This window comes from Cupressus sempervirens, chromosome 3 (assembly GCF_028749045.1).
Source record: "Cupressus sempervirens isolate cs-2001-9-10 chromosome 3, ASM2874904v1, whole genome shotgun sequence".
Lineage (NCBI taxonomy): Eukaryota > Viridiplantae > Streptophyta > Pinopsida > Cupressales > Cupressaceae > Cupressus > Cupressus sempervirens.
Genome location: NC_143120.1, coordinates 192,118,059 through 192,262,237, shown reverse-complemented (window position 1 = coordinate 192,262,237; position 144,179 = coordinate 192,118,059). Strand labels below are relative to the sequence as shown.

Below are 144,179 nucleotides of genomic sequence, written 5' to 3'. Positions count from 1 at the left end.
GAGAAGCAGAGAATAGGTCAGTAGGTTCTCCATTAATAAGAACCGAAAAGGATGGGGAAGACACGCAGCTGAGAACCCAATCCACCCATTCCATATTAAATCCAAAAGCTAGAATCACACGACCCAAAAAATCCCAACTAACTTGGTCATAAGCTTTAGCTAAGTCCAGCTTAATAAACATAGCCTTTTCCTTGGACATGGCCATAGAGTGAATAGCCTTTGAAGCAATAAAACCCCATCAAGAATCTATCTCCCACTAACAAAACCTCCTTGTTCCTCAGAAATCAGAGTGGCAAGAAAAGGCTTAAGCCTCTCAGCAATTAATTTTGTGATAATTTTGTATGTGACATTACATAGAGCAATGGGTCTGAACTGATCCAACCTGTTAGCCCCATCAATCTTGGGAATGAGAGCTAGAAAAGTAGCATCCATAGACTTGAGCATTTGTTTATTTTGATATGACTCCTGGACAACATCTAGAAGATCAAATTTAATAATCTCCCAAAACTCCTGGAAAAATTCAATGGGAAACCCATCTGGGCCTGGGGCTTTACCTTTTGGCATACCAAAAACTACTTTCTCTAGTTCCTCAAGCATAATAGGTTTTAATAGATCTTTGTTCATACTGCTGGATATAAGATGAGGAATATAGTCTAAGATAGCCCTTGTCTCCTCCAAAGAAACTGGATCCTCCTTAGAGAAGAGTTGAGAGAAGTAATTAATGGCCTCTAAAGCAATTGCCTGCTTGGAACATAGCTGATCTCTAGAAGTAGAAACAAGAGAAGTGATAGAATTCCCAAACCTGCGAGCTTTAACAGTGTTGTGGAAGAAAGCAGTGTTTCTATCTCCCTCCTGCAACCAATCTACCCAAGACTTTTGCTTTCAAAATATTTCCTCTCGAAGCTCCCATTCTTCAACTTCCTTCAGAGCTGAGGATTCTTTAGACATCAAATCTGGAGTCATTCCTAGGTCCCTGATTTGGCGAGTGACACTATCCAACCTAGCTTGAGCTTCTCTCAAATGCTCTTGAAGGTTTCCAAAGCACTATTTATTCCACTACTTCAGCCTGAACTTTACATGTTGAAGTCTCTTCTCAAAGGTGTACATGGAAGTACCATGAGGAGGCCTACCCTCATACCACCAAGCTATCATAAGATCTTGCAGGGAGGGATCCCTCAACCACATCAGCTGAAACTTGAAAGAGGGATTCTTAGAAGTCTTGAAAGGAGTGACAGAGAGCCTAATAGGCCAGTGATCAGAGCCTCTCCAATCAAGAATTTTTGAACTGGTAGACCATCTACTATCCATCCAAAAGTAGGATACCAGGAACCTATCAAGCCTTTCTAAAATAGCCTCTATCCCACTCCTTCTGTTATTCTAGGTGAATATACCAGAATTGGGTTTAACATCAATAAGATTCAAAGAACCAATTTTATCTCTAAGCATACTAGAAGAAGGACCCAGTCGAGAAATCTCGCCCCTCTTTTCCTCTAGACTAGTAATAGCATTAAAATCTCCAGCCACAATCTAGGGAAGAAAAGGATCCAAAGATCGGACAAGAATAATATGAGACCACATAAGGGATTTACTTACCAAATCACTAGGAGCATAAATATTAGAGAACAAGCACCTTTCACCTGTCTCAAAATGAGAAGCCAAAAAAGAGATGGAAGATCTAATCACAATCCACCACAAAGGAGTCACCTTCTTAGGATTCCAGAGACAAGCGAGACCCCCCGAGCTCCCTTGAGCACCTACTCCCTGCCAGCAACCATGGGGCCAAATCTTTGGTCCACAGTTATCCAATTCATCAACTGAAAGCTTAGTTTCCTGAATGAAGATAACATCTGGAGAATGAGACTCTATCAATGTATGAACAACCTTTTGTCTAGGGATGCTGCTCAACCCCCTCACATTCCAAGAAAGAATAATCATTTAGAAGACTATGAGAAGTGGGAGTCAATGGGCGTCACTAACCTTACCTCAACCAAAGTCTCGCCCATCATATTAACCTTCTCCTGATCCGTCTTCCTTCCACTCTTAGCAGACTTCTCTAAGGTCCCCTTTTTAAAAGGCTTCTATTGTAAGCCTAAAGTGGAAGCATCTTTAGAGCCTTTTGTATTGTCAGGCACCCCTTTCTTGCTAGGATGGTTTGCAACTGTGATATTTGGAGCGTCACAAGGATGCGACCCACCAGGAATATCACAACTAATCTCCTGAACCACTCCATCTAATCCAATTGGTTGGCCTTGTTCTTTCTCAAAAACCTGGACAAGAATCCCATCCTCCTGTAGCTGGGGTTCCAAAAAGGAACCATCATCCAGGGATATCTCAACAGGTATTCCTTCCTCTTGTACAAAATTCTCTAGAACATTAAACCTGTTAAAAGTACCATCACTTTGTCTATCCATCCAAGTTCTCTTCTGCCCCTTTCCTTTATTATGTGGCTTCACTGGGATAAAACCCTCCTTATCTGTAGAGGGACCATTTGGCATATGGGCCTTCCCCTTTTCTTCCTTAGGAGTCAGCACAGTGGCCGTAGATGATTGTAAAATTTTATTCTGGGGGCATTTGCGCTATAGGTGCCCATACTCACGATAAATCCTACATCTGAAGGGTAAAGTCTCATAGTCCAACTGTTGAATCCATGAAGAAGAGCCCATACAAATTTCCATGGAATCAGGTAGCGAATTATTCAGATCTACTTCCACACAAATTTCAGCATATGAAATTACCTTTCGATCTTGGGTTAGTGTGGCCGACCCAACCGGTTTCCCCAGCAGAAGTGATATCGAATGAAGGATATCCTCTCTCCAAAATTCCAAAGGCAACCAAGGAAGCCGAACCCACACAAGGACCCGAGATGGGATCTCCTTAGCGGAGTTAAATCCAATGTGCCAGGGTTTGATGAAAAGCCCAACCTGGTTAAAGAAGTATGGACCTCCCTTAAAGACCTTGTTCCTGTCTGACATACTTGAGAAAATAACCAAAAAGTAGTTGTTGGCCGCCAGAAGAATTTCCATATCCCCTTCTGGGTTCCATATCTGATGCACCCATGATTCCAACACAGGAAGAGAAAGTCGGAGACCCAAAAACTTACATATGAGCGCATGCTTGCCCCAATACTCCACATCCTCTGAAATCTGCTTTGGTTGAATAATTAACACTGATCGATCATCAGATCGCTCCAAACATCCATTCATCTTCTTGATATAGACAGAATCCTTCGATGATGAAGCATTCATCCCAGACAAAATATTGATAACCTTGCCTTCAGCCCCTCCTCGCAACAAAAGAGAGGAATCAGCCATCACCAAATCTTCAGATAAAATTTGAGACGGGACCTCTAGTTGCCCCATGAGCAAATACTAAGATCCAATCACCAATCAATTAAATGAACAACAAAACCCACACCCTGTTATTGGCTCCACACTAGCTACCCCCGATTGAAGACACGACAGACTCAGACCCGCCCCAGCTGGCCCCAACTCTGCCTGAGCACTCAAAACCCCCACCCCTCCACATAGTCTCGACACTACCTGCTGAATCCACTCCCTGCAAACTAGAAATTGCGCGAACTCCTGCACCACAGAACACCCAAACACCAAGCCTAGGGCATGCAGGCCCTAACCACTACGATTTTCCCTACGTACACCATCCTGGTGCATCCTATGGGTGAGTGTATTAGGCTTATTAATTTATTGTATTAATTCTGGATGAAGAATTGTGTTATAGATTTTGAAAAAGAAAAACTTATTAATCAAGATAACTTGACTACAAAAATATTGTAGAAAAATATTATGATTGTAATCTTTTCAACCCCTTTAGATAATATAGGGAATATTTGATTATGAAAATTTGGAAGAAAATAACAAATTGAATGCTTAGGGTTTTAACTTTAAATTTGTTATTAGAACCATGAGATTATCATGAATTTTTTAAATATAGATCAATATTATTCATATATCTAAAATAATTTAATTGTAATATTTATTTGGAAAGCAAAAGATTAATTGAGAGGAAAGCACGTTGTAACTAAACTTATACGTGTATGTGAAAATAAATATTCCAAAAATAGAAAACTAAGTATAGTGTGGTTGCATGCATGTGAAAATAAATGAGCTAAAAATAGAAAGCTTAGTAAGGTTACATGCATGTGAAAACAAATATGTTAAAACTAGAAAGCTAAGTATAGTATGGTTGCATGCATGTGAAAACAAATATGCTAAAAATAGAAAACTAAATATAGTAGGGTTGCATGATTTGAGAGATCAAAAACATGCGAAAATATTAATCACGTGACTATTTTTATTTTATAAAAATGTAATTTAATTTTCAGTTTTATTTATTTAAAAAATAATGATAATAATTTATTAATTTTTAAATGAAATAAATATTATCCATTTAGTGATAAAGTGAATGTTAGTATTAGTGATTATTTAAGTTTAATTAAACTCTTAGTTGCATATAAATGATTTTATAATTATTAATGCAAGAGGGAAGTTAATAAATAAATATTTAGAATTTTATTATATTTTAAGAGAAGTGGTGGTAGAGTTCACTTTGTAATCATTTCATTAATAACTATTTGACTTTATGAGAAAATTATAAATAATTAAATTAAATTTATAATTTTATCTCTAGTTGCATGAATTAAAAGAGAAGTAAATATTAATATTAGACTTAGAGAGAAGTCATTAATATTTTAGAAATTGAAATTAATATCAATATTTAAATATAATAATATACATTTATGCTATTAATTAAATCATTTATGATTTAAGATTATTTAAATTAATAATATGGTAATATTGTATAATATTTTATGTGCACAAAAAGATTGGATATTTAAATACTTATTATTTTAAATAAGTACATTAGCATAACAATTTATATTAACATGTATGTTCTTACTTTATTTCTAACACATCCTTATGACTCAAATTAAACAAGAGAAATTGGTGGAATTAAATCACGTGGTTGAAAACTATGTGTTTTCTAATATTCTATTTATAGTCTTGTGATGTTTATTTTCTTGATAGTTTTTTCTTTGTGGGTTGTTTAATTGGTCAAGTTAGGATGTGCACTAGAGGCATTTTTTTGAGATTTCTTTTATGATTATTTGACTGGATGTCATGATGAACTTTATGATTTGAATTGAGATTTATGTTTTATGAGCTTTATAAAGGTTATTGAGCTTTAATGAAAACTTGGGTTTCGAGAACCAATGTTATTTTTTGGATTGCCTGTTAAGGAACCAAATTCGATCAATATTATTGTTGTGGAATGGGACACTATTTTGGTTTGCAATTTTTGGAAAGGTAGTCTAGGTGCATGTCTATGGGAGTGGTTTGCAATGGAGGCCGAGGCACAAAGTGGCTGCCAAGGTAACTCATTGTAAGTTGTGTAACAAGTGATAACATAGTAATTAAAATATCTTTCCTAGCCCTTTTCCTTGAGATACATTAAAAAGATAAGTTAGATATTTTTCATCATCAATGTCTTGAGTGCTTGTATAGACTAAGGATGAGAGTGAGATGATACCTTTAGAGGTATGACTAGTTTCCTTGTCTTCACAATAGGGTATTCTAGTTTTGCATAGAGTCAATAGGGGGCCAGGGTCTTGAGAGATTGCCAGGGTAACCTTAGAGTTGGCTCATGTGCTGACACTCCATAGTATGTAGCCTAAGTCTCCTTCATGACTTCTTTTTATATTCGCCTCTAATGGTTTACTTGTTGGATATTACTTTTGATGGTGTTTTTATTATGAGTTGTTACTCATTAATTGGATGTCATTTATTGTTGATAGTTGACTTTTATTAATGAATGATCAGTTATTCATTGGTGGTGTTTTTATTGTTGGAGTTAGTGATTGGTAGTTTACTTTTATTGATGACAGTTGTATTTGTTGGTCATTGTGCTTGTGACACTTGACATTGATTTCGAGGTGCTTGTATATTTTTGGTCTTGGTATTTGTATGTTGACTTGGTATGAGATGTTAGTATTGGAATGAGTGTCATTTCAATTTTGATTCTCTTCTTCTTGAGTAGTTTGTGTTACCTTTGAGGTAGTTTTGGCTATGAGGATTCCTTGACTAGGATTATTTTATGATTTGATTATTTGTGTGTGGATCATACATTATCTCTCCTATATGGTGGGAGTGAGAGCCTAACTAGGTGACCACATGGTCGGGAGATAGTGTATTCTTGCCATTTAGGTCCCCCTTAGATTGACAGACGTTGAATGCTCTTTGATATAGTGATATCATTATCATTCTTCCTCTTATTTGGAAGACTTCTATTCATTTGATGTATCTATGTATCATGTGTTTTGAGATACTATGAGATATTGTATTGTATATTGATGTACTTGTCTAGTTTCACATGCAATGGATGTTGTTCATTAGATGTACTTTCATATTGTAGTTGTACTTATGTATTTTCTTATATGATTATGTATGTATTATTCATTTTATGATTATGGACATTGTAATTGAGACTCAAACTTATTAATAAAACTTTTTAAAATGTGACTCAGCGTAAAGGAACCCTTGAGGAATTGAAACTATATTTGTGATTGCTTATGTGTATTTGATGTGCATGTATATATTGCTTCGGCATTATTGTTACTTTGATGTTGTTTAAACTTCAAAAAAAAAAGGTTCAATAAACTTTGTAACATATTAAGTTTATTTCTTTTGGGTTCTCAAGTGGGGCGTTACATGTATTATTTTCCTTTCTAAAAGATTTTAAGTAAGGAGACTTGGAGGCTTCATTTTCATATATCATTTGTTCATGCACTCAAGTAATCCAAGTTGTTGCTCTCAAATCAAGATTTCTACATTTTGGCTTCAAGGAGTTCAAGTATTCAAGATTTTCAAGCATTTAAGTAAGGATATTTCTAGTGAGCAATGAAGGATCCTTTATGAGAATTTCCTCTTCGAGGTCTAGCTTATCATTGGCCATCAAGGGATGAGATCTACATTTAAGCATTCATCATCTTTTTCATTAATGCACTTTTACATCCATGGAACCATGATGAGATTATGGTAGATTCGTTGCAAAGAGTGGGGATACCTGACATTCCTAGTTCAAGATCTACAATGCATTTACATACAAAATCCTTACTAATAAGGATTTCAAGCAAGGTAAATTGTAACATTTATCTTGTCTTTCAGTTATTTACATTTACATTTCTCAATTGTAGTTAATTCCTTGACCTAGGGCTTAACCAAGGAAAGCCCTCATCAAAACCCAATCACAAAACCCTTATTTTCTATATTGATTTGCAAGATATCAGTTAGAGCTTACAAATATGCAACCTAATTTTTGGGAGCTTTTTGAAGAATTTAGTTTCAGGTCGGCAGACTACATCAACCTGGTTGTAGGATGTCTTCCCAAGTTGGTGTAGTCCTTGAGTCTCCTTTTTCGAGGAGATTTATCGGTTTTGTTCCATTCACTGCTTTATTTTAAGATCCACGATCAGAAGTTCATAAATAATTTAGATTTGTGAGTTTTGGACCTAAAATACATCTTCCTCTACACATTTCAAGATGAGTCTTTCATAATTTATTTCCTTTTATATCTTTACCCTAGATCTACATCTTAATTGGGCTAATTGTGTTCACATACCATCTAGATTTACATTATTTAAGAAATTATCCAATTTCACATTCACATTATCCTATCAAGGTCCAAAAAGTACATTTCTTTATATTTTATTCCTCTTGATAATTCAAATTTAGTATTAACACCCTTCTTTATTTGGGTTCTAGCTAATCTAAATTTCATTAGAAGTTGAATCATATTTGGAAATTCTCCTCTTTCCCTTTCACATATATTTGAATGGCTTAGTGGCTCAGAAATTGGGAGGCCTATAGTCCTATTAAAGTGCCTCTCTTCCCCCCCTAAACATAAATAATAAGCCAAAGTCACACTTCTAAATTTGTGAGAGCATTTTAATTTGAAAGAGAATGAGATTTCCAGTATACATATGCCTTTTTATAGAACAAAAGGGAGAAATGAATCTTGGCACACACAACATGTCCTCCTAGTTGTGTCTTCCACTGTCTATGCAAACATTACTATAAAATCACATTTAAACTTTACACAACTCTTGGTACAACCAAAGAAAATGAGTTTTTCCCCTACACAATTTAAGAAACAAAAGCTTTGATTCCATATGTTGGAAAAAATGGTGATATTTATCCTATATTTGTATTCTAAGGATTTTAAAAAGGATCCAACTCTATAAATCAAGATCTAAAAACACTACATAAATAAAGGCTTCAGCCAAAATCAGTACACATAAAACAATATAATGTTGTAGATATCCTCGAAAAACCTTTGGATTATAAAATAGAGCCACACAGCCAATTCTCACCTTATATTAACATCAAGAAGAAAGTTCTTATGAATACAAAGAGGAAATTAGAAACACTAATTTTGTACCATATCTAATTTTAGAGAAATTTAAAATGTTGCTACACCTAAAATAAGCCATAAAGCTACTCTCCTAGGTCCTCATTAAATATTGTGATAATACCTTATACATTAAAAGATGCTTTTTTACAATGTGACAACCACAACCCACTTAAAAAAGTCAATTGCTTGACCAAGTTATCTTATGTGACAACCACAACCCACAGTCCACTTGTGGCCAAGTCATATTTACAAACCCCTAATGTAACTCCCAATGTATCATACAACTTGTCAATGATTCTAAAACTTGTCTTATTCAAATGTGGAGGTACCTATCTTATTCGAATGTAGAGTCCTACTTATGAAGGTCAATTTCTTGTAGGGATCCAATGTTGCCTAACCATATATAATGTCCATGATCCCTAGGTTCACGACATCGACGAACAATATTGTGTTGCAATGTGTAAAATACCTTTACAAGAAAGTGTAATCAAGAATGTAAAATTTTAAATAAAGTTGATCTAGTATAATGTATGATATTTACAACAAATACATTGTAAATGTAGAGTATGATCCATAAATTGACACATATAGGTAAGGAATCATGAAAGGATGCAATACTTCGAAAAACAAGTTCACATCAAATCAAAGTAAGGTTAAAGTGGAGAAAATTTTGGGAATGACATAATTATTGAAACATTTAAAAGCATGGTTGATCAAAGTGTAGTCTAAGATAGAGAAAAATGCACTCTCTTAAGGAATGGTAAGCTAAAAATAATCAATTTCATTTTGCTATTTGATGAATATCATACATATTTGTAAGATATTTTTCAATAAGATGTGTTAAAAAGTATTAATTTTTTTATTAGAGATGAAGCCACAACTATACAACATGTAATTTTTCTAGAAGGGAATTCTTTAGTGCTTGATAATCACTTAAAGAAATCCAATTATGTGTGAACCCATAATGAGTTATTTTCAAACTTCTAATCCATTCAAAGAATGGAATGGGTAACTGGATGACCTTGTTGAGCCATTCAAAACAAAAATAATCAGAGTGCTAGAGCAATGGCCCCATTCATTGCACCATACACTTTTTTAATTGTCAGCAAGGATATTTGAAGAGCAAAGGATCTTTATTAAAAGGAGTTGGTGTAAATTTTTTATGAGCAAGGTAACAATTTTAAGGTCATATAATTGTTTAAGGTAATATAACAATTGAGTAGTGTAACTCATTTTTATTATAAATGTGCAAATACTTGCAAGAAATATATTTGTAGTGTGTGGAGTCAATTTATTGGAGAAGTTAGCTAAAATATGTTATAAGGGAGTCAATTGTTTATATTCATAAAAACTATTACAATTTGAAGGGATGGTGTTTGAAATGTACTCAATATATTAAAACTATAAACTTTGTAGGATGATTTTGGATGGATATCAACTTATCTCACACAACATTTCAAGGAGGTTTTGATGCCCTCTATATAGTTGGATACATCCTAGGGGACTCTGGGTCATGAGCCAAAAATGTGTAAAAGTCCATGAGTTAGATTTAGGTGTTTTTGTAAAACACCAATAGAACCAAAAACCTCATAAGAATGGCCAAGGCACCTAAACAAGCAAGGAAAGCTTGTGGAATTTGAGTTCCATAAATTATCAACATCGATCTCTTAAATAAAAAACATTACTGAATTGCAAAATTCAACATCGACTGTTATGGATGGATAAATGCATACATCATTTGACCAAGCAATGACTAGTTTATAAATGACTTCCATCTTTGTACCTAACATCCATTGACATCTAATTGAATATTTCAAGTTTTGTGTGTGTGTGTGTGTGTGTGTGTGAGAGAGAGAGAGAGAGATAGAGAGAGAGAGAGAGAGAAGACTCTATTTCATATGTGATTCAACAAGGATATTCTCAAATACTCTTAAATTTGGCCTCGTGAAAATCTTCATCCCAAATATAGAGAGTTTTTATATAGCTATTGGTATAACCATATAAGTAAATGGACTATTCCACTTTTTCTTTGTCATGACGATCTTTGTATCCTTTATTATAAATTTCCTTGATGATCATAAACTATCTATAATTGTGTATCCAAAATATTTTTCATGTTTGACAATACCAACAAAAGGTGAAGGAACATAATATACATGTCTTAGTTATAAAACCAACCTCATCTTTTGGAAACCATATTGTTTGTAACTATGCACATCTTTAATTACAAGAAACTAATTTGAAAATAAAAGCTTTAATACTGACCCTCTCAGAAATGTATCATAGGTGAGTTATGCAACCATATTTTTTATGAAGCGTACTAGGAACATAATATTGTTAGAGATCATCCATTGCAAGTATAGATCTTAGAAAATTGTGTGGAAAGTGTAAACATACCCATATTTCTTATCTCTAAAAATACAAAATTAGGTATCAACATTGCCTAAAAGAGTAAACTTAACACAACCAAAAGATGAAAAATGAAAAGGAACTAGGAATTTATATACCTAGGTATGCGTGCTATTTAGATCTTGCATAATACTTTTACCATTCAATTCGATTGAACACTTTCATTAACTTCTAAGCTTGTACCATTTTGCATGCCAATCTTTGGTTTTCTTAGTCTAGAATGAGTTTGAGTTACAACGTTAGCTCATAACTTGAGAGATTTGAGCTATTTCAGTTACAATAAGGAGCATACAACAACAACAACAACTGAAAAAATCCCTTAGTAGCCATACATGTCGTGAACAATATATTATCCTTACTATTTCCTTCAAACAATAATATACATGATGGCATTGTTCCAAATTTAAACTATTTTCCCTAATTTATAGGGGACTCATTTATTTACAAAATTGAAATTGCAATTCCATTATCTTACAAAAAGGAAAGTAAACACAATTGAGCAATGATACAGGATTGTGAGGAAAATTCAAATCAAAATCTTTACTTGTTGTTGAGAAGAGAAAGTAGTGGATGGGGGAAAAGCACATGTGTTTTGACTTAGCTCCCAAAAAATATGTTGTGGTAGATGGAAATAAATGCTTTCTCTGGAATGTGCCATATCAAGTTAGTCCTCTTTCACTAGCTAGATGTTGAGAGTTTGTTCATACAACCTTTCACCATAAATACATACCAAGAAACATTCCAGATGTCAATCATTCAAACACGACCGTGTTAAACATTGTTACTAACCAAACCATTTTTCCTAGCCTAAGTATTCTCGGTGTACAACTTTTTTGACAACCAAATGACCATTGAATGCTAAGATTGCTCCCAATGTCTTGCATGCCCAAGTGTTTTTTTCAACCGTCAATCTGAAAAGTGAGCCAATTTTTCTAGAAAGGGTATGCCTTTGGCATAATAAATGCAATAGTATCTTCTAGGGTAATTAAGTGTGAATGTTCTTAGAAATTGCATTCATTCTAAATATATTTCCAATCAGTGAAAAAATATTTCATAGAAGCCTCCTCTTCTTAATCCTTGTCCTCTTCCTCTTCCTCATTGATCTCTATTTTTCCAAGCATGAAAATGATTACAATAGTCCCCCCTTTGGTTTTAACTGCTACTGCTACCCTCACCCTTCTTCTGATGTTCATGTTAGAAATAGGAAATACTAAGAGGTGGGGCAAGGGGGGTGGATGTTGGAAATAATCAAGACTAGCTAGGTTACTGAGAGGGGAGGGGTGAATCAGTAACCTCAAAAACTTTTAACAAATTCAACACTTAATCAACATATTCCGTTCACCATTGATTCATCTAATCTACTGCATGCATGAGAAACTTTTAAAAAAAAATCATGGCACATGAACACAATATTTGGTGACCCAAAAACCTTCCAAATAGAAAGTAAAACTGGGGTGGGGATGATACCCACAAAACTTCAATATTGCAGTATAAAGTTGGCTTGTTAAGGCTTACAGTGATCACTTCTGATGATCTGCCCTATTAGGAGCAATTAAGACTGCTAGGTCCACCTTGTTAGAGGTTTTACAAACATACAATGAAGTATGCACTTTGTTAAGAGATTTAAATGAAAGACTATTAAGTCTACCCTATTAAAGAATTTGAATCTGATTCACTTGTTAGGATGAAACAATAGATATGACTTACAACTGAATTGCTGATTAGATCCTTGAAATGTTGATCACCTCTTTGTAATAGATGTAGCTTGACTGTTCATCACATTCGCTTTCACTCTTCTCAAAAATATTATCATTTTATCATGATTGGGTATGATACAATACATTACATATATACCATCCCATTTCTCATAATTACAAGGTCAACCAAAACACAAGTTAACACCAATATTACTGAGTCGGCCCAAATGTAGAAACTCGAGTTTTGAAAGTTGACTTGGTGACCTTCTGATACTTGGCGTCCACTGCATTACTCAGCATTGTCATGCATTCGGTAGAAGTAGAGGCTCGGTCCATACTAATCACTCAATGTAGCTTTGAACTTGGTGAACATTGGAGACTTGGTAGACATAGTGTAACTCAGTAGAAACTAAATACCATGTTTACCTTGCTTGCACTTGGTAAACTCTACTCATCCATTACTCGGTTAACGCTAGCTTCACATCACAAGAGCTAACAAATCGATAGATACTGTGAAGCTCAGTAACAACTAACTGCTTGGTGATAATTGTTGGACTTCACATTGCCTATTTTTTACTCAGTAGCTTTTGGAATGCTTGGTGTGAACTATGAAACCTGATAACTACTGAATTGCTCAACAAACATTGGAGATTGAATGATGAACTCAGTAACTATATAGAATTATGAATAAGTTTTGTCACTAATGACAAACATAACTTAATGCCAACAATCTTCCCCTTTGGCATTAGTGACAAAAACACTTATTAGCCAAAATTTACATTGATTTTATTTTTGATTGTTCAAAATTTGTCTTTGTAATTCTACACATATCTCTCCCATGCAATGTACATCCCATATCATAATATCATGCAGAGTGTATATACAAATATCTCTTCTTAATTATTATGCACAAGTCTCTTCCCATTTATTCTATACATATGTCTCTCCACAAATATCTATTTCTCCCCCTTTTTTACAATAATGCCAAAGATTTATACACAACATACTTATATAGAGACACTAAAATGTGAGAGAAACTCATAATGTACCTTGAGAATAAGAGGTAATGTCTTATCCCAATTTTCTTGCAAAATTTTGTAGGTATGAAGTGCAATTTGAACTTCTTCTGAGAGTTCAATTATATGGTCTACAATTGAAAATTTGTTATCATGGATCAATGTTTTTGAATAGGCAATGTGCTTCTACATTGTGTCGATGATTGGAAGGATCACGTTATGGATGTCTATTAGTGTAGACTAGATCCTTTCTTCCTCTCTCAACAACTTTGCCTACATATTAGATAGGAATCCGACCCTCATGTGATGTGTTGAGCTTGAGTTGGGGTCAAGCTACAACTTTTGAGCACTGGCCTTTAGATCCTCATCTATCTTATTCAATTTTCCTTTTATTGCCTTAGTGTACTCAGTAACATCACATAGCTTGGCAAAAAGAGATGTTACATTTGTAAAATAATTTTCAAGATTAGTCAAAATTGAGGAAAGCTCTACCTGATGAATATCAATGTGCTAACCAATGTGCTCAAGCACTTTATTGTCAAACTTTTTCTCAGCTTTTTCTATCAACTTTTCTTGACTAGTAGAGTCTTCATTGAATTTATTTACTACTTCCTCTAACTGTAAAAAAATGTGTTGAGATGAGTCAACATCTATGCCTATGGATTCTATCAAAATATTCTTTGCATTCTCTATGATTCGAAATTCTCTGTCCCTTTCCTCTCTTAGCTGTTTTTGTCTAGCCTTCTATTCCAAAAGTTGGTTGACCAATCTCATTTGATCAATAGTAGTATTATCAAAATCCAACTTAGGAATTTCAATTTCCTTGTCCAAGTCTATGTCATCATCAATTTCTTTTCCACTAAGCAAAAGTTTGAGTGGTGTCCTTGGTTCAACTTCTGACATTACTGCTTCAGACTTTGAAACACAAACAATGGTAGAAACAGTAGGGCTTGCAGTGAAAACTTGTAAGGGGCCTACTAATGGAATACTGATTAGAGCACTAGAAGAATTCAAAATTGATGTGCTACCCAAAATTGATGTAATTACAAGTGGAACATTAATAGAAGTACATACAATAGGAACACTTACAAGAGCATGCAAAATTGAAGTAGACAAAATTGTAGAATTGGATGCTAAACTTAATGCTGATGTCCCTAACTCAGGAGCTAAAGAAGAGGAGGGTTGCAACTTGATGGATGAAGTGGTATACACTTCCATTAGAGATACCTAGAGCTGAGAGGGAGCAAAGATTGATTGAGTAGATGTTTTATCTATTGTGATTGCAATCACACTTGCTGAAGCTGTCTTCATGCCAGATGATGTAGTAGTTTTTGGAGGAGAGTGAGCAAGGGAGACTATAACTTCTATAGCTATCCTAATTGGATCACTTTCTTCTTCTTCCCCATCTTCCTCTTTAGCTTCTTCCTCTTTCTCTTCTTCACCATCCTTCATCAATGCTTGATAATCCTTAGCATCAATAGTGGCACAAGGTGTATTATCTTCTTCATCCTTGTCACTATCATCATCATTTATTTCCACTGGATCCTTACTTGGCTTGTGCATATGATAAACATTTTTCCACATAGATGTAGCATCCTTAACTACATGCTCAATATATACCTAATCCATTTTATTTTAAAGTTTCTTGGCAGATGCGAAATGTGGGTCAAGCCTTTCTCCTCTAGATGTTTATGCTCAAGCTTGAGGGTTCCATCCACACACAATTCTCCTAGGGCATTGTCCATTTGTAGGGTTCTAATTTCTTGCACAACACATTTGAAATGAGTACAAATATTTTTTATAAGGAGTACCTTTTGTGAGATTTGCGATTGAGCTCCATTGGGTTTAAGTGATTTCGCAATTGCTGGCACTAGTTTGAAGTTCAGAACCTTCCATTCGACACCTCACACCAACTTATCTGATCCTCTCTTCTTATTGCTATTGTTGTTGGTGGATGCCATGATTGCTTGGTAGACTGATAAAATCTTCTTCGAAAACTTTGCTGCAAATTATGCTCAAGATCACTTGGATGCTCTAAAAATTGCTCTGCTCTGGATATACTGAATTCACGGTGAAAATGAAGTCAAAATTCTACCTTTTTGATGAAAATTTTCCATTAATGCTCAGTACGGTGAGAGCCATAATGAAATAATGCTTAATAGGCTATCATCCACTATTTGTGTAGATAACTCGGTAGAACCTTGTAACTCGGTGACCAAACAAAACTCTGTTACTCCTGACCTTGCTCGGTATGATCTAACCTTGCTTGGTGAATACTAATGCTAAACTTATGTGATCCCTCTGTATCTAAAATACTGATTTGGATATTTTTGTTTCCTTCCATTGGAACTATTTGAGATGTGACAATGAGAATGCAGTTCCAGTTCTTCCTTAAGAACTCAGTTGGAAATGGTGGATTCACCCACTTCTTGAGTGAGATGACCATCATTTGAACTAGCTTGCTTGGTAGATTTGGGAATTCACTGTTGTCTCATCTGCTTCCTGATATTATCAGCTTTAGCTTTCTTTTCATCTTCAACTCTACCTATATTCATGCAATTCTTAGCTATATGACCAAGTTTAGTGCACGTGTAACATCTTATTGTAGTATCATTTCTTCTCAAGTGATGCCTTGTACAGTTTGTGCCAATGTGTCCATATTCTCCATAGTAATGACCTCTACACCAAGTATTGTAGTCCCAACAAAATATTGCCTTTACAAATTGTTCAGCTGGATTGAATGGTTTAGATCCACATTCAGATGCCTTGTGACCTTGTTTCTTGAATTTGTGGCATTTGCCTTCAAACTTTGGTTTCTCCTTACATTCATTAGCTTTATGACCGTTGACTGCAATTGTAGCATTTTCCATCGAATTTTTCCTTTCCATTGCTCCAACATTTGTTTGATGTATAACCTATCTTACCATAGTGATTGCAAGTAGGTCTTTGATTCCTTTGAGCACCTTGTTTGGAGGATTCACTTTCTTCTTTGTATCCAAGTCCTGCTTCACCCTTTTACCTATAGAGATTCTGCTCATTTTGCTGATTCAATTGATCCATGTCTACTTAGGATTTCATTATTCTTTTATTGAGTTGCTTCTCAAAATTTAGATCAACTTTCAATCTTTCATTGATTTGTCTTTCAATGCTTAAATCATTTCTTAACCTTTCATTTTCAGATCTCAGACTCACGATTTCCTCATTTTTATTAGAGAGTTGATTGATAAGACTTTCTTGCTAAAGGGATTGATTTTGAGTTTCATTGTTTCTTGTCTCCAAGTCTTCACTTGCCTTATTCCTTTGTTCCAAAATTTCACACAATCTTATTGATTGAATTTCTTGTTCTCTTTTCAATTCTCTTACCTCTTCTTGCAAGGAGCTATTCTTTTCTAAGAGTTCTTTGATTGCCTCATTTTCTTCATCTAAACTTCTTGAAGGGAAAAAGTCCTCAATCTTCTCTTCAACATATTGGTTGTCATTCATCTATTTTGCAAGTTCCTTCCTTCTTTTTAGCGATTGGGAAAGATGCTCTTTTGCTTCCTTACATTGAGCTATGGTCATCTTCAGATCTAGCTTCTCATTGTCAATGGCTTTGTCAAGTATAAATATCTCCATTATCCTTGATCTTCGCTCAAGCTATCAAACTTTATCCTGAGAACCACAAAGCTCTGATACCAATTGTTGGAAATAATCAAGACTAGCTAGGTTACTGAGAGGGGAGGGGTGAATTAGTAACCTCAATTTTTTTTTAATAAATTCAACACTTAATCAACATAATCCATTCACCATTAATTCATCTAATCTATTGCATGCATGAAAAACTAAAAGATAAACATTCATGGCACATGAACACAATATTTGGTGACCTAGAAACCTTCCAAATAGAAAGTAAAACTAGGGTGGGGATGATACCCACAAAAATTCAATAGTGTAGTATAAAGTTGGCCTATTAAGGCTTACAATGATCACTTGTGATGATTTGCCCTATTACGCGCAATTAGGATTGCTAGGTCCACCTTGTTAGAGGTTTTACAAACATATAATTAAGTATGCACTCTGTTAAGAGATTTACATGAAAGACTGTTAAGTCTACCCTGTTAAAGGATTTGAATTTGATTCACTTGTTAGGATAAAATAGTAGATTTGACTTACAACTGAATTGCTAATTAGATCCTTGAAATGTTGATCACCTCTTTGTGATAGATGTAACTTGACTGTTCTTGAATTGACCTTACTAAATACTTTGATATGCTGGTGATTCACATTCGCATGTTGATCATCACATTCACTTTCACTCTTCTAAAAAACATTGACATTTCATCATGCTTGGGTATGATACAATACATTACATATATACCATCCCATTTCTCATAATTACAAGGTCAGCCAAAACACAAGTTAACACTAATATTATTGAGTTGACCCAAATGTAGAAACTCGGGTTCTAAAAGCTAACTTGGTGACCTTCTAATACTTAGTGTCCATTGCATTACTTGGCATTGTCATGCATATGGTAGAAGTAGAGGCTCAGTCCATACTAATCACTCAATGTAGCTTTAAACTCGGTGAACATTGGAGACTTGGTAGATATAGTGTAACTCGGTAGAAACTGAATACCATATTTACCTTGCTTGCACTCAGTAAACTCTACTCATCCATTACTTGGTTAACATTGGCTTCACATCACAAGAACTGATGACTTGGTAGATATTGTGAAGCTCGATAACTACTAACTTCTCAGTGATAACTATTGGACTTCACACTACCTATTTTTACTCAGTAGCCTCTAGAATGCTCAGTGTAAACTATGAAACCTAATAACCACTGAATTGCTCGGCAAACACTAGAGATTGAATGATGAACTCGGTAATCATATAAAATTATGAATAAGTGTTGTCACTGATGACAAACATAACTTAATGCCAATAGGGGATTAGTATTTCACAAAATTTTTCCCAACTATGGATACCTTTTATAACCTTAAAACATACACGTGTTTAAATTGAAAAGTGTAAATAGCAATAATACAATGCAACTCATAACACCATTATTTGTTAACTAGGGAAACCTTGGCCAAGGCAAAACCTTTCTAGGAATGGTACCCACAAAATGATCCATTAATCAAAAGTATCTTGTGAAAAATATTGACCCTGTTAGGAGTCTATTACATTCATACAATGTCTCGCTCCTTATTAGAGGACTAGATTTTGTTAGAAGCCTCAACCCTTTTAGTTGTTATTACAATTAAAAAATGTATGCAACATGAGTCCACTACCCAAATATGCAATATAAAATGATATTTAATACACAAAATGTATAGATAAAAAAACCTCTTGCCAATGTTGATATCTTCAATATCTAATTTGACCTTTGTCACTCACTTTACAATCTTTACATATACTAGCTCTTACTACTCTCAACATCAAATTTGCATCACTTAACAATAACATTACAATGTCACATATATCACAATTTAACTTCGTATCAAAAGATATGTGCTTTATACTAAGTAGCTTTGTTCTATTGGCCTTCATACTTTCACACATGTCTAAAAATGCAAAATTGACCTTTTCTCACTACGAGTAAACATTTAGGATGTAATCTCTAATAGGTTAAGTAATTGTTTTGGTAAACAAAACAATTCCTTAAAATATCCAATTCCTATCTCCATCATGTTATGCATGTGCATACTTGTTATCACTAAATTATTAGTATCTCTGTCGATACAACTCGTTATGACTCATGCTCCTAGGCACAAAATCCTAACACTTTGTACTATCACTAGATAACTGTGTATGTGCCAAAAGACAATCTGTCATCTTCACAAGCCAAAACTATATTTGTGATCACAAATAAACTTTATAATACTTAGACAAATTTCTAATTCTTCAACCCAAAATTGCACCTTCATAATATGCTAACTTCATACAAGTAATATTTTGCCATAAATAACAACTCCAAACTATGTACCTAGCCAAATTGCCAACAATCTCTCCCTTTGACATTGATGGTAACATATGGGAAAATTGGCAAAGTCCCAAAAACTCAAAAAGTTCAAAATTGTTCAAGTTCTTCACATGGCCATTGCAAAATTTAAAAATGTAGATCATTTTATCTTTATATACAATTTTTACATCCCAATTTTTCAGTTTAAAAAATGTTAAATAATTTTGAAGATACTGAAATAGATTATTGTTATGTGATAGATTAAAGGATGATTATTAGTTCCTGCCATAGAACTATAGGCATTGAGCTAAACTTAACTCATTATTATTAAAAATCAAGCTCAAGATCTATTTCTTGTTTCAAATAATATTAAGTTTTATTAATGTAAAGTTTCTCAATTTTTAACAAAATATATTTTCTAAAATTTGATTGGCTAACACAAATCACTCGATAAGGGCAGATTTTCCGAAAATATTTTTTTGAAACTACAAAGTTTCAAATGAATTATTTTAATACTTCTTTGTAGAACTATGAAACTATTAAATTTCAACTAATAAATCTATATCATTTATTATTAATAATATATCAAAATATTTCATTTTCAAAATATTATTAGTTTTCCTCTAATTTAATTTAAAAAATTAACTATGCATTATGCATAATTTTAGATCATTTTTTTTATTTTCATAAAAAATATAAATTAAATTAATATGATACTTTTAATTGTATTTTAATATGATACCAACGTTTATTATATCCTCGATGCATCCAAAAAAAAATTCACTAAGTCACTTCTCAAAAAACATCCATATTCTGAAGTTGCATGTTTATTTCAAAAACTTCCATTTTAGAGCCCAAATAGCCTTATCTTCATTATCTCCCATTCCTTCAGGTCTTCCTATTCTCCAAAAATAGTTCGTCGATTAAGCCAAGAGGCAACATTGTTCTGCTATCTTCTTGTGCTCCCATCCAGCAAAAATACGAATTGTATTTGCCACTTTAAAATTTATCACTGCCCTCCTTCACTTTACACATGATGAAAATTTCTTGCTGACCTCTTTCTTTTAGGTAAATCTTTAGGGAAAGTGGCCCCCTTCTTCTATTCATTGTAGGACAAGATTGCATATTTGAGCACATTCCATGCATGGCGTCGCTCGTTTGTGTAGGCTTCCTTGTTAATCTACCATGCAACCAATTTACAAAGGGGAAAATCCCTTTTTCTACTCCTTCTTCCTCATCTGTGTAGCCCTCACTAGAGTTGAAGGCCCATCGTGGATGTGCCCATTCTAGTAGCACCTCCAAATTCAAAATTAGAGCCTCTTCAAAGAGCGCTCTCATCACTCATGCAACAATTTGTTCATGTTCTCTGACATGCAAACCCCATGCCATTATCATCGCTGCTATATGCACCTAAACCTTCCAACGGTGGTCAGCTTCATGAAAGAAAGGGACTAAAGTCTCTTGCATTGCTTGAATCAATACATCCGAAGGGAATTTCACCATTTTCTTTAGATAGTAATCCACCACGCACCTGAACAATGCCTTATGTCGCTTCGTTGTTTTGAAAGTGAAGGTCAACTCCATGAAACTTGCACCAAATTGCCTTCTTAATGAAAAATTTTGGTTTTAAAGAAACATTGCCTTCCTTGTTTTAAAGAGTTTTTCATGCTCTTGCTCACATAGTCTCTGTCACGTTTTCATAGCCACTATCTTCCCCTTTTAATAACATTCCTGCTGCCACACAAGAAAATAAACACACACACTTCACCAAGATTTAAAATCTTTAATAAATCTTACTAAATCTTTCCTTTCTAACTTCGTCATCCTTGCATAGGTTGGCTTGGAGGTTACTTACATTCCTTCATCATTTGGATCATAATTTATATTTTTTTCCTACATTTGAATGTTTTACTCTAATTGATTCATCATTTAAAGACAATACCCATTTTGGGGTAAGTGCAAAAAGTTGTGGTGCCAAAAGGGGGGTATAAGTGGACACCTTTTTCCTGAAATCTGCAAATTTTGAACTTCAACAAGAATTTGAAGATAGTTACACTCAAAATTTTCAGATATGACAAAAAAAAAGTCGTAGTCCTTTGAATCTAGTTTCTAAACTACTAATTTTTTTTCAAAATGGTTTAGTTTTAGGTCCTCAAAAAAGGGGGCCACAAAAAGTGGTACTGTTTATTCCAAAAAAACATAACACAGTACAAAGTGTGGCCCCCCTAAAATTTTAACTTTTTTTTTGAAATTTTTTAATCGCTCTAGTCAAAAGTCACTTAACACTATGTAGTTTATCCTAGATTTTTCGGGTAATTTTATAATGTGTATTTTTTTTAATGAATTTTTTAACTAGACACATCCCAAAAACGTGAAATATCTGTGTGCTCCCCCTAGAAATAATTGAAAACTAATCTAAAATCAAAACTTTTTTTTTTCAAAGTGTGTAGAATGGAGTCTAGTTTCTAAAAAACTAAGTTGTTACAAAATTAGATGAACAAGCTAAAATCTAGAGCCCAATTAGTACGTGGTGGTTTTTGACAAAAAATGAACATACATTCAAAAGAAATTATAGATGAAAGGCTTGAAATAGTTCAAATTAAAAATAAATTATATGGTTAGATAGCTAACACGGAGACCTATAATGCTATGTAACCTGATCTTATCGATACCCAACCACGAGAAATCTTGAAGGGGAGCACAGAAGAAAAAACAATCATTTTTTGTATGTTTGTTGGAAAACACATCTCAGGCCTGTTCATCAAATCCAAACCTTTGGTTTGGATCTCCAAGGCAAAACCAAGCCTTAGGATTGGGTTTGATTAAAGTTTAAATAGCGTGTGCGCCCTATAGTGCCCACGCACTATAGCGTGCACGCGCTATTTAAACCTCAGTGCTAAATAGTGCATGTGCGCTATAGGGTGCACACACTATTAAGATGTAAGTTGCAAAAGAGAACTAGGTGGGGGGGGGGGGGGGGGATAGGGGAATGGCTATGTGTGTGCATGAAAGAGATAGAGAAAAAGTAGGGGATAGGAGAGGGGAGATAGTACAGGATGGGAGAGAGAGTAGGGGTGGCAAAGAGAGGAAGTGTGAGAGAGAGTAGGGGTGAAAAAGAGAGAGTGTGGGATGGGGGAAAGAGATTTAAAGTAGGGGATGGGAGAGAGAGGAAGTGTGAGAGAGAGTACAGGTTGGGAGAGAGGGATTAAGAGTAGGGGATGGGGGAGAGAGAGAGTAGGCAATGGGAGAAAAAGTGGGAGAGGAAGAACTCGAGAGAGAGGAGGATGGGAGTGCATGTGTGTGAAAGAGAGAGAGTATGGAATGGGAGATGGGGAAGACAAAGTAGCTCAAGAGAGAGTAGGGGATAGAAGAGAGAGTAGGCAATGGGAGAGGGAGTGGGAGAGGGGGAGACAGGGGGGAATAGAAATGTGTGTGTGTGTGTGTGTGTGTGTGTGTGTGTGTGTGTGTGTGTGTGTGTGTGAGAGAGAGAGAGTAGGGGATAGGAGAGAGTGTGAAAATTTAAGAGAGACCAGAGGGTAGCACAGAGAGAGAGAGTGGAGAGGGAGAGAGTGAGAGTGAGAGTGAGAGAGAGAGAGAGAGTAGGTAGTGGGAGAGGGAGAGCAAGTGAGAGAAAAAGTAGGGGATGGAAGAGGGGAGAGGGGGGATGGGTGTGTGTGTGTGATAGAGAGAGAGTCAAGAATGAGAGAGGGGAGAGAGAGATAGAGAGAGTAGGCAATGGTAGAGGTATGGGGGAGAGAGAGAGAGAGAGAGAGAGAGAGAGAGAGAGAGAGAGAGAGAGAGAAGGTGGTGGGAGAGGGAGTGGGGGGGAGAGAGAGGTGGAATGGAAGCATTTAAGAGAGATAGAGTAGGGGATGGGAGAGAGTAGGCAGTGGGACAAGGACTGCGAGAGAGAGAGAGAGAGGGGGGGAATGGGAATGTGTATTTATTTATAAGAGAGATAGAGTAAAGGATGGGAGAGAGTGTGAGAGTTTGAGAGAAAGTAGTAGGGGATGGGAGAGAGAGTGAGAGTAAGGGATGGGAGAGAGAGAGTGAGAGAGAGAGAGAGAGAGAGAGAGAGAGAGAACTTGAGAGAGATAGACAATAGACAGTAGGAGAGGGAGTGGGAGAGGGAGAGGGAGAGGGAGAGAAATACGGGGGATGGGAGAGAAGAAGAAGAGTGGGGGGATAAGAGTGTGTGTATCTATGAAAGTGAGAGAGTAGGGGATGGGAGAGAGTGTGAAAGTGTGAAAGTAGAGGGTGGCAGAGAGAGAGTATGACAATAGGGGAGAGAAAGTAGGTGGTGGGAGAGGAAAAGAGAGAGGGGGGATGGGAGTGTGTGTGTAAGAGAGACAGAGCAGGGGATGGGAGAGAGTGTGAGAGTGTGAGAGTAGGGAGTGGCAGAGAGAGAGAGAGAGAGTATGACGATGGGGGAGAGAAAGTAGGTGGTGGGAGAGGGAAAGAGAGAGGGGGGGATGGGGGTGTATGTGTAAGAGAGATAGAGTAGGGGATGGGAGAGAGTGAGAGTGTGAGAGAGTAGGGGATGGGAGAGGAGAGAGAGAGTAGGGGATGGGGGAGAGTGTGAGAGTGTGAGAGAGTAGGGGATGGGAGACGAGAGAGAGAGCAAGGGATGGGGGAGAGAAAGTAGGCGATGGGAGAGAGAGTGGGAGAGGCAGAGAGAGCTTGTACAAGATGGGGGAGAGAGAGAGTAGAGAGGGAGAGAGAGAACTTGAGAGAGAGAGAGAGAGAGATAGTAGGTAGTAGTAGTGTGAGTGTGAGAGAGAGTACGGGGTGGTAAAGAGAGTACGATGATAGGAGAGAGAAAGTAGGCGGTGGGAGAGGGAGAGAGAGGGGGAATGGGAATGTGTGTAAGAGAGACAAAGTAGGGGGTGGGAGAGAAGAGAGAGAGTAGGGGATGGGGGAGAGAAATTACGTGGTAGGAGAGGGAGAGGGAGAGAGATAGGGGGATAAGAGTGTGTGTGAGAGATCTAAAGAGTCGAGGATGGGAGAGGAGAGGGGGTGAGAGAGGTAGAGAGAGCAGGTGGTGGGAGAGGGAGAGTGAGAGAGAGTAAAGGATGGGAGAGAGTAGGAAGAGAGAGAGGGAGGGGATGGGGGAGAGAGTAGGGAGGAGTGGGAGTCATGTGTTTTGAGAAAGTAGGGGGTGGCAGAGAGAGAGAGAGTACGATGATGGGGGAGAGAAAGTAGGCGGTGGGAGAGGGAAAGAGAGAGGGGGGGATGGGGGTGTATGTGTAAGAGAGATAGAGTAGGGGATGGGAGAGAGTGAGAGTGTGAGAGAGTAGGGGATGGGAGAGGAGAGAGAGAGTAGGGGATGGGGGAGAGTGTGAGAGTGTGAGAGAGTAGGGGATGGGAGATGAGAGAGAGAGCAAGGGATGGGGGAGAGAAAGTAGGCGATGGGAGAGAGAGTGGGAGAGGTAGAGAGAGCTTCTACAAGATGGGGGGGAGAGAGAGTAGAGAGGGAGAGAGAGAACTTTAGAGAGAGAGAGAGATAGTAGGTAGTAGTAGTGTGAGTGTGAGAGAGAGTAGGGGGTGGTAGAGAGAGTACGACGATGGGGGAGAGAAAGTAGGCAGTGGGAGAGGGAGAGAGAGGGGGAATGGGAATGTGTGTAAGAGAGACAAAGTAAGGGATGGGAGAGAAGAGAGAGAGTAGGGGATGGGGGAGAGAAATTAGGTGGTAGGAGAGGGAGAGGGAGAGAGATAGGGTGGATAAGAGTGTGTGAGAGATCTAAAGAGTCAGGGATGGGAGAGGAGAGGGGGTGAGAGAGGTAGAGAGAGTAGGTGGTGGGAGAGGGAGAGTGAGAGAGAGTAAAGGATGGGAGAGAATAGGAAGAGAGAGAGGGAAAGGATGGGAGAGAGAGTAGGGAGGATGGGGAGTGATGTGTTTTGAGAAAGTAGGGGGTGGCAGAGAGAGAGAGTACGATGATGGGGGAGAGAAAGTAGGTGGTGGGAGAGGGAAAGAGAGAGGGGGGATGGGGGTGTATGTGTAAGAGAGATAGAGTAGGGGATGAGAGAGGAGAGAGAGAGTAGGGGATGGGGGAGAGTGTGAGAGTGTGAGAGAGTAGGGGATGGGAGACAAGAGAGAGAGCAGGGGATGGGGGAGAGAAAGTAGGCAATGGGAGAGAGAGAGAGTGGGAGAGGTAGAGAGAGCTTGTACAAGATGGGGGAGAGAGAGAGTAGAGAGGGAGAGAGAGAACTTGAGAGAGAGAGAGAGAGATAGTAGGTAGTAGTAGTGTGAGTGTGAGAGAGAGTAGGGGGTGATAGAGAGAGTACGACGATGGGGGAGAGAAAGTAGGCGGTGGGAGAGGGAGAGAGAGGGGGAATGGGAATGTGTGTAAGAGAGACAAAGTAGGAGATGGGAGAGAAGAGAGAGAGTAGGGGATGGGGGAGAGAAATTAGGTGGTAGGAGAGGGAGAGGGAGAGAGATAGGGGGGATAAGAGTGTGTATGAGAGATCTAAAGAGTCGGGGATGGGAGAGGAGAGGGGGTGAGAGAGGTAGAGAGAGTAGGTGGTGGGAGAGGGAGAGTGAGAGAGAGTAAAGGATGGGAGAGAGTAGGAAGAGAGAGAGGGAGGGGATGGGAGAGAGAGTAGGGAGGATGGGGAGTGATGTGTTTTGAGATAGTGCGTACGCGCACTATAGTGCGTACGTGCTATAGTGCATACGCACTATCTCAAATCACCAAAAAACGGTCGAAAACCAACCTTGGGGCCCATTTCATCCATTTTTAACTTTTGGTCTGTTATGCTCTCTGTTATTCTGATAGAAAACACAGGTTTCAACATCTAGCAAACACTATTTCAACACTTTTAGAAGCTAGCAAACACCAAATTCAATCATTGGATACGTGATTTGAAGAATTTTTGAATATTCCTTTAATAGAAAGGTTAGTGCAATCCATTTTAAATATTGTTTCTCGATATATAGATACAAATTTGATTATAATTTGATATGTTATGTAATATATAGTGAATTCATTGAAAATTGTATGTTTGAATGAAATGTTATTTCGAAATGGTTAAAAATTTGACAAGTCATTTGATATATATATTCTGTATTCGTTCAAATGATTATAATTTTTATATGTAATTGAATAATTTGTAATTTACACATTTTAAGTAATTCAGATGTTTGAATAATTTGACATGTAGAAATCATCATCATGCCAAGGAAGAAACCAAAGATTCAAACAAATGCAGACAGGGAGAGAGATTTGACAATTAAAAGAGATAAAATGAAATTACTACGTGAACAAAGAAAATTGCAAAGCAATGATGAAGAATTAACTTTCGAAGAGGATCAAGAACCACCAGTACAAAGAAACAAGGAGGAAGAATTAGAAAGACAAAGAGAATGAATGAGATTGTTACGCTCAAGAAGACAATTGAATTGTGAAGCTACACCATCCTCCAATGTTGGAGTCATATCGTCTGCAACACCATCTTTGAATGTTGGAGTCATATCATCCGCTACACCATCTTCCAATGTTGAAGTCATATCATCCTCTCATGTTGAAGAGACACTAATTTATAGATCCGATGATATACACACTCCATCATGTCATGTTGAAAGCACAACATCAACACATCAAGTAGATGATATTCCATCTTTTACATCTTATTGCCAAGGCACATCATCTTCAGTTCAAGGTACGCAATACACTCAACCTTATATTGATGTTCAAAATGTTGAGAGAATTGAAGAGATTAGAACACCTTCTAGAATTCGTTTTAGAAAACCAAAATATTTGATTGATATTGATACTAACATTTTGAAATCAATGCCTAACAAGATTAGCAAGCTTACTTGTCAAAGAAAATTTAATCATATGTGGAGATTATTTTTTGAAGAATTAAATATTATAGGTCAATGCCAATTATTTGTTGAAATGATGAGGAATTTGAAATTTAGGCCTATCATGAAGATTCTTGGGCTAAGAACGATGGATGATTCAAATGAAAGAAATATTGTAAAGAATCTAATGAGTGCTTATGACAAAGTGGGTTCTAAATCACGCACAAAAGATAGTAATATCACAAGACGAGTACTCACATCGACAATAGTAAGTAGCCAAATGAAGAAAGCTCGAATCATGAGAAAGACAAGAAAAACATTAAAAATTGGTAGAGGTACCTTAAGGAGAGCCATGCTAAGGCGTGAGATATTAGAAGATCCAACAAAAAATCAGTTATGGACATTTAGCGGTAGACTACTGTGAAAGGATAAAGAAATTAGTGAAGCCTTGAAATCATTGATCGAAGATTTTTGGAAAAATAACACACGTGTTTCTCCTAATCAAAGAGATGTTGTAAGAAGGAGGATTGGTAGCCGAAATCGCGAGTCACATGCGAAACATTTTTTGGACTCAACTTAGACACAATTTTTTGCAAAATTTATTGGTATGTATCCTCAAATTCGAATAAGTCAAAGATTTTTTGAGATGGGTAAACCTTTTTATGTGAAAATAAATCACACATGCACAACTTGTTGTTGTAGGATATATATGAATTTTCTAACCATTTTGATATTTTTAGGCACATATGCATAGTTTTGCATTCTCAATTTGTTTTGCAGGATTGTGACATAAAAGAGCCACCAAGATCTTCAAGGTAATTCATATCCAACATTTTATGTGAATAGGGGATGGCCAACAATTTTACAAGACATCATGCTTGGATGGTACGTGCTTATTTTGTGGTTCTTTGCAACTTTTATCAACTTGTCAACATATGGATAGTACACATGCAATTGGAAATGAAATAGTAGATTACGGAAAATTCAAGACAATGACATATGCTCTAAAAGATGGGAAACATGGTAAAAGATGTGATCTAGTTATTGAAAAGATTCCAGTGTATGAGTTCATGAAGATTTTTCATGAAAAGATTATGTATGAGTATGCAAGGCATACCCATAGAGCTCGATAGTTGGATTTGCAATTCAAGTTGTGCAAGGATACGTTTCCATTGGATACCATTGTTTCGGTTGTAGATTTTGCAGAGAACTACACACTACAACCACAAAATGAGGTGCAAGCAAAGTATTATACATCTCAACAGGTTTCCATATTTGTTCACATAACATTCATGCATTCACCTACAAGTACAGAGGATGACAGGAAGATTTTGAGGGAGTACCATTTTTACATCAGCGATGATCGATCACATTGTACGGAGTTTGTACATGGTTGTTTTCAACTATTTTATGGAGATTTGGCTAACAGGGGCATATCATATTGTCAACACATTATTTGGTCAAACAATTGTGCATCTTAGTTCAAGAATGCACGGATGTTCTATTGGTTGAGCAGGATGCACGGGTTGTGTAGAATTCAATATATGTGGAATTTCACAGAGGTTGGTCATGGTAAGGGAGAGCACGATGGTGCAGGTGCATGCATTAAAAGAGCCTTGGCTCGTGAAGAACTAAAGTACAAAGATGGAGCAATATTGATAGATGCAAAATCCATCATCCAATGGTGTAACGGTACAATGGGTCCAGGTAAGGAAGGTGAGTCTACAGTTCATAAATTTTTTTGGTTGATAGATAATACTAACATTGCACCATATCAGGATTGTTGCACACTAACAGGATTTAGGGAGTTACACTCTTTTAGAAGCTCTGATGCAGGTTCATGGAGTATCCACACACAAAAAATGGCATGCTATTGTCCATCATGTGCAGAGGAAAATTGGGATGACTGTGAGTCAACTGAATGGGTGGACAAATGGGATATACGGGTTTTGGACCCAATTGACACCTATCATCCCCCACAAGCACTAGAAATGGTAGAGATGGATTCATCTATTGACTTTGACCGCTTGTTAGATCTAGTGCAACCTGGTAATATATATATATATATATATATATATATATATATATATATATATCTTTGTAATTTCAATATGTAACTTTATAACTTTTACCCAAGTATTTTATGAATTAATGACCGCATTTTGTACATTTGTCACTGCAGGCCATGTTTTTGCTGTTATTACACTTGAAGACAATGAAGAAGGGACATATTATTATTTGTGTCATTGTGTTTAAGCCAAACAAAAATTGAATCACTTGGTTATAGATGGTGAAGGTTTAGAGTACCATGTCGGTGCGGTGGTTGTAACAGGCACATGGCTTAGACGATATCCTATGAAGAATCCTAACTTGTGGTTATTCGAGGATTGGCAAACAGAGAGGAAGATTCTTCATTATTCAAACCTTTTTGTCACATCAAATGTCCACTTGATAAAATATGGTGGAAAACCACATAATAAGATTCTTTGGAAAGTTCGCGAGTCAGACCATGAGGCAATACTTGAGACATTAAAATGTCGAGCAGATCTAGTTGGCTCATTAGATTGAATTGGGAGAGAGAGAGAAAGTGATCAATTGGATCCAAATACAATGTTACAACCTCTTCCCCAAAACTATCGCATGACTAAGGTGGACCGTATTGTTATGATGTGTAAGTGATGAGATTTAGTTTTGATTTGTTTAGAATCTAGATACATTATTTGAATTTATATTAGATTCTTTAATAGGACCCTTTTTTTAAATCTTATCTTAGATTTTTTACTATGCTAATTCTCCATTTGTAGGTCACCAAAGAAGAGGGCTAATAAAGTTGATGCACAAGCGATAAAGGGTGAGATGCCAAAATTATCTGTGAAATGGTATTATCAATTCACATCCTCAATATTTATTAGTGTTGTTTGTTCAAGTACCATTGTATGCTAATCATCTTATGCCTGGAATTGTAGAGGTTAAATTATGTCAATATTGTAGACACCTAAAAACCTTTAGAAAATAAAGTATTTTTATTTTCTGAAAAAGTTCTGATGACATCATCATTTATTAATTAATTAATTAATTTTTATGCCATTAAATCCCTTTATCTTAATTAAAAATATTTAATTAAGGAATCCCTCCCAAAAATGTTTAAATCTTATTTAAACATTATTTTCTTATTTATTAATTATTTAATTAATAAATTGACCAAAAATCCTAAAATAAATAAAAAATTTATTTTTTGCCCAAAACTTGGCCAATTTCCTTATGACCAATAACCTCTTCCAAAATCTTCTAATCCTTCTTTAATTTCGATTAAAGGCTAATCTCATCATTTCCTACCCCTAACCCCAACTCAAAATATTTAATTAAAATTAAATATTAATCTTCATGTTTATTAAAAAAGTTTTAATAAATATCTTCTCAACCCAAACCCTTGAAATAAATAAAACTTTATTTATTTCTTAAAAATCTAATTTATCCTCACCCTAAGAAGTTCTAGACTCTTCTAGAAAGTCTTCATCCTCATCCTAGGAAATTCTAGACTATTCTAGAAAGTCTTTATCCTCATCCAAAGTCTAGACTCTTCTAGAAGATGTCTTTAAAACTAATCCTAATCCCCTCCTAACCTTGTCACATTCCCTAAACATGAGTTAAAACTTCCTAACCCAAGCCAAAGTTAACAAATATCTCCTCCTTCACCCACCCTCATTAAATGCCATCCACTTGCCTATCCCTAAGCTAATCCTAAACCATCCTAATCCATCTTCTAATCATTTGCACAATCCTAAGCAAGCTTAAAAGCCTCCTAATCAAGCCCAAGTCGAAATTGCTCTCATCACCTTCAAAATATCTCAACCATAAAACTTTATGAAGTCCACTAGGTCATAAATGACTCTTACAAGCCCTTTTATTGCTCTTACAAGTCATTATGAGGGTCTTTATGAAGATTTTATCCCTTGAGCCTCCTTTGTTGACTCATCCTTCCCCTTTCCTCCATCCTCTCACCATGTGACATGTGTCACTCCTTGATTGGCTATAAGGAAGCACAATCCATGTGCTCTCCTCTCATGCAATCTGAGCCCTCCATAAGCTTTTTCCCATCCTTGCATCTTAGCCCTCAAACCCTCAAGCCTCTTGCCTATAAATTGGATCCTTCCCCTTTGCAAAATAACACAATCCATGAAGTAAAGTTATAATGCTATTTTGAGAGCCAAATCCATACTAAAGCCATCTATCCACACCAAAAATCCACAATCATCCATTGAAGCCTTTGGAAGCATATTGAGCATACATCCTATCCATTTAGATAAAGCTACTCAACAAGAGAGCTTCTTATTGAGAGAGTCCATTAATGGCTCATATTCTCAATTGAGAGCTCATCTTAGTCTATCTTGAAGTTTATGAATTTTGTTTAGTTTGTAGAAACTTTATTTAAATTTGGTTTCTATTAGCATACTAACATTGCTCATATACATTTTGGCACGCCCGGTGGGACTCCGCATGGGTCATCTTTATTAGCTTTTTTAGTCAAGTTTTGTATGTCATTTGCTGATTTTGGCTAATTTTGCTTGTTTTTGTGATTGGTAGGATTGTATAAATTGGTTTTGTAGGTCCACATGAGCATGAAGAAGACAAAGGAACTCATAATCTATCTCATAGTATTTGCAGATTTTTCAAGCTTATAGGTGGACAAAGAATTTGAAATTCTTCTTCTTCTTCTTGTCTATATTCTTCTTATTCCATCTACTTCTTCTTCTTCTTCTTGTGGGAGATCTTGGCCATTTTTTTTTAAGGAAGCAAAATCATACACACTTCTTTTTAGTGCTTAAAATGAACCCCCAAATCATACTTAAATCCATTGAAAAATTAAAAATTTGCAAAAAAGAAAAAATCTTTTAATAAGTGAAACTAAACCAATCTAATCATTTGCATCCTTGCAACATCAAGGTTTTAGATACATTCATTGAAAATTAGGAACACTTCATTTTTGAGAATTTAAAAAGAACTTCAAGTTTCCATTTCAAAAGGTTCAAAATCAACACTAAGTGCACACTAAAGTTCTTTAAAAAAATCTCATGAAAACTAAGAGTCCTAAATGGTTGCCAAAAATTGTCCTAAAAGCTTTTTTATTTGTTCCAAACAAATGTCTTATTGCAAAATCTTGAATGTTTCTTAGGATTTTCATGCATCAAAACAATCTAGGAATATCATTTTTGGGCTTAAAATATGCAAACTAGAACACAAAATCTTGAATGAAAACCAAAGTCCAAAGAGTCATTTTCACTTTTGAGTCCAAAACAATCTTGAATGATCTAAGGTTAAAACAAAGCACTTCAAAGTTCTTAAAACAACACTCAAAATCTCAATCTTGAATGCTCAAAAGAAAACACTTGAATGTTTAACCACTTTTCTTTGAATGCATGTTGCTAAAATCACTCTTGAATGCCATGGATTAAAATCAAATTTTCCTTGAATGCATGGTTAAAACAACAAATCCAATCTTGAATTCTAAGGATCAATTAACTATTGCAATATCAAACACTTCATTTGGAGCTTCTAAAAATTGAACAAAACAAATCTCTTTTCCACATGCAATCTAGGTAAAGTTTGATTTTTGGACATTTAAGAACCCTTGTTAAGTTAAAATACAAATTTGCAAAAATCAATTTGAGTAGTTCCTTGGACTCACCTCTTTTCTAATCACCCATCAAATATTAACCATTGGTTGCAATCTCAGTGCCATTTATGGGGATGGATCTACTTGAAAAAGGTGTTAAATGTTTCACAATCTAACTCACTCACTTGGTCTTTGAATTTTTGCTTTAACTTTATCAAAATTCTTAAATGATCAAAACTCTAGATTAAATCAATCACACTTCAAGTTTGGGCACTAAAATTGAACAACAACTGACGTGGAGAGCCTCCGGGCGCGCGCTTGAAATCGAATCTCACACACTTTTGTTTTGGGCTTAAAACAAACTCACACTCAATCTTGAATGCCTTAAAGAAAATTAATCGATACTTGACGTGGAGGGCCTCTGGGCGCGCGAGTTTGCTTTTGTTGACCCTAACTCTTCTTATTGTTTGCATTCTTCGATCGATTTACTTTTGTTGGCGCTTCAAGTTGGAATAAATATTGTATCTTAAACATGAGTGCTTGCAAAGTCTAGATCAGAAAACTTAAGCGTCAGTTGGTAAAAGAACAAGCGTGTTTTTTAGCCCAAGGTCATCCAATTCTTCTCTCCCCTTGTCGTCTTTCGAGGCCATCTTGGGTGCATAAGATTAGGATCCAAAACCTTGTTTCTTTTTAGGAGGCCTGCTTGGGGATTTCATCACCCCTTGGACGACCTCAACTCCAGCGTTCTGGCGGAGTATAAGAATCGGAAGGTGAATCGAAAGACACCTCTCTTGGGATCAAGATTTTGTCACTCGGGCTAAGCCTCAAGGAACTTTATACCCTTGAGAAGTGAAAGAGGAGAAGTGGGTTACTACTCCTCTCGGCTGTGTGACATCTTTTTGGTCTCATCTACGGATTTGGGCCTCACGTACCTTGGGTATATCGAGGACTCCTTAGCTAAACCAACTGTCAGCCTTGTAGACAACCATCTAGGATGTTAATGTGTTTGAGGTGACTGATCGAAACATTTGTAGAACATACACACTCCTTGGCGCAAGTATCACTTTCTGAGAATCAAAAACTTCTATCTGGTTGTTTCTATCTATTGCTTGATCTTTTATTTGTTGAATGAATGTTTGCCAAACTTGGTCAATCCTATCTTAGGGCATACTTAGCGTAGTCACTGCCTATTCCAGAAGTTGAACGAGTTGAAACAAAATAACCAAGATCTCTCAAAGCCAAGCAGATTCAGAAATTGATGTCAGAGCAACCCAAACCCAAACAGAAGTTCCACAAAGTTAAACTCAAACCATCTCTAGCATACCAAGAACTTTCAGCCAAGAGAAAAGAAATAACACCAAGCCCACGAATTGCCAAACTCCACAAAGCAGAGGACAAAGCTACCGACGAAGCACTTCAAGAGGCTTGGTTAGAGCGCACCATCAAATTTAGCCAACATCCAGGAGTTAATCCTGCTTATGCCTTACCAACTAGGCATGATTTCTATGATTAGACACCCTTGTTTCTCCACATCTTCTTGGATGAGCTTCACTTTAGAGTCATCTTTGTAGAAAAGCCAGCCATCTTAGGTTATCCCCTTAAGCATTATTAGCTCATCCATCTCATTTAGAATCAAAGCATCTAGCCAGCAATCAAAACCTCACATCCAAGCCTTCAAAATTGTTGTCACTTTTGCCAAAAGTTTGCCACTCCTAAAATCTTCCAAACCCATCAATCTCACCAAGGTTATCCCTTTGACAGAGCTTTGTCTAGGGTAATCCAGCTTTGTCACTTGTTATCCCTCATCACCTTGAGCTAAAGGTTGGGATCCACAAGTGGACAATCTCGTGTTCTTCCTAAAGGATCATCAGTCTATCCTTAAGTTGACACAATCACCACCAAGCTTGCACATAGGAAAGCAGACCTTTCATGTTTTGGAAACATATCTTTGAAGTTAGAATCTCCAACCCAATCCTCCTTAGGTTTTTTCATATAGCTTTGCCTTAACCTAGGAAATCATTTGCATAGAGAAGCCTTTTCCCTTTTGCATCCATCAGCATTATTGCATCTCATCCCTAGGAGCATTTTTCATGCCACCCGTCACTCGCTTAGCCAAGAAGAAAGAAACAATGGAGCCCTATCATTTGGATTGAACAACCTCACCCCCCTTGAGCACTCAACCATCCTTCAGCCCAGAGAAAGCTATGCCATCATGTACTGACATTGAAGCTTTCATGAACCAACCAGGAAATGCAGTATTGGTAAATGCCATTATAGACAAGAACAAAGAGACAATCATGGCTAATTTTCGAAGGGAAAATGTAGGAACCTTTGACTTTGGAAGACCCCCTCCATTATTAGATCCATCTCACCCATTGTTTGGGCAGCTACCACCATCCATAGGCTCTTATGATCCAAATTATCCTCAATATATGCTAAAAGAAGAGCCTCCAGCCAATCCATATGATCCAACAGACCCAAACATACCATCATCCACCCAAGTTGAAATCTCCATGCCGCAAGCCAACCCATCCACCACCACTCCATCCTTGGTTCATACCTCTCCGCTCCAAACCCCCTTTACCCAAAACAGCTCACCGTTCACCCCCTTCACTATTGTTGCTGCTGCCCCCCAACCCAACATTCCAAATCCACCCATCTCCCAAATCAGTGCTAGCATCTTTGGCCAACCTCAGCAATATACAACAGGGATGCCACCCATGGGGTCAAATAATCAACCTTTCATCACCCCCAGCTTGTTCACTGCAACCCAAAGCACAATCCCATCATTTCCATTAGGTCTTGGGAGCTCAATACCATTAGCCACAAATCTACAAGCTACTACCCTCACTCCACAAAGCTATCAAATCCCACAAGCTACTACCAATTTTCTACCAAACTCCCAAGTGACCCCAGCCCCTGCCACCACTCTACCAAGCTTCCAAATCCAACCACAAAGCTATCAAACCCCATCAGTTCCATTCCCAAAGCTTTCAATTCCCACCACCTCCACCACCAACTAATCCATTACCTCCAATTACCAACTACTTTTCAATGCCACTTCTAGGAGGTAATCCACCACCCCAGCCAACCACCAATTATTTGCAGATACCATCCCAAATGGGGGCACAGCCCACATATATTGGTCAAACCCCACAAGCCCTCCGATCCTTTCCCCAAGCCTCTCAACCATCTTATACCTTACCTCCACAAAGCAATCCATTTATTCCACAGCGAGCTTATGTTCCTCAATCCCAACCTCAAATCCCATATCAACAGCAAGCCTCGCAACACATGCAGCAATATGTGCCACCTCCCCCTCAGCAACCTGTCATCCACCATGCAGCTGCCCAAACAATGTACAATCCCTATCAGCAAATCCCTCATAGCCATCCATATTCAGTGGCCCCATCCAACACATACCTACCTCAAGGCACTCCTACATTGGAGGCACCCCAGCCATCACCTATCAATTCAGAATGGGAGCAAATGAAGATAGCTCTGAAAGCCATCCAAGAAGGGAATGATCCGAAGACATTCAAGTTTGAGAATGTGTGTCCTTACCCATTTGACAGAGCCATTACCATGACACCATTTCTCAAACACTTTGAGGTACCCAAATTTGACAAATTCAGAGGAAAAGGAGACCCTGTCACACATATCAAAGAATTTTACATGCACTGCCAAGACGTAGCATACAATGATGTCTTCCTCTTGCACCTTTTTCCCAAAAGCTTAGCTGGACCAGCTCTTGAATGGTTTTATAGAATCCCCTATGGCACAATTAAAAACTTTGTTGAATTATCTGAGGCATTTGTAGCCCAATATGCCCATCTTGTTGAAACAGAGCTATCAATAGTTGATCTTGTCCACACCAAGCAAAAAGGTGGAGAAAGCCTTGCCGAATACCTGCAAAGATGGCAAACCCTTACCACCCGCATATCCTGCACCTTGCCAGAACGCCATGTGGTGAAAATGTTTATTGATAATGCCCATCCTAGCTTGGCTCACCACATGACCATGAACTGTTTGCAAACCTACAAAGATATCAAAGAGAAAGGAATGATCCTTGAGCAAGGACTCATTAAAGATGGTGTGGTCAAGCTTTACAAGGAAGCCAACCAAAATCAATCACATTCCAATGACAAGTCTAGGTATTGGAACAAAAACAAGCACGTTGCAACAAATGGCGTCACTGACACCAGACATGTGAATATTGTTGGTCCTTCTCACAACCAATCCAACCCACCATATCAACCAAAAAATCAACAAGCTATCAACTATCAACAACAGAATAACCAAAGCTATCAAAACCACAATCCAAGACCCAACTTCCAAGGGTCTAGCAATCAAGCTAATGCCATCAATGTAGCTGCAGGACAAAAGCCTAGATTCCAACCTACACCTAGAAACTATACACCCCTTGGTGAGCCATTGGATGTCATTTTTGAGAAATTAGTCAAAGAAAACCTCATCAAATTTCCTCCTACCCAGCAAATTGACCCAAGCCAATCCAAAGCTGCATGGTACAAAGATAATGAGTACTGCAAATTTCATAGGGTAAAAGGTCACACTACCCTCAGATGCATGAAACTGAAAGACTATGTGCAAGACCTCATTGATCGGAAGGAAATCACTGTTGGTGCCCAAACCTCTCCCAATGTAGGCTTACAGATCTATCAAAATGCTTTTCCTCCACACCACAACCAAAATCCTGCAAAAGCACCTATCCAAACCAACAACAACAACACCAACAACCGTCAGCCAAACCAACAGCATGGGAAGAACAATGACCACACTTCATCCTATATAGACTATGGTAGCCTTATAGGTTGTATATCTGAGAAAGAGCCTTCCATCAATGTTATCAATATCCAAGGACCAAACAATGAGTGTGCAGTCACCACTCAAAGAGCGTAATTTAACATCGCAGGCCCACCTGTTACACCAACACCATCAGCTCCATCAAAAAGCCAATACAATATCTTGGAACACCTTGGGAACATGCCAGCCCAAATCTCCATTTTAGACCTTCTTCGCACTAGTCCTGTGTACAAGAACATCCTTGACAGTGCTCTCATAGAATCTCGTGTCCCTTCTGATATCAATGCCACTGATTTTCGTAATCTTGTTGGACACCTCTCATCCTCATGTGCCCTATCTTTCAAACCCACCGACATACCCGTGGTCGAGCCAGATCACACCCTTCCGCTTCGCATAGCCATCATGGTATCCAACTTTGCTGTAAAAAGAGTAATGATAGATAATGGATCAGCCTTGAATATTTGCACCCTAAAATTCATAAAACAAGCTGGGTATACTGAGGCAGATATCACCAGTGAGGTTATCACCATCAAAGCTTATGACAACTTGGAAAGAACCACAGAAGGAACTATTTTGTTGCCAATCAAGGTTGGGCCAGTCATCCAAGAGACACTCTGCCATGTTATTGATCTAAACCTACCATTTAACATCCTCCTCGGTCGCCCATGGATTCATGCCATGAAAGCCGTTCCATCCACTTACCATCAGTGCATCAAATTTCTGCATCAAGGCACTGAGGTAACCATCCATGCCGATCCAGAACCTTTTGCTTACTGCAATGCGGTTGAAGCTTCATATACAAACCATTGCCCTAGAATTGATATCGGCACATCCATCGCCAGCTCATCCCACACTTATAATGACCCAGAAACCATCCTCGCCTCTTCCCTGTCTACCGTGAAGATCAATAACAAAGGTTGTGGAGAGTATAGTCTGTCAGATGCATTTGCTGTCGGGGCACTCCCACTTGATCCACATGCCCATGGACGACCGACATATCACAAAGCTAAGGAGGTTCCACCTCCTCGATACAAACAGTTTGGCCCAACAACCTTTGTATCCTCAAAAATCCCTCTTCATGAGGAGCTCACTCCAGATATCAACAAATGGTTACATAAGGATGCACCTCAAAGAAATCAAGCACGCCTTGATCACTTCAGCCAAAAGTATCCCCAAGAACATAAGCTCATCACTGACAAATGGAACTATCAAGGTGGTGGTCTAGGACCAGAAGAAAGAGGCATGCAATGCCCCATCAACGCGCACAAGTGGGAATCGAAGTCAGGTCTTGGCTTTGGCATACCCACAATTGGGGGCACCAATGAGAACGGTCATGCTTTTTTAAACATTCACCGCAACCTTGTCGAAATCGAAGACATTCCTGAGGAAGTTGAAAAGAGAGCCTACGACGATATCCTAGACCAAATCTCCCTCGGAGACTCTGTTCTCCAAGAGCTATCCATCCACCTCATTGACCTACCACTTGCCCATCCACAACTCATAGATTGGGACCAACCAAGTGTCATACACATCGATGAGTTCACATCAGAGGAGGCACTTCTAAGATTCATGGGAGCTGAAACTCCTCACAAGAAAACAAAGCCAGATCCTGCCTATATCTACAAGCTAGATCCCAAGGGGTATTTTGGAGAAAATCCCCAACCTAGTTCCGATACACCCAAAACTGGAACTAAGGTGAATCTGAGACTAGCTAAGGCAATGAAGAGAACCCCTCAGCAAGAAAATCCAGAGCCACAAGAAGAACATGAGGATTTAGCATTGCCTCCTCAAGATAATCGACCAGAGGTGTCTTCTATTCTAATTGAGGATACTCGAGAAGTCAACATTGGTTCTTCAGAGATCCCCAGACTTGTTCACATTGTTGCATCCCTATCACAAGACCAAGCTAACCTCCTCTTTGAGGTCTTAAGAGAGAATATTGGCCGATTTACATGGTCATATCAGGACATGCCAGGACTTGATCCAAAGCTTGTAGTTCATCATCTTGCAGTTGATCCAAAGATCAAGCCCGTCAGACAAAAGCTTAGAAAAATGCACCCCAAGGTGGCATTATTGGTCAAAGCTGAATTAGAAAGAATGTTAGCTGCTAAGGTTATCCAACCTATCGACTACTCAGAGTGGATCTCCAACATGGTCCCTGTCACTAAACCTTTCGGTGACATCAGAATCTGCACTGATTTTAGAGATCTTAACAAAGCTTGTCCAAAAGATGATTTTCCCTTGCCCAACATAGATATGATTGTAGATCTTACAGCTGGACATGAAATTTTGTCCCTCATGGATGGATTTTCTGGGTATAATCAAATCAAGATTGCAGAAGAGGATCAACATAAGACAGCATTCACTACCCCTTGGGGAACCTTTTGCTACAACATGATGCCTTTTGGCCTAAAGAATGCTGGGGCTACCTATCAAAGAGCTATGACAGCCATTTTTCATGATCTCATCCATAGCATTTTGGAGGATTATGTGGATGATATCTTGGTCAAGTCTCATACCTTCATGGATCATCTTGTTGACTTGGAGAAAGTCTTTGATAGGTTAGCCAAATATCATCTCATGCTGAATCTCAAGAAATGTGTCTTTGGGGTCACATCTAGCAAGCTTCTAGGCTTCATAGTTTCTAAACGAGGTATAGAGATCGACCCTAAGAAGGTCAAGGCTATCTTAGACATGCCTCCTCCCCAGACACTGCGACAACTTTGCTCTCTTCAAGGAAAGCTCCAATCTGTTCGGCGCTTCATCTCCCAGCTTGCAGATAAGTGTACACCATTTTCACATTTACTAAAGAAGGATGAGAACTTCAAGTGGGATCCTTTATGTCAGCGCAGCTTCGACCATCTCAAGCAGTATCTCATCAATCCCCCTATCTTGGTTCCACCAATTCCTGGTCGTCCCCTAATTTTGTACATATCAGCAACACCTACTGCTCTAGGGGCACTTCTAGCACAGCTTGATGACTACAAAAGAGAAAGAGCCATCTACTACATCAGTAGAACCCTAGTTGGTTATGAACTCAATTACACTCCTATGGAAAAAGCTTGTTTGGCAATTGTCTTCTCAACTCAAAAGCTTCGCCATTACATGCTAAGTCATACCATCCAACTAGTCTCCAAGATTGACCCTCTCAAGTATATGCTCTCTAGAACAACACTTACAGGCCGTTTGGCCAAATCGGTTATGCTCCTTAGTGAATTTGACATCCAGTATGTGGATAGAAAGGTAATCAAAGGGCAAGCTATAGCAGATCACCTAGCTGATGCACCTCTAATAGATGCTTATCCGTTGATCACAGAATTTCCAGATGAGCATATCTGTCTAATTGAAGAACAACCCCCATGGAAACTTTATTTTGATGGCTCATACACATCTCATGGATCAAGGGCAGGAATATTGTTGGTCACACCTCAAGGAGATTACATTCCAAAAGCCTTCAAGCTACAATTCCCTAGCACCAACAATATAGCTGAATATGAGGCCCTCATAGCAGGATTAAAGATAGCTATAGAATGGAACATTGTTGAGCTACAAATCTTTGGCGATTCTCAGCTCATCATCAAGCAAGCCCTAAATGAATATCAAACCAAAGATGAAAAGCTATTACCCTACAAAGAGCTAGTTGATCAGCTAACCCAACATTTTACAAAGCTTCAGTTTACACAAGTGCCTCAAATACAGAACAAAGCAGCAGATGCTATGGCTACTATAGGCTTGCTCTTGGAAATTCCCCAAGCAGCTACACAGTATGAGTTTTTAGTGGAGCAGCTCCTCACACCCGCCTATGCGAATGAGGATTCAAACCGTGTTTGTATCTTGGTTGGTCCCCAATCCCCTTGGTACCATGAGATTCACGCTTACCTTAATGATGGTATCATATCCCCTCACCTCACACGTACCCAACACCAGAACCTCATCCGAAAATCATCCCGCTATGTTATCATAGCCAATACCCTATATCGTCGGGGTTATCACAATACTCTCTCTCGATGTTTAGACCAAAATGAGGCCGCGATGGTGTTAAAGGAAGTACACTCTGGACTTTGCGGTGCCCACACGAGTGGTATTGTCCTAGCGCGACAAATCCTTAGAGCAGGCTACTATTGGCCTACCATTGAAGAAGACTCCTGTGACTTTGTCAGAAAGTGTCTCCCAGGTCAGCAGCATGCAAATCTTGTGCACGCTCCAGCACAGGATCTACAGCCTATTGCACCACCTTGGCCTTTCGCTTGTTGGGGCCTTGATCTAGTTGGAACTATCACACCCCTCTCATCTGATGGACATAAATGGATAATAACAGCTACAGACTATTTCACTAAATGGGTGGAAGCAGTCCCCCTAGTCTTAGCTACAGGAGTTCAGGTCTCCAAGTTCATCTTGTACCACATTGTTTGCCGCTTCGGCATCCCATCCACCATCTTCACTGACCACGGAGGTAACTTTGAAAATCTCAACATGGAAGAATTATGCACTTCCCTCTGCATCCATCATCGCTTTTCTAGCCCATATTTCCCACAAGGTAACGGCTAGGCAGAGGCAACTAACAAAACCCTCCTCAAAATTCTAAAGAAAGTTGTCAATGATTCTGGTCGTGATTGGCACCTACAAATAAATCTAGCCCTATGGGCCTATCGAACTTCCTTCCGTACATCCACAAGCACAACTCCATACTCCCTAGTCTATGGTGCCGAAGCAGTACTACCTATAGAGGTTGAACTTCCCTCCTTGCGCATATCTTTGCAAGGGCAAATATCAGATGAAGAATATAGAGTAGCTCGGCTCACCCAGCTAGATCTCTTAAACGAGAAGCGACAACAAGCCTATGATCATCTCACAGTCTATCAAACTCGTCTCAAAAGGAATTTCAACAAGAAGGTGCTTCCACGACACTTTCAGCCAGGTGACATGGTCCTTAAAGAAAACATGAAAGTCTAAGCAGATCGAGAAAAGAAAGGCAAGTTTGAACCTACATGGCTTGGTCCTTATGTTGTCACTGCTTCCTTTGGCTCCGGAGCTTATCAGCTATCTACACAAAAAGGAGAACTCTTGAATGATCCTACTAACATCATTCATCTCAAGAAGTTCTATGCTTGAAGATCCTTGGTATACCCAGCTTTTGAAAAATGCAAAAAAAAAAAATAGTAAAGAGAAATAAGCGTCCAATGGTGAAAACTTGGCAATTCAAGCGCCTTGGATAGGTAGCTTGGTGAAAACCTGGTAATTCAGGCACCTTGTGTACTAAAGACTAATCCATTATCTATCACTATCCTATCCCTCATCCATTCACCCACCATCCCATTAGACACACTTGCTTGTTCCCTTGATGTTCCAACCAAATATCCAAAATCTGATGAAGCTTGTAAATACCTCCTGTACAGCTTGTAAAATCTTGTACCAAAGCTTGTATTATACCTTGTAAATCTCGTACCATACCTTGTATATCCAAATCTTGTCCAAAGCTTGTACCATACTCCAAATTGTAGATAATCTTGTATCCTAGCTTGTATCCTATCACATGCACCGAAAGAATTCCATTTTCCTTAAGCTTTTCGCAAACCATCTACCTATCCACCTATCAACAATTATAGACATCCCATCCTTCACAAACATTTCCATCTCACAAAAAACCAAAACATGAACAAACTTGTACATTTGTAACATATCTTGGTCGGTCAACCTGTACATCCTCTTTAACTTAGTACCATTGTATCTATCCAGCTTTCGTGTCATTTCATCCTTGATCAGCATCTTGTACACACCACACAGCTTGTTTAGCTATTTCAATGCATCCTTTAGCTAGATCTCCTGTCACCAAAGTGTTATCCTTCTTAGTTCAGCTTGCCAGACGCACCACTCATCCCGATCCACCAACTTAGGTGCTCTCCGATAGGTCCTTGCAGGATATAGCTTTCCTCAAGTCTAATCTTGGTCCGTTAGTACCTCGTCCTACCCATCTCGTTGGCAAACGGCTCTCTTTTGGATTTTCACTTTCTTTTGATTTGGAATCTCCCCTTTTGGGTCTTGAAGTATCTTTTCCAAGCAATCTCCTTGTTCCCTCCTCAAGGTTGCCACGATCTTCCATATCATGGTATGCTGCGAATGGGGCAATTAGAGTGTAAGGTCTTGATCAAGTCTTTCTTTTGTTTTTCTTTTCTGCTTGTGGGTTACCTAGTGTCGGTTCCGCACTGCTTCCTCTGGGATTCATGTGTGATGCTCAGGCAACCCTTGAGTGTTTGTTTCGAGTCAGTTTGTCAGTCCTCTAGACAGTTGGTGAATAGGCCTTGATGTTCTTGGTAACCTTGGCAATTAACCAATAGCCCTATAGCAAATCTAGTGCTCAACTACATAGTGGTACTTCTCTTTGAAGTATCCCCCCGCTCAAAAAGCTTCAATGGTTTTCCTTCATCTCCATTATCCCCCATCCATATCCAGCATCCGTCTTTCCTACCCCAGCTTATGCATCAGTATCTCTTTGAATCACTCATCACTCTTAGCTTTAGGGATCCACAATCCTAGTCTTAGGGATCCACCAATCCAAATCAATCCACCAAGCCTCATCTTTCGAGATCCACAATCCTAGTCCTAGGGATCTCCGAAACCCATCTTCCACCAATCTGACTCTTTGAAATCATGTTGCATCAGCTTTATAATCCCCTCATCCATCTCCCTATCCTGGATTCCTTTTTATAGCGCTCTGCTCCTTCATCCTCCACCTTCCCTAAAGTCTTAAGCTTGCTTCCTCTTGTGCATCTGATTCTCCTTTATCATTCTCCCATAGTGAGAGTTTGAGCTAATTTAGCCCCTTCTCTTTGCCAATCTGAGTTTCCTTGCTCATCCGAGATTCTTGTACATTTCAAGAAGCCATCGAGCCTCACTTTCTCTCCCCGCTGCCTTCTTGAGGGGGCATCTCACAGTCCATTCTCTCCTCTTCTGCTCTAGCCTTGGGCATCTTATTTTCTTATCTTTGATGCCATGCCACTTGCGGCATCACATCAAAGAGGGGCAAAATGTAGACACCTAAAAACCTTTAGAAAATAAAGTATTTTTATTTTCTGAAAAAGTCCTGATGACATCATCATTTATTAATTAATTAATTAATTTTTATGCCATTAAATCCCTTTATCTTAATTAAAAATATTTAATTAAGGAATCCCTCCCAAAAATGTTTAAATCTTATTTAAACATTATTTTCTTATTTATTAATTATTTAATTAATAAATTGACCAAAAATCCTAAAATAAATAAAAAATTTATTTTTTGCCCAAAACTTGGCCAATTTCCTTATGACCAATAACCTCTTCCAAAATCTTCTAATCCTTCTTTAATTTTGATTAAAGGCTAATCTCATCATTTCCTACCCCTAACCCCAACTCAAAATATTTAATTAAAATTAAATATTAATCCTCATGTTTATTAAAAAAGTTTTAATAAATATCTCCTCAACCCAAACCCTTGAAATAAATAAAACTTTATTTATTTCCTAAAAATCTAATTTATCCTCATCCTAAGAAGTTCTAGACTCTTCTAGAAAGTCTTCATCCTCATCCTAGGAAATTCTAGACTATTCTAGAAAGTCTTTATCCTCATCCAAAGTCTAGACTCTTCTAGAAGATGTCTTTAAAACTAATCCTAATCCCCTCCTAACCTTGTCACATTCCCTAAACATGAGTTAAAACTTCCTAACCCAAGCCAAAGTTAACAAATATCTCCTCCTTCACCCACCCTCATTAAATGCCATCCACTTGCCTATCCCTAAGCTAATCCTAAACCATCCTAATCCATCCTCTAATCATTTGCACAATCCTAAGCAAGCTTAAAAGCCTCCTAATCAAGCCCAAGTCAAAATTGCTCTCATCACCCTCAAAATATCTCAACCATAAAACTTTATGAAGTCCACTAGGTCATAAATGACTCTTACAAGCCCTTTTATTGCTCTTACAAGTCATTATGAGGGTCTTTATGAAGATTTTATCCCTTGAGCCTCCTTTGTTGACTCATCCTTCCCCTTTCCTCCATCCTCTCACCATGTGACATGTGTCACTCCTTGATTGGCTATAAGGAAGCACAATCCATGTGCTCTCCTCTCATGCAATCTGAGCCCTCCATAAGCTTTTTCCCATCCTTGCATCTTAGCCCTCAAACCCTCAAGCCTCTTGCCTATAAATTGGATCCTTCCCCTTTGCAAAATAACACAATCCATGAAGTAAAGTTATAATGCTATTTTGAGAACCAAATCCATACTAAAGCCATCTATCCACACCAAAAATCCACAATCATCCATTGAAGCCTTTGGAAGCATATTGAGCATACATCCTATCCATTTAGATAAAGCTACTCAACAAGAGAGCTTCTTATTGAGAGAGTCCATTAATGGCTCATATTCTCAATTGAGATCTCATCTTAGTCTATCTTGAAGTTTATGAATTTTGTTTAGTTTGTAGTAGCTTTATTTAAATTTGGTTTCTATTAGCATACTAACATTTCTCATATACAAATACTAAGGTTTGTAGCATCAATACTAAGATTTTTAGCATCAATTGGTCACGCTAAGTATAGTAGTTGTATCATGAATCCTTCTGAACCAATATGATTAAGATTATCGGAAGAAGACTAAACCATATCATCTGTCTACTCCCTCTTTATATAAGAGTTTGTCAAACAATGGGAATGAAACATTGATTATTACTCCCCCCTCAATGTAAAATTCTCATTGATTGCATTTTGTAAAGCTTTAAGTCACTATCAACCTCTATATCATTGTATTCTTCTTATCATCAAATTACACAACAATGAGAATATGAACGATGACTTCTTCACATGAACTTGATAATTATAAATGCTACACCTTAATAAATGTTTGGGCTTGGTCTTTACCATTCGAGCTTATAATACAATACATTGGCTTCATTTGTATTTGGAAGTATTTATTATGTTTGTTCCAAAAGTCATTCTTCATTTGCCAATATGAAAATGCAACTATCATGAAAGGCATAGTCTTATAATTTGTAATTTGTATAATGGTTTAAAAGCTAGGTTGTGGGTTTGAATCCATACAACCTATGATGAGTGAATAGTGTCATGCAAAACACCCTTCATTTCTTTTTCTATTTCAAACACATTCAACCATAATTACCACCATTACCACTACCAAGGGATGAAGTCTTGTAGGCTTATAGGTAAAATTCTAATTGGTAGTGATCTCCTTAACAAGGTGATCTTGCTATGAGGCGGACTAGTATCAGTGTCCAATGCAATACTCTCCTTCTATTTGAGAAGCATATTTGACCCATTCTCCTAATTGCTTCCCTCCCCAAATTTTCCATTGCCCCCATGACCCTCGTTCTCATGCATTTATTCTATTTATTCTTCTACCTCCTCCTCCGCTTGGCCATTTTGCAACACCATCTGGATGGAACTCTAGCCTTCCTCAAAACCATTATACATGACCTCCCCTTCTTCAAGATATTCTATAAAAATTTCCTCAACCCTTGAACCTTTCAAAACCCCAATCTCAATGGAAGGCTTCTAGACCAAAGGAACTAGTAGATCCGGTTCTTTAAGAGAAAGAGACAACAAATCCAATTTTCTAGTGACTAGATGGAAAATTGGGGAAATCATTTCAATTAGTTGTAAATCGAAAGGAATTATAAGTAAACTATATCAATATAATAAGTAACTTAGTAATTATATCAATATAATTTAATTACTAAGAAAATGAATTTATTACTCTAACATATAGTACATTATTTTGCACACAAAGGTGTTGAATTTGATGCTTAACAGATTTACATACATGTGTAATAAATAATAAGTGTTGTAGCTTTGGGATCAACATTATAAAATGAAGGATGTCATACTACATTCACAGAGGTACCAAAATATTTTATTTGATATGGAGACAAAAGAAAATGTGTATTCTTCATAACTGCATTTGAGTCTCATGTATTATCATTTTCAGCTATTGACATCAGAGATTCCTTTACATCTTCATCATTGTATTGATCAACGAGTCCTTATTGCACTCACTAGTTCTAAGCCAATGACCAAGGTATGAAAGAGTTTACATTAAAATTTCATTAGTACTGAAATTCAATATAAAATTCACATCTAATTTTGATTGTAACATGTTGAGTTACAGAAGATTCTAGACTAATGGACTAGTGAGCATGTTAGGAAGACCTCGTTATATACACCATCTCCCACTTGTTGGCAATTAAAGACAATTAGAGATTTATTTTGTTCCCCTAGTTGGAGAGAGTATATCTCTAATGATGTGCATTTTACACCTATATGGCATTATTGGGCATATGTTTTGTATAATTTTTTGTATGTATGTCATTTTTTACATATATTTCATGTATGACATTATTAGAAATATGCTTATGATGTTTCAAATTATTGATAAATGAATTATATGATATTGTTAGACCTTATGGAATCAACTTTGATTTTTTGTTATCACATTGGTTTGATGCTTGTATTACTGGATTAGTTGATTGGATGCTAAGATTTGATGATTGTGAATTTTAAGATATAATATTTTGGAAAATCAAGAAATTTCATAATGCATATTACCTTGGACCCATACAAATGTTTTTATATTTAAAGATCAATAGTTATCCATAGCTTACAAAGTTTAGCACCTTTATGTTGGTTGAATTCTTTGTTGAAATTTATGACTATAGCTACATGAATGGTTTGAACGTATGATTTTATCACATGTTCTAGATGTTTTTGCATATGAATGGTTTTATGCCACTTTAATTTTATGCCTATAAAACACTATATACAATGATGCTTCTTATTAGCTTCAATAAGACCTTATCTTGCGCAACATGCTAAAACCTCAATAATGATGTTTTTTTTGTTCATAGTTTGAATACCCATGTTTATAGAGTTTGATTCTATTAGTTTGATTTTATTAATAGCCCCATGATATATTTTTAAATATTCCACATGTTTGGTTTTATATTCAATCAATCAACATATTTTCCTTTTAATTCTTCCACATTTGGCATATCCATCTAACAATGAACTTATGATACTCCCATCAAGAAGTGCATGATTGCATGGTTTTATGGTGGATGTCCCTCTCTTTTTTAAATTCCAATTTTATTCATCTACATGAGTAAGGGAGATCAATTCCATTTCTTTCAATTGTATTTAAAGGTCATTAAAGTTTTTTCAAACAATGTGATTAAATAAATATTATTCAGCATTTACCTCTATCATCAAGGTTGATCCATTCCTCCTCTTATTTTACCAAATAATTTGGATGAATCACCCATGGCTCCTTACATTTCTTGAAGAAAATTTTCAAATACTTTGCAACATGTCTTCTCTTCTTCCATATAGTTCATGTTCATTGAAGACATTTGGTCAAACAATATATATGCTTTGTATATTCTCACAACACCAATAGTCATGGTACAATGCTTACAAGATCCATACTTGAAGAGAAGCTATGTGAAGCTTCTAGAACCATGGACCTATAATTAATTTAGTATTGTTGCATCCATGTTACTTATGAAAGTGGAACTTTCACATAGATAAGTAGGGAAACCAAAATTGCAAGCCAAACTTAACATAGAAAAGTAAAGCAAGCCTCAACTATATTCTCATTAAACACTGTGAATTCAAATATCTTTGACGGGGCATATCTCAGAGCTCGTGCAAGATATGGATGAGGTTCTAGTTCCTATAGGACCGTTTTGCAGAGACCTACAATAACCTTGCTCACTTTTTGGAGATTGCATTCCGTTTTCATTCTACAATGCCATCTCGGGTGATGCTGAAACTTGCAGTGTTGGCAAGTACAGAGTTTCCACCTGCCAAATCTCTCTCATCTTTCGTCGTGGGATCAAACTGTCTACTCTATTAGCTCCGAGTGGCCAGGTAAACCCTATCCCCAACCTCATCTTGTCCCCTTCAGTGCTCGAACGTTCTCAAGTGCGCTGAACCGGAATGTCCCTAAGGGTCACTAAATGCCACAGGGTTGCAATCTTTGACGCGGAAGATCTCGAAGCTCGTGTGAGATATGGATGAGATTCTAGTTCTTACAAGACCGTGTTGCAGAGACCTACAATAACCTCTCTCACTTTTTGGAGATCACATTCCATTTTCATTCTACAACGCCATCTCGGGTGATGCTGAAACTTGTAGTGTTGGCAAGTACAGAGTTGCCACCTGCCAAATCTCTCTCATCTTTCGTTGTGGGATCAAACTATCTGCTCCATTAGCTTCGAGTGGCTAGGTAAGCCCTATTCTCAACCTCATCTTGTCCCCTTTAGTGCTCAAACGTTCTCAGGCACGCTGAACCAGAATGTCCCTAAGGGTCACTAAATGCCATAGGGCTGCAATCTTTGACAGGGTATATCTCGAAACTCGTGCAAGATATGGATGAGATTCCAATTTTGACAGGACCGTGTTGCAAAGAACTACAATAAAATCTTTCACTTTTTGGAGATCACATTCTGTTTTCATTCTACAACGCCATCTCGGGTGATGCTGAAACTTGCAGTGTTGGCCAATACAAAGTTGCCACCTGCCAAATCTCTCTCATCTTTCATCGTGGGATCAAACTGTCTACTCCATTAGCTCCAGGTGGCTGAGTAAACCCTATCCCTAACCTTTCCTTGTCCCCTTCAGTGCTCAAACGTTCTCAGGCACACTGAACCAGAATGTCCCTAAGGGTCACTAAATGCCATAGGGCTGCAATCTTTGACGGAGAATATCTCGGAGCTCGTGCAAGATATGGATGAGATTCCAATTCCTACAAGACTGTGTTGCAGAGACCTATAATAACCTCTCTCACTTTTTGGAGATCACATTTCATTTTCATTCTACAATGCCATCTTGGGTGATGTTGAAACTTGCAGTGTTGGCAAGTACAGAGTTGCCACCATCCAAATCTCTCTGATCTTTCGTCGTGGGATCAAACTGTCTGCTCCATTAGCTCTGGGTGTCCGGGTAGACCCTATCCCCAACCTCATTTTTTCCCCTTCAGTGCTTGAACGTTCTCAGGTGCGCTAAACGAAAATGTCCCTAAGGGTCACTAAATGCCACAGGGCTGCAATCTTTGATGCGGCATATCTCGAAGCTCGTGCAAGATATGGATGAGATTCCAATTCCTACAAGATCATGTTGTAGAGACCTACAATAACCTCTCTCACTTTTTGGAGATCACATTCCATTTTCATTCTACAATGCCATCTCGGGTGATGCTGAAACTTGCAATGTTGGCCAGTACAAAGTTGCCACCTACCAAATCTCTCTCATCTTTCCTCGTGGGATCAAACTGTCTGCTCCATTAGCTCCGGGTGGCTGGGTAAACCCTATCCCCAACCCCATCTTATCCCCTTCAATGCTTGAACGTTCTCAGGCACGTTGAACCTGAATGTCCCTAAGGGTCACTAAATGCCACAGGGTTGCAATCTTTGACGGGGCATATCTCGGAGCTCGTGCAAGATATGGATGAGATTCCAATTCCTACAAGAACGTGTTGCAGAGACCTACAATAAACTCTCTCTCTTTTTGGAGATCACGTTCCATTTTCATTCTACAATGCCATCTCAGGTGATGCTGAAACTTGCAGTGTGTGATGGAAGGATCTTAATTATATTATTGGAAAGCGTATCTAGCATGTCATTTTTAGAAAGAAAAATCATGGAACTTGGTAAATGTTTCATAATTTAATGAAATGTGTTACTACCAGATTATTTAAATTTAGGATTATATGATCTCCAAGAGTTTGGTTATGTTCTTTAGCGCACCTTGGACGCAAGGTACTGTGTAGCTTCTACTCCCTCTTTGTGAGTAATGTTAGTCACTTTGTATATGTAAATTGGTTTTCAATTGGGTATGTTATTTTCAACCTTAATGGTGATGAAGGATTAGCTTGAATCAGCTTGTAACTATCTAGCCACCAGATTTTCTGTGATTCCATCAAATGTGGGTTTTGTTTGTATTTATTTATTTATTTTTATTTGTTGTGCTCTTGACCTTTGAGGCTTTGAATTTAAAATTGTGCACTTTGGTTTTTGAAATTTTATGTTCTTGAGGTGGCTAGGAGGTATGTTCTATGTTGCTAGTTATGTGTTGTGATGTTCTCTATCAGGTTCAATGTGGAACATTGATAGAATGTATAAGGGAGTAGATTGCGAAGAACATACCATTCTCCTTTTTGTAATAGACTATTTATTATGTTTTAATTCCACTTGGACCCATTCCTCTTTCGGCAATCCCTGAGATTGCCAATTCTTATTAATTCAAGTAGAGACAAGATGAACCAGATTAATATAGTGACCTATAGATCAAAGGAGGATGGTTAAGAAATGGTCTACCAGAGATCAGCCAAGGATAAGGATAGCATAGTAAGAAAATGATTATATATCTGGTGGCTATAAGTCTTTTATATAACAAACCATTTATATGCATAGTAAAAGAACTGAATATAGATTTGAGACATATTGATCACCTGCAGTCTGATCATCTTCATAGGTATGCAACTTTTGTTTCACTATTTCATGCAGGTTTATTGAACTTTCTTTATGAGGTCATTTATAGATGGGATGTTCAAAGGTTGAGTTCTTATGGGCTGTCAATACTTTGACTATACTTTAAGTCAACGATTATCAATATGGGAAAAAATGGAACTCGTTGTATTTTGAAGTACTGAGAAGATGGCCTTGCCCTTCCCCAGGAGTTTCAGAAATGGGAGACATTAGGTAAGAGAGTGAAAATGTTACTATCGCTTCAACGCACATGACACAATTGGAAATGCAAATTTTGATGGTAATCATTTTGTGATAAGGGAGAGACTAGGGATGATCATTGTTACTATATCTTTAGTAGTGGATTTTTGTTTTCTCTTGAATTTGGTGTTGGGGGATTAGTGGTAAGTCTCCTTGGATATTCCTTCTTATGATGTTAGTGACAAGTGTTGCTCTTTGAAAACACTTGTACAATCTTTTTTAAATTATTAGATAAAAACAGAGAATTGTAAGTATTAAACATGATTAGCCTTTAGTTCCTAGAAGATCTTTATTTCCCCATCAATGCATTTAGAAAGTTAAGTTTTAAGAAGATCATAAATAGAAAAAATTAGAGAAATGATTTAAACATTTATATTGATTGGAAACATGTGAGTCTTGAGTTTCCTCTACCTTTTAAAGAATGTTCCTTAGCTAGCATACCTAATTCCACATTCCAGAAGAGTGTCATTGCGCTAAAGATTTAGGAAACCAACTGCTCTAAGATAAAGCTTCCCGGTCAATAATAATCTAGCCTATTGAGGTACATAATACTTCTCAATTAAACTTGTGTCAATTTAGTATTAATTTTGTAATTACCTACAATTTCAGCATCTGTGTACAGGGGGTGACTGAGAAAACTATTTGAGGTCCAATTTGAAAATATATTTGTAAGGATCTCGACCAAGGTTCACAACTTTGATGATTAATACATTCATTCAGGCTAGAACCTCACTACAAAAAAATAATATATAAAAAAGGTAGTGAATAACGTCATGTCTAGACCCAAATCAACCAATGAAAGTCAAATCAACATAATGTGGAACAACAATATATGTATTAAGTGGGTTGTCATAAAAAAGCTTCAAAATAAAATTCATGTCTAGAATTAAAAGACCTTAAAGAACATTTATGCTTGTAACACAAATGGCCATTCAAAATTGAATATGATTACAATATGTGAAATAGCATTACAAGAACTTGTAATGCTCCTGTGAACATTGTGTTAATTCTTGTAAGAATCCCTAAGATGCTTGTTATACTCAAAATTTTGTTGAAATTGAATTAATTTTTATCCTATCGGTTAATTGGCTTAGGGTGATATATGCTTCTTGGATGGAATAATGAGTTCGTGATTAACTCTGTATTAAGATTCATAGCATCTTCTAGTTATTTGCAAAGGAAATTTATAAATTAAGCTAATGTCATATGGCTTGCTTGAGAAAGATGTTCGTGTTCTTATTGATGGGTACTAATGACTGTCCACATTTAGTTCTTCAATATCCTATTTGACAAGTTTTCCATAGACATTTCTTTGCCATACTAAGTATTTTTGAAAACATATTTGAGTAGAAGCAATATAGTAGATACTACATGATGTTTTAACAAATAAAGTAATGGGTTAAAGACTATTATTTCCAAGGTATTATGTCATAGTATTTTAATTGTAATGATCTTAGACTAATGATATTCTTGAAGGTAACTTTGACATGCAGCAAGAAAGACAACCTACAGCCAAGGCTATATTGTGCCTACAACCAAAGCCATAAATGCTCACAACCAAAGCCACTAGTGCACATAGCCAAAGCCATGGATGCTTATAGCCAAAGTTACGAGTGTTCGCAGCCAAAGCCATGAGTACATGAAGTCAATGATCACAATTGTTTACAACTATTCACCAGAAACAGCTTCTTTGCAGTTTTTGAGAAATACTAATAAAGCAAAAAAGAACATCTACTAGTTGGTAGACATAATGGCAACTCTCTAGCAATTGAATTTAATTTCATACATGCACATATCTAATTTAATGTCATACACGAACATATCTAATTTAACGTCATACATGAACAAACATATAATATAAAATGATAACCAATAATGTCGTATATGAACAAACATATCATATATTAACCAATAATGTCATACATCAAATATAGAATGTCATATGTACATCAAATGTATGTCGAATATGTCCCTCTGATGCCTATATATATACATGGGGAAGGAAACAATTATATATATATATATATATATATATATATATATATATATATATATATATATATATATATATATATATATATATATATATATATATATATATATATATATATATATATATATATATATATATATATATATATATGTATGTGTATGTATACATACATATATATATATATCTATGCATCGAATATCTCAACTACATCTTTTCCTTCCCACGAGGGGAAGGAAACAAGTCTCTCGACGTCCTCTACCATCGTGTGGAGGGAGACAGTGGAGATGATGGGGCCCTCCTGACACGCTCACTTGACCTCTTATTGAGGCTCTTCTCTAGGTCCAACTGATACAAGGAAAGTAGATATGAATCAATATTTATTATACGTTGAAATCAAATATATGTACACACAAAATCAATTATTTTCTTACCGCCAACAAATAGTCACTCTGTAAGTCCACCTCAAATGCTCGCGGACGATCAGGCGTGACAAGACCCTACAACAATTCAATAAATATAATCACTTACAAATAACATTAGAAATTTTGAGATTAACTATTATAAACAACAACTAAAACAAAGAAAATTATTTCATACCTCCGTCAGTGGCTATGAGCTAGCCATAGCTACGACCACTCCACTATCAACAGACTGTCGCAGATGAGGAGGTGTGTTTGACATCATGAGCTGCATGTCATACAATACACATTATATCTAACATGAAACATGGAATAAATATAATCAAATGAATTAAATTAACATGAAACAATTGTACCTACGTGAAGCTCGTATGATGTCTCTGCTCTCTGTCTGTGGTAAAGGTTGAGGGTCCTCTGGAGAACTGATGCACATGCATAATTTTTTTTGTCAATTCTTAATATGATTATGTAATAAATATATGTATTAATTAAAATGATTAAATTGATACATACCTCAGGACTCGTCAAAGGGACAAAAAATGGGCCTGGAGGATTGCTGCTAGGCCCAGCAACACTTTGACCCTAAATTTTGAACAATGTCAATAAATGCTAATTAATTAATCATTCACCATACATATGAAATGTGATCAAATTAGTAATTTACCTATGTGTCAATGCCAAACGTCTCGTTCAGGAACTAATCGGTGACAAGCCCATCATTCGCACCATCTCCAGCATGAGTGCCAAATGTTCATAGGGATTCGCATGAAGTGCACATGTGACCATGACGCATAGAAGGCTCCCCCTCAACTAATGGGCTCATGGAATGGATGATGGTCTGTGTCAAAGCATTAATGGTCCCTAGAGTGCTGGCCTCTACATGTTCCTTCACAACTGAAGGAATAATCACATGCTCGTGCTGTAGATGGACCACAGGTGCCCTAACTACATTAGAATCACGACGTGCTCCTGACCTCTCAAATGATGACCCCCCACCTCTACCCTGAGAGTCTAACATATCAAAATAATTGGGGATCTCCCCAAGGTCAAACTCACAATATAATTTCTTCAAAAAATACATGGGGACCTTGTGATTGTTGCAAGGAGGGGCATAAAAAACCATCCACCATCTATCCCAAAATTTATTTCTAATAGCATCGTGTATGCACCAATGGATGGGGAATCGTTTAGTACCCTCTCTAACAGTATTTTGTTCACTGGGTTTTCTAAATAATGCACATATACTACCTTTTGGTATTTCTTTTTTTTTAACATCTTCATATGACAATTTATTTGCATAAAATATTTTTTGTTCATCCCTCTTAGCCCGCCAAATATCTAATTGACTACTAACTGAGGCTATCTGAGTGTTAATGGATTTGAGGGATGATGCCAATTGAGCCCTCATTGGATTGGTTTGTCTAGATTCTTTCAACCGAGCAATGAGTCTTTCTAATTCAGTTCTGCCTCTCTCTATTTCATTTATTATATTTTCTTGTGTGCCTGACGGAGGTCTTGCAATTGGTTCGAGTTGTGGAATTTATTGTTCTTCTTGAGGAGGGTTTTGATTTTGAGGTTCTTGAGGGTTTTGCCGATTTTTCGGTTGATTATGGACATTTCCTGATAAAAAATCAATTGAAATTCAACTAAATAAACAAATCTAAATGAAATTTGTAAAAACCCTACAAAAGAATATCAAAAACCAATAAAACAATATGGAAAACATATAAAACAATGCAAGTTAAGTTTATATCACTTACCTTGTCGTCGTGGGTGTGCTCGTTGTCTTGGATTTCCTCGATGAGGAGGCATTTTGGCAAATGGTGGTGAAATTTCGCTGTCAAACCCATGTACGTACTGTTGGAGAGCCAAAAAACAAAATGAAAATGATGGGCCATGGGTCTGTAGCCCATCATATAACTTTTTGGTCACAGAATAGTGCGTACGCGCTATTGAAAATTAGAAGAAAAAAATACTTGTCATCTTTTTGGCACCACAACTCGGTGCATATGCCCTTTGACAAGGTGTCTGCCTCTACGTTTCCTTCCCATTTGATATGCGTGATTTTAAAATCTTCAAAGTAACTTAATTCTTCCACAATTAAATTGATTATCATTTGAATATGCCAAGCACTGATTTGCATTTTTGCTAATGTCTACACTACCATAAGAGAGTCGCCTTCCAAGTGTAGCTTCTTAATCCCCTCCTTTTTTGCTAGCCTTAGTGCTAACAATGTTGCTTGACATTCTACTATATTCTTGGTGCCTATAGGTAGTTTTTTTGCACCTTTCAAAAGGATATGACCTTCACTATCTCTCAGCACAACCCTGACCCCTGAGATCCCTAGGTTGCCACTTACAGCTCCATCAAAATTCGCCTTCACCCATCCTTCTTGTGGAACTTTCTACTCAATCTTTTTCTGGCTTATCTTTTTTCTTTTTGGTTACCAATGCCCTTGAGGGAGATTTGAACCTTATCCTTGGCCATGAAGATTGTAACACACTATCATCTTTTGTGTAAGGAATCTGCATTGCTTGTCTTTTTGTAGCTAAGACACTAACCGTCTCTTCTATTGCATTTACAATTCTATTTAAGCATCTTCTCAAATTTTCTTTTTCCCCTTTAAAAATTCTTTTGTTACGCTCCTTCCATAATTCCCAAATAATCAAAGATGGAGTAACTTGCCATATGCTTAAGAGAGTTTTTTTCCTCTGCTCCCTTAGCCATCCATCAAAAACCCCTTTGACACTTTGAGCTCTTGGGCCTTGCCACCTTAATTTGGATTGCACCATATCCCAACATTTCCTTGCATATTGACATTGAATTAAAAGATGATCTATTGTTTCCTCGTGCTTCTCACATAAAGGACATCTTGATGGACCTATGATGCCTATTCTCCTAAGTTTTTCTGCTGTTAAAATTCTCCCATTGTAGGCTAACCATGCAAAGGCCCATGCCTTAGGTAAAATGTCCTTATTTTAGCAAAGATCTTTTGAAGTGAAGATCTCCCCATTTGTTTCAGCCAGAATATTATATCCTAATTTAACTGAGTAATTACTTGATAAAGAACCACACTAGATTATTTTATCCTTCTTGAGACTCACCACCAAATTTGTTTATTTGAATATGCTCCACATTCGCTACTTCTATAAATCCATTAACTCCTCATTTGAAACATCTTTCCAACACCATTCTCTCCCTAATAGACCAACCTTTTTTGTCATGTAGTCCGCTACTAGATTACCCCACTTATTTTTGAAGTATGCTTTTAAATCCAAGTTACCATCCTCCTCCCCCAAAACTTTATGCCCATTCCAAGAGTCTTCCCAAAATTTAGCTTGCTTTCCATCCACAATACACCAAGAGATGTGTTTCACTATAAGCTATTTGCAAAAGAGCATGAAGTTCCATATGGCTAAACCTTTTGGTGGGTCTCAAATCGTTAAGATCCTTTGATCCTCATATGAATCTAAATATTTACCTTTCAATATTCTCACCTAATAGAGATGTGGATTCTTAAACATTGCCCATATTAATTTGGCTCCCAATGCTTTATTCATTAGTTGCCAATTCCTTATCCTAGCTCCCCCTTCTTCCTTGGGTCGACATATATTTTCCCATGCTAGTAGGGGAATTTTGTCACCTTCATTAGATCCATTCTAAAAAAACTTTCTCATCTTCTACTCCAGAATATGGACCACTTTTTTGGGTAAATCAAGATACATCATTGCAAAAACAGGCATGGCTGAGATTACTGTTTGGAGCATAAGGATTTGGCCTGCCGAAGATAACCACTTTCCTTTCCATCCTTCCATCTTTCTTTGACATTTCTCTATCAATTTATCCCATAGCTCTTCTTTGTTTCTACCTACAAAAAAGGGAATCCCTAAATATTTATTAGGTAGCAGCCTTATTTTTATGTTCATAATCTGATATATTCTCAATTTGATATTTTGTGGGGTGTTGAAGAAAAAGATCTCTAATTTATTCCAATTAATAAACTACCCTGAGATTCTTCCATAGAGTTCTAGATTATGCTTCATCGTCTTGGTTCTTCTATACTTGCTGCTTCTGCTAAAAAAGTGTCATCTACAAATTGTAAATGAGTAAGGGCTTCCACCGTCTCCATAATTTTGATTCCTTTCCATAATCCATGCTCCCGTTGTCTATGAATTAGCCTTCCTAATACTTTCACCATTATGATAAAGAGAAAGGGAGATAAGGGGTCCCATTGTCTAATGCCTTTCTCTTGTTCAAAGAAGCTTTGAGGGCTTCCATTAATTAGCATTGAAAAGCGCAATGTAAATATGTAGCTTTCTACCCATTGTAACCATTTTGGACCAAACCCAATTCTCCTTAACACACTCAGCAAGAAACCTTTGTCAACTTCATCATAAGCCCACTTTATATCTAATTTAACCATCATGTTTTGTGTTTTTGAGGTTCAAATAGTGTGAACTGCCTCATGTGCTACCACCACCCCTTGAAATATGGATCTCCTTGGTAAGAGGCCACTTTGTTTTGTCAAAATGATAGGGCTAAGAACTTGTTTAAGTTTGTTTACCATAACCTTTGAAATAATCTTGTAAACTATATTACATAAAGAAATTGGTTTGAAATCTTCAAAGGTTATTTGTGTTTCTTTCTTTGGCACTAAAGCTATAAAGGTGTTGTTGAAATCTTTAAGGATGAAACCACCTTGTCTAGATTCCTCTACTACTTCCCATAAATCCTTTTGAAAGATAAAACTCAATTTCTAGAAAAACATAGTAGGAAAACCATTTGGGCATGGGGCTTTGTCCCCTCCTAAACCTTTTAAAGCTTCCACAACTTCACTCTCTTTGACTGGGTCCATTAGTGCTTTGTTTTGGGAAACTTTTATCTGCTCTAAGATAACATTCAACACCTCATCCATCTCATTTTGATTTCGAACAATTTGTTGTCCTCTATGAGAGAAGAAATCTACTACTTCTAAATTGATTGCCTCTTTATCCTGGATGAGAGCCCCTTCAACATTTTAAATCGCATAGATTTTATTGGTCGCCCTTTGGATTTTAACTAAATTATGAAAAAAACTTGGTATTCCTGTCCCCCTCCTTCAACCATACTTCTCTTGATTTTTGTCTCTAGTAAATTTCTTCTTTATATAGACATGCTTCTAATTCCTTTCTAAGCAATTTCTCCTCCTTAAAGTCCTCCTCAAACAATCCCTTTTCAATGACTTTAAGACTTTAATTTTTTAATTTCTCCTCTAGATCCTTTTTTCAATCAAAAATATTGCCAAAATGTTCTCTATTCCAAATCTTCAATTGTTCCTTGAGAAATTGTACTTTTTTGAAGAAGATGAAGGCTTTATTACCTATCCTTATTGGGGCATTTTTCCACCATTCAACAATGAGATCTGCAAAACCTTCTGTTTTCATCCACATAGCCTCGAATTTAGAAGGACACCTATCTAGAGTGTTTTCATCTTGAATCCTCAAGAAAATAGGGAAGTGATTTGAACCTTGATAAGGGAGAATTTTAGCTAAACATGACCAATTTGCTTTTACCCAATTACCTACAACAAGAAATTTGTCCAACTTTTTTGCGATATGCACAAAACCTTCTCTTCTGTTTGTCCATGTGAAATCCCTTTTTCTAAACTGAATTTCCACTAGACCACTATCATTAACAAAATTACTAAAATCTTTTTGGCTTTATGAAATCCAGCCTTTCCCACCCTTTTTGTCGCCCAGGTTCAAAATTGCATTAAAATCCCCTCCTAAGATTGCCACATCATTATCTAAATCTTGCACTTTTGTAGATAAGGTTTGTCATAGAATTCTTTTTTGAGCATTATTATTTGGACCATAAACATTAAACACCGAGAAGGAACAATTTAATTGTTTAACATTAACTTTAATCCATTACCAGTAAGTATCCAAAGTGAAATAAGTTATTTCTAAAGTAGTTGATCTCCATAAAATAGCCATACCTCTTGAGGCCCCTTGAGCTCTTGTTAGCAAGCATTCCCATCTTCTAAATCTATTTTTGAAATTGGTAAAATCTTCCTCCTTTATCTTTGTTTCTTATAACAGCACCAAGTTTGGTTTCAATTGATCAAGACACCTTTTGATCAATTGAATCTTGTCAGGGGCATTGTAACCCTTGACATTCCACGATAAGGTTTTCATGGCTCTCGAGAAAAGGCTAAGCCTTTTCTCAATCTCAATATTTTTGATTGGCTTGCTACATTGCCTGCCAACTCTAGTTTTAATTTGATAAATTTGGGGCCTCTTTTCTTTTTGCTCCCTACATTTGGTTTTTTCTTTTTAGAACTTGTTTGCTCTATTGATCTTTCCTCTTGAATGCCTGGACATTCTAATAGGCCTAGGTCATTTAGGTTGTCTTCCTCTTCTAAAGAAACTTGAGATGAATCTCCTCCTTCCTTCGTGCTGCTCCATTGTTTCCTCAAAGAATTCACTTAAGTTTCAATTAGGGGATACTTCTATATCCTTGAAAACTTGGTTTTCCTCTTCCAATATAGTCTTCCCACTGTGATCTTGCATTTTCAAGGGCATTTCCATAACATTTCCTAAAAAACCTTTGGGTGTTAAATTTTTAGGCTGGGCAATTCCTCTGCTCTTACTTGATATCAATAGCATAGAGGGAGTGTCATTTTCCTGTTCCTGTATCTCTTTGTCCTTCTCCACATTTCTCATTTCTAAGTCCACATCCCTGTTTGCTTCCCATTGTTCCATAGGGGTTTCTATCACCAATTGGGTTGAGATCTCTTTATCCTCTTGCTCCATTGCATCTTTTTCCAAAAAAACTTTCTCCATTGCTACTGACTTTATTGTAGTTGGAAACTCCCGATTTTCATAGAGATCATTCAAGTGAGCATTATTATTTAAACTTTTCTCTTTCTCCATCTGGCCTTCCCTCCATTTCAAAACCTCTAAAAGTTTATCCACCTCTAGCCCTTTCCCTTTTAAAAAGTTGATGTTTTGTAATGCCTCTTCCATAATTGGATTTTCTTCCCCTTCCCATAACTCTATAGGTTGTTTCCATACTCCATTTTATGTGCTTAGAGTGATGAAGTTTGGGCAGGGGTTGCCTTCCTTCATATTGATTAAAATCCTTGGGTGGGAGGAAGAATCCTTGATGCTCAAAACTTCCTCTAATCTAACAAAAGAACCAATCATGTTCCCAATTTCTGCCAAAACCTCCTCCCCCTAATATTCTGCTGGTAAGTTGTAGGGATTAATCCATAAAGGAAATGTTTGCAGCTTTTCTTTACCTGGGTCAAATTTGGCTCCCAATCCTTCATAAAAATTCCTTTTCCCTCTAAAAGGAAAGGGCCATTGTTTAAGATTTCCCATTTGTCTATTTTACTCAGAGCTAACCCTGTGTAAAAGTTGTTTGTTAGGGTTTTCAGCCTATAGTCTTTTCCCCATATAGCTTTGCATCCTAACCTTATAGTTCTTACAGAGGGCCATGAGCCTAACCATTTGAAAAAGAAGTATTTTTCCTTTAATTCACTTATTGTTTCTTGCAATTTCACATTATTTATATGAACAATGGACATTACCTCATAGGTGATATGCTCTTCTAGGCTTTGGGAAGAGTCTTTGACTGCCTCTTTCTTCGTCACTCGGGCTTGTTACTACTGTTTCGGTTGGTAAAACTTGTGTGCGATCTTTGTGAAGTCGAATATGTCAAACTTTCTATAGATCTACTATTGTCCATGGGCCTGGTTTCCCCATTTCCTCTCATTCCACCTGACTTGTCTCATTTGTGGTGGGTTGAAATGATCATTTCGCTAGGGATAGGGCATTGATCGCTAGAAACTAGTTTTATTATATCGATTTAGAGGCCATCTATTGCTGATTATTCTATCCGTAAGACCATCCTTCATGTCGATGAAACCCTAATCGAACATCTGCTTTCCATCTATGGTTTCCCCCACCATTTGCAAGTAGACATTTCTTCCAGCATTCAAAGCTCTCCTATTCTCGCTCCCACACCATTTTTCTATTAATTTTTGATATTATATAAATACAAATTAATATAATCATTTTTCTTTTAATTAAACTTATTAATTAAAATAAAACTTTATTAATTAACACTTCAACAACAACAAGATTAATATAAATATAAATCTATTTGAAAACTTAAACTTTACAAATCTGTAGCCTTGTTTTAATAGATTTTATAAATATGTATGATTTAATTTTTTTGCTATTATAAAATCTAATATATAACTAAATATTTAAGATATAAAGTTAATCTTCAATATTGATATTATCACATAAAACTACATAAAGAATAGTTAAATTTTATCTGTGTGTAAAATAACTTAGAATATATTAAATTGTGAAATAAAAGTTTGAAGTAGATGTATTATTTTAAAATATTTTAAATTGATTTATAAATAGAGAATAATATAATATTATATTTGTTTATAATAATTTCTTACAATTTATTAATAGATTAAATTATGAAATTAAAATAAATAAATAATTGTAACTTCTTATATATTTAAGCCGGCAGGCTTCACTCCTTAGAAGATGCCCATTGGAATGTTCAGATTTCTCAACAGTCTTACACAATCAAATGTTAAATTTGTGGCATTCTATTCTACCTGCAAACTTTGGTCAAATTGTTCGGGCTGATGGTCTTACGTCATGAAATGAACTCCTGGCAAGTCATGCTAGCAGTTGTAAGGTCATGCTGGGATGGTAAACACATAGCTTGGTAATATCTAATCCATTCTTTGCATGAGATGATAGCTGTGGACAAGTGTTGATGCTCACCAAGATGGTATAAGAGCTCTATCATTTTCTTTCAAAAGATAGAAAGATGGAATTATGTGAATGAAGAAGTAGAGCTCATTGTTGTAGATTGCAGTGGAAAAGATAAGGCCTCCTGTTGTTGCATGCCTAGGCATAATAAGACTAGAAAATTGCATATGAAGTGCTAGGAATTCATTATTATGGTTCCATATTTTGATCAACTATATCTTGCAAAGATTATTTGTTTACTTTCACCAATTTGGATGTATGTTTTTCAGGTTTCATTATTCCAATGGCGTTGAGTTGTGTGTAGGTTAGGGGGCTAACATTGAAGAGACATTGATCAAGAATTTTATAATCTATCTAAGTTTGTTATTTCTATTTCTATATCATGCAACACAATTTTTTTTCATCATTTTTAACGCCTCTATTGTGAGATTGAAATGGAAATTCTGTAGAATTTGAAGGTGGGGAGAATAGAAGGCAACTCTTCTCTGCTACTGCTTCAAAGGATTCAGGTAACCCTTAGGAAATGTCCTATGTGAATCTTAGTAGTATGAGTGTTTCTCCTCCTCCTTGGGTGAATAGATCTACATCTAGATCATAGATTTTTTATCCAAGGTATGGTTGCACCAATATTAATGTGGATCTACATAGAAGAAGTGTTTATCAAAAGTCTCTCTACAAATATTATGATGTTTTACATAATTAGTTCTTTATTCATAAGGTTTGAGTTTGTGTTTGTATTGGACAACAACTACAAATAATTAGATAAAATTTAAAATTTAATAAGAAAAATAAAATTGTTTAAAATTATTTTCGGCAAAAGAAATGTTATTGTAAACCACACTAGATACAACTTGTAATTGACTAAGCCTGTCACCACATCCCAATAGATTATCACAACAACAATGGAGCTTTCATTTGATGTGGCGAGAAAAAAGTCATCTTTTTTCAATTGACCTGCTCACAACTTCTAGGGAAAATGCCAATGTGACACACTCGAGCCAACAACTGTGTAGAATTTGTGGAGTATTCGATAGACTAATTGAGAAGAGAAAAAATCGTGATTAAGGACATCAAATCCTGGTTGCGCAACACTGGGATAAAAATATGTTGGAACTAGAATCTAAATCTGCTAGCCTTTAGAAAATATCAGAATGTGCATGACATTGTTGTTGACTACTCTCTTCAAGCTTAATCCATTTTTCGTTGTCTAAGAACAAATTGAAATATATCCTTAGCCATAAATAATTTAGTTGATGCATCAATGTACTGCACACAACCCTCTTAGAATTTATGGTGGCAAAATAATAAACATTAAACATTAAATGTAAATTGCTTATTTTTCTATCGGTACATTAGACAGTCAAAGGATACTAAAGCCCACTTAAGACCAACTAGTGTCATTTGTTTGTTGGAGATTGAGGTCATACTTGTAATCAAAGCAAATATTTTGGCACATTTTCTTCAAATTGACTCTATTTATTATAAGTACATATTATAATACATCTATTGTTTGAATGAAACTTTGGTCTAAAAAGTAGAAAGTGATATAATATGAATTATATTTTGAAATTCAAAAAGCTAATCAAGAATGAATCAATAATAGTTTTGAGTACCAACTTATTTACCATGATATGTTATAAATTGTAAAGCTAATTAGATAACTGACCTTGCAAATTCAATATAAAAGATCTTTCCTAAACAAGAGAAAACATACAAGAGAAAACATAAATTAGGCAGAGTATATTTGTTTATGGTTTCTAAGTTTTCTATAGTTGAAGAATCCAATTGACTACTCTCCTTGACTTCTTTTATGTCAACATGGTCATATACACTCAAAAAACATATTAGTTAGGAAATATTGTAGATTTTTTCAAAAAGTGGGGGATACTTATGAAGGGAGAACGAAAAGGAAGAAATAAGAGAGAAATGAATAGAAAGAAGAGAGAGGAGAAGGGGGAGATGAAGAGATAGAGCTATAAATATATATGGGGGATAGATAGATAATAGCATAGAGAGAGAGAGGTGGGGTGGGGGGGATGCGATAAAAATAGAGAGAGGTGAAAGGTAAGGAGGGGAAAGATAAGAGAGAGACAGTGAAGGCAAAATAAGAAGTTTCTAGATATATGCAGGTGAGTAAGAAAGATCAATAGGTAGGTATAAGGAGAGAGATAGGGGGAAACAATCGACATTGATGAAATAGAGAGGCAAGGACTAACATTTACAAGTGTGTCTAGAATAAAATCTCTAGTTGGTCTCTATATTCAACTCATTTTTTATTTGAATGAGTACTCCAAACTACAAAATAATCCAGATACATTTATACGAAAAATAAAGGAATATTGCCTGAATCCAATGACACAAACAAAATAAAATGTAATTATTTCACATGTATAAACTAATAAAGATGAAATTATTACATTAAATATTTTAGTGTATCACAAAAAGTATTATGAGCAAACCTTCTACATCGACAATACACTGAGATTATTTAATATATTTAATACTATTGGCGTAATCCTTGCCCCCTTCAAAGATGCAAGTTGTAGTACTTAACTACATTTTAACTTCTTATATTAAGGGTACGTTTGGTTGTAGGAATAGGAATAGCTATTCTGGAATACTTATTCTGGAATAGAAAATGGGGCTACGTATTCCTGTTCTCTGTTTGGTTCAGCCAATATTTGATGGGGAATTTGTGGACCCCAAAATTTATATTTTCTAAAATAAATAAAAATGGAATAGGAATATGTATTCCAATAACACCTATTTGGGTGGAATTGCAAAACCTCATTTTTGGACCAAAATTGGAATATGTATTCTTATTTTACTTCGTATTCCAATTCCGATTTGGTGCATCCAAACGAAGAATTCAAAATTTTAAAAATTTACATATGCCTATTCCTCTTGTATTCCCGTTGCCAAAGGCCCTTAGTGACTATATTTTATTATTAGCTTAACTTTCACACTTCCTTTGGGTGCAAATGTTACTGTAAATTAAATTAATATATCTTTACACATATATATCATATTCAGTGATAGTGTAAATTAAATTAATATATCTTTACGTAGATAGATAAATTTTATTTATCTGTATCCTTGCAGACGGTTAAAACGACAGACACAATCGTAATCAAAGTTTCCGCAGAAACCATAACTTGATGACTCGCCAAAATAATAATTCGTTCTTCCAATTCCGGATAAGGTTTTTTGAGCTATGGCTGCGTTCGTCTGTCGGACAGCATTAGGGCCCTCTGGTCGAACAAACTTCACACCCTTTCACGCTCGAACTCATCAAAGTGACTTCCTTAACAATTTATGCTATTTATTTCGTTGTCTACTGGTCTGGGATTCGAAACTCACTAACACGGGTGTGCGATGCAGGATTTAACTGGCCAGCAGCCAAACATGCTAGCTTCGCCTTCAAATTGCCTGCGACAAAATCTAGAGTAAAATGCGCAGCTTCAGAATCAGGTAAACAGAGTACCGTTCTTTCCCCTTGTAGTAATACATTATTTCTATGCTATGTTTTAGCGTTTTTGAAGAAGTGGTGGAGTAAACGGCGCAGCTTCAGAAATAGGTAAATCAACATTGTACTGTTCTTCCCCCTTGTAGTGGTACACTGCTATATTATGTTATAGCGTTTTTGAAGAAGTGGTGGAGTAAATGTTGTGAATGCATGTGCAGAGAGAGTGGCGGAAATGAGTAATTTTCAAAAGAAAACGACAGAGATTTTGGCTGAGCTTCTCAAGGCGGAGAATCCTCAGGTGATTGCGGAGAAGAATGTGGATGTCTTCACTGAAGATTTTTTCGCCATGTCATCTGCGTTTATGGAAATGGTATTCTATTTCTTTGCTACCCTAAGATACGATTCTCGGTAAATAATAATAGGATTTAATTGAAATAATTTGTTTCTAAATGCCCCTAGCTTTTAACAAAATAATTCAACATGTGGGCCAAGTGGTTGGAAAGTTGGTTTACAAGATTTGATTCACCGGATATACCTGTTAGGTTTAAGAAATATTGCTTCATTTTCCAGACTTAAATCTCATTCACAAGGTCAGGATTGTCGTCATGCAAGTGAAACCAGGTCATCAAAAGAATTATGAAGGGTTAATGGCCAACTGTACGACAGGCGGTTAAATCTCCTGCACTCCGAGTTCAACTTAGCTTTTGGATGTTTTCCTTGGGTATATCATTGGGTTATTCATCCACAAAATTATAGTTGAAAAAGTCAGATTCTGCAATACCTTGTCTGGTCCAAAAAATTAAGACCAGGGAAAAACTTGGCAATATTATCAAACATGTTGTCTGCATAAATGTTTAAAAATATCTTCTAAAATACTTATATTTGTAAATTTGTTGAGCATATTACTAATTTCCATAATTTATAAATCAAAATCACAACTTAATATACCGTTGACCAAAAAACAAGTTCAACTTAAAATGAGTTATAATGCTACTTCCTCTAGCCATGTCATATGTAGAAATTGCCTCATTTAAAGAGATTTTTGGCAAGTTGTGCAATGAAAATGTTTAATTAGGCACTCTCACGAGTTAAATTCCAATTCCCCATCACTCCCTCATTGTGAGCAAATTTTGTATTTGACAGATTCCAACAACTAACAGGGATTTGAGAGTGGAGGCCCCAGTGAGAAGGTGTACCTCATGGGGATTCAGGGGTAATGCTCCCATTGGGGTCAAGGGCAGCTAAACCCAAATTAAAGCCTTTGAAATCATTACCACCAACGAAAATTGTGTTCTTTTAATTGCAAGCAAGAAAAAAATTATATGAATTTGGACAAGTTTTAAATACCAATCCCACAATTTTCTGCATTTACTTAGTAGTTTTATTGGGAAAAAGTGCTTCATTTTTCAAAAACTCAGAGTTTTTGAAGTAGTACCTCATCTAACATTTTGACTCGAGAGTACTCGCAAGTCAAAGGAGTTCTTGGAGAGTTTTTTTAGCAGAGACAAAACTACTCTTACTCCTATATTACTGATTTGATATTTGAAGGCATGAAATTGGAGTGCGATTCCAGACTGGTGTCTATATATTGGGCAACAAAGTTACCTCACTAAGAAGAAAACATATAGTAAAGAACATTCAGCTAGGTATTCACATATACCTATCAACATGAAACCTTACAACAGAACATACTTAATAATCTACACAACTGCATATATTCATACGCAAAGTGAGAAACATCATAGAAGCCTTGCAATGTTTTTAAAATACTATTACATTCATCTTACACAACATTATATTCATGCCAGCAAGTGTGGTAAAGGAACCTTTCTGTCTTTTTTTTCCTTCTTCTAAATAGTCACAAACTACATTGGAGACATTCAGCAACAAAATCCCATTACTGTACCTATCTTCATTTCTGTCGTTCTGCAATCTTTCAGCGAACTAGACTAGGTGTTGATGGATGTCCTAGAATCTTTCTTGGGATCTAGAGAACCATAGCCAAACCAACCTTTTTCCAAATAAGAAACTTGCGCAACATATACACTTGGGTGCCCAATCTTAATGGACAACATTGTTCACATTTAAGGTAAATGGCCCAGGATGACTCTTGCCCAAGATAGGCATCACGAATGAAAGAGTAAGATCTAAAATTAAGTTTGGTCATTGGGAAGAGCCATGCTAATGAATGTAGGTAGATGGAGAGGGAGGACGGGATATGTAGCTCTTACATTGCAAAACAAACATCCTAGATCTTTTTTCCCATTGTTGGCATATAAAACAAAACATAGAAATGTATCCCTCACCAAAACAAGCTTAAATGAAGATGCTTAGGGCGATTGTGGAAATCACGCGCCAAATTGAGCTCTGGCCTTTCTTCTTATGTTTCTTTCATGGTTGGGCCAACAATCTACCAGGTGTACACTTGTGAGTTGAGCAACAAAACAAGCAAGAGAGAACGCGAAATCTGGATAAGGCACATACCTATTGGGATGCAAATCTTCAAGATTGACATCCACCATTTGCCAAAAAACGATTGGAGAAGGAAGGCCGATAAACCATCAAAATGTTGAACACTTAGCCATAGACCAAATCTTAGCATGTTGATCCCTATAACATTTTTTAGATTGGTTTTTACAAGGGATCGTGTTTTATAGCCATTCTTAGAAAAGGAAATTGGAGTGAAAAGGGGAAACCACATTTGATCTCCAATAATTATTACAAGAGGTAAGTGGTAAATTATTTGATAAATTAATGAATGAGCAAGATTCTCATTTATGGTTTACAAAGACAATGTTTCTATTACAAAACAATTGTTGTTATTTGAAACATTCTAATAATAAAAACAATTTTAGAATCATTTTAATATTTGCAAGATTTACAATTCTGAAAAATAATAATAAACAAGATGTTTAGAGATATTGTAATACCCTCCCGTATATTGGTCAATCTATCAACTAGACCAAGTAGCCCGCTGAACTTAACAAACTTATCTAGAAGTAGGGATTTAGTGAAAATGTCTACGTCCACTGTAGGAACATATTGCAAATCCAAGGATCCATCTTGAACCAGCTAACATATGAAGTGACAATGCATGTCAATATGCTTGTTTTGTTCATGGAAGATTGGATTTTTGGCAAGTTCAAGAACCCCTTGGTTGTTGCAGAAGAGGGGTGAAGGGCTTGCCTGAGACATATGGATGTCGGAAAGCATCCATTGAAGGCAAATTGCCTCACAACCTACTTTGACTATTCCCCGATATTCAACTTTTGAGAGGAAACTGCTGCTTCTTACTGGTCCAAGTGATAGCATCTGTGCCCAAACAGTTCTACATGCCTGGAAGTGGACTTCTTGTCATCAACAAAGCCTCCCCACTCTGAAGTTGTGTAACTGATGAGTTTGAGATCTTTGGTTTGTCCATAGAGGATACCAAAGTCTGAAGTGCACTTGACACAAGGCAAGATGAGCTTTGTTGCAGCCCAATAATCCGAAGTAGGAGCTGTCATGAAGTAGGATATGTAACTCATTGCAAAGATGAGATGAGGTCTAGTGGTAGTGAGATAGACCAAAGTGCCCACAAGTTGCCTGAATATGGATTCATTCTCAATAGGAGAGCCAAATTCGGTTGACAACTTCAGACCAAACTCCATAGGTGTGGATGCAGGTTTGCAATATAGCATTTTGACTTTGTTGAGCAGAGCCTTGGCATACTTAGGCTTTGAGATGAAGATGCCATGAGATTGTTAGCAAACTTCAACACCTAGTCAATTGTAGAGGAGTCCAAGGTTGGTCATGTTAAAAGACTGACAAAGATTCTTTTGATTCCCTAAATCAAAGATTTTGAACTGCTAGTGATTATCAAATCATCAACATATACAACTAGAATGATGATATCACTGCTAGCAATCTTGAGATTTAGATTTGAGTCAGAAGGACTCCTCTGAAAACCTTGCTCTATGAGGTACTTATTGTTTTTCATGTACCATTCTTGAGGAGCTTGTTTGAGGCCATAGAGTGCTTTCGCCAGTTTGAGTACTTAGTGTTCTTTACCGATAACCTTGAATACAAAAGGTTGTATCATGTACACCTCTTCCTGTAACTCACCATCTAGGAAGCCACTCTTTACATCCATTTGGTGAACCTTCTAGCCACACAAAGATGCCATGATGAGGATTGACTTGTGGTGCTCATCTTTGCTATCGGAGCAAAGGTCTCCTCATAATCAATTCCATCACGCTAAGAAAGTCTTTGGCAACAAGACGAGCCCTGTACTTATCTAAAGTACCATCAACTTTGTAAACCCATTTGCATTCAAAGAGTTTGTTCCTTGAAAGAAGGTTTGAGAGAACCCAGGTGCTTTTTTCTAATAGATTGATGGTTAGTCTCCATAGCTTCTTCCCACTCAGGCATCCTTTCACTTCGATGTATGTTTGAGGCTCATAGACATTATGAATGTTGGCTATGAGAGCAAAATTGACAAAATTAGAAGGTTTTTTGTTCTTTTGAGTAGTTCTACTTTGATGAGCTCATCGTCGTGAAGATCGCCAATTGTCTTAGCCTACGATTTAGGCTAGAGTGTAGAAGTGACAACATCAGTAGCAAGCGGTGCAACAGGATCAGGTTCATCAATCAGAAGATCAAATGAATCAGGTGTTGTGGCTACATGTCAGTGTCAATCTATAGGAGAAGGAATTGGTGGAGATGCAAGAATAAGAACAACTAGAGCCCTCCCATTGGGTGGATCTAATGGAAGATAGACACCTAGGTCTTTAGCGTTAAGAGGCAAATCCTCTAGATTCATAATGGATCTTGTTCCTCGCCAAAGACCATATCACAATTGAAGATGAGATGATTAGTCTCGATGTAAACTTGTTGGTAGGCTTTGTGATTATCATTGTAGCCGATTACCATTAGTTTTTGGCTTTTGTCATCCAACATGGTGCACTTAGTGTTAGGGATACAGACAAAAGTAATGGAGCCAAATCTATTGAGATGTTTGATTCTGGGCTTACGACCTCACCAAGTCTCTTCAGCCTAAAATTGTTTTGGAACACTCTTTTGTTCCAACATAGACTGGTCCATTTTGGTGATTGTGTGGTTTCTCCACTTAGCGACACTGTTTTGTTGAAAGGTGTAGGGTGTTGTTGATTGACACTTTATGCTATGTTGTTTATAGAAATGGGAAAAGGCAAGGGGACACAGTTCTCCCGATTGTCAATTCTAAGAGGAATAATAGGTTGATCAAACTCTTTCGACAAATGCTTTAAACTTTTGAAACAAAACAAACACCTCTAATTTTTGATGAGGGAAATATTTCCACATTTTACAACTGAAATCATCAACAAAAAGTAAAACATACCTTGTGATGTCCCCAGAGTGGGCCCCTAACGGAAGGTGACGTAGGTCTATCCGTGCGGTTTGTCGCTACCACGTGTCCGGGGTCCTCGCCAGCGAGGCTATCCTGGGGTTGCCCCCTTAACGCGGGGAGGTGCCGTTTACTAACAGTCCGGGCTTTTGGTACAACGGTTACTAACTTGGTATCAGAGCCGGAGGTCTCGAGGTCGAGACCCGCGGAGCGTGGTGGGCTGTGATGTCCCCAGAGTGGGCCCCTAACGGAAGGTGACGTAGGTCTGTCCGTGCGGGTTGTCGCTACCACGTGTCCGGGGTCCTCGCCAGCGAGGCTATCCTGGGGTTGCCCCCTTAACGCGGGGAGGTGCCGTTTACTAACAGTCCGGGCTTTTGGTACAACGGTTACTAACTCTGTAATGACCCTCTCTATAAAGGCCACAGAAACCCTCAAACTGAACTTAGGAATTTTGTCAAACACTTGGCGTGTAACAGTAACAATATTCAGAATATGGTAATTTCAGATTTGATACTTTCAGAATATAATCACAGAATTACAATATATATAAAGCCATTGAACTATATTTCAATTACAATGCCATAAATTCTGAAATTATTTTATTACCAATTCTGGTCTGATTATTACAATGACTGTATGACAGCAAATTTACTCAAAAATTGACATATATTTCAGAATGCAAGAACCTGGTTTGAAGAACTATGGAAGAACACCATGTTTTGCTGCAGATCGTTGATGAAGACCTCCAACCGCACCCCCAAACTATCCTCAATTTGCTGCTGCTGCCCAAACTAGCAGGGCCGTACCAGGCCGTACCTGTACGGCTGCTGGAATAAAATAATATTAGGGTTTTGGGACCCCCAAATGCAAGGAAAATGGGCGCCTAGGGTTAGGTAGTAACCCTGTAAAACCATAAAAAATAACTCCAAGGGGTTGAGGAGATATGAGCAATTATGTGGTTCCGAACCCTGCTTTGCCAATTCTGAAAATGCACTTATTCTGTCTTCAAACTCTTGTCAAATGCTTCTCCAACGATAGGGCAAATCTGAAATCCTTATTCCAACCAAAAACAAACCCTAACAACGAATTCTCAATAAGCTCCAATGAGATGGCTGAATACCAACTCCAATTATGCAACAATTTAGGTGATATTTCACACCCTCAAAGTCGCCAATCCAAGGGAGTGATTCGTTCCCAAAGATCGAATAATTTGCAGATCCAAAGTCCACAAATGTCTTCACAATGAAGAAGTAGAAGAGTTCTCCAATCCAAGCATGTCCAAATGAGAGGCCCAGCCCTCTATTTATTCACTTTTCTAAGAAGTTGCTAGAACTTCTAGAAACATCCTTTATAAATTCTCATTATAATGCACTTTTTATAATAAAGTAATTTTATAAAATAAAAAGTGCAACTCAAATTAAAATTATAACATGTGGGCCCCAATATCACATAATGATAAAATATAACCTCTTAACACTTCTTCAAGAGCAAGATATGACTATCTGATCCGCAGAATTGACTCTCTTTCCACACCATTTGCCTATGAGAGTCTGGAATAGGCAAATCCATGATCAATGCCATGTCGAACTAAAGAGGGGACATTACAGTCCGCCCCTCCTGAAATTGCTTGGCCTCAAGCAATCTCAACGCCGGGTGCTGCAAAATAGCCTCCCCCTCCCAAGTAGCATCCTCAACAGGTAAATCTTTCCACTTAACCAAGTATTCTCTGATCACCCTTCTACGAAGCTGCTTTTCTCTGCTCTCCAGGATGGATTCTGGTACTAAAATCAATTTTCCCTCATCGTCTAAAGGAGGTAATACTGCAGAAGGCACCACATTCTGACCCAACGCCTTCTTGAGGCGTGACATATGAAACACATTGTGCACTCTGCTGTCTGCGGGAAGCTCCAACTCATAAGCCACTTCACCAACTCGCCTGATAATCCTGAATGGTCCATAATAGCGTGGCTTAAGTTTCTCTGCACCACTCTTCTTAAGAGTAGATTGCCTGTATGGCTGCAACATGAGGTAAACCATATCATCTACCTCAAAACTACGCTCAGTTCTCTTCTGGTCTGCATACTGCTTCTGCTGGTTCTGAGCTCTTGCAATATTGTCTTTGAGGGTAGCAACTATATCCTTACTCTCCTGTAATAATTCACCTGCACTGGGTACCCGGCTGTCGCTCAACAACAAATCCAAGAAACTAGGTGCTTCATAACCGTAAAGTGCCATGAAGGGTGTCATCTGTATAGTCATATGATATGTAGTATTGTAACAATACTCGCAGAGATATATCCATCTGACCCAAGCTCGCTGCTGAGCTGCCACATAATTCCTTAAATACCCTTCCACCCATTTGTTCACAATTTCTGTCTGACCATCGGTTTGTGGGTGATAGCTAGTGCTGGGTGTAAGCTCCGTGCCACATAACCGGAATACCTCCTGCCAAAAGTGACTTATGAAACGGCTATCCCTATCACTCACAATGTTCTGAGGCAAGCCGTGCAATCTGAAAACCTCCCGAAAGAAAACCTCTGCCACCTGAGCTGCTGAATGTGTAGTGGTGATAGGAAAGAAATGAGCATATTTCGTTAATCTATCTACCACCACATAAATACAATCTCGTCCTTGTACCTTGGGCAAACCTGTGATAAAGTCCATGGAGATGCATTCCCACTTCCTGTCGGGAATCGGAAGTGGCTGTAGGAGCCCTGCCGGATAGCTGTGTTCTTTTTTGTTTTGCTGGCAAACATGACACTCTCGAACATACTGCAAAACATCAGCTTTCAGCCCCTTCCAAGTGAACCGCTCTCGAACCGACTTGTAAGTCTTGAAGTACTCGGGATGGCCTGCTGTCGGTGAGTCGTGAAGTGCTCTCATAATCAGTTGCTTAACCTTCGATCCTGGGACTAGGTAAATCCTGTTCTTGTAAATGATCAAATCATCTACAAGTGTGTATCTAGTATCAATCACTGTTCCCTCTACTATATCGGAGGCCCATGTATCCCTGGCATACTCTGCTATAATCAAGTGTCGCCAATCCTCTGATATCTGAACCATAAGAGTGAGGTGTGGCCTTCGAGATAGAGCATCTGCAACAACATTCTGAGTTCCCTTGACATATGAGATATCAAAATCATATGCCTGCAACTTACTTACCCACTTTTGTTGGCGATCATTCAGGTCCTGCTGTCCCAAGAAATGCCTCAGACTGTTATGATCAGTTTTAATACAAAACTTGCTACCCACAAGATATTGTCTGAATTTGGCCAAAGCATGCAGATGGCCAACATCTCCTTATCATATATACTGAATGAACGCTCAGGGCCTCTGAGCTTCCTGCTCTCATAAGCTATGGGGTGCTTATTCTGCATAAGTACAGCACCTACTCCCTCTCCAGATGCATCACATTGAAGCTCAAATGGCTTCGTGAAATTAGGTAATGCTAGAACTGGGCACGTAGTCATTATCTCCTTAAATCTCATAAAACAGTCCTGTGCCTTCTGAGTCCACACAAATTCCCCTTTTTTTAGTAAATTTGTCATGGGAGCTGCATGTCGTGAGTAGCCACTGACAAACCTTTGATAAAAACCACATAAACCAAGGAACCCCCTCAACTGTGTAAGGTTCTCTGGTGGAGGCCAATCAACAATAGCGCGAATCTTTTCAGGATCCATCCGCACTCCCTCTGCACTAATGATGTGTCCTAAATATAACAGCTCGGTCATCCCTAAGTCACATTTGGACTCCTTTGCATACAAGGACTCCTTCTGTAGAATGCTCAACACCGTCTCCAAATGCTCTAGATGCTCCTGCCATGATCGACTATAGATCAAAATGTCATCAAAAAACACCAGCACGAATTTCCTCAACTGATGGTGGAAAACTCTGTTCATAGTGGACTGGAAAGTGGCAGGTGCATTGGTCAGGCCGAAAGGCATGACTACAAACTCAAAGTGCCCACAATGACATCTGAAAGCAGTTTTCTCAATATCCTGTTCACGGACTCTGATCTGGTGATATCCTGATCTCAAATCAATTTTCGTGAAATAACAGGCCCCATGCAATTCATCTATCAACTCATCAATGCGAGGAATAGGATACCTGTTCTTAATGGTTCTCTTATTTAATGCCCTGTAATCAATACACATCCGAAGCGTTCCATCCTTCTTTTTTACCAAAACAACAGAAGATGCAAAAGGTGACTTACTGGGTCGGATGTGCCCCATCGCTAGCAACTCCTCAATGGTCCTTTCAATCTCATCCTTGAGTCGCTTTGGATGTCGATATGGTGTGACCATGATAGGTTTAGCACCTTCCTCCAGCTCAATAATATGCTCAATGCCTCTGTCCGGTGGCCTGCCTGGTGGAATCTCACTGAATACCTTTTCGTACTTAATCCTCAACTTCTGAATATCAGGATGATAGTCCGCCTTATGTTGCTCCTCCTGTGTAGGTATCAAAGTACAAACTGCTGCCCACTCTATATCATTATGCCTAGTTAATCTCTCCAGCCGCCTAAATGAGATAGTCCTGATGTCTCCATTACGGATAGCCTTTAGCACATGAATCCTACCATTTATTTCGAATTGTATCTCCATATCCTCTAATCTCAGGGTAACCACCTTCAATGAATGTAGCCACTGCATCCCAAGTACTATGTCCATGTCACCCATGTTGACCACATGATAATCCGCCTTAAACTCATAGTTGTTCAAGCGCAAAGGTAAGTCTCGTACCATCCTGTCACAACGAAGAGTGTATCCATCAGCTACCTTTACTCTTAGTCCTTCGAACTCCTCAGTAATGAGTCCACGCTTCTCTACAAATCGTGCATCAATGAAATTATGCGTGGCACCTGTGTCCAACAATGTAATAACCTTCTGTCCAGCCAAGACTCCCCGAAGTCTGAAAGATCCCTCTCTCTGGATACTAGACAGTCGTGCTTCCTGTAAATGTAGCTCTGTTTCCTGCCTTTGCCCTGCACTGTCTATCTCCTGCTCTCCCTCTGCTTCATCAGGATCCTCATCATGATGTTCTGAACCATCTGAATCTGAGCCTTCGTAATAAGCCCACATTGCCCGGTTGGCCTTCCCTTTTGGCCTCATAGGACAGTCATGGCCGTACTCATACGGGCCTTTGCAATAGAAGCATAGCTTCTTCCTACGCAAGTCATTAAGTGTCTCCTTGTCCAGCCTCTTACTTTCTTCCTTAGGTAGCTGTGCCTCTCTATGAAAGGGTTTCCTGTCCTTATCTTTTCCTGAAGGGAAACTCTTTGCCTGAAATTTATTTTTAGAAGCTGAAGAGGAATCCATGTCACGAGCTTTCTTAATGGCTTCCTGCAAAGTGGGAGGGTTGAGAGCTTTAATCCACCCTCTCAACGGATCAACTAACCCATCCATAAATAAAAACCGATAGCCTTCGTTCAGATACATCTGTTACTAACACTGCAAGTTTCTGAAACTCTGAAATGTATGTTTCCAATGAGCCCCACTGTTTAAGCTGGGCTAATTCCTTGAAATGGAGTTCTGGATCTTTCTTATCAAAACGTTCAATCAGTCTCTCCGTAAACTCCACATATGAGGTAATGTGTGCATGACCCATAGTGATCATACCATGATGCCACCATTCGTGTGCTAACCCATCTAGGTGAATTGCTGCATACTTAATAGCTTCTTCCTCAGACATAGGGTTCAATTGAAAGTATGTGTCAAGCTTTTGAACCCAAGCTCTTGCTGTAGACTTCCCCGAGCCATCATAATATGGTAACTGTAGTTTGCCTACTTTCTTTCGTAGCTCATAGTTCTGAGTCCTGTCTTGTCCACGGGGCATATGCTTCATCCGCACATCCATATACTCTCTAAAGGTGATTGCAGCTGTAAAATCTGGACCTCCTGCTTCCCAGTCTCTCCTTAGCTGATCCTGTATGTCAGTGATCTGGGGTTCTGGTACCGGCTGCTCTGGAGCTCTAGGAAGGAACGTAGGAATCATAGGCCTCGAACTCACTGTCCTAGCTTGCTGGGGGGCATGACCGAAATTGTTCCCAATTTGTTCGCCTCCATTATGTATCTCATCCTGATTATTCCCATTCTGATTGTGACCATTCTGATTATTTCCTCCACCTATGTTAGCGTTCATCCCCATTTGTCGAGCCATCATCTGCATCATAAGCTCCATTCTCTGGTTCTGTTCCTGTGCTCTCTGTTCTGCTAATCGCTGTCCCTGTGCCAAAGTGTCTAATAACTGTAAAAATCTCTCCTCTCGCTGATCTGGACCAATATTCCCACCTCTATCCATATTGTAGTCGCAGTCTTGATCAAAGAATACCTCCCCTGTGTCAGTATGACTGGATTCTATGTCCACCTGGATAGATGAGCTAGACTGTTCGCTCTGCAGGTCTGAAATCCTATCTTGTCTTGCTTTGGTATTGCGAAAATTATAAGGCTTCTGTCGCATGCTCTGATTTTAGTGTTTTGACATTTCGTTAAACACTTCCCTAGCTGTTCCAAATTCCTTACAGGATGGCAGGACTTTGGCTCTGATACCACTGTAATGACCCTCTCTATAAAGGCCACAGAAACCCTCAAACTGAACTTAGGAATTTTGTCAAACACTTGGCGTGTAACAGTAACAATATTCAGAATATGGTAATTTCAGATTTGATACTTTCAGAATATAATCACAGAATTACAATATATATAAAGCCATTGAACTATATTTCAATTACAATGCCATAAATTCTGAAATTATTTTATTACCAATTCTGGTCTGATTATTACAATGACTGTATGACAGCAAATTTACTCAAAAATTGACATATATTTCAGAATGCAAGAACCTGGTTTGAAGAACTATGGAAGAACACCATGTTTTGCTGCAGATCGTTGATGAAGACCTCCAACCGCACCCCCAAACTATCCTCAATTTGTTGCTGCTGCCCAAACTAGCAGGGCCGTACCAGGCCGTACCTGTACGGCTGCTGAAATAAAATAATATTAGGGTTTTGGGACCCCCAAATGCAAGGAAAATGGGCGCCTAGGGTTAGGTAGTAACCCTGTAAAACCATAAAAAATAACTCCAAGGGGTTGAGGAGATATGAGCAATTATGTGGTTCCGAACCCTGCTTTGCCAATTCTGAAAATGCACTTATTTTGTCTTCAAACTCTTGTCAAATGCTTCTCCAACGATAGGGCAAATCTGAAATCCTTATTCCAACCAAAAACAAACCCTAACAACGAATTCTCAATAAGCTCCAATGAGATGGCTGAATACCAACTCCAATTATGCAACAATTCAGGTGATATTTCACACCCTCAAAGTCGCCAATCCAAGGGAGTGATTCGTTCCCAAAGATCGAATAATTTGCAGATCCAAAGTCCACAAATGTCTTCACAATGAAGAAGTAGAAGAGTTCTCCAATCCAAGCATGTCCAAATGAGAGGCCCAGCCCTCTATTTATTCACTTTTCTAAGAAGTTGCTAGAACTTCTAGAAACATCCTTTATAAATTCTCATTATAATGCACTTTTTATAATAAAGTAATTTTATAAAATAAAAAGTGCAACTCAAATTAAAATTATAACATGTGGGCCCCAATATCACATAATGATAAAATATAACCTCTTAACACTTCTTCAAGAGCAAGATATGACTATCTGATCCGCAGAATTGACTCTCTTTCCACACCATTTGCCTATGAGAGTCTGGAATAGGCAAATCCATGATCAATGCCATGTCGAACTAAAGAGGGGACATTACATACCTAAACCTAGTAACATAAGGAGCAGCCATAGGTCCACAAACATTATCATGGACTAGTTGTAATACCTTAGAGGCTCTCTAGTTGATGCAAAAGCACCTTGGGTTCTTAGCAATCTTGCATCAATCAAAAACATTTCTGTTTTAGTTTTTTTTTTTTTTTTTTTTTTCAGTTTATACAGTCAAAGTGATCAATTTGATGACCCATTAGTTGGTTGAGCTACATCTTGCACAGCTGAGGACTTATTTAGGTACTAGTTGTGGATTGTTTCTTAGGATCACTGATCATTTGGTCATCTATTGGTTGAGTTATGCCGGATTTTCACCAGGTTACTATTCTCTTGTCAATTTCTTGACCTATTTGTAGTTTTTGATCTTGTAATGGTAAATTCAGATATGCGATGATTGGTGGCGTACATTTCTATGTTCTTGGATCACATGAGGACCTAAATCTTATTGCCAATTATTACATGTTTTTTGTAATGAGATCTATATGATTTAGGACTTGTCTTATTTGTGGTAAAATGTTGCTTGTTCTTGGCAAATGTAATTCATTTCTCAGCTGACCCTTGTGTTGTATGGCCTATAAATTGTACAGTAATTGATCTCACAAGGCAATCACATAATAATAGAGGATTCAAGGTCTTTGATCCAAGATTTCCTAAGTAATCAAGCCTGTTTTGCCTAACATGTTCGAAGGTATGTTGCCAACTGAATGTAAAGGATTTCTAGTTGAATAAGTACTGATTTGTGTTTGTTCTCTCGTCTTCTTTGTTGTTTCCATTGTATTTACACTTGCTACACATGAGGGCAGATCTCTTTGAGGTCCCCCTACCCATGACTGGACCGAGTGGTATTAGAGAAAAGGTTTTGTTCCTTGTGAATATTGAATTGTTGATTCATGTTGCGAAGTCCTAGTCAATTTGTTGTGGGGTAGTAGAGTTATGATTTGACCTGCAATTGCAGAGGATTTGCAAACATGGTTCTTGGAAGGAGAGAAGCATATCTAGGTGTGATGGATATGTTGAGGCAAATTGCAGCCAGACTTGAACTTGTGGAAACTGCCCAGAGAAGAGGTAGACATAATGAAGATGTGAGTGATGATGAAGCTGAGAAGTTGTAGTTGAAGGTGAATAACTTGTACTTGAGCAAGTAGATGAAAGATTTCTTAGAGCCCTAGCAAGAGTGAATGTCGAACCTCATTTTAAACCTCTTGATTATGATGCCAAGTTGGATTCTGATGAGTTGCTTATTGGATCATTGAGATGGAGAAACTTTTCAAAATTGAAAGCACCAATGTAGACAAGAAGGTGAAGTATGCCAGTACTAAGTTGAAAGGGAATGCATCTTAAGGGTGGGAACACTTACAGTTGGATAGACAATGAGAGGAAAGGATAAAATCAAGTCATTGGATAAGATGGTATATAAGTTGAAAGCCAAGTTCTTACATGGATACTACCAAGTTAACTTGACGACAAAATTGGAAAACTTAAGGCAAAAGGATTCTAGTGTGAAGGAATTCTATAGGTTGGATATCAGATCTAGTCATATTGATGATGAGATTGAAAGGATCATAAGATATTTAATTGGTTTAAGGATGTCAATTCAAGATGAGATTAGTTTGGTCAAGATGCAAAGTATTGAGGAAGTTTGCTAGTTTGCCCTAAAGATTGAAGAAAAGTTGAATAAAAGACATGAGCATAGACAAAAAAGAAGAGGTGGAAGATTTCAAAGAGGTAGATCATTTCTGGAGGAGGTAGATCTTACCTTGATAAAGGCAAGTCAAAATGGAAAGAAGGTTCATTTAGAGAGGGCAGAAGAAGTTACCCTAGGGACAATGGATCTAATAGTTATAGGAGAGAGGATAGAAGATTGTTTAAAGGAACTTGTTTCAAATGTGGGTAAGATAGACATTAAGCTTTTGAATGTAACCAAGGAAAGGAGACTAGTAACATTAACAAGAATGCAGTTGTGGAAGAACCAATTGAATCTATTGACCAACCTAAGGATGGAGAAACCCTAATGGTTAGAAGAGCCCTATGTCATGAGGTACCTGATAAAGAATTGGTGATGAGGAAGAGTTTGTTCAAGACAAGGTGTAAAGTGGAAGTTAAATATTGCAAGGTCATTATTGACAACAAAAGTTTAGATAATCTAGCATTAGAGGAGTTAGTTACCAAGTTGTAGCTGCCAAGGTTGAAGCATCTGAAGCCATTGCAGATTGCATGGATCAAGGATGATCATAAGGTTTTGGTAAGTGAACAATGTCTTGTGAAATTGAAAGTTGAACCATATCATGGTGAAGTTATTTGTGATATTATGCCTTTGGATGTTTATCATATCTTGTTGGGTAGACCATGGCAGTATGATGGGCAAGAATTGCATGATGGTAGAAGGGATGGGTATAGTAGTGGCTAATGGGATGAGACAAGTAGTTTTACCTTGGTAGAGAACCCTAAGAATGAAAACTGTATGACAACCAAAGTTTTCTTGGTGGAAGGTAGGAAATTCTTGGATGATTTGAAGCAGGTGGATGATTTGAAGCAGGAAAGTATGTGCTATGCTTTGATTCCTAGGAAACATATATTGGAAACAAGTGAAGGACAACTTGAGGAAATTAAGGAATTGCTGAAAATATATGAAGACATTATTTCAGATAACATGCTTGATGGATTACCACCTAGTAGGAGTATTATTCATTGCATAGATTTGATTCTTGGAGAGAGTTTATTTTACAAAGCACCTCACCAAATAGCACCAATCAGAGAATGAAAAATTGGATAGACAAGTGCAAGAATTGTTAAGGAAAGATTTGATAAGGGAAAGTTTGAGTTCTTGTGTAGTTCCAGTGGTATTAGCACATAAAAAGAATGGAGAATGGAGAATGCAGACTGTGTATTGATTCTAGAGCAACTAACAAGAGTACAGTGAAGTATAAATTTCCTTTATTGGGGATGGATGACATAATGGATTGTTTGAGTGGATCTAAGTACTTTACCAAGACTGATTTGAAGAGTGGTTATCTTCATATCAAAATCAAAGAGGGTGATGAATGGAAGATAACATTCAAGACATATGATGTATGAATGGTTAGTTATGCCTTTTGGTCTAACTAAATCACCTAATGCTTTCACAAGGGTAATGAATGAGGTATTGAAGAAATTCTAGGTAAGTTGTGATTGTCGTATTTTGATTTTTCAGTAAGGTAAAAGATCATTTGTTGCACCTAAGGTAAGTATTGTAGAGATTAAAGGAGGAAAAGTTGTTGATTAATATCAAGAAATGTTCTTTTATGAAGGAAGAGATAGTGTATCTTGGATTTGTGATTTCAATTGATGGTTTGAAGACGGATCCTAAAAAGGCGAGCAATTGTTGATTGGCCAACACCAGTAAGTGTTGGGGAAGTTAGATCATTTCATGGATTAGCTAGTTTCTACAGGAAGTTCATAAGACTTTTTAGTTCAATTTGTAGTCCTATGACTGAAACCATACGAGGAGATAAAAATGAATTCAGATGGACACAATGATATAAAGACAAGTCTTTCTCTCTAACCCTACCTTCTTCTAGGGTCTTCACCAAGGCACTTCTCTAGCCTATTTTGGGTTCTTCACTAACCCTAACTCAAGAGGATTCTATTCCCAATTGTCCACCTCTTCAACTTGTCCACACCAATGATGAAATCCGCTCAACCCCTAAAATGCTTCATGGATGCTTTCTTCCTTCACCTAGATCATGCGTTCAAATATGACCAAAACCTATCATCAATGGAGAGGAAGGTTTGTTTCTAGGGCATTGGATCCATCCCAGTGCTCAAAAACCTAAAATGCAAAGAAATCCCTATCGATTTCAAGAAATTGCTCCAAACTAGGCCTAATAGGGCTACAAGGAATTAGGCCTCCAAACTCACCTTTTGCAATACAACTTGGAAAAAGGTTTAACAAGGTGGCAAAGAAACTTAATATCCTAATACCCTTTGGAAGACCTTTGAGATTCACTTGGTCTCACTTCCCCAACCTGCCCATAGAGTGGGTTGCTGATTTTAAGCCTAAAATTAAGGGTTTTCAAATATGCTGACAGAATTCACAAGGGTTTGTTCAAATCCGTAACAAAACATGTCATTAGGATTTCTCCTTGGGTATAGGTTTTCTCCACCCTCATATCCTTCTCTCCATCCACTTGGATTGAAGCAACCAATGCACTCAATCCCATCAAATGCTGTCTCACTGATAAAGTACTGCTCTGATACCACTAACGAAGGTACACACCACCCTTACCAACTCACAACCAATAATGCAACAATATGAAGACAATTTTATTATACCTGAAAATTCAATAGCAATTACAATAACATTTTTCCAAGATCTCTCAAGATCCAACCCATACCCAAGCTAGTCCAGATCCACACTCTGGTAGAAACCTCTGAGATCTCAACTTATGCTCGCAAGCCACCAAGCAACCTCCTTGTTTCTAAACCGCAATCACTAGCTCTTCTCACAAACTTAATCCAAGATCCAAGTGTAAACTGCCTCACATTCGGTGCTCTGTCTACAGACTCAGGAAAACTCACTCTTCACTTCCTCCTCCTCTCTCACAACTTCCAAGCTTTCCAAGCTTCACCTTCCACAACTTTCACCTTTCCAAGCTACTCCTTGAGCTTCCACTTCTCAAGCTTCTCCTTGAGCTTTCACCTTCTTCTCGAGCTTCTACTCCTCGAGCTTCCCCTTGAGCTTTCACTTGAGCTTCATTTAGAAATGCTCATATGCCTTGCTTAAATAGGCACTTACCACCCCATGCATGACTTATCCACAACCTTCTAGAATTCCTCCACAACCTTCTACAACTTCCAAAACTTTCTAGAATTACAACTAAGCACCACCATGTGGCCCAATTAGAAAATTACATTTCCTTTATGGATCACAACAAATATTAAATGCAAGATTTAAGAAACTTTCCACAAGCTTCTAAAATGCCACCTACACACCTCGATTAATGTAATGACAACTATTTTTTTTTTTTTTTCTATTTATGCCACCTATGCACCTCGAAAATAAAAATCCTCTTCTCCTTTCTTTTCTCCTTTTTATTTTTTATTATTTCTCCTCTAATTTTCGTCACTTTTCTCTCTCCAGATTTTTTTTTTTTTTTTTTCCAATTTTTTTTTTTTTTTTTTTCCAATAATTTTCCAATGCAAGATGCTCCTGCATCAGACTCCCCCGGTAGATAGAAAAGTGTGTCCCACACTTGGACGCCAAAAAGAAAATCTACAACCATCTTCATCTTCACCAAAGGCTTCCACCTCAATAGGGACAACAAAACCACCATGCAAATCCTCCACATCTGCATTACTCTATCAAACACTAGAATCTCAACCATCCAATCAACATGCTCATTCCCAGGAACAAACTGAACATAATGCTTCATTAGCAAACTCCCATTCACATCAACAACTAGTGAATCCACACCAGCAACAACAAACCCCGCATTAGCAACAACAAACTCCATATCAACACCAACATGTAGATCTCCATCAATACATGCCAAATTCTCAACACCAACAACCTCATTGCTCACAACAAGATGCTCTGCAATACATAACTCACCTCCAACAACTGGATCATCCACCTCCAAGTGCTCCATAATCTCCATGTCAGATTCAACCAATTGATCATGAAAACCAACCTCGATCCCAACATCAATAACATTAGGAATATCTTCAGCAACAACCTCTAGTTGCTCTGCAGGTTCTGCATCAGGCTCCACAAACTGATTAGCAAAACCATCCTCTTCCACCTTGACCCTCTTAGCTTTAGCATCCAACCGAGCAAACATCTTAGAAAAATTCCTCTCCACTATTTCATGGATTTTCACAATCATCTTAGGGTCCAATCCTCTTGGAGCCATCTCCCAAGATCTTCGTAAACCCTCTGCAACAAATCCTTCCTACGCTCCTTGTGACAACCTTGAATTGTTTGCAAGTCAGATCGCAACCTGCCACCTTGCACGAGCAATCAGGAACCACATCACAAGTTTAGGACAACGGATTTGCAATCCACAAGCTCTGATAAACTTTGCCCAACCAAGGTCCTGGTACAAACTGCCTCACACTTCGGCGATCTGCTTGTACACTCAGGATCTCCTGCTCTGATACCACTTGATAAAGTACTGCTCTGATACCACTAACGAAGGTACACACCACCCTTACCAACTCACAACCAATAATGCAACAATATGAAGACAATTTTATTATACCTGAAAATTCAATGGCAATTACAATAACATTTTTCCAAGATCTCTCAAGATCCAATCCATACCCAAGCTAGTCCAGAACCACACTCTGGTAGAAACTTCTGAGATCTCAACTTATGCTCGCAAGCCACCAAGCAACCTCCTTGTTTCTAAACCGCAATCACTAGCTCTTCTCACAAACTTAATCCAAGATCCAAGTGTAAACTGCCTCACATTCGGCGCTCTGTCTACAGACTCAGGAAAACTCACTCTTCACTTCCTCCTTCTCTCTCACAACTTCCAAGCTTTCCAAGCTTCACCTTCCACAACTTTCACCTTTCCAAGCTACTCCTTGAGCTTCCACTTCTCAAGCTTCTCCTTGAGCTTTCACCTTCTTCTCGAGCTTCTACTCCTCGAGCTTCCCCTTGAGCTTTCACTTGAGCTTCATTTAGAAATGCTCATATGCCTTGCTTAAATAGGCACTTACCACCCCATGCATGACTTATCCACAACCTTCTAGAATTCCTCCACAACCTTCTACAACTTCCAAAACTTTCTAGAATTACAACTAAGCACCACCATGTGGCCCAATTAGAAAATTACATTTCCTTTATGGATCACAACAAATATTAAATGCAAGATTTAAGAAACTTTCCACAAGCTTCTAAGATGCCACCTACACACCTCGATTAATGTAATGACAACTATTTTTTTTTTTTTCTATTTATGCCACCTATGCACCTCGAAAATAAAAATCCTCTTTTCCTTTCTTTTCTCTTTTTTATTTTTTATTATTTCTCCTCTAATTTTCGTCACTTTTCTCTCTCATCCAGAATTTTTTTTTTTTTTTTTTTTTCCAATAATTTTCCAATGCAAGATGCTCCTGCATCACTCACCCACTTTGATCCCTAACCATGCTCACTTGGCTTGCCTAGGGCATCACTTTAAAAAGGCCAAACATGCTTTCCAAGGCCCACACACTTGCACACCTATAGTTCAAGGAGTCATCTCACACATTCCAATAGACAGTAAAGATGCCACGGTGGAAAGGTGAGTGATGACTCCATATTCAAAAACTACCTAGTTCAGGCCAGCGATGGTGAGGAAAACAAAGATTATTCAAACTGCAAAGGAATGAAACTCAAAAGTACTATCTAATCACACACAGAACCTAGTATTTACATCTACTAACTCATAGACAAGTCACAGTATAGATTTCAATCCATTCAATGACCCCAAGAAACAAAAAAGCTCTAACTGTGGTGCAATTGCTCAACAAAATTGTTTGTTCATTAACCAACTCTCACAAAAATGCCATCCAACCCCTGTCACAGGTCGAGGGAGGCCTTATATAGGTCCAACCCACCTATTGCAACCGCTTTGAAGTGATTATTCCACCTAGTACTTGAAAATGCACGTTTTGCAATAAAAGTTGTCATGACAACTTTTGCAATTTTGCAAAGTTGTCATGCAACTTGACAACTTTTTTGCCTAGTTAGACCAGACTTGGTCAAAACCCTATGAAACTCTACCAAGTGCTTGGATATGTCACTTATGACATGAAAATCATTCCATCCTTCATTTGTCCAATCTGGCCCTCTAAATGCACAATTGCCACCTTTAACAATGATGACATCAAATTGCACATCACCTAGCAACTTTGGACAAACTAGCAGCATTGAGGACCTAATTAGACCATCTAATGGCTAAGCCATACTCTAGGACTCATTAGCCCCTTTATTACACTAGTGGCTTGGCTAAGGCCACTACAAGGCAAAATTAAATTAGGAACTCTAGGTTACCAAGTAGCCTTACCTAGGTGCTCCTGCACCACACAAGGACCACAAAATATTTTGAATTGTTGAAGCAAAAAGTGACAAAACAACCTGTGTTAGCATTCCTTGATTTCGGTAAAGTATTTCAAGTGGATTTTGATGCAAGTGGAAATGCAATTGGAGGTGTATTAAGTTAAGAAGGTAGACCTACATTATTTATTTAAGTGAGAAGTTGAATTGTCCAAAGAAAACATATTCGGTTTATGGTAAGAGTTCTATGCTATAATTCAGGCTTTGAAGAAATGGAGACATTACTTGGTGCCCAAGGAATTTGTGTTGAATATCAATCATTAAACATTGCAATATTTGAGTAGTCAAGTCAAGTTGAAGTTTGAACCAAAGACATATGAAATGGATTGAAATCTTGTAGAGTTATACTTTTGTGTTGAAACATAGGAGTGGACAATCATACAAGGTAGCTGATGCATTGAGTAGGAGAAGGAATTTGTTGACAGAGATGAGAGTGGAAGTGCTTGGATTTGATGAATTGAAGACTTTGTATGAAGTTGACCTTGATTTTGTAGAACCATAGAAAGCTTGTAAGGAACCTATTGCAACTGACATAAGTAAGTAGTTGGATCATTTCTTATAGGAAGATATTTTTTTAAAGGAATTTAGTTGTGCAATACCTAGAAGTTCAATGAGGAGAATCTAATAAAGGAAAAGCATAGTGGAGGACTATCTAGACACTTTGGTACTTGATAAGACAATGAGTTTGGTGAGTGAAAGGTATTACTGGCCTCAAATTTGTAAGGATGTTCAAAAGTTTGTTCAAAGTTGCAGAATTTGTGTAGCTAAAGGTAGCAGTTAGAATGTGGGATTATATACACCTTTATCTATCCCTAGTAGACCTTGGGAGGACATTAGTATGGATTTTGTTTTAGGATTGCCTAAGACACAAAGAGGTAATGATTCTATATTTTTAGTAGTGAATAGATTTTCTAGGACGTACATTCCGTAGCTGTAAGAAGACTTAAGATGCAGTGCATGTAGCTGAATTATTTTTCAGAGAAATGGTGAGATTGCATGGGTTACCAAGGAGTATAGTTTTAAAGTAATTTTATTGTTTATTTCTAGAGGACATTTTGGAGGAAATTGAAAACCAATTTGAAGTTTAGTTATACCTTCAATCCGCAGACTACGAACAAACAAATGTTGTGATGAAGAGTATACGTAATTTGTTAAGGTGTTTGGTTGGAAATAAATATAGTAATTGGGATATGGTTTTAGCACAAGGGGAATTTGCACATAATAAGTCAGCGAATAGGAGCACAAGAAAGACATGATTTGAGATTGTCATAGGTATGAAATCTTAAGGGAGTCACACAATTAAGGGATCTTAGTCATGAGGAGAAAAGGAGTGCCAAAGAAGAGGAATTCACAGATCTTATGAACTCATTATACTAGGAGGTTAAACATCCTTTGGAGCAGAAGGAAGATAGGAAAAAGAGACATAAGGATTATCAAGTGGGAGATGAAGTTATAGTTCATTTGAAGAAAAGGTTATTTCCTGTTGCAACTTATAGAAAGTTGAGGATGAGGAAGTTTGGACCTTGTAGGATCTTGAGGAAATTTGATTTAAGGAATGCACATGAAGTTTAATTACCAGAGGATATGAACATATCACCCGTATTTAATAATTCAGATTTGTTTGAATATCATGAACCTAATTTGAGTTCAGATGATAGATCAGATGTAGAACAGTAATATCCTAGAAGCAAATGGAAAGGATAGAAAGGATATTGGACAGTAGAGTTGGAAGTAGTACTAGAGGTAAAGAGTATATGGAGTATTTGGCTAAATGGAAGGACAAACCAATTGAGGATTCTTCATGGATTTCTCAAGTTGAGTCCAAGGATCATTTTGATTCTTTGCAAGCATCAAAGTGAGAGACTCACTTTTCAATAATCCCTAGTGTTTAATGCAAGAGCATCTTGGGTTCTCAACTATCTTGCATCAACAAAAACATTTATATTTCAGTTTGTTCTTACTTTTCAAGTTTGTACAGTCAATGTGATCAGTTTGTTGACACATCAGTTGGTTGAGCCACATCCTGTGTAGCTGAGGACTTATTTAGGCCCTAGTTGTGTATTGTTTCCCAGGATTGCTGATCATTTGGACATCTATTGCTCGAGTTATGCCAGATTCTCATTGGGTTATTGTGTTTTTCCCAGTTTCTTGACCTGTTTGTGATTTCCAATCTTGCGATGGTAAATTCTGATATGCGATGATTAGTGGTGCATGTTTCTATGTTCTTGGATCATCTGAGGACCTAAATCTCAGATCACTAGCTCTTACATGTTTTCTGAAATGAATTCTATATGATTTAGGACTTGCCTTATTTGTGGTAATACATTTCTTGTTCTTGGGGGACTTAATTAATTTCTTGGTTGACCTACGTGTCATATGGCCTATTATTGCATTATAATTAGTCACGTGTCATTGGAGGATTCAAGGTCTTTAATCAAAGATTTCCTAAGTAATCAGGCCTTTTTTTTCCTAGCTTGTCGGAAGGCATGTTGCCAACTAATTATAAAGGATTTTTAGTTGAATAAGGATTGATTTTTGCATTTGTTCAATCATCTTGCTTGCTGTTTCCATTGTATTTACTCTTGTTGCACGCTTGGACAAATTTCTTTGAGGTCCCTCCACCCATGATTGCACCACCAGTAGTCACTATATGAAAATGGAGTGCAATGCTACTTCCTTGCTTGTCATGCTCTGCAAACTCCAAGGTTCTAGGTTTGAATCTCCAATAGTACAATGACAAGGTCTTCCTAAGAAAGGTAAGATAGTGCGTATTTAGTGCTCATATCGTTGATGCTGCAATGTACTAACAAAGGAGTGCTGGACTACCATAACAAGTTCTTGAGAATCACTAGAGTCAACAAGTCTGAAAAAGTTCATGATCCTGAAGACCAACAGCAATAGTAGACTAAGATTCTTGATTAATGATGTTGCACTACTGTGAATTGAAGGTCATGTCTAGTAGAGAGGAATGTCTTAGGATTTCATTGACTGAGAGAAGGTTGAGTTCCATTCCTAGAACATAGTAAACATCGAGGAAAACCAGTTTCCTCCCTCCAGACCAAATCTGTAGATTGCCTTTTTTGACAACGATGTACTTTTCCCCTCCAAAAGTAACTAAACTTGAGAATGGTTGAAAATTTGTCAACCAATCTTAATGATGAGTGAAGTGATAGGAGGGACCTAAATCAATATACAAGGCAAAAGATTTGACATGATCTGTAGGTATTTTAGCCATGAAGGTGTAAAAGGAAAACTCACCTTGCTATGTATGCTTTGCCGCATGTGCTTTAAGATGTGAATGAGATTGCTTGGCTTGAGTAGCTAGGCATTTACAACAACTTCATATGACCAAACTTATGGTAGTAGTTGCACTGAATATTTTTCTTCTTCGGGCTTTTTGTTGATTGAGTAGAGGGATTATGCTAAGAAGAGAGAGAAAATTGATAGTTGCCTATAGCCTTATGAAAGGAATTAGGCTGAGAAAACTTGTGTGTTCGAAGATGTATTGATACTACTGCCGAATTTTTGTTTTCAGTGATTTAATTGTAAAAGCATAATGCAAAGATTGGAAAATGATACATCAACATGAGTGGAAGCAATGTTGAGAGTTTCAACAAAGCACTCATAGGAAGATGGTAGACTCTTTAGGGTGATTGTCACCATATCTTCCTTTTGCGTTCAATGACTTCCAATTGATTGTGAATGTCCTTGATTTTATTGAGATGATCCTATGGGAACACCTGTTCATCTACATGATCGTGAAGAGCATGTTCTTCAAGAAGAAAACACAACTCTCATCAGAGATTTCATGCAAACATTTTAGATAGCTCCAAATTTCAGAAGCTATTTTGCTAGAAGGGACCTATGGCAATTGATCATTAGTGATTGAGAGATTGATGAGCATGACAACTTTTTGATTTTGCTCATCAAATTGTTGTGCGCTTTGCCTTCATTTGTAGGATGATCCATCTTGCCGAAAATTATTTTGTCAAGACATTTGTATTCAAAGGTCGTCATCATACACTGTTTCCAGGGTTTGTAGTTTCTATTGTTGAATTTTTGACTCCCTTCAAGCAGAATATTTGTTAGAGACGCCATTGTAGTAATCTAAGCCAAAGGTGGTTGACTAACTTTTTGATTTCGCTCATCAAATTGTTGTGCTCTTTGCCTTCATCTATGGGATGATCCATCTTGTCGAAAATAATTTTGTCAAGACATTTGTATTCAAAGATTGTCATTATACGCTGTTTCTTGGCTTTGTAGTTTTTGTCGTTGAATTTTTGACTCCCCTCAAGCAGAATATTTGTTAGAGATGTCATTGTAGTAATCTAAGGCCAAATGTTGTTGACTAATTGGCAACACTAATATTGAGGCAAAATAAGATCAATGCATTTTGAACAAGATTGACCAAAAAATAGTAATTTTTATTCTCTGTTATAGATTTCGATTTAATTAATAGTAAAGCATAAGTACAAAGTAGTTTTAATAACACCATAAACCCTAACTCTCCTAACAAAACCAAAATGCAGTTCACCAATATATTTGAAAATCTATGCCAACCCTACCAAAAGCTAACCCTTACTTGACATTTACAAACACACATACAGATTTTCTTAGAAAGAAATTGACATTCTATTATGCCACCAACCCTAGAAACAATTGTACAATTAATAAAAAACAGACCAGATCCGTTATAAACATAAGATTCAACTTTCAAGAAATCATCACCTAGAGACAAATAAAACCTATGGAACCCTTACAATCCCTGCCTACTCATCTTGCTGGATGTACATAACTATTCATTTAATCTCTCCTCATTGAACTTAGGCACCCCAGTAACATTGTTCTCGCCCCGTTTATTTCTATGTGCTTGAAGCCACTCGTTCATTATCTCATTGTAATCCTCTATTCATCCAACCACCCTATTCTTTTCTTCAATGTCTTCATCTAGTAAGTGAATCATCACAATCAATTTTAGTGCTAACCATCCATGACGCACATCCTTAAATATTTGCCTTCAACGTTTCTCATCAAACTGCCACACAAATGGGGTGTATTTGGTCCCTTCAATCTTCTCTAATCCACCCCGTCAACCAGAAAAAATGATCACCAACTCTGGAATTGACCGCTCAAGGATGGTATCCATTCACATGGACCAATGGTTTCCATCACCACTCTGACAATCTTCTTCACCTTACCTACTGCAAACCCCAAGCCATAATCATAGATAATGCATCTGTGTTTATTCTATGGTTGGTGTTCCACTTCAATAAACATCTCTCCAAGGATAATCATCACAATATTTGTTAATTTTTTCTCAACAAATACAAACTTTTTGCTTAACCTTTCTTTGTGATCCAGCTATGAAATGGGTTCTTTTGCTTGGGGAAGGTGAAAGTGAAAGTTGTCTCCATCCTTTCACACTCAAGCTAGAAGACACATTCCAAAAGACATTAATGTGTGCAAAATTAATCACCAAATGCCACGTTTTGAAGGCAAAAATTTTGGGCTTCCCTTGCAATAAATGCAACGTCCATCAAAGAGCTGCATGTCTCTTTATCTCTTAATGCTTTTCAAAGATAAATGAATGGTAACGGTTATTTAATTAGAACCCCATCATTCATCAATAGGAATCTAAAGTACTCAATTCTAATCTTTCACTTCAAATGATAAAGCCCAATTTGATACAGTGTCCACTTCCTTATTCCTCTGCCTTCGAACATGTGTCATTTTATAATCTTTCAAGGGAGCCAACTCCTTAGTGATTTGATCTATGTAATTTTGAAGATGTCAGGCTTGTGTGCCATCTTTTATTATAGCATTTAATATTATTTGTGAATCTCGTTCTACAAGGAGTTTTTTTGCTCCTAAACTTTTTGCTGCCTTAACAGCTAGTAACGCTGCTTCAGCATCAACAACATTATTTGTTCCATCTGCTAGTCTTTTACCCCCACAAGCAATTAAGTTACCCTCCGAATCTCAAACGATAAATCCTACTCCTAAAGGGTCTAGGTTGCCCTTAGAGGCACCATCAGAATCACACTTCCACCATCCCTCAATTGGTTTTACCCACATTACATCCTAAGCAAAAAAGTAGTTATTGAATTTGAGGTTGAGTCGGAAATTTTTTGTGCATGGATCCCAATGTAGAATTTTTTGCAGACCCAATTTTATTTTGGGAGTGATCCAGAAAAGATCTTGAAAAGATCATAAAGAATCTGCAAACAAAATTGGAAGGTGACCAAAGTTTAGAGTTTTGCATGAAAAACCCTAGTCAGCTAAAAAGGAGGTTTGCAAACTTTAGAAAAATGATGAGAAATTGTGCCCTAGGTCGATTCTGGAAAAACACGGGCTGTCAAGATTTGTTGTAGAGAAAACCAAGCCCAAAGAGACCGATGCAGACAAGAAGCAGGTCACATGGGCTTCCCAAAATTTTGGGCCAAAAATACAGATCAGTCGTTGCGTGAGAGGGAGAACAGCTGTAGCAACTAAGAAAAAAGTAGAAGACAACAATGGGAGAGGTTGTTTGAGCCAAAGAGTCATTGGAATTAGAAAATAAGCCATTGTTCTACAAAAAATACCAAAACATGGTGCAAAATTTGCAACCTGCACACAAACAGTAAAAAGAATGGCCAGGAGTATAAGGGTATTTGCAGAGAAAAATGGTCACTAATGAACAAGGATGTAGAGATCAAATATATGATCGGTTTGTAGTGCAAGGAAAATCTTTCTGCAAACAAATGGCCTCTAGTCCAATTCGATGGGTTTCAAAAACCCTTAAACATTATTTTCTGAAAGAGAAAAAAGAAAAAAACAATTTGTTGTTTAATAGTTTGTCTTCCTAGGTTTGGTTTGTGCCTTTACTCTTAACGTGCCCAATGTGATGAAAGATAAAGTTGTTAGTAGCAGAATTGGTCAATCTAGGTGTTCTATCAAGGACCCCTGAATTGAAAAGGTACAACTCCCTTATATGCAAAGATTTGCAGTGAATGTTGTTTTTAGTAGATCAGCAAGATTTAAGGGTATGCTCTTAACCGGAGAGCAGAAGAGGTATGACCAAATTGTCTGAAGACATTAAACAACCCAGGCGGTTTTGAGATGCTGATTCACAAAGCTCCACAACTATGAATGCACATTAGTAAACTTAAGATTGCCCAACACCTAAATGCAGCCTACTTAATTTACTAAATGCAAAATGCAGCAATGCATGACTAACTAACAATGCATACTATATAAGGAGAGGATGTTTGGCTAACTAAGCAATACTCAGATTTCCCAAGTCACTGAGATTTCACAACAACCATTTGTTTCCTACTTAGTAGCTTATATCAATCAAATCCAGGATTTGTCACACAGTAATGAAAATGCACTTGCACTAATTCGTATAGAATAGAGGAAATGAGATAACACTGTGAATGAAAGTAATAAAACTTATAACCACTGAAAAGAAAGAAACAAAACCCAGTTCATTTGCAATTCCATAGCTTTCATTAACAACACATTTCATTCGTAGGCACCATACAAGAACTAAAACTAAACTAACGTGAACGACAGAATCCAAAATGTGGATGCAATGTCTCACACAGTAGTACCAGCTACAGGGGTTTGCCCAAATCAAGATTTTGCCGATCTTATTTATTTCCAAAAATGTTACATTTATAGGCCCTTTTAGAAATGGCTAGTTACATTTAATGATTACTCAACAGAGTATCTTTGAATCACTCTAAAAATAGGATTGACTAGTTAGTCATCCATTACAAAATGTTAGCCTTCAAGGAGAATGCCAAACATGGCTACATAGTGAGAGAAAGAGAGAAGGTGACACATGTCAAATGTTCGTAGAGAGAGTGTAATCCTTTGTCAGAGCATTAGTTTTTCTTTGGAGTTACGGTCTTGGCTCTGTATGCCTTCATTGTATCAGTTACACTCTTTAGCTCATGGACACTTGGAATGAGAATGTTGTGAGCTCAATCATCTAATAATCATGCATTTCTATCAATTCTTCGACTTTGGAAATCTTTGATTGGAGCTTCTCTACTGCACGCTTCAGAACACAAACCATTGCTGAGAGTTTCGCAATATTTGTCACCTGGAAATTTGATGAATTAGTAGCCTTTTCAACGAATGCTAGGAACTCAGTCTTCATTTGTTTGATGTCTACCAACTGGCCATTACTGGTAACTTATGATTCAGTGTACAAGACCTTTAAATGTTCAAATATCTTGTCCATTAATTTCTTTACTAAATTATAGACATCCTTCAACTCATGCTCATACTTGATTGAGCTCTCAATTTTGAATCTTCCAATGAAGCAATGGTTCTTGACCTATTTTGAGTACCCCATGGGTCATAGCAACATTAGTTTTCATGTCAATCACCTCTTGCAACAAAGCCAATTGCTATGTTAGGCTGTTCGAAGTGTGGTGGTTTGACACTACTTCTCACAATTTGTTAGTGTGCAACAACAGATTCCCAAGGTTCTCAATAAGAGGGAGACCTTGGGCCTTAATTTCATCAATCCAAGCATGGCCAATTTGACCAAATTGCCTTTCCTGTTGTTACTTAAGTAGCAAATTCTTATTCTCCTCTGCACTTGGGTCGAGTGTTCTTGTAGAGGTACTTCCAAGTGCAGCTTTGATGTAATCCATCAATTCCTTATTTGAGGCTTTGAGTACCTCTTTTTCTGATCTCAACTCTTCCAGTCTGTCCTCAATTTTCACATTTGTTGTTTTCTAGATGTTGACCATGGAATCATGCACTGGAATGCCTATGTCAATTGATTTAATTTGAAAATCATTAGGATTTAGTTAATGGAACTTTCCCTCCTGAGGTTCTACAATCTCCACTAGCATGTTACTAGTCGAAGAATCCATGGCCAATGTAGCGATAGTTTTCTGCTTCTTTGCCTTCTTTGATGCTAGCTAAGATGAAGTTACTTGCACAATAAGGTCCTTAGATGGAGCACTTTCCTCACATCTTCTCTTCTTCCGATCAATAGTGTCTTCCAACCAAGATTCAGTTGAAAGGACATTGAGTGTCGACTGCAGAGCTATAGGATCAAACAACTTCCTCGCTACTAGAGGTGTCATCTTGCTTTGGTTGGCAAAAGGAAAAGAATTTGCTTTAGTAACAGAGAGGGCTAGAGTATCACCTTGCTGAGATGCCTCCTGCTCTTGGCCATCCAGAGGATTGTTTTCACCATCGAGGTTGATGATTGGCACAAGGGAGGAGGGCTTGGCAATTGATTTCTCTTTTTTCTTTTCTTTTCCCTTTTCTTTCTCTTCTTCCCCAACCTTTCCCGTATCTGGCAAAGATCCTTCTCCACAAGTTGGAGTAATTTGAACATTCTTCTCAGGAGGCTGGTCTCCTCCATCGACAAACTGTGCTGGTTTGACAAATGTTGATGTAGCAACATTAGATTGGACTGTCCTAGAAGCTACTCCACTAGTAGAACTTGTAGTTCCGATTCTCTTCTTCCTTGCTCTGGCCCACTCCACCCATTTGTTCGTCGTCTTAATGATACCACGCATCAGGACTTCCATTGTGTTGATAATAGGATCTTCAGGCAGAGTTGACACTATAGGAGTGTCCTTAATTTGCTCGTAAGTTGAGGGATGCATGTAGGAGCCATCGTCTGCAAGATCACTAACATCAATGGTGTCATTATACAACTTAATTTCATTTGTTGCCAATCTGGACCAGTACTTTTTTGCTAGTTTGGTATTCATCATAACACTTGGTCCAATAGTCTTCAATATCGGGAACATGCCTGAGCGTACCCTAGGTTCAGATGATCTTTTACAAAGTTAACTGGGTCATACTGAGGTCATATCACTTCATAATTGGTTAGTTTAATTTTGCTCTCAAAGGCTTAAATTAAATTCTGGTCATCAGATCTAGAGACACAAGAGTAAGGTCCTACCACTATTGGAAAAGGAATCCCGACCATTTTCTTACACATTGGAACATAAGGTGTTCACCTCTAGTATTTGCCTACACAATTCAACAAGAACTACCTTATCTTCAGGATATCTGGGGAGCCTCTTGGGAAAACCGTCAAATGTACCAATCCTCAGGTAGCAGAGAGATGGAAATTGGATAAAACAACATCCAAATTAACTGACCGCTGATACAACTTTTGGTGAAAACCTCCGCTCGGGGCACTCTTGCAATTCCCAACACAACCTCATTGTGAAGGCATCATTTACTTTTACATATGCCTCGAAACTTCTCTGCAATTGTAGATGAGGGTAGAATTCATACACCTTGGTGTTCTCATCATAGTCTTCAATACTTGGAAGACTAGGCCAGAGATGATGCGTGGCTAAGGCATATATCAAGTATGAAGACATAAAAAACTTGCCTGAATACCTTTGCCGAATTAAGCCAGGAGGTAAGCTCTTCACATATAATTTGAGCCCAGTCAATTTGTAGTCCTTCAGCACAAATGGCCTGGACCAAGTTGAAATGATGCTCAATGAAATCCAAAATCTCCTCTTTTCCTTTTTATCTTAGCAATAATGCTAGGATATCGATGATTTCCCTCTTTAGGTTATTTCCAAAAAGAGTCCTTGGCATTTTACTCTTTTGCTACGAGGAGTCTGAAACCATGTTCTTTACATGTCCTCTCTCCTCAGAGTCTTCTTCTCATTGAACATTGATGTAGAGGAATTAAAGTCGATGTCACAATACTCTTCTTTTACTAGGATGCCAAATGCATATTGCATCAATTCTTTGCTTACAAAAAGCAGAATAGATTGATCAAGTCGCAATATTTGCTTTGTCTTCGGATTGTATATATTGATACATTCCTTTACCAATTTTGGCGCTTGCACGACTATGGGGAACCCAACATCCGCTCTCTTTCAATTTTTGAGTAATTGGATGAATAGGTCATGTGTTGAGTCTTTTGTGCAGATAGCCAAGGTCATAAAATTTGAAAGAAGTGTCAGAATAGTTCTTTAACTCACACTCCAATCCAATTAGGCGATCATACCTTGCTGCTTTGATTGCCATTAGCGTATATTTTCACAGAGAAGATAAATTGATTTGATAAAATAGCCATTACGACATGAAGAACTTTGTTTGGGGAAAATCCAGTCATATAGACTCGAAAATTTGAACGTTGGCACCACACGAACGAAATAACTCACAACTAATAGTCGTAACGATTGGATTTGCAATAAATTAGATAGATTAACAACTCTTTAAAACATTTTACCTCTACCCACGTCACAATTCATAAATCCAATGAACATAACATTCACTTAAATCTCCTATAATAGCGAGGTTATTCCCTTGCCGAATCAGTTGATTTTGGCTCAATGGAAACTACCCTTTTTACTTCGGAATCTGGAACAAGGGCTTGCACCACAATTCTTTATGTGCGGGGAAGGAAGCATAAACTTACCTTTCTGTAAGCTTGCCTTTTTCCTTTGATTTAGGATTGCATCACGAGTAATACTTCTTCGGTGCCTTGGGTACCCTATTGCTTTCTTTTCCGCACAAAGCTTTCCCTTTGAATTTTAGCTCATTCCTTGGAGAAGTCGCGAAATGAACTTTCCGCCTTGAAGGCTTGGACTTATTAGCTTCTTTAGTTCGGGTTCGCACTTCACAAGCTACTCCATCAGAAACCACTTTGTGGTATTTCCTATAATGTTCGATGAACATAACATTCACTTAAATCTCCTATAATAGCAAGATTATTCCCTTACCGAATCAGTTGATTTTGGCTTAATGGAAACTACCCTTTTTACTTTAGAATCCGAAACAAGGGCTCGCACCACAATTCTATATGTGTGGAGAAGGAAGCATAAACTTACCTTTCTGTAAGCTTGCCTTTTTCCTTTGATTTAGGATTGCATTACGAGCAATACTTCTTCGGTGCCTTGGGTACCCTATTGCTTTCTTTTCTGCACAAAGCTTTCCCTTTGTATTTTAGCTCATTTCTTGGAGAAGTTGCGAAATGAACTTTCCACCTTGAAGGCTTGGACTTATTAGCTTCTTTAGTTCGGGTTTGCACTTCACAAGCTACTCCATCAGAAACCACTTTGTGGTATTTCCTGTAATGTTCCATTTCCCTGTATTAGATGTTGTGGTACTCTTACCCTCTTGTGATCTCTAATTCCGCCCACGACAGGTTGTTGGAAGGGATCATACGGTCGGATGGAGTGAGACCAGATGGTGTACGGTTAGGAAAATGGTCTAGGGAGTTAATGTTTCAGCCGTACAACGGAAGCAAAGTTAGGTCCGTACAGTGGCAAGGTCTTGTCCGTATGGTGGTGATGAGTTGGCAACTGCATGGGAAGGGAGATGATGAGGTTGTATGGTGGGATGGTAGCCATGCGGTAGGGGAAGTTGAATAGGTTGTACTATATATCGTATGGTGTGTGTTGTGTGGAATGGGTGTGTTGGGGAACTGTATGGAATGCAAGGCAGGGAGGGGGATGATTGACGGATGCTTCACCACAGATTGAGCTACAATCTGAAATGCCAAAACAATGTAAATATATTTGCCAGAAATGCTGATTAGTGCTAGTACAAGTATTGCAAAGCACTTCCAGATATATAGATATATGTATTTGCAAACAAAGATGGTGCGTAGATTTGCCAGATTTGAGCAAGTAATATAGAAACGGAATAGGGTGAGGGTTGAATCCCACCAAAATTGGAATAGCCAAGTGGGGAAGATTGTTCACTTCCGAAATGGTGAACAATAGAGAATTGCAACTGGAATTTGCAGTATAAGAAAATATAATCCAAATCGCATCCCAAATACTAACTACATGTCGTGCTTAAAAACCCATTGGGGAAACCTTTCTGAGGGTGTACAAAGATTGCCGACAACCACACCTACCTACGGAAACAATTAAATAAAAATGGGTCCGAGATATACTAAATCAATCGGCCCATTAACAAAGGTTTGATTAATAATTTATTTTATGACAAGAACATTATAGTTCTCCCATCCCAAACTTTTCTTGTCTTCAAGAAAATGCAATGCCAGTTTGTAGAATGTGTTTGCCTTCCCAGGTCGCGTCATCCATCGGCAAGTATTTCCAGCATATTAAGTATTCCTTCATAGTACGGTTTTGCTGGGTTTTCTCATGTACATCAATGATCTCAGCGGGTTCCAATATGAGCTTCCCTTCTTCATTTAGCGGCAAAAAGTTTGCAATTACTGTGATGTTCTGTCCCACATCTTTCTTTTGGCAAGAGACATGAAAAATGTTATGAATGAGGCTTCCCTCTGAAAGTTCCAGCTCTTAGGCAACTTCATCGATGCGATGAGCTACATGATAAGGGACATAAAATCGTGGCTTCAATTTTTCTTTCCCTTTTGCCTTCAATGATGACTGCTTGTATGGTTGGAGCCTGAGATAGACCAATTCCCCCACTTCGAAACTTCTCTGGACTCGGTGTTTGTTGATGTACATCTTTTGTTGATTTTGCGCCTTTTGTAAGTTCTCTTTCAAATATCTTAGGATGTCTTGCCCTTCATGAAGCTAGTCCTTGGCCCTTGGTGCACGACTATCAGCGAACACCATGTCGATAAATGGAAGGGGTTCATACCTGTATAGTGCAAGGGTGCCATCTTGATGGACATGTGGTAAGTGGTGTTGTAATAGTGTTCCCCTAGATACATCCATTTGACCCATGCCCATTGTTGTATTGAAACATAGTTCCAAAGGTAGCCTTCTAGCCACTTGTTCACAATCTCTGTTTGTCGTCTGTTTGAGGGTGGTAGCTAGTACGTGGCGATAATTTTGTTCCTGCCAACCAAAATAATTTTGTTAAGAAATACTGATAAATTGACCATCTCGGTCACTAACAATGTTTCAGGGTAACCCGTGTAGACGAAAGACTTCTTTGAAAAATAATTTGGCTACCTGTGTGGCCTAGAAATTTGAAGAGATGGCGACGAAATGTGCATACTTTGTCAGTTTGTCAACTACCACGAAGATACAATCCTTTCGGGTAGAGTATATTTGGATTTGTTTCGTTGGCAGACTGCACACTCTCTTAAGTACTGTAATATGTCTCCTTTAAGGCATTTCCATGAAACCCTCTCCTTGAGTTGTCTGTAAGTTTTGAGGAACCGGGTGTCCAACCAAGGGTGAGGCATGTATCTCCTTCAAGATTTTCTGCTTCAGTTTGGATTCAGGCACTAAGTATATCTGATTCTTATAGTAAATGATGTCATCCCCCACTTTGTACTAATCATCCTGAGTGTTGCCATCCATTAGCTCATAGGGAAATGTGTTTTTGGAATATTCCACCAATAAATGTGCTTTCTAGTTAGCTGAAATTTGAGTCAGTAAATAGATGGCAGGTTTTTTGGACAGGGTATTTGCAACCACATTGTTCTTTCCCTTCACATATACGATGTCAAAATCAAACACCCGAACCTTGCTTACCTATTTTTGTTGCCTCTTGTTCAAGTCACGTTGCTCCATAAATATCTCAAGCTATTATGATTAGTATAGACGACAAACATGACACCCACTAGATATTGTCAGAATTTGGTCAGTGTATGAACGATGGTTAACATCTCTTTGTCATAAATGGAATATAAACGCTCTGCTTTCTTCCGAGTCTCATATGCTATGGGGTGTTTATCTTGCATTAGTACAGCACCAGTGCCTTCTCTGGATGCGTCACACTCCAGAATGAATGGGTTAGTGAAGTTTGGTGAAGTGAGTACGGGGCAAGTGCTCATTACTTCTTTCAACTTATCAAAAGTGTGTTGCGCCTTTTCATTCCACTAGAAGGAGCCTTTTTTTGTCAAATCTGTTAATGGTGCTTTGAGTTGAGAGAATCCTTTTACAAACCTTCGATAATAACTGCACAGTCCAAAAAAACCTCGCAACTCAGAGAGTGATTTTGGGGAGGGCCAATCAAGGATAGCTTGAATCTTCTCAAGATGAATCTGTACCCCATATTTATTGACAGTGTGCCCTAGGTACAATATTTTTGTCATCTTGAATTTACACTTGGATTGCTTGGCGAACAAGGTCTGAGCATTCATGATCCTTAGGACTTCATCCAATTGCTTTAGGTGTTCTTACCACTCTTGCTATAAATAAGGATATCATCAAAGGATACCAGTAAGTAATTACACAATTGTTTGTTGAAGATGCGATTCATGCATGAGTGGAACGTAGCAAGTGCATTCATTAATCTGAACGACATGACCAGGAACTCATAATGTCCGCAATGGCAACAAAAAGCCGTCTTCTCTACGTCTTCTTCCCTCATGCGGATCTGATGGTATCTGGAATGGAGATCTATTTTTGAAAAATAAACTGCACTGTGTAATTCATCTAACAATTCATTGATCCCGGGAATCAGACAGCTATTTTTTATTGTCTTCTTGTTCAATACATGGTAGTCCACACACATGCGCATTGTTCTGTCCTTTTTAACCAATACTACTGAGGATGCAAAAGGGCTAGAATTTGGATGGATAGGTCCTTTCTCCAGCAGTTCCTAAATCATCTTTCTGATCTCATCTTTGAATTTTTTGGGGTGGTGGTAAGGTGGTTATGACTGGTTTGGCGCCTGCTTCCAATTCAATGGTATGCTCAAACCCACGATGGGAAGATATGCTAGGAGGAATGTCTATAAAGACTTTATCACGAGCAATCAATATATTTTGAAGATCATCATCTTGGTGAGGTGTCCATTGTCCTTTTATGGGTTCTTCCGAAACAAAACAGTGTGCAGCCCATGCAATGTCATCATGCCGAAAGTTTGCCTACATTTGTTGTATCGAAACTTCCTTCGGTTCCTCATTGGCCATCCCATGGAGAACTACCTTTTTCCTGCTGACAACAAAAGTGAAGTCCATCCGTTTGAAGCTTTGAGTGTATTCATCAAGTGTCTCCATCCATTATATGCCCAGAATAACCTCCATATCATCTAGGTCTACTATAAAGAAATCCTCCGTCACGATGTGGTTAGCCATGGTGATACTTAGTTGGGGAACAAGGTGCGTACAAGGCAAAAGTGTCCCTCTGGCAACCTTGACTTGAAATCTTGTGTGCGTCTCAGTAGGCAGACCTATTCTTTTTACCAAAGACGAGTTTATGAAGTTTAGCGTGGCTCCGCTATCGAGCATCACAACAACCCTTTGTCATTGAAGGGTTCTCCGTACACAAAACACTGTACACTTTGGGCTCCCGGCTAATGTTATGGTTCCTCTATACCATACCAAAGCTGCAATTCTCTTCGTACGGTTCAGGCCAACCATTTTGGTGTCCTCGTGGGGATGGTTGTCTTCGGTAGGTAGATCCTCCTGATCGTCCTCATCATCGGATACAACTTCAATGTAGTGTATTTTTCCTTTCCCGAGGCATCTGTGCCCAGGCTCCATGGTCCCTTGCAATTGAAGCATAATTTCTTTCTTTGGAGCTCTTGTCTGGTGGCTTCGTCCAACAAAGGTTTCTTTGGTAGAGGTTTGTTATCTTTGTCCTTGAGGAAAACTGGCGGTTTGGAGTGCACGTAACGTCAAGAGGATGATGTTGATGATGATGCCATGCTATGCACCTTCGTTATAGCTTCCGAAAGGGTGGCAGGATTGAAACCTTTTACCCAACCTTTCAGTGGACCCGTCAGTTTGTTCATGAAGAGCACTATTCGTCTCCTTTCGTAAATGTCTGTGACCAAACTAGAGAGTTTCTGAAATTCCGTGATATATTGGTCGACCGATCTAGTTTGCCTTAGTTGTGCCAATTCTTTGAAATTAAGTTCCAAATCTTTACCATCAAATCTATCTATCAATCTTTCAGTGAATCCCACATAAGTATGTATTTGGTCATGCCCAAGTGTTATGGTACTAGGATGCCACCATTCATGTGCCACTCCCTCCAAGTGTAGTGCTGCAAATTTGATTGCTTCTTCCTCTAGCATTGGATTAAGTTGAAAGTAAGTATTGGCCTTCATTACCCATGCTTGAGTAGATATGGATCTGGATCCAAATCCATCAAATGGTGATAGATTTACCTTACTCAACTGTCTTCTGAGATCATTGTTTAAAATATCCTTGATTTCTGCCTCCGGAATATCTCATTCTTAGTTCTACATAATCTTTGTAGGATATATCCTCCTTGAAATTTGCATTCTTCCAGTGTTCTCTTAACTATCCTTGAACTTCCTCAAAGGTTTTCAGCTGTGGTACCTCCGTTCATGGAGCGAAAGACGACATGGAAGGTCGAGAGCATGCTGAATGAGAGTTTGCCTTACCCGACGCTGAGTCCGTGCTATGACCATTTGGTTCACCGGATATTTTATTGTCAGCCAATTTCCTGAGAGTTTCTTCCATAAGTCACTGAGAGTCATTGATCTGTGCCTGATTCCTCAAAAGATCTCTTAGTAGTGTCAAGAGTTCGGCAGCAGTGGGTTCTTGTTCCGCCATTCTATCAAACAAATGGGATCTTCTTCTCTTTCGGCTATAAACTCTCATTCACTGTCCACAAGCTGATAGGATGGTTAGCTCTGATACCATTGTAATGTTTTGCTTCCTTGTATTAAATGTCGTGGTACTCTTACCCTCTTGTGATCTCTAATTCAGCGCACGACAGGTTGTTGAAAGGGATTGTACGGTCGGATGGAGTGAGACTAGATGGCGTATGGTTAGGAAAATGGTCTAGGGAGTTAATGTTTCAGCCATATGGTGGCAAGAAAGATAGGTCTGTACGGTGGCAAGGTTATGTCCGTACGTGGACCAATTGGCTGTACGATGGTGATCTGGTAGAGTTGGCAACCATGCGGGAAGGGAGATAATGAGGCCGTACAGTGGGATGGTAGCAGTACGGTAGGGGAAGCTGAATAGGCCGTATTGTATACCGTATGATGTGTGTTGTGTGGAATGAGTGTGCTAGGGAACTGTATCGAATGCAAGGCAGGGAGGGGGATGATTGATGGATGCTTCACCACGGATTGAGCTACGATTTGAAATGCTAGAACAACTGTAAATATATTCGCCAGAAATGCCGATTAGTGCTAGTACAAGTATTGCAAACCACTTTCAGATATATAGATATATGTATTTGCAAACAAAGGTGGTGCGTGGATTTGCTAGATCCAAGCAAGTAATACGAAAACATAATAGGGTGAGGGTTGAATCCCACCAAAACTAGAATAGCCAAGTAGAGAAGATCTTTCACTTCCAAAATGGCAAACAATGGAGAATCCCAACTAGATTTCACAGTATAAGAAAATATAATCCAAATTGCATCCTAAATAGTACTTACATGCCATGCTTAAGTACCTGTTGGGGAAACTTTTCTGAGGGTGTACAAAGATAGCCGACGGCCACACCTACCTACGAAAACAATTAAATAAAAATGGGTCCTAGATATACTAAATCAATCGGCTCATTAACGAAGGTTTGATTAATAATTTATTTTATGACGGGAATGTTACATTTCCAAAGACTGTCTTCACATCCGGGTTTAGTATATTTCCACATTTCATATATAGGCTTTGTAATCTCTCTTAGACGGAAAGTATCATCAAAGCATATGCTTTCCAGGGACTTGAACAATTGGAAGTATTTCTCCTCTTTTACTAACATTGCTTCAATAACCAATTGGAAGATATTTGCTTCCAAGGGGAAAGCACATAGATTGATGGAACTTCGTTCCTCTACACAAAAGCAGACTTTGACTTCAGATTGGTACTGTGAGAGTTCCATGGTTGTGGATCCTTGTTCATCTGATCTTCCCATCATTAATCAATCTTCCAAATCACCTGGAGATGTGGATATACTTTGCTTCTTTGTGATCTTAACTGACGAAGTGTGCAGCAATGGGAATTTGATAACACAGGCTGGAATCCGAAAGGAAGACCAAGCTAGCTTTAGGAGTTAATTGCAGAGTCAAGATAGGCTTCCTTCTCATTGGGAAGATGCTCAGACAGAAACCTACCCAAACCTAGATCACCTAAGACCTTGATGCAAGGCAAAAACAAGAATTCCGCATAGAGGTGGAGGAGGAAGCGAAGCATGGAAACCCTGGAAAAACCCAATAGGCAAGCCTTAGGGATGCTTGATGAGAAGGGAGCCACCTAAGGGAAACCTAGACAAGGACTCAAACATATATGTAGTGAAAGCTGACCAAGCTAGAGACTTGAAAGGGAGGGACTGAAATCTGGAAACACAATTTAAAAAATGGAAATTATAAGTCTTTTGGCAAAAAAAATTACACTGCTTTGATACCATATTACAAGAGGTTATTGGTAAATTATTGGATAAATTAATGAATGAGCAAGACACTCATTTATAGTTTGCAAGGACAATGTTTCTATTACAAAACAATTGTTGTTATTACTCATTCTAATAATAAAAAGATTAAAAACAATATTAGAAACATTGTAATATATACAAAATTTACAAGATGACCATTAAAATAATAATAAAGAAGGATGTTTGGAGATATTATTCTTATATTAATGGCTTTGGTTATGGAATTCGTGCCTCTTGCAAGTGCAATGATAATCTAGATGTCCGAGAAAACAAAAAGGGAACAACAAAAAACAAGAGTGGCTTATGGAGAATAGAAAATATATCTACATTCCAAAATCACAGCGAATTGGCAAGGCACAACAAGGGCATGAATATATAGTTGTGAAACGAATTTTGTACACAGTTGGCTAGGCCTGCGACTGATGTACATAATCATTGACCTTTCTCAAACACCATCCTATTGGAGGAACTATTTCCCCCGACTCAAAATTGGTTCCTTCTTTACACAACTGTAGCAAGTGCATCATGCTCTTTTCAAGCACAAACCCATGATTGCGTCTGAACAAGTGAAGAATTGCTCCACCATTGACCTTGCACACTGCTCTGTATCTCATCATTTATTTTTCTAGTAACAGGGTGCAGAGTTTGAAAACTTTTGTCAGCACCAAAAGAAAACATGTTATTTTCATACCTGCTGATCTCTACAGCTGAATTGAGGCAAAAGGAGAATACTTCCAATACACACTGCAAAGAAAAATATACCACCTCATCTTGTTTTGCAATGTCTATGCCAGCATCAAAATGGTCATTTTCTTAGTAATTATAGTTGAACTTAAATTTACAATATAGTTCTACTGATTTTTAATTTAATTATTAAAACTAAAAAATGGCCCTTTTGATACCGGCATAGACATTGCCCATCTTGTTGACCTGTAGAAGGAAATTCACCTTTTGACAACTCAAACTGAAAATTTAGAAGCTTGGGCATAAAGGAAATTTGATCAGCAGGCTGATTATCAGCCTGGAAAACGTGTTGACAAGATGTATGTTGGATCCAAGTGGATAGCTCAAATTCAGGCACACTATCATCCACATTACAAGAGGCTGAATTTTCATGACAAAGGGAAGCTTCATACTCAATTTTACACACCTTAGGGATAATAGGCAACTGACATACCTTGGATTCGTTCATGCTGATGCAACCTTCATTAGCACAACTAATTGGATTGTGTGACATCTCATGTAAAGAGCCACCGTCCTCAAATTGTCTCACTGTTTCCGTCTCATTTTGGCTATTGTGTTACATGTGCTGCGAAAATATCACACCTGTGGCACACATCTTCTTCCACACCCAATTGTGCAACAATTTAAAATGGTCCTCTACAAGGGCACTGTGTATGAGAAAAACAGCATGTTGCACAACAAAGAAAAGGCTTCGTATGTGTACAAATAATCACCAACATCGCATTCTTTAAGTGCAAACTCTTAATAATGAACATCATCAGCTGTATAGACACTCATTTCTACATCTTTCTTGTAACATCTCAACCCTGTTATCCTAAGAAAATAGGTTTTGAAATTTTCTTGCGAGGAAAGTAAACTATAATTGCAATATTAGTATAACTAAATAGCTAACTTTTTGTTTTCCTATAAACAAGAAAAGTAAGTTACATTAACTAACCAGAAGGAAATTACCAATTGCATTTCACATGAATCTGAATTAACTACTTCATTAGGCATAAAAGGAAATTAAATGTGAAATATAACTTAAGAATTATATAATCATTTTAAAGGAAATAACAGAACATGTACTTGTTGTTTTCTGTTTCAGTTGTTCTTTCTTTAGCTCTTGTCCTCTATGGGCAGAAGCTATCATCGGGGGTTTTTACCACCCAACCTTGGATCTTTCAATTGTGAACTAAATTTCACTTGTGCAACTTCCTCAGAGAAGTAGCTCAACTTCCCAGAGGCACACATAAATGATTTTCATTTTCTTGCCATCCAAGAATTGGTGTAGATATCAACCATCGCAGACAGTCATTTAAACAACATCTTCATCTACTATGTGACCTTGATAGCTATAAGTTGCACTGCTGGTTCTAATGACTAGCAAATACTTCCCATAGCATAGTACCACCTTGGCCAATGTTCTTAAAAGTACACACAGATTCTTTGCACAGTCAAATGTCACCATCAGACACTTTTAAGGGTATCCTGGCCATTAGTTCAGATATTCACATCTTAATGGCTTCATTACTCTAAAGAATCAGGCATTAGAATAGTGCACATCTCCTGTCCCCTGGTTGACCTTAAACAACTCTCAGGTTTATAAGAAACTTGAGCTCAAGAAGGTTTGGTTTCACTATACAAGATCCATGGCTCATATCAGATTTCCCTCCCATATGACTTAGGCAGGGAGTTTTCATTTACTTATGAATTAGATGCCCGAACTTCCATATCCAAAGAAAGACACATCAATGTATATCTGTAATTGATACCTTTTAATATATCAAAAGTATGAATGCAAATCTTTAATGCATCATTCTTGACAATCGGTAATATGAATGCAGAGCTATAAATAAATCCTAGCATCAAGTTTACGATATGTATGCAGAACCTGTGAATGAATCCTTCTCAGTCAATAATATTAGTCCTACAAAAAAGACATGAATGCAGTCTCGGAATGAATCTTTTTATCATTCAATTATATGGATGCAAGTTACGAATGATCTCTCATATCATTTCTGAAATATGGATGCGAACCTTCGATTGGATCTTTATTTGACATACAACTTGTAAATGCAGAGATGCAAATGATTTTTCCTACAACTCTGAAATATGATTGCAAATTTTCAAATGTATCTTCCTATCAATTTTGAAATAAGAATGCAAGCTTTCAATGGATCTTATAATCAAATCAGTATTATAAAATGCAACTATGAGTAGTTCTTCTTCACTTAACTTTGCACAGAACAAACTCAGGATCAATTGATCTTTCCAAAAAAGGTGCCCAAAATAGTACAGAGTAAAAAAATTATGATGATTTGAAATGGAACATAACTCAAGCAAAATAAGCAAAGTGTATTTGGGTCGTATGACCCACTTGACAAGCCTATATGTATAAGCTACAGAAAACAAAAGCTACTTTAGAGGACTGCACCAGTATGGAAGAAAAGACAAAGCTCATAAAAAACAAATCGACGGTGTTCATGCCTGCACAAATGACCCCAAGTTCGTTGAATAGCAGAACCAAAACCAATACTACACACTTTTTCTCTTTCAAATTCAAGACAATCTCCCAACACCAAAATACACAGCTCCTTGCTCAAAAAGAAAACAAGAATGAATGCATAAGCAAGTCAACACAAGACTCTTACCAAGGTGGGTGCGGGCAAGGAGTAACTCCTTGCCCATTGTAGTGAGAGGGAGTTACTCTTACCACCCTTTGTGTCACCCTCAGTGTGCATTACCAACCACCAAGGAATGAAACAAGACACACACAATTCAATAAACGAATAAACAAATATGGATTAATTGACTAACAAATAGTCACGTGCACACACACAACACAAAAATAAATGAATAATCAAGTATGCACACACACACACACATGCATACACACGAAAAATATAGGTAGGATGGCTCCATCCCCCACCCCTAGGATGCCTTGCTGTAGAAGGAAAGGCCCCTACCGGGGATAGCTGGGCTTGACCAAGACGAGAAAGAGAATTGTGCAGGGACCCCATAGAATAGTAGGGCCTCCTCCAGCAGATTGGCTAGTTAATAGCAGCGTTCTGAGGCCCTTTAGAATAGTAGGGGGCATCAAATATATATATACCTTAAAATAACTAATAATGTAATGAAAATGTCTGTGTGGCTGTGCGTGTTATATTTCTGAATATTGTAATTTCATTTCATTGGAGATAATAGAAAGCAAGTTCCCACAATTCACTGTTATTTCTCTATTATGTTGCGAGTTCTGTTGATAAGGGAAGTATCCTTCATTACGAAGTCCCCAACTCACAACAGTGAGCAAACCGTTGAAGCACTTGAACAGTCAAGGCATAAATATGATTGTGGGCTGCAGACACCAGTAGAGTCATCAAGATCTTTTCAATCCAACCCTTGTCACAATTTCAAGGCCATCTTGTTGGCGTATGTTGATGAGATGCCAACTATAACATGCAACAAAATGCAAACTGCTTACCTTAGGCCATGACAACAAGCCATCCTTAAGTTCTCCTCGGTGCCATTCTGTTGGTCTAAGTTGACAGGATGCCATCTCACAAAAACAAAATGCACAACTGCAAATTTCTTGTTGTTGAGGTGCTTAAAACATTTTTGATCGGCCAAGACCCGACAATGATTAATTTAATAATATCCTTGGCAATGGTGCCATTTTGTTAGGTCTCAAAAATTTTGCTCCACTTCTAAGAACCAAATCTCACTTACAAGTTTACAATGACCAGGGTTATTGTCATGCGAGTGATATCAGCTGATCAAAAAAATTGTGGAGGGTTAATGGCCAACTTTATGATAGTGGGTTAGATTTCCTATGCTTTGAACTTCAACATATACTCGGGAGGGTATTCCCAGAGGTACACCTTAGTAGGCATTAAACTCACATAACGTGGGCACTAATGAAACATTAACAGCCAAACCCAACTTGTTGACCTAGCCATAAAGATTGTAACTAGAGTAAAAATAACTGGCCACCTCAAAATCCCTGTATAGCTGACGGAAATGTGCACACATTTCCCATCATTCAATGAATTTAATTAATGACTCGTTGAAGATGTTTTCCTTGATCATGCACCAAAATACTACCAGTCCTACACTAGTAATTGATGTCTTGAAGAAATGGGATTGAAGTGTAATTCCAGATCAATGCCTACATATTGGGCAACAGAGCTACAACACTAAAAAGAAAACAAACAAGAAAGAAGAACATGCAGACATGTATTTACACACATTAACGAACATTGAACCATACAATAGAACATGCTTAGTAATCTAGAGATAACTGCATATATTTGTACATAAAGTGAGAAAGATCATTACAAGCCATGCAATTGTTTAAAAACGTTGTTACATTTATCTAAATGAACATTATGTTCATGCCAGAAAGTGTGGTGAAGGAAATCTCTTTGTAAATCTAAGAAAATTTCATAAATACGTATAAAGTTCTTTGGAAACATTCAACAACAAAGTCTCATTAAAATATCAATCTTTATTTCTACAGATCTGCAATCTTTTAGTGAACTGAAGTATGTCATTGATGGATGTCCTGCAATCTTTCTTGGCTTCTAGAGAAGCACAGTTGTACTAACCTCCTTCTAAATGAGAAACCTACACAACATATACACCTGGACACCCAACACTGATAAACAACAGTGTTCACATTCAAACTCAATGTCTCAACCAAATATAAGCACTGTGGATGAAAGAGGATGATCTCCAATTACATTTGGTTGCTAGGAAGAGGGCCATTAATGAGCACAGGTAGGTGGAGAGAGAGGATAGGAAGCGTGTAGCCATGTAGCACTTCATGCTGCTAAGAAAAACATTGGCGACTTCTTCTCCTTTGTGTAGACTTCAAACAAAACATAAAAAAGTGCATCCTGTACCAAAATGAGCCTTAATGAAGATAAGCATTGAATTTTTTAGACCCTTGACATGAGGAGCTATTGGGGGTTGGGAAAATCGTATATCAAATTGAGCTTTCCCCTTTCTTCGCATGTTACATTTGGGGCTTGGGTTGATGGCTTACCACATGAACACTTGTTAGTTGGGCAACAAAACAATCAAGAGCCAACTCAAAATCCTGCCAAGGCAGATACCTGTTGACCTGCAGAGTTTGAAACCAATATTCACCATTTTCCTGAAAAGGATTGGAGAAGGAAGATCAATAGAATAGAACATCAAATGCCAAACACTTTGCCACAGGAAAAATCTCAACATGGTGACCCCCATAAGATTACTCAGATTGATTATTTACAAGGGATTGTGTTTCATGGGCATACACAAAGAAGGAAATTGGAGCAAAAAGGGGAAGACAAATTTGCACTACAACAATCCCAATTAAGGGATGAGGCTAAATGCAAGCCTCTTCAATTTTGGTGGAATCCTTTGAGGCTAAGTTAAAATAGGGGATGGTTAGTTTGATCAGTTCCTAAAGTTATTGGAGCAAAAAGGGGAAAACAAAATTGAGATTCAACAATACAAAAAAGGGGATGAGGCTAAATGTGGGCCTCGTCAATTTTGGTTGAATCCTCAAGGGTAAGTTGAAAAGAGACTGGTTAGTTTGATTAGTTCCTAAAGTCGAATAATGCCAGTTAGGTTATAGTTAATTGGAGGGGTCTAACTAAAAAAATAAAATAGACATTTTTTTGATTCAAAGTTTTAGATAGAAGTGAATAGTTTTAGATGAGAAACCATAGAAATCATTTTTTTTCTCAAAATTTAAATTTTAAAACTGTACAATGCAAAATACCACAACATATTAAAGATTACAAATTTGTAGATAAGAAAATATAGAAATATGAAAATAGATGGTTCAATTTTTCATAGAATTTATAACGAATAAAAAAAATAGAAATTCACAAAACACATCATGAAATTCAATATATTGAAGGATATATAACCAAACTTACAAGAGGATAGGTAGTGAACTCTGCACTAGCTTAGATGATATTTCCAGAAACATGGAAACTTTGTTGCAAGTATATTTGAAAGTTTGTATATGATTAAAAATAACAAACGTCTTTCTTCCTTATCTAAATTATCAGTTGTTTCTTGAGATGCATTAATTTTCTGAATTCGTCTGCTACAAGATTAGGAAAAACACTTTTAATTGTTTTCATTTCAGTCAGGAAAGCATGAAAACTATACAATTTCATTGAAAACAAAATAATGCAGTTAAATGCTGCGGTAGAGCTGTCTAAATACATACATATCTATAGGCTATCAATGCCTCATAAGTTGATTACAACGTCAAAAAATCCGGCTATAATAGTCCATTAGAACACTATTTGTTCAGAATACAATGGATGAATTTCCTCCTAAACTAGAGTCACCATCCATGCTACACTGGACTAACCAATTGTGTTTGTTCTCCTTCAATTCTCTGTAAAATATTATTTTTTGTGCTGAAAATCAGTTTTAGAACAAGCCTTTTAAACGGATGTATGCATTTGTTTCCTGTTTTGGCTAGAAAGGCTAGGAAAGAAGGAAACAAAGATATGGTAAAACGGATAGAGATTGTACTGAAAGTGGCCATGGATGAAAAGGGGAAGACACTTCGTCCAGAAATACGACTTTTAAACCAGGTTACAGGCTACTAAACATATTTTTCTTTAAATTTGATGTATGCAGATTTCCTGTTGACACTGCTAAGAATGATGCATTGTCATTTTAACAGCTGTTACAGCAACCAAGTGAATCAGATCGGATGATAACTTTTCAAGGCTATGTACATTATCTGAAAGGTGATGGCTACTTCTTTGAGTTGTTAAGAATGATGACCAAGGATGTCGAGTTGCAAATGGATAGTCGTCAAAAGTCAACACTTTTAAAGCAGCTGGAGAATATCAAGAGAGAAGCAGAGACAATCTCGAAGACACTTGAGAAGGCTGATTAGTGCACATTTCCCATGCTCCAAACAGGTCTACAAAAGATTTTCTATAGAGGAGGTAGACCTTGAGTAATGGAGAGGATATTATAATATTGAAAATGTAGATTGATGAGGAAATGTCCAAATACTTGCGAATAAAATGAAGATATTACTTAAAGAACCAAAGCTCTGTGATGACCGTCCCTTTGTATCATCAATTTGACATGAGCTTTGGATGGGTTCCCCCTGTAATTTTGTAAGCGTGGTTTTGCATGCAAAGTAATTTTTTGAGAAGATTCAAGTCTGTTGGCAGAGGTAGAGATAATTCCTTTTAATTATAAGTTGACTACATTTTATGCCCATGCAAAATGTTTTACAAGGTTTTTGAATGGTCAAAACTCATTGTCTACTTCAAAGTTGTAAATTGTTACATGTAGTTTCCACATTAAGTGGATAATATGGCAAATAAAAAATTATGAATCGAATAGGCAAGAAGAGATTGCAACATGTTATCAAGTTGTACACAAAGCAGGAATTATCAAAGAGAATTAATTGACATCATTGTCAGTAATATTTTACTTGCCATTTTTTATCGTTTAACAAGAGAGAACAAAGTCACCACTTTTTAAAGTTAAAAATTCAGTTTTCAGTCACGAAGCATTGATGTAAGTAAAGAAAAGTAGTACATGAATACTCCTTGTAAAATAATTGGCCCTCGTATTTGCAATTGGGTCTCATTCTAACTAATTGAACTTTGGATTGTTTTTGGAGTGCATAGTTGTTTCCAAAGTCATGCAGTCTTTGGATATTTTAGTGGCTTTTGAAGGTTCATACATTCTGTGAGAAAGTTGTATGAAAGATGAAAAAGTCACGTTTTAAATTAAAAAAATCACAAGATGAGTAATCCTTGGTTTTCCAAATTTGGATGTTGCCTTGTTTTCTTTTTCTATTGTTTTTCCTTTTGGGTGTAAATTGACAAGACAATGTATGATTGTCTACCTAAGGGAGAATACAGACGTTAGACCAGTGTTACGGGACTTGGACTCGCCTTTGACTTGGAAAGTTGGGCTTGGACTTGGACTTGGTGACTGAACTCAGAAAATAAAAAAAACCCATGAAATTCAAAGATTTTTAAGGATTTAAATATTTTTTCATGCATCATTTAGTCAATTAACATCAAATACACAATAATTGAGATACATAGAAGCTACTTAACACTCATACACAATTTTGCATAGATCACATAAGTATAAAAATGAATTTTTGAAGGAAAAAAATTGTTTAACATAATATAAAGTTAAACATAGTGTCACTGTCAAATGTCTTCAATATATGAAATCCATGGAATCAAAAGTTCAAAATATATATCAAAAAATTAACTAGAGTGTAGAAGACTAAGGCTCATAGTAGCCAATGCCCTCTTACGAATAAGCTTAAGATAAGTGATGGAAGGCTCTAGAGCCATCCTCTCTTCTTGTGTTTGAGGCTGAACCTCAGGGGCATCCTCATCGTCATCCACACCCACATAATCTTTATTATCAGACTCGAATCCGTCACTCCTAGCTTTTATAGGGTCCTGCACTCGGTCTCCTTGCGCTGTAGCCTTCTCGACTGCCATCACTACTTCCCCTACCTCCCAATCCACTTAATCAACCCACTCCACATCTTCATCATTGAAGACATGATCAACAATCTTTGTGTTCCATTCTGCATGTGGATCAACAATCTCTAATATAATCGGTGCTTTGGATCTATCTACGGAGAAGACGAAGGTTGTAGTGAACCAACTACAAAGACAAGATCATTCAATTTTTGTTCAAATGATGGAAATGCAAATAAGTTTGTAGAAGCCTCCTCCAATGCTTCCTTTAGCTCCTCTCAATACTTAAGTGCAAGCTACAAAGTTGTAGAAACAATCAACGAAAGAAATAGGAGAGCCAACCAGTTTGCTAATTTCTCTCTCAAAACCCCAATACGCTTTTTTAATTCTTTTCTCTCTATCACAAACATTCACAAAGGATGGAATGACCTTTTAAAGTAAAATGGATGTCATACAAAGCACAGACAATTCACTTAACCGTTTGTTTTATTATTTTTTGCACTTTATGAGTCATGTTGCCAAAGAGAGTCTAGAGCTTGGGACTCTACGAGTCAGGAGAGTCCTTGGATTTGGCGAGTCCATGTTGACTTTGTCGAGGCCGAGTCTAGAGGCTATTTGCCTCAGAATGTGGACTCTGCCTTGGACTCGTAGAGTCTTGCTCAGACTTACAGAGTCTCATAACTATGCATTGGATAGAGGAAGATGGGCCAACCTGGGAGTCAAAAAAAACATCATCCATTGTTTCAGAGTTATAGGGGCCAAGATGCGCTTTTTTGAGTATGAAAGGACTAGCAAGAGCATATGATTAACATATTATGCTTTGATTTAACTTAGTTGCAAAAAGTGTTTGCAAATAGGTGGATGCTAGGCATCATATTGGCCTAAGAGAGGATCAATGTTTCTAACATTGCATTATTAGTAATCTTATTGTAAGAGTTTTTCCTATTTGGATGTCTTCAATAATAAAAAATGGCATCTAAATTTTTTCTTTTTTATATATATTGAGTGTTCTTATGTGTTCATCTATTTTAATGAACATGTTTAAGAGTGTAGTTATGTAGAAAAACTCATTTGAATCCTTATATCACAATTTTTGCAATGAAAGTAGCATGCGAATTTGAGCATGTGTTGTAGGTATGTGTAAATTTGAAAAGCTATTTTTATTGAAAGAATCAAAGATTCCATCCTTTTTCTTGTGTTTTGTGTTGTATGTTGATTGATTGGGTTTGACACAATACTGTGTTTAAGGAGATATCCATTCTTGATGTGTCATGGAATATCCATTACCTTTTTCAGATCAAATGACATTAGGGCCAAATTTTCTTGTGCATGAGGTTTCTGATGAAAGGTAAAACAAGAAGGGATTCCAAAACCCTTAACAAAATTACCAATTGTAGACCAAATGTTTGCAATAAATTAATTGCCACATAATTTAAAGGGGTCTTGATAACCTATACACAGTGATACAACAATCAAAGTGTAGAAAAACAATAACTACTAGCCCTCAAGTCCACAAACCACAAAACCTCTAATAGGCAGTTAAACAATGCCTAACCTTTTCCTATAAATCATCACCCCTTTAACCCTTAGATTTTGATTCACTCATTTCTAAAAGTGTAGAGTTTTGTACTTTAGAAGGTGAAGCCATGGGCAAATCCAATAAATGTAAGTTTTTCAATGTTGGAAAGAGATAACTAGTGTTTTAGAAGTGAGAACAATATATTAAAGCAAGAGCAAGTCTAGTTGGGGAGCCATGCAAAACTCCCTTTGAAAATTTTGAAGAAGTGCAAGAAAAGGAAGATATGTTAGTAAAGAAAAAAAATGATAAATGGATGGAAAGGAAAAGAAAATTCAACGTATGATGCACAAAATTGATTAATGATATATATTGTAAAAAGAAGTTAGTAAATTTGTCTCCTTTTTATCAAATTTTTTTTGGACATTTTAAAAATTATGCAAGAGATTTGGTTCTAAAAGACTCACATTGCAAATTATAAATATTTTTTCTTTTAAAAAATCTACAAGAAATTTCAGGCTTTTAATTGTGTTGAGTACTTTGCTAAAGACGATATGGCACACCAAGGACACAAGTACACGACTCCAAGAAGAAAATAACAAACCCACAATCAAAGGAATTGCAAGAAGCCTTTCCATGACCATATGGGCAAAATGCAAGAAGCATTGAATAGTGGGCAATAATGTGTCAAAGCTAAGAACATTATAGAGTGCTAATTGTTTGTACGAGAGAAATTTGTATCGATAAGCTTTGGACAACCCATGGAGGATCTTAAGGAGTTCAAAATCCACTAGGTATGCTAGAGGCAAGATTAATGTTGTGTTGCTTCTTTTTTCAAAAATAAAGGCCATATAGTTCAAGATTGTTGGAAAGCACATCTATGTATGTTTTATGGTTTGAATAATCATCATGTCATTTATTATTAGATTTAAAAAAACTTATTGTTAGACAGCTTAAAACTTCCAAAACTTAGAATTTATTGGTCCAAAAACAAGGGCGAGTCTTTTTGCTGTCAATGTATGTAGATACGTATAAAGATATACACATTAAAATGTTTGAAACTTATTCACAACTTTGTCCAAGGAATTGCAAGAGGAGGATCACTTGTAAGCAAGAAATTGGAGTTAGAAATAAATATTTCCTTCGAGTTTGAGTAGAATAATTGTAGATTTTAGCTAGCTCAATTCATATTACACTTGTTGATCGAGAAAAAGAACTAACTCAATTTGTGTAAAAAAATTATGAGCAGCCCAGTAAAGGTGAGAACAATTTTGAGTCACATGAAAATTCGTTACATTACTACATCTTTATGATGGGCACTGATGCACGAGGTTATTGTTTCTTTTTAGTTTTAGAGGTTTTAGCATGCCTACAAATTATTATCTATACATATAAAAAGTAATATATTTATTTTGGGAAGCTCTGTGCACTCATGATAGGATACAATAGGGTTTTCCCAAAGCTTATGATCAATTGGGTGTGCTCAAGGTTCTATAGGTTCTTCCAATAGTATTGGACTCAGTGAAAGGTATTTAGGATAATAGAGGCACGAAGAAACCACATGGCCACTCCAAGTAATTTGTTGGTTAATGATTTTTTTAGTTCTCGTGGTTGTTGAGTACTCAGTTTTCATGCTTGAGGACTTATTTTGCAATCTATGTTGCTATAGCGCTTATCTGCACCCACTTTTGTAATGATGTTATGTGCTTTGGATGAAGGAACCACATTGATAGTAGTTTCTTGTCTTTGATGTTGCATTTTCTTTCTTGGTTACTCTTTTGCATAAGATCCACAATTGGGTAATGCTTGTAAAAGACCTGATGGACAATGTTTATAACCTTTCTATTAGTAGGGAAAATTTTGTAATTAGTTTCGCCTATCTATAGGTGGAGACTATAGTTTTTGAGTCTTCTTTTTACCAATAGTGCATGCTACAAAAACCGTGCAAATGACAAAATTGCCCATTCATCCTATGGTCTAAGGTTGTGTTGGTAAACATATTCGTCTTCACACAAAACTTCCAAAATAACCCTTATTTTCCCAACAATGAAGACACATAAAGCTACCAACAGTTGGGTTGCTTTGCCATTGGATTGTGCAAGTGCCCTCTAAATTTTACAAGGTACAACATCTCGATTAGATATGCAAAGAATGAGAGTAAGAAATGGTTTTTAACTTCAAAGTGAAGGCTACCCTCACTATTCTTGGATAGGGGGCAAATAACTATAACATAAATGGAATGAAACAATTTGCACATTCGGCAATGGAAATCCACAGCCCCTCCACCCACATGCATTTAGAAAGATCAAGAAATGACTAAGCACAAGAAAACTTCTGCAATAGATGAAATCAGTAATAGAATATGATTCCACTACTTAGCCTTAATCCACACATAGATCAAAAAAAAGATCAATTCAAAGCACAACATCTTTGAAACAATGGAACTTCCATTCAATTGGAAATTATACAATTTCTGAATATTACTGATAGTTCAAAATACTTTCAAAAGACTGAAAAAGAAAACTAAATTAAAACTAACAACTTTGATTACAATCAAAAACTGCCCTGTCTGATTCCAAACTATGCTCCCCCTTTTCTACAACATACAATCTGTCAAAACAATGGAACCAAGAACCCCCCAAATTTTCACAATAAATAGCTTTTCAAGAGGACTTTATTTAGTTGTTAAAATTGAATCTTGGAAAGAAAACCTTTTTAACAAATTTGATATTAATCTCCCGCTTCATTCCCTATGTCATCCATTCATTATTATATTTGCTTCATTCATCGGTGCATAAGTTCTAATGTTTTATAAACATTAAGTTAGAAGCGTAATAATTAAGTTAATTTAAAATATGGATGTATATTTCTTTGGACAGATGGCACTTGTTGGTGACGAAGTGTTGTCAGCATTTTATTATTGTCAGTGGCAGTTTTGATACTATCTCATTCATTCATATGTAACTTTTGATACAAAATTAATCTCACCAAACTGTTTTGAGAGGATTTGGATAATTAGGTTTTCCAAAACATATCAAAAAATGAGCTTGATACAATGGTTGGACTGTGAGTTATGTCCCTCGAAATATGACTGATTTTTTGTGATCCCCATTTTGTGACTGTCATGAATAAGTTTTACAATTATGTACTTAGACATGTGTAACTTTTGATCCATAATACATCTCGCCAAACCATTTGGAGAGGATTTAGATAGTTAGGTTTTTCATAACATATCCAAAATTTAGGTTGATCCAACGGTTGGATTGAGAGATATGCCCCCCGAAATATGACTGATTTTTTAGATTTTAGAAAATCTGTTACTGCTGTTATAACTAAACTTTTTGAACCTACCAACTTGAAATTGCACATTTTGAACCTTCGACCTCTTGAACTTGGGCTTGAATTGTGATACTTGGATCATGGAAAGTTAACCCTTAGACATGCAACCACTTCTGAAATCAACCAATTTTGGACCGATTCTAGACTAGGAATTACAATTTGAAACCGCATCATGGAACCATTGAACTTGTTGAACCTTTGAACCATCGAACCTTGTTCAATGAGTACAAAGTGGTTCAGGACCACTTTGAACCTAGCTCAATATGGTCCCAAAATTACAAAGGAAAGCCTTGAACCTTGGGATTGAATATTTTAGTTTGCTGTCATGAAATTTCATCTGAAACTTGCCTTCCACAATATAACTTTACACAACATTTTCAATATAAATAAGAGGAGAATAAAAAAAAAACCAAGGAAATGCCATTAGGAAGATTGGATTTTCAAGTTTAAAATTGGGGTTTAAAACACCAACTAATAGGTTCTTGATTTTCCTGGAGGATGTAAATCTACTAATACTGTTTGTAATTTACGTGTCTTCCAAATAACATTATGAATGCACATGTATATGTCATTTAAGAGGCATGTTTCAGTAGAGACATGTCTCTTTAAATCTCATTAGTTATGAATAGCAGTTATTTATTATGATTAAGAAAGTGATAGATAACTTTGATATATTGATTTTCTTGGAGGATCTAAATGTACTAACACTGTTTGTAATTTATATGTCTTCCAAATAACATTCTCAATGCACATATATATGTTATTTAAGAGGCATCTCTTTGTAGAGACATGTCTCTTTAACTCTCATTAGTTATGAATAGTAGTTATTTATTATGATTAAGAAAGTGATAAATAACTTTGATATATTGATTTTCCTAGAGGATGCAAATATACTAACATTGTTTTTAATTTATGTGTCTTCCAAATAACATTCTCAATGCACATGTATATGTCATTTAAGAGGCATGTCTCTTTAACTCTCATTAGTTATGAATAACAATTATTTATTATGATTAAGAAAGTGATAAATAACTCTTAATCATAATAAATAACTGCTATTCATAATTAATGAGAGTTAAAGAGTCATGTCTCTATGGAGACATGCCTCTTAAATCTCTCTCTCTCTCTCTCTCTCACACACACACACACACACACACACCTTAATCATAATAATAACTGCTATTCATAACTAATGAGAAATGAAGAGACATGTCTCTACGTAGACATGCCTCTTAAATGACATATACATATGCTACAAAACATTAACACTCCCTCTTAGCTAGGGAGGATAAACACATGACATCTATTACACCATTGGTAATATTAGGAACAACAAATTTTAAAGGATATCTTTGATTAGAAGATATCCACCATTTTGATATCACATTTGATATCAAGAGTATTGGTCTTCTAGAATATCCACACATGATATTCACCAATTGCTCAAATAAGGCTTGATATCCCATATGATATCATGAGTATCAATTTCCTAGAATATCAACAAATGATATTCACCAAGTACTCAAATAAGGTTTGATATCACATCTGATATCATGAGTATTGGTCTCTAAGAATATCAACAAATGATATTCACCATGTATTCAAATAAGGTTTGATATCACATTTGATATCATGAGTATTTATCTCTTTGAATATCAATGAATAATATTCACCAAATACTCTTTGAGCAATGGCCTTCCAAAACATCAAGTCACATGATGTTCACCAAGTACTCTATGTAATTGCTCTCTAGAACATCAATTTGCATAATATTCACCATATACTAGAAAAAATGTTTATAAGGTATGTGCATACACATTCTCATTATAAACACCCACCATGCAAAGTATAATCTATCATGACTCGCATAGACATCGTAAGATATCCATCATAATATAAAATTAAGTTATTGTAAGATCACCACCTTTCAATAACTTTTGAAAATACAAGTGACATCATTTAGAATTCGTCACTTCTTAATGATGTATATAGGGGGCAAACCCATTAAAATCACATAGTCATGAGGTATATTCATGAATCATAGTCCTCTTGACTGCTACAATTTATTGATCACTGAAGAATTTATCTCAACATGGTTTGCTCCCTCTGAATCAAAATGATCGAGATCACCGAAGGTTGACTAAATCATATCCTCTATTTGCCCCTTCTCTTTCAAGGTTGCCTCTAATGAAATGTTAGTCTCCCTCTAAATCTCAATCTCCCTCTTTGTCTTGCAAGAAAACTCTCGAAAAAGATCAAGACACATAATTCTTATAGTATGTATTGAAATACAAAAAATAATTTTAGATAATGAAAACATCATTCCAATAAAATATAGATAATATCTAACTGAAATATATGATATGAACATATTCAATCCTCAATATATATGTTAATCTATACTTAAACATATTATTTGATATCTAATATCACTCCATCTAATATCTAATATTATTAGTGTTATCATTAATCTAATTCCAATATCTATATACTATTACTATATTCAAGTAATATATCTTATACACAATAGTATGAAAATGAAATTTAAAATAGTATAACTCTTATACCTATTTATATCTCAATTGTCACACTTTCTTACCTTTTCCTTGGGATGATGTGAGCTCCATCGATTCTCTTCTTAACACTTAATAGTTATGTGCCCACATCAGCCTAGATGCCAAAGTTACCTTTTGTAGCTAGCAAGACGATGGGTCCTTGTTAGTGGCTAATGTCTCTACAATATTCTCAGTGGGTCCATTCATGTCTTGTCTCCTTAAAAGTTGTGGTGCTTGACGAATTCTATATCCATTTTGATAATCATTAAAAGGAAAATATTTGGTCTAGTAACTTGTGCATTTGTCTCACATACATGCTTTGACACATCACTTTCTTTGTTACAAAGACTATGACCATCACTGCATTGTTGTTTCCTCTAGGAATGTCATTAAGTTTCCTCAGACATTTCAACTATCTTATATACTCCATTGAGCCATCAGGGTGTTGTAAAAACTCTCCAAAGTTTACATTTTGTTTGTTTGGGCAAAAATCCCATAGCGAAAGAGGGGCTTATCGATGTTAAAGCTTCCTTTCATAACTAGGATCTATTTAATGAGCTAACATTTTAGAGTGTTTCCATTTACAAAGTCCCCAATTTCTTGGTCCAATTGAAGTGAAGCGTGTATGTTCCACAAATGGTGTCACTTGGACCACTTCATCATATCAACACCACAATTGCTCAAATGCCATCTATGCTTCCTCAAAAAGCACATGTTGCACATAAAATGTTCAAAAAGTTATATGTTATTTCAGATGCTATTGTAGAATATGAATGAGATGTGATAGGACGTATTCTTGGTCTTGTCCTTGATGTAAGAGAATACTACCAACAAAAAATCCATTTCGATAATATCTCTCTTGCATGTATGCTCACTTTGGCCGCCTGCTTTATTCTTGAAATTCTGAGGGCCTTGAATGGTAGTTGTTGATTTTACCGCTTTCTCTTTGGAGCTTGGTATGGGGTTCTAACTCATAGACTTGTAGGTTCACTTTGGTTAGCGGTGGAATGATTGTAGCTACTTGTGCACCATACTTCCAATCCTATGCGTGACCTCCATGAATTTCTCCTCTACATTTATAGGACATCAAATTAAATTGTATATGACGATCAAGCCTATGATCCATAGGTCTGAATGTCCATTTATTCCATTTTATATCTCCACCCTCGTATGCAATACATTCTCCAATATCTTCTGCCATATATAGAAGTGGATAATATAATGGGTGCTAGCTTGGACGTTACACATCTATGTAATTTTGTGGAGATGGCAAATCATTTATACATCGATTCAAGAAAATGATCATTCTCTCCTTTATCAACCGATTGCTATTTCTACTTCTTTGAGTTTTAGTCGCTCTATCAGAGGATGCTCTTAGAGGTGAATGCATGATTGTTGCAGCAACAGAAAGGAGCTCACAATTGATCACGTACAAGAACCCTAGCCACAGGAACAAGAGGATCACTACTAAACACGAGCATGAAGACCACTATCTCATCTACACGCATTTTAGGCACTGCGAGAGGGTGTGTTGGGAGGTTCTCTCCACCCTAGCTATTTGTCTCCATGCCCTAGTCATCGTTTGTTTGGTTCGTCTTCGTAACAGAGGCAAAAGGATAAGGTCATACACAGTAGTAAGGGGGGTTTTCAATCTTCAATCTTCACTTCATTCTCAGTGCCTAAAATTTTTTGTTTCTGGTTCTAGTTCATGCCCCATTCCTTATACAGGTTGAAGCCATGGTAAGCCATGTTATGTGCACTATAACAAAGTTGTTTTAATTTGGAGGGGTCGGTACACAAGCTGTTGGTGCTTTCTCTGATTGAGGCCCAAGTGTTTAACAAAATACCTCTGCAAGTAGATTACCCACCACAAGACAAGATTGTATGTGAACTGTTTGATAGAATGTCAGGTATAGTATCTACTTTGGTTTATTATTATATGGATTAGTTTTGTTTATTCATATACCATGTAATACTGTTTTGTCATGGAACCCCCACCCAATCCTGCAACACTACAACAGATAGTTGACCGCTTGACATTATTAGAGAAGGACAATGCATCTCTGAAAGTCACAACTCTTTCTCTCTCAATAGTTTCCCAAGGTTTCTTAGTGCTATTGTAGAAGTACAAATCAGTGAATCAAACTCTCTAGGACACTATTCACTCCCTATCTCAATCATTGAATGATTTGAACCAATAGGTTGTGGCTAATTCTTCATGCATCCAAGACCTCTCTAAAACTTTTACCACACAAACAACAAGCATTACAAAAGATATCAGCTCCATTATTGGAGACTTTGGGATATGGGAAACCTCAAGAACAAGCCGACCGAGCTTGATAATAAAAAAACATCTCTTTTGACTGAAACAGAGAAGCAAATTAAAACTTGGGCCTCCACTTGCAAAAACTCCAGCACTACACCTCTGATTGAGGTCGAAAAAATTATCCAAGAGAAGTTGGCAGAGGATTGGGTTAGGCTTCGGGTTAGAGGTCTTCCTTTGTCCTCCATTGACCCTCTCTCTATAGGCTACTCATTTCTTAGTGAGCAACTGGGTATTTCTAATATTACATTAGACAGAGCATGGTCTAGACACAATGACACCCTTTTTATTAGGTTTCTCTCACTAGCTAATTGATTGCAAGCTCTCAGGGAAAAGAAGAAGCTCTTCCTTCTTTCCACAAAGATATTTCTTGATGAGGAGCCTCGTGGTAGAAGCAAGGAGTAACAAGAAATGGGCATAATAAGGAATCTAAAAGCAATTATTTGTGACTCACCTCCCAAGGGTTGGGATGCGAGACATACCCAAGCCCTAGACGGTTTGAGCATGAACAACTGGGCAAGTCTAAGCCCTCCATTGGCTCTCTACTTGTCAACTGTTGGAATGGCAATGGCTCCTTGTGGTCTTTGCTAGGCTTACTTCATGATGCGATTGGATATGTTAATTTGTTGGTTGTTACCGAGACTCATGAGAGTCCTGCTTGACCCTTCCAGGTTACACAAGATATTAGTTGCTTTCAATTTGTAGAGAGGAGGTCCATGCTTTAGGTGGTGTACATGGTTCTGGTGGGGTTGCTTGTTTGATTAGAGATGATCTATTCAGTACTACCACATTGGTTCTTTTTGACTCTCAAGCTAGATTTATGTGGATCCGAGTTGGTGGCACCAGTTGCCGTCAGAGAGATATCTTCATTTTTGTTTGTTACTTTCCACTAACTTCCTCACCTTATTCCATTCATAGTGCTGAGGATGGGAACCCTTTTACATACCTATTCAAGAGAATCTTCGAGTTTGGGGGTATGGGTGACATCATCATCTTAGGAGACTTTAATGCATGGACTAAAGATCTCTAGACCCCCCAGTATGACTGTGGGTCTAACTTGATTTGTACTATTGAGAGGGATCCTACTAGTATGGGGCTTCAACATTTGTCCGAGGATCACAGTGGACCTCTAACTTGCTATGGTCACCACCTTCTCCAGCTCTGTGAGTCCTTCGATCTTGTGATTCTGAATGGTCTCTCTTGCTTCCCAGGTTCTGAGCTTTTTACGTGTTGGCCTCATAGTGGGGGTGCGAGTGTGGTTGATTATATCCTCATTGTTTCTTCTTTCCTCCCCTCCATCCAAAACTTTACTATCTCATGTCTTCCCTTGCTAGATCATGCCCTCCTTAGCCTTTCAGTTCACATTTCTTCCCACTCTCTACCACCCATTTCTAGTCATCCTGACCAGAACCACCCTCTTACTCATTTCTATTTTGAGGATAGTGATTAAGACCTCTTCATTTTCCATTTGAGAAGATTCCTCTACCCCGCTAGCTTCACAAATCACAATTAGGTGTCCACCATGTTTCACACACTAGCTACCACAATTTGGGAGTAGGCTCTCCTCTTTATCCTTCACCACTCCATTCCTAGCACTCCCAGATCTGTTTGACGAAATACTTGTCCCATGAACTAGTGGTTTGATGAGGCCTATAAAACCTTCCTTCATTCCTTACGCTTGGCTTTTGATACTCATTCCCCTACTTTCACCAATTTATGACTCTCCTACAAATGCTTTCTTTGCCATAATAAGTGATTATTTATTGCTTCACAATACAAATCCCTTTGTGACATGCTTATTCAGTATCTCAAGTTATTTTGGCACATCATGTTCCCCCTATGTAGCCAACGCCAGTCCACCCCGACCTTCGCCTCCTTGCCTCTCATGTCTCCATGCTTTATGATATCCTGGGTTAGCTCGCTCCACTTCCTAGCTCACTCCCCCATTTTCACTTATTCTTTACCTCCAACATTTACAAGACCATCATACTTATGAGATGTAGTAGGGCGGTTGATTAGGAGGGTTTTCAGGCTGAGCTCTTCAAGCTCAACACCATGATCTTGGGCCCTTATCTCTCTACACTCTTTAATAGAGTGGTTTTTTTTGGTTTTCCAAACTCTTGGTTGAGACATGTTATTCACTTGATCCATAAGTCTAGGCTAATCTCCAATCCCGAAAACTATGGGACCATCATGATTGGGCATAAATTTGCCAAACTTTATGCTACAACATTGACTATTATTTTATATAGTGAGTTTGACAGGAGGAATTGTAGGGCTAAGGGTCAAGTAGGATTTAGGGCAGACTACCAGACCATGGATCATATCTTTACACTACAGGCTATTATTGAGGAGGCTCGACACCACTTGAAGAAAGTCTACTGTTGTTTTGTGGATTTTTGTAAGGCTTTTGATTCCATCCCCAGAGAGGCCCTTTTTCAGAGACTAAGAGATATTGGTATTTTTGAGATCTTATTGAAAACTATCATGAGGTTATATGAGACAATGATTGGTAGACTTAGGACCATAGAGGGCCTCTCTGACCCTATCCAAAGCACCAGTGGGGTGAAGCAGAGCTGTCCTCTCTTGCCCACCTCATTCGGGATTTACATTGACGAGCTCGAGGCTTTTCTTAGTGACTCCTTGCTTCCAGGTGATGGTTGTCATCTACACCAAGTATTGATCTCCATCCTTCTCTTTGTTGATGATGTGGTTCTTCTTGCTTCTTCTCCTGAGGATCTTCAGAGGATTTTGGATAGACTTGCATCTTTTTGTGACATGAGACAGTTGGTCGTGAACCTTGAGAAGACTCATGTCATGGTCTTCAATGGTTTGAAGACCTCACATCTCCAATTTCACTTCCAGGGTCAGGAAGTTGAGATTACATCATCTTACACATACCTTGGGGTTAAGTTTTTTGGATCTTGTTTCAGCTTGAGATTAGCCATTCAGCCTCAGATCAGTAAAGGGTTGGATTCCCTTGCCATGCTCAAGAGACAGTGTTTTAGACACCACTTTCAGGACACATCATCTAAGCTGTCCCTCCTTGATTCCTTAGTAAGACCCATAGTGCTCAATGGTGTGGTGGTTTGGGGTCCTTCCCTTTTAGACTCGGATTGGGCCATGATCGAGCATATCCAGAATCTGCTCCTCTGTCGGATTATCAGATGTCACAGATCTACCCCCCACAGTATTATTTTGGCTGAGTTTGGAGCTCACCCATTCATGCTTGTAGCCATTTTTGACTTGATCTGGTTTCTCCATCATCTTTGTGGTTTTGCAAACTCAGTTGAAGGTCAACACAGATACCCTTACTTAGCCTACTGCTCCTCAGTTGCTATTGCAGACTCCACTCCAGCTACTAGAGCTCGTTGTTGGTATGCTTAGGCTATTATCTTGCTGAATTCAATTGGGATTGACATCGACCATCTCCCTCCATACGAGTTCTCATTAGATGCTCCTGCTCATCTAGTCCCCTCTCGATAGGAGTTGAATGGGCATGTTAGAATTGACATCTATAGGCAATATATCATACAGACCTGGGTGGATCCTCCAAGGGGACTACATTTGAGGATGGCTTTTTACGCTAAGCACTTCTTAGATAGTCGGGATGAGATTATTGTTTGCCCTGAGTACTTACATAGATACTAAACACATGCCCTGTGTATCTCCCTTGGCTCCTTTAGGGTGGCCTCACATAGACTCTAGATCTAGGTTGATCACCACATTGCTAGAGAGGATTAGGTGTGCACACTTTACACCTTAGCTGAGGTAGAATTTGAGATTAATTTTCTTTTTAGATGCCTCATATACTATGAGATTAGAGGGAGATTTTATTGTCTGTTTAGAAACTATAGATCCCTCTCAGATTTTTTTAGGTACACTGATCAATGTTGCATTACACTCTATCTTTATGAGTCCTTACATCTTCGTGATCATACTTTGTAGCTTTCATTTCCTAGGAGTTAGGCCGAGACATAGCTTATTATGACCTTCTTCTCGCCCTTAACTTCGGTTTAGGGTGTGAAGTGTCCATACAGTTTCCCTAATACGGGTCATTCCAGATCTATGAGACCCAATAGGGGACCTCTTCGCTAGTGATACTCCTCTCGTAGCACTCAACTTTATCACAGGGCCTCTGGTAGCCATACTAATTAATTGCTGTAGGAATTTTTCCCTGCGAGGATGGATACCTAATATTTTCTGTGATGTCTCCTGCTTTCTTCTTCTTCTTCTTCTTCTTCTTCTTCTTCTTCTTCTGTTGTACTTGTTCTTTTGTGGTCACCGTTTGGTGCTCTGTTTGTTTGCTATTTTCTTGATGTAAGCTTCTAATCCCATAGATCCTCGTTGTGGTCTTTTGTTGGACATTAATAATATTATCTTATCTTATCTATTGAATGCTTCATAGAAATTAAACATTCTTCATTTTTTCTGATCCTACAGAGATTAATACTGCTCTAATACTATGTTGATTTTTCTAGAGGATGTAAATGTACTAATATTGTTTATAATTTTTGCGTCTTCCAAATAACATTCTCAATGCATATATATATGTCATTTAAAAGGCATATCTCCATAGAGACATGTCTCTTTAACTCTCATTAGTTATGAAGAACATTTATTTATTATGATTAAGAAAGTCATAATAACTCACACATACACAGATATATATATATATATATATATATATATATATATATATATATAATGAGTTTTATCTGCAGAGGCTACCAAACATTAACAAAGGTAATTTCTCTAGTAAGTGAATTTCTTGATTTTTGATTTTCTTGTTTTTATTGGCTAGTCTTTTTTTTGGAGAGTATTTTTAATATCTTGTTAAAAAAGATTAACTAAAAATTGGAGTAGGTGGCTCTAAAGTTGAGCAAGTGCCATTTTTCAAATTGTTCAATGGGCAAGTGGCTATTTTCAAAGGAAACATCTTCCATGTGGTCGCATGTCATTGTGTAACCTATCTTTTGTTGCATGTGCATGTAAATAGAAAAAAGCTTTAGACAAGTGGCATTGCGTGACCAGAAATGAACTTCAACTTTTCTTGTGTTTCTTCATGTTCAAAACAAGTTTCATTTTTGGTGCTAGTTATGTTGTTTATCAAGCCACTTCTCATTTCTAGGATACATTTGTCAGTGTACTGCAGAGTGGAATTTTTGTTTTTGTTTTAAATGCCTTGTTAGAAGGCCTAATTTTATAGGCATTTTTATTTAGGAACTTCAAGTAATTTAATTGGTTCCTTTTTTTTATGAACATCAAAATATAAATGAATTTATTTTATTTGATGCCATAGCTTAATTCTTGTAGGGAAGACTCTATGGCTTATGCAAACATATGCTCATAGAATTTTGGGGATAGAGTTAACTACTAGTCAACTTTCAATGAACCCATTGTATTTTTATTTGCAAGCTATGACGATGATCACTTCCCTCCTCAACGTTGTTCATACCCATTTTGAAATTGTATTTCTAGAAACTACATCATTGAACCGTACATATTGCTAGCCATAATGTATTGCTAGCATATGCTACTGCAATGGAGTTGTACAAGGGAAAATATCAAAGAGCTCATCCCTTCTTGTGTCTTTAAGGTTTAGGGAAAACATGTTCTTGCAGACTGATTCTTTCTTTTTAATAGATATTGATATGAGAATTTGACATCAATTTCAGATAATTAAATCTAGGCAAAATTTGTTCAAAGGACATTCAAGCATATAAAAACAATGCAACAACTTTGGTATTTGAACTAGCACTTAAAAAACCTAATAAGGAAAGAATTAATAACTATAGGAACAATTATAATGGGAGCCCAATGAGCAAGATGATGTTCTATATGCCACACTACTACTACACCTCTATGGATGAGTTCTCTTATGGGCGCTAATGTAGATAAAATCAACTTGCAGAGAGATCAAGATCCTTGATCCAAATAAATATATAACTAGCTTAAGGTTTTTTAAGTACTGGTAGGGTAACAAAGCTATTACACCATCATATTTTCATACCTTTCTTTTTGAAGTACAATTTTTTAAAACAATACTATAATATTATTTCTAGTTAGAGATATATCGATATACTGATTTCTGTAGGTTAACACTTGTTTTATTTTTTGAGATGATAAACAATCTCTATGTAATGCATGTGGAATCTAATATAGGAAGAAAGAGCAGTGAGGTGCATCTACCATGGCTGCAGGGTAGAGAATAACGAACTACAATTAGTTTGTAAAGGCACCCTTATCAAACCCGATTGCAAGTCTTACATTGCATGTCCATGTCTAAAGCCTTTATTAAAAACCTATGACACCAATAAAATAGTGTGAAAGAATTAATTTTAAATAAAACGATAGAAAAAGTCTCTTTCCTCATATTTTTCATTATAAATTCTTTGTCATTTATGTGTGTTATCACTATTTTGTCATGTAAAATTTCACCTTGAATATTTCTTGTTTCTTCCTTGACAAAATCTACGAGTCTTGACCTTCTGATCAACCCCTTAAAAAATAAACATACAACATGGGATACATTAGTGTGAGTGTATTTGTAAAAGTTTTGGTGAATTTGAATAAGCTCTTAAAAGAAGCCAAAGAGATGATAGAGAAAATAATTGAATATTTTAAATATATTGGTTGTGAGCTGAAAAAGGACAATTCTAGAATTGTCGCTACTAATGATTTGAAGATAGAAAATCAACATATCATTGATCCCCCCTTTATTATGTAAAGAGCAATATAAGAAGTTGGACATAATGGATGCTATGCTAATGATAAGGTGATGTGACAATTTTTGAGGCTAAAGAGATTAAGGAACAAACAACATTCAGAGCCATCAGTAATACAAATATGACCATTACAATAGTTGTAAATGGCCTATAGGCATACAAGGGAAAACAAATAGTGTTAGATAACTGGGAGGAAGAAGGGTTGTATCAGTTAGAACTGATTATTCTACAAGCCTTAAAAACACTTTTCACCAACTTAGACTTCATAAAATTTTAGATCATTAACTCGGTAAATAGATCTAATATCACAATTCAAACTGATAGAAGTTTTACTTAAAAATGTCAGCTTTCTATTCCTTAATATCCTAAATATCAAAGTAAACATCCAACTTATATTGAGTTATAACATTAAAGAATTAACGTGAAATAAACATACAACACAATAAACATTCACACATTTTGACACAAATATTTAACTTGGAAACCTAGTAAAGAGAGAAAACACTTGCAAACTGACAACCCAAATATTTTCACTCTTCTGAAGTGAGATCTGTTAGAAGCCAATCTTGTTAAAGGTTACATGCACATTTTTAATGTGACCTTGTTAGAGGATTTACACCAAAGATTATCTAGACTTTACCATTCCTTGACATTTCTAAAGAGTGGCCTACTGTAGAAGACTTACAAACATTACTATTGAATGTTACCATATAGGTTTTCAAAAGATTGTTAGGTCCACTCAATCAATTTTTTTTTTTTGCTACAATAGTAAGAAAGTAACTACAAAATAATCTATTAGGTTTTAGCACTACACCTTGCTTGTTCAGATCTTTGCTTTGCTCAATCTCTTTTTTATGACCCCTTTATGGGTGATTCACACACTTCACATTTCCACTTAGCACTTCTTTTACTTGATATTCTCAATATTGTTAAGCTCGGTTCACCTTATCTTTTCTTCTTCAACAACTCAATCAACAACACTAGCATAAGAAATAATCAACAATTATAAACATCTTTTTCATCCCTTTAAATAGAAAATTTTTTATGTTCCAAAACCTTCCAGATTTTTCTATTGTAGATCTCCATCAAATTCATTGAATCTAGACACTCAAAAATATACTTCCTCCTTGAACTTTGTGCTCCATTTCAAATTGATAAATCTTCTCTACTAGATCTTTGAATTTATTCAACCATTGATCTCATAACTAACTTCGTGCCTATCCATGAAACTTCTCGATCATTCTTAAATTTTATCATATGTTGGCCTTAGATTAATCTTTTCCAAACTTGTTTTTTCATGTTCATGCTCGGTGAACATTACAAATTTCTTGGTCATTACTTGACTTGGTTAACACTAAAATCCTTCACTTCTTTATTAGGTGCTCGATGACTAGTAGCTCGGTTAATATTGTATTCCTTCATTTAGCGACTAAACTATCTTGCTTATACATCTATGTTGAAATCATGTAAGACAATCAAACCAACATTATACCATGAGAGTCTAACTCATTCAAGTGTCCATTGAATACCGAACACTTATCAACACTTGCATCATCATACTTTCTTCAAATCCTCTTCATCAATCAAATGATATGGCACTCTATTGAATTAACATAATGTCTAACCAGTTAAGACTTGACATCAATGACAACATGACAACTGATATGACTATTACACATACATTAACAACATTATTAGTTGAGGCTAACAATCTCCCCCTTTGGAATTGATTACAACATATAAACATAATATATTACATTACATAGCATTAAATCATGATATATAAAATGCCAACAAATCTTCAATCACTTTACTTCACACAAGTTCTCTGCAACAAGTTCAACAGTTCCAACTTGGTGTCCACTATGACAATTTCTCCCCCTTTGGGTGTATTTCACTTTTCAACAACATCTCTTCATATTATTTTGTAGAACTCCCATCTATGGATTCTCTCCCCCTTAGGATATCATCTTCCTTATTAGTTCATCTCCCATTTTATAGATTCTCTCCCCCTTTGAAAATAATGCCAAAGGTAACTATAAGTTCCAATAAGAAACTTATAAAACCTTGTAATAAAAACTTGTACCTTACATGTACTTGTTACATTTGTTTTATTACAACTTATTTCACAACTTTAGGAAACAATCCCTTGAGAGTGAATTCTTGCATTAGTTTCAATAAGACATATTAGATCATCTATGAAATGATGCAACATGCATCCTTTCTTGGAAAATCTTGGATAGGGGAAGGACCCCTAACTTACCTCTCAAATACTCGAAAGCAACCTTAGGAAATGATTTTGTGAATATGTTAGCAATTTTCTTCTTAGACTTCACATACTCCAGTCTTGCTTCTCTTGTACTTGCTCCCTCAAATAATGATACTTGATAGATATTTGCTTGGTTTTTGCATGCATCACAAGTTTCTTGGATATGTTTTTTCACTTGTATTATCACAATAGATAGTAACAAGCTCTATATCTTCCTCTTGCATTCCTTTTAAAACATTTCTTGATCCATACTATGTTTGAACAATTAACAGAAGAAACAACATACTCATAGACAGTAATATAAAACTCTGTTTCTTTCTCAACCATGTAATTAGTCTTTCTCCTAAAAGAAAGCTTCACCAATTATACTCTTTCTACCATCAACATTACCAACTCAATCAGCATTAGTGTAAACTATAAGGTCAAAATCACCTTCTTGTTTGTAGCACAATCCATATTCTTCTATTCCTTTCATATATCTGAATATTCTTTTAACTACAGTTGTGAGTGTTTCCTTAGGATTAGAGAAAAATCTTGCAACAATACCAACTGCATGTGCAATATCAAGTCTACTGATAACATATTGTAACTTTCAAATCATTGATCTCTATTGTGTCTCATTTACTTCAGTAGTAGTGTCTTTCTTAGATAACTTGCATCTAGTGACCACAGGCATGCCAACTGGCCTTGACTCACCCATATCAATGTTTTCAAAATCTCTTTAATATACTTAGACTGTGTCACATATACACCACCTTCTATTTGATGAACTTGCAAACCGATAACAAATTTAATTTCACCAAACATGGACATCTTAAACTACTTTCTCATCTTATAAGCAAATGATTTTCATAACAAATCATTACCACCAAATATTATATCATCTACACATATTTTAACAATGAATACCTTGTTTTTAGCTTCACTCTTCAAGTATAGGTTACTTTTCTCACTAGTTCTAAAAACTCCAATCTTGACCAAATATGAATGTAGTCTTTCGTACCATGCTCTTAATACTTGCTTTAGTCCATACACTTCTTTGTTCAACCTACATACTAGGTGCTTCTGATTTGGCTCCACAAATCATTCAAGTTGTTCAATGTGTACCTCTTCTTCTAGTATTCCTTTCAAAAATGCAAACTTAACATCCATTTGGTATACCTTGTATTCTCGTAAGTTGCATATGCCAAAAGTGTTCTGACTCCTTCCAATCTTGCAACAGGTGCAAAGGTCTCACCCTAATCAATACCTTCTTCTTGAGCAAAACCATTACAAACTAATTTGGCTTTGTTCTCCAAAACTTCTCCATTCTTATTCAATTTGTACTTGAAAATCCACTTGGTTCCAATTACATTCTTGTCTATAGGTCTCAGGATTAATGTCCATGTATTGTTCTTCTCACTTTGGTCTACCTCTTCATTCATACATTCATCTAATATTCATTATCAAGTGCATCTTTCACAGTTCTTAGTTCAAACTAATCAATCAATCAATCAAGTATTATCCTTCAACTTACTTCCTATCATGACTCTAGAACTCTTATCTACAATTATTTTCTTAGGTGAATGGTTCATTCTCACATTGCTAAGACAAGTTCAACTTTTTGATCTCCAACATTATTATTGCTTGGTTGGGGCTAAACATTTTGCTCAGGTTCTTCCATCTATGGCTCGGGTAATGCAGGCTCACATTTAGTATCTCTTTGTTGATGCTCATGTGTTGTACCGGGTTCATCTTCATAAACATATACAAATTTATATAATCATCATGTTCTTTTTATCTCTCCTCATCATTCTAATCTGCAAACTCATCAATTCTAACATTTTCACTTTTAATCATAGTGTTAGTAGAATTATTCAAACAATTATAAGTCTTGCTCCTAATAGAGTAACCTAGGAATATGCCTTCATCACCTTTAGAATCAAATTTCCCATTCCTTTCATCTTTATGGATATAACACCTACTTCCAAATATTTTGAAATAATTTACATTGGTGTATGACCATACTAGAGTTTGTATGATGTCTTTCTTGTTTCTTTCTTCAACTGAACTTGGTTGAGAGTATATAGTGCAGTGCTTATAGCTTCTCTCAAGAATATTTGTGCAACTCCCTTTTCAATTAATAGTGTTCTAGCATAATCAACAATCGATCTGTTTCTTCTTTCAACAATCTCATTCTATTGTGGTGTCCTCAGTGTAGATAATGGTCTCTTGATTATATTCTTAATACAAAATTTAGAGAATTCATTCGATATAAAATCACCACCTTTATCATATCTCCAAAATTTCAATTGTTTACCAGTTCCTTTTTCAACTATAGTTTTATACCACTTGAACATTTGAAAGACATCAAATTTCAACTTTAAAAACATCATTGTCATCATTCTAGAATAATCAGCAATAAACAATTTGAAATACCTATCTTAATAGTAGCTCTCAACTCTCATTGGACCACATAAATTAATATGAACTAGTTCTAGAATACCATTAGTTGAATAATGTTTTCCTGAAAAAATATATTTAGTCATCTTAGCAAGTTGACATTGCTTGCATATAACATCCTCAAGTTTATGCAGATTCAGTAAGCCTCTCATTTTCTTCTTTCTACTTATTTTGACTATATCCTCAAAGTTGGCATGACATAGTCTCTTGTGCCACAACCACACATCTTCAACTTTTGAAAACAAACATGTACTAAAAGTAGGATAAAGGTAGAATAGATTACCTCTTGTTTTGTCTCTATCATGAATCATATTTCTATTGTCATCATAGATCCTAACCTTTCTATTCTAAAATTCCATCTTGTGACATGTTATATTCAACTGTGCAACACTAAAAAAATTATACTTTAGTCCTTGAACCGAATAGGCATCCTCACATATGATTTTATCATTTAGCATCAATGAACCTCTACCTTTCCTAGGACATGGAACACCATTTTAAAGTTTAATAGTTCCACCATCATACTCTTCTAGCTTATTAAACTTGCATATATCTCTAGTCATGTGATTTGAACACCCACTATTAGTAATCCATGTATCACTTTTACTAACATGAAAAATAGGGGCTTTTTTTTCTACATACCTTTCCTTAATAGAATCTTCTTTAACAAGTACATGCACCACTTGCACTTGTACTCCTTCCTTCTCATCTTCTATGTCTAATTCAATGTGATCTTCCTTAGGAATGTAGCATGAATTCTTCTCTTTGTCCTTGTAGTCCTTGTTCTTTTTGTATTTGTCCTCCTTTTGTCATTTTTATCACTCATGTTCTTATTAAGACATCTGGCAACAACATGACCAACTTCATTGCATTTAAAATATATCAAGGGCAATTTACCTTTACCTCTTGGTAGCCTTCTCACAAGAAATTCTTCAATCTCATCTATACCTTCCTCTGAATTTGAATCAATTTCATCCTTATTGTTCTTTTCTTTCTTTGAACTTCCAATGGTTAGTGATGAATTGAAAGAATTCTCAATCTTAAGCACACTATTATCATAGTTTCTTAATTTAAATGTAGTCAAATGACCAACAAAACCATCAAGAGTAAGATCATTACCAAGCATACCTCTGAATTCCTGAATAAAAAATACTCTTATAGCATAAATTGGAAATAGTGTTATGAGAACTCTACTTATAACTTATTCATTATTGATGACTCCTTTGATGGCTTTGGTTGCACTTACAACTTCCTTGATTCGGTTGACATACTGGAAAATATTTTCTCCATTTCATCTCCATCTTATCATATTTTCCTTTTAGACTTTATGCTTTGGCTCCCAATAGTTCTCATCTCCACCATGCACAAGTATCAACTTGTCCCACATTTCTTTAGTAGTTCCATAGTTTTTGATACCATCAAACTCATCATCATTCACTGTAGAAGCAATCGCAATCATGAGCCTATTGTCATCTTTCTTCTAGTTCATCTCATCAATTTCCATAGGGCCATTGGGAGGGGTGTATTGGTTGTCCAGATAGAATAGTGCATTGTCTCCAATCCTTGATAGATAAAACCTCATCCTGCTTTTCCATGAGGAGAAGTTCTCCTTGTTTAGCTTTTGTACATCTCTCTTATACATCTTCATAACTTTAGCTTAGGTCCCTTCAAACTTCTTCCTTCAAGCACTCAGCTTTGATACCAATGGTTAGATAATCAAGAAGGGGAGGGGGGTAAATCAGTTATAACCAGTTATCCTACGTCCCTTCAAAATATTGTGCACCAACTTAGACTTCATAAACTTTTAGATCATTAACTTGGTAAACATGTCTAACATCGTAATTCAAATTGAGAAAAGTTTTTCTTTAAAATGTCAACTTTATGCTCCTTAATATACTAAGTATTAGAGTAAACATCCAACTTTTATTGAGTTGCAACATTAAATAGTTAACATGAAATAAACATGCAACACAATAAGAATTCACACATTTTGACACAAATATTTAATGTGGAAACCCTATAAAGTGAAAAACCACCTAGGAGCCAACAACGCAAATATTTTCAATCTTTAGAAGTGAGCTCTAGTAGGAGCTAACCTTGTCAAAGATTACATACACATTTTTACTATAACCTTATAAGAGGATTTACATCAAATATCATCAAGACCTTATTAGTCATTGAAATTTCTAAATAGTGGTTTGTTCTAAAGGACTTACAAACATGACTATTGAATGTTACCATATATGATTTCAAAAGACTGTTAAGTCCACTCGCTTAAGAGATTTTTCTGCTACAATGGTAAGAAAATAATAACAAAATGATTTGTTAGCTTTTAGTACTACACTATGCTTATTCAGATATCTAATTCGTTCAATATCTTTCTTTTGATCCCTTTTTGAATGATTCACACACTTCACACTTCCTCTTAGCACTTCCTTTGCTTAATCTTCTCAATATTGTTCTTCTTGGTTCATCTTATCTTTTCTTCTTTAACAACTCGATCAACAACACTATCATCAACAACAATCAACAATCATAAACATCTTTTCCACCTCTTTAAATAGAAAAGTTTTTCATTCTAGAATCTTCAAGATTTTGCCACTTAATCACAATCATATATCTCCATCAGATTTGTTGAATCTAGATGCTTAGGAAATAGACTTCCTCGTTGAACTTTGTGCTCCATTTCAAATTGACAAATCTTCTCCATTTAATATTCTTTGAATTTTTCCAAATGTTGATCTCATAACCAGCTCTGTCCTTACCCTTGAAACTTCTTGAACATTCTTATATTTCATTAAATGTTGGCCTCAGATTAATCTTTTCTAAACTCATTTTTCATGTTCATGCTCAGTCAATACTTGACTTGATTAACACTAAAATCTTTTACTTCTTTATCAGGTGCTTTGTAACAACTGTAGTAGCTTAGTTAATATTGTATTCTTTCATTCCCCGACTAAACTGTCTTGCTTATACATCTATGTTGAAATCATGTAAAAACAATCAAACCAACATTACACTATCAAAGTCTAACTCATTCAATTGCCCATTTAATATAACACACTTATCAACACTTACATCATCATACTTTCTTCAAATCCTCTTCATCAATCAAATGATATAACAGTCTATTGAATTAGTATAATGCCTAACCAATTAAAGCTTGACATCAATGACAATATAACAAATGATATGAATCTTTCACATACAATAACAACATTATCAATTGGGGCTAACAAATATCTCACCTACGAAGGGGAAACACCATAACAAGGGGTGACTTGTTTACCATTTGTAGTATTTCTTAATTTTATGCTTTAAATTGAATGCAATTAAAAGAAATTTGTTGTATTAGGTTGAAATAGTTTCTTTCTGGGGAAAGTTGAAAAGACTATTTATATGGAAATGAATGAAATAGAAAAGATTGATAGTTTTTTATTCAATTTTTTTGTTGTTGTTTTTTTGACAACTTAGTAAGACTCAAATTTTAGAAGTTATTTGTTTATATTTTGAAAAGAAAAAAAAAAATGGCTTAATGGTGATGAATAAATTGACTCAATTTTAAAAGTTGCTTGTTTATATTTTGTGCGATGCTTTTTACTTGTTATTAATTTTATTAATATTGTTTGTAGAAAAAGCCTATTCACAATTTTAGAATCAACAATATAATTTCAACTTTGTGTGGGAATAATAGCAATTTAGTATAATTTCAGCATATAGAAATCTTGTTAAGATTATTACTTATATTTTCACATTAGTGTTTTTCATTTTTCATTTTTAAAATTCTTAAATGATCACATTAATGAAAAATGAACACAGGAAAGTATGTATACTAAATTTCTATTGTATTTGAAAAAGAAAATCTTATGCACTTCTAAAAACTTAGTTCATTTCAATTTTGACAAGCTTAATTTTGAATAAAATCTTGCAAACATTTGACAAACTTCACAATCTATATATTCATTAGGCAAGACTCCAACTCTATGGAGCTCTTGTATTATTTATCTTCTGCAACACTAAGAAGACACATGAAGGGATATATTTGTAGAAGTCCTATAAAAGGCTATTAATATTCATTTTATGTTCCATGGTATTAAGATTTTGGGATCCCAAAAGGTATGGTCCACAATCATTTCTCATTTTGACATCGAGATTATTGAGTTCATCTCATAAGCGAATAGTTGTTGCTAACATGTGTAGAAACTATCAAATTGTTGTTCAAGTAGACAATTATCGATGAAGTGTTATAGGTTCAATAAAAAAAATCATGATTTATATTGAATTCATGTGACATTTTAGCAACTTTTTGAGTTTGAATAATTATGCTACATGAAAAAATTGGCATCATATAGGTTAGCAAAATAAGATTAAGGAAAAAATGAATCACTTTCAATTAATTTTTTCAAAAGCAATGACTCTTGGGATTTCAAACTTTGGCTTTTCCTCTTCATATTTATTTCTTCCTTTAAGGTGGAAGAAAAAAACACATCATTCAATTTATTAAATAGAGAATGAGAATATGGAGAGGAGAAGAAGTATTTTATGAGCATAAGAAAACTTTACATTTTTGATTAAAAAAGTTACAAGGGTTGAGATGTGTATTTTTTAAGGTTGTTTTAAGTTGTTGATTATGATAACACTCGATGGGGTGTAAATGAACATTTTTATGCCTTTCTTTCTCTTAGTTATAGAAATTGCTAGCAAGTAATATGATACAAGCATTTATTGGACAACATATTGGTCTAGGATAGGCTAAATGCACGAGAACTTAACCTATTATTGGATATTATTTGGATTTTATTTCTATCCAAGTTTCTCTAGGGTAAAAATGATGTCTTAGACTCACACATGTATATTTCTTGCTTGTTTATCTATTTTAACAAATGTATTTAAGATAGCAAATAGAAAGAACATTTATTCAACTCCCAATTGATCAATATGTATTGCTTTGTAATTAATGTAGCATTTAAATTTGAATATATGAGTAATTAAAAATATGTGGATATTCACTATCAAAGTTTGAGTTAAAAGATTAAAGTATCTTTCATCATATGCCTTGTGTTGCATGTTGAGCCATTAAGGTTGGTGAAATACCATATCTAAAGAGAGATTTGTTGTTGGTGGAATAACATCTTCAAATTTGGTACAAAATCAAAATGTCTTTTTAATTCTACATTCTTAAATGACACATATGCAGATTTAGAGGAATTATATCTCTTATATTATAGGAGATCACATACAACTCTCAAATTACCATTCCCACTCACTTCTTCCATGTTAACAATTTGGGTTGTTCATTTGACCCCTTCAACAATTTTATTGGCAAATGTGTTGGATCTCTTTACAGATGGGCTTTTGAACTTGCTTTTAAGGAGATGATGATTTCTTATGGTGTGTTTACTCCATTTCCAAACCTTGCATATGTGGATGCTCTTAGTTTTGTGCTAGGGAAACATGTGGATGCTATGGATATTGGCCCTAAGGATCACCTAGGTTTGGTTATCTATCGCTACTCATTCTAGGTCGACTCCCCCTAACATGGATTTCAATCACCTGATTATGTTGAATCCTCTCTAATATTTTTTTTATGGAAAGGACATTGTAGATAATGACTTGTACCTCAAGTATGGTTTGACATGAAAAATCTACAAATGGTTCTAGACCTCTTGGAAATCTTTGCAAGATCGAACTCTTTCCATATGCAAAAGATATTTTCATTGGTAGTTTGGTTTGTATGGTGACCAAAATTTCCTGTTGGGACAACATTGGATACGAGGAAGAGCATTTTCTTTCCATCAGCCCCTTGACTCTCTTTTAATCCCCTCACTGAACCACTATGCATTTGATTTGGGTTTGATTGTCTAATCTTCCTTTTTAGTTTTGGTGGGATTCCTATTATGATGTAATCAACAATTCTATTGGTCTTTTTTTAATGTTGGTGATTCCACTTCTCACTTGGGATTCTCAAGTTTGCTCACATTCTTGTTGATATTGGCATCTCTAAATCTCTTCATGGGGAAGTTGTTTTCATGATAGGGGGAAAGTCTTGGATATTTCCATTAGATTATGAGCCCTCACACTTTCATTGTCATCACTCCTTCCCTATATTTCATTTGATTTTTAACTAATTTCTATTGTGTCAAAAATGTATTCCTATGTGGTGG

The 144,179-nt window shown here is 36.9% G+C and overlaps 1 protein-coding gene across 2 annotated transcripts; it reads left to right on the top strand.

Annotated features, from left to right (window-relative positions):
• The first annotated feature begins 66,812 nt into the window (after positions 1 to 66,812).
• Positions 66,813 to 115,537, top strand: LOC149565465 (uncharacterized). Of its 2 annotated transcripts, none has more exons than XM_089818995.1 (5): positions 66,813 to 66,999; positions 67,085 to 67,174; positions 67,388 to 67,539; positions 114,849 to 114,959; positions 115,052 to 115,537. In XM_089818995.1, the coding sequence occupies exons 1-5, from the start codon at positions 66,918 to 66,920 to the stop codon at positions 115,268 to 115,270; spliced, it is 654 nt and encodes a 217-aa protein (XP_089675121.1). In that variant the 5' UTR covers positions 66,813 to 66,917; the 3' UTR covers positions 115,271 to 115,537. The 2 variants fall into 2 exon arrangements, with proteins under 2 accessions (XP_089675121.1, XP_089675122.1); XM_089818996.1 differs by having other exon boundaries at positions 66,825 to 66,957.
• The last annotated feature ends 28,642 nt before the right edge of the window (positions 115,538 to 144,179 follow it).

What these genes read in the sequence shown, in the direction of transcription:
- LOC149565465 (XM_089818995.1), top strand. Translation starts at nt 66,918, where the DNA reads ATGGCTGCGTTCGTCTGTCGGACAGCATTAGGGCCCTCTGGTCGAACA. An exon ending in TCACGCTCGAACTCATCAAA is followed by an intron (nt 67,000 to 67,084) that starts GTGACTTCCTTA and finishes TGTGCGATGCAG; the next exon opens with GATTTAACTGGCCAGCAGCC. An exon ending in ATGCGCAGCTTCAGAATCAG is followed by an intron (nt 67,175 to 67,387) that starts GTAAACAGAGTA and finishes ATGCATGTGCAG; the next exon opens with AGAGAGTGGCGGAAATGAGT.